The sequence below is a fragment of the Notamacropus eugenii genome, chromosome 2 (assembly GCF_028372415.1).
Source record: "Notamacropus eugenii isolate mMacEug1 chromosome 2, mMacEug1.pri_v2, whole genome shotgun sequence".
NCBI lineage: Eukaryota > Metazoa > Chordata > Mammalia > Diprotodontia > Macropodidae > Notamacropus > Notamacropus eugenii.
The window spans coordinates 225,785,606-225,929,784 of NC_092873.1; the positions used below are offsets into that span (position 1 = coordinate 225,785,606).

The 144,179-nt window shown below is 37.2% G+C and overlaps 1 protein-coding gene across 2 annotated transcripts; it reads right to left on the reverse strand.

The window, feature by feature from the left end:
- Positions 1-3,535: 3,535 nt before the first annotated feature.
- On the reverse strand, positions 3,536-89,174 carry TXLNB (taxilin beta). 2 transcript variants are annotated; one of them, XR_011974566.1, is made up of 12 exons: positions 89,085-89,174; positions 72,451-72,912; positions 58,693-58,784; positions 46,361-46,531; positions 35,176-35,370; positions 29,770-29,889; positions 27,377-27,451; positions 22,741-22,833; positions 18,470-18,565; positions 17,109-17,312; positions 14,645-14,780; positions 3,536-3,643 (listed from the first exon to the last, which is right to left on the reverse strand). XR_011974566.1 is itself a non-coding variant. In XM_072643468.1 (10 exons), the coding sequence occupies exons 2-10, from the start codon at positions 72,896-72,898 to the stop codon at positions 16,521-16,523; spliced, it is 2,082 nt and encodes a 693-aa protein (XP_072499569.1). In that variant the 5' UTR covers positions 72,899-72,912; positions 89,085-89,174; the 3' UTR covers positions 16,137-16,520. The 2 variants fall into 2 exon arrangements, 1 of the variants encoding a protein (XP_072499569.1); XM_072643468.1 differs by lacking the exons at positions 3,536-3,643; positions 14,645-14,780 and having other exon boundaries at positions 16,137-17,312.
- Between the last annotated feature and the right edge of the window lie 55,005 nt (positions 89,175-144,179).

A 144,179-nucleotide genomic window follows, 5' to 3' on the forward strand; every position in this document is an offset into this window, starting at 1 on the left:
ACCATTATTTTCCCAGTTACCTAGGTTAATCAATTCAGAATCTCCTTTGACTCTTCTTTCTCCTCTCCCCTTCATAACTTTTGTAGTGTGAACTTCTTATTGTTTTTCAGATGAGAAAAATGAAGCCCAAGAAAAGTGTGATGGCCTGCCCAAGGTCACACAACTGGTTAGCAACAGGACTGGAATAAAGTCTTTATTCTCCTCATTTCCAGACCAGGTTGCTCTTCACTACACTAGGTTAAATATGCCAGTGTGTTTCCCTTCAGAACTGAAACTGACTTTGGATGTAAGATCAATCAATAAGCATTTAAATGCTTATCATACGTTGTCTTCTGCTAGGTGCTGAACATGCAAAGACAAAAATGAAACATACCTGCCCTTAAAACCATTTATATTGTCTCTGTGAGACAACATGTACAAGTCAGTTTTACATACACATACATGCACAGAATTAATGCATAGGAGGGGGAGGCCCCAACAAGTGGGAGGATGAATGGATGGGTGTGAGATTGAGCAGTTCTCTACCAAGAGAGTAAAAATGTTTCACTAGGGAAGGGTGGGGAAAGGTGAACATCAATCAGTCAATTGATAAGCATTTATTGTGTTTACTCTGTGTCCACACAAAGTCCAGAGGATACAAATGTAAACATGAAACAATTCTTGTTCTCAAAATATGATACAATTGCCTGTCTGACAAGTTTCTTTTCTTTTTTTTTTTTTTACCTAATGGTATTATCTCATTATGTTTTTATTTTTTTTTATTTAACTTTTAACATTTATTTTCACACAATTTTGGGTTACAAATTTTCTCCCCTTTTATCCCCTTCCCCCCCCAAACCCAAGCTTTCTAATTGCCCCTGTGACCTATCTGCTCTCTCCTCTGTCCTTCCTCCTTGCCCTTGTCTCCGTCTTCTCTTTAGTCTGACAAGTTTCTATAGAAATAATGTCCTTGGGTTTGAATGAGTTATATAAGATGTTAGAGCATCATTCACCTTATGAAGTGATCATATTCCTGTCAAATTTGCTATAAAATGAATTCTATTAAAAAAAAAAGTACACTTTCATGAAGGAAAAAATTCCAAAATATCGAGAAAGAAACTGGTGGCAAAGGCTGTAGATGGTAGTACTTCCCATTCCATTACAGGCAGTAGACTGTAGCAGCAAAATTGTGCCTACTGAGAGTTTAATCTTATCTATGGGTTTACTTTCCTTTTGTAGCTCTTCCCTGATTCTGGGTTATGGCTGTTGACATCCACTACCTCTCTTTCATCTTTCCTCTCTTTATTGTAGGAAATTTTCCCTGGCTAGGGTTCTCCTTAGTTCATGCTATAAGCTCCTAGCTTTTCCTAGGATCTGGGTGTTTTATTTACAACGTGTTAACAGGCCTGGGCTGTCACATCACACCTCGGCAGTGCCAATAAACGAAGGCAGCCAACATGCCTGGTATATTCCAGCCTATTAATTTCTTAATTCAAGACTTAAGAAAATGTAAAATAAATGAGATCCTTATCATACCAAGTCTGCACATATGAAATTTGTTCTTTCATGTTTTTCTTATAGTGAAGACTTTCTGTGATCTCTATTGCTTTATATAGTGGCAGATAAAGTGGGATTTTGGGGGAGGGGGATCAGGTTCACAACACTTTTTATCAATTCTTTCTATTTGATACATGCATCTTACATCTGATAGTGAACATCATTTAATAATAACTGAAATTTATAGGATGATTCAGAGTTTGTAAAGTACTTCATATAAATTATCTAATTTGATCATGTACAACTAACCTTTGAGGAATAAATTAAATATTTTATCTCCATTTAATAGAAAAGGGAACTGAAGCTCCGAAAGGTCAGCTGACTTGCCCATGGTCACATGGCATGAGAGATGGCATTCTAACTCAGGTCTTTCCCATTCCCAATCCAGCTCTCTATCCACTATTGCCACTTTACATCCACTTGCCTAAAGAACACATGACCAATCCTATGAGTCTCTTTGAAATTTTTATTAAAAATACCACTTACTTTGTGATTTCTTTTAAGCCCTATACCTTTGCATATTGTTAATTTTTAAGTTCATATTTCTTCCTCACCTCAGTTTCAGTACATTTTTTTTCTTGTATAAGATCGCTTGGATCTGCCTAGAGGTTTTAACTAGTTTTCTATCCCCAATTGTTATTGGCTAGTTTTAGTCATGTCCAATTCTTCATGACATATTTGGGGTTTTCTTGGTAAAGATACTGGAGTGCTTTGTCTTCTCCAGCTCATTTTTACAGATGAGAAAACTGAGGCAAACATGATTAAGTGACTGGCTTACACTTACTCACACAGCTAATAAGTGTCTGTGGTTGAATTTGAACTCAGGAACATTAGTCTTTCTGACTCCAAGGCCAGCATTCCATCTATTGTGCCACCTTGCTGCCCCCTCAGCTCTCACCAAATGTTCTTAATGTTTGATCATTTTACTCTAGTTCATTTATAGTATGTTTACAAGAAACTCGATGTAAGTCATCTAGGATATGTGTACACACACACACACATACATATATAATTCAAGATACATTTCCAATTATACACATATATACACGTCATATTATATATATTATATGTGTATATATATGTGTGTATATCTACCAAGAATATTTATAGCAAAAAAGAAAATGCTATAAACACTTCTGAATCAATCTTATTGCTGCTCTATTCCTGAGACTTTACTCTTCTTTTTCCACCTTATGCCATATCAACCTTCTCATGCTGGAACTTCATTCAGGTCCTGGGGCCTTCTTACTCCAGAACATCATTTCTGTTTTGCATCCCCTTCCTTAAATTGGTCAGTTCCTCCTGGAACCTGGATTTTAAGGAAAGTGCCCAAATCAATCAGGTTGGCCCCTTCATATCTCTCCAATCCTGACTCTCTGGACTCCTTTTTTCAGTATGCCTCCTTAAGAGTACCTTCTCCCATACCTATCTCCTTTTCAGCTTCTTTTTTATGTGTTTCTCTGTTAAAATGTAAGCCTGTTGTAAAATGTAAGCACAGAGACTGTGTTGTTTTTTACTTGTATTGATATTCCCTGCACTTAGCACAGTACCTAGAACACAGGAATGGTTGTTGGCTTATTGACTTGAAGTCTACTTTTGTAATCTAGTTCTCACAGCCCTAGACCTCAAACACAATAGGTCTATCAAGAAGACCTCATAGATCATAGGACCATAGATTGAGAACTGGAAGAGACCTTAGAAGCTAACTAGCCCAACGTGTTTCTTTTACTGATAAGGAAACTGAGGGCCAGAGAGGTTAAGTGACTAGTCCAGGATGATCTAATAAGTAGTAGTCAGGATTTGAAAACATATCATCTGACTCCAAATCCAAATCCAGCACTATTTCTACTATACCATGCTTCCTCCAAGGAACAATTGTTACAGTTTCCCCTTGCCCTTCACAGTTTTTGTCTCCTGTGTTTTTCATGTAAGAGTCTATTAGTATTTTCTCACTTGACCACCCAGACAGTATGTCTTCTGTTTATGTCAGACTAGGGACTCAGAGGAGTACCCACTTTATTCTTCATCATATTTCCATTCTTCCTTATCTCTCCCTGGACATGTTGACAGAATTATTCAAATTACCCAAGACTTCTTCCAAAAACATCTAGAAGAGGGAAGGAAAAGGACTTATGAATATTTATCTCCTGGCCTCACCAATAAACCAGGGAGAGGGAGTTGTAATTCTTGCTAATAATTAATGGCTACCCTGTATTCAAAACTATATCTAGCAAGGGCAAATGGAAATTTGCCTCCAGAGTACCAACATACAGGGAGATATATTTCTTCTGTAAGGTAATCACCAGTCTTTTGATGGACTGATTCTTGCCAAATTGAGAGACATCACAGGCCAGGGTAGCACTCAGTCTAAAAAAGGTGATTTGCAAAACACTATGGAGGAGAATGATGTTTGATTACAAACAATATCGTCTCACAAAACGATGAAAAATAGTGGAAGGGAATACAAGCTTGCAGAAAGCTTGCCCTGAGATCCAGCAAAATGAGGTCATCCTGAGATAATTTATAGGTGAAACTGAAAGCACTGTATGACCAATGTGAAAGGGAACTACATTATTCTGTACTTATACTGATGACACTGGAATCACCATATTTAGACCCTGACACATCAAAGCCCACTATAGAGAAGCAGAATTAACATAAGATGATGAAACTGGAAAGAATGACTTGACCTGATCAAATGTACAAAGAAAAAATTCATGCTTCAGGCTACACAATTTTAAGAGCATTCAGGGATTGATTTTCCACCTCTGTCAAAGAGAAGATTTTTAAAAAAAAAATGCAAAAGATCACAGATTGTATTATTAGCTAAATAAAAGCAATTGAGAAGACATTAGGAGCTAATGACCCATATGCCTACTTCCCATCTGTAAAATATGAGAGCAGTCTAAGCATACATAAAAGTTAGCCTTAATGAAAATGTGATAAGAACAGGCAGGCTTTTTGTTCAATTTTTGTTTTGGTACCATATATTTTTTCCCCTTCCCTCTTTATTTCCCTCCATTGAAAAAACAAACACAAGATGCTAAAACACATGTAACAAATATGCATAATCAAGTAAAACAAATTCCCACATTGGCTATGTCCAAACCGTATATGTCTCATTGTGCATCTTGAGTCTACCACCTGTCCTGATGTAGCATGCATGCCTTATCTCTAGAATCATGTTTAATAATTTGCATTGATCAGAATATTTAAGTCTTTAAAAGATATTTGTGTTTATGGTATTTATATTGTATAAATTATTCTCCTGGTTCTTCTTGCTTCACTCTGAATCAATTCATCTAGGTCTTCCCAGTCTTTCCTGAAACCTCCATTTCATTATTTTATCATTTATTATGGTATAATAATATTTCATTATATTCATAGACCATGATTTGTTCAGTCATTCTCCAATAGGCAGTTGCCCCCTTACTTTTCATTTTTTACTACTTTGAAAGGAATTGCTGTAAATATTTTTGTACTTATGGGTCTTTTTCCTCTTTCTTTGATCTCTTTGAGGTGTGGAATAGGTAAATTTTTGCAAATGACTTGGGTTGGACTAGATGATCTCCCTTATAGGCTGAAATCTATAATTCTTATCACCTAATTGTTTTAGAGAAAAATATAAGATCTTAGTTGACTGTAGAAAAAGCACTTGATGAAACAAAATACAGTTCCCTTCCCAAAAAGATCTTCAACAATATGCTAAGATCCTACATGAGTTTATACAATAACTATGCCACTGTAAAGAAAAATTCAATTCAATGATCAATCCTGACTCCTGAAGACAGATGATGATGAAGCATGTTTTCTACTTTCTGACAGAGAAGTGGACTAGTGATATAAAATGAGATATGTTTCAGACATGGCCAACATATGAATTTTTTTGGCTTTACTATGCCTATTTTTCATAAAAGAAGGTTTTATATTGTTGGGGAGTGAAAAGAGAGGATTATCAATAGTGTTGCCCAAAAGAAAAGGTAGAAAAGAGCATCAGTGAAACATTTTTAAAATGCACAGAAGAAAACATAAAGAAGTTTAGAGGAAGATAGAGACAAGTAGAACAGCTTTGGAACTAAAGTGTTGAATTTATAAAATGCTTAAAAAATAAGCTGTACATAATATAGATTTGCAGTTTCACTTATAATCTCTCTATGTTCTTTATATTTTCAAATGTTTATGATGTTTGTTAGTTTCAGAATAAAAGAAAATAAATTTTTAAAAGACTTGCAAGATTCCCTGATAGATGCAACCAAAGAGACAATTTTGTTGTCATTCTCTTATCAATATCAAGAAAGGAATAAAAAAGGGAAACACATGTTTACACATGGTGTTTGCCAGTGGCATGAAAGAGTGTCATGAAGTGAACAGGTTGTTGATTTTGTAGTTGGAGAACCTGGTTCAAATCTCAGCTTTATTGCTTGCTAATAAGAAACCAGAGTAGGGGGGAAAGTGTGCTGGGTTTGGAATCAGAGGACATGAATTCATATCCTAGCCCTGCTGTATACTTTCTGTGTGACCTTGGGCAAGTCATTCAATCTCTCTAGGCCTCAGCCTCCTCATCTGTAAAATGAGAGGATTGGACTAGGTAGCCTCTAAAATTTCTTTCAGCTCTAAATCTGTGACATTCATAAATTGTAAAGATTTTCTTCATCTTTAAATGGGGGCAAGGGTTGCACGATCGTTTCTAAGATCACTTCCAGCTCTAAATCTATGATTCCTACATGCTGTATTAATGGAAGTTATTTCCCATAAATTTCTAAAGTCTCTAGATGCTCCTGTTTACATTAAATCTACTGATTGTGTCAAGTGCTAGAGTGCTATAGCACTTCCTCACTCAATTCTATGTGATCTTTCAAAAGAGATCAACTATATAACCATATGGGAAAATCCTAAGTGGATGAAAACTGCATATTGCTCAGGTCATGTCATATAGATGCATGGGCAACCATTTAGTTAATCCATCTACAGATGTTGTCTTGGACATTGTAGCAGGACAATGAATTGACCTTTGAATTAAATAAGAAGAGGAATGTGAGTTGCTTTGCATTTGGGAAATTGAGCAGCCCTTTTCAAGAATCCCAAGCTACTTGCCATATCGAGTTCACCTTTTTTTTTAAGTATCAGCATTCTCCCAGGGAGGCTATTGGGCTGTGAATCATTATTTTAAGCAAATCAAAATTTCATTTCACCCAAAGTTGAAAGAAAAGATTCATAGTAGATATAAGTGTGTTTCACCATCTTATCAGCAACAACTTAAATGTGAGAAGAGGTATAAAACATTATCAAGAACATGAAAACTGGAAAAGGATATGTGTTAGTTATGTGTTGAAAGGAGAGATAACAACCTATTGTTACAATGGCATTCATGAAATATTAAAATACTCAAAGAAAAGTTTCCAGTATGTTTAATAGATCCTCTATAATCCTTTTATGGGAGGACATGAACAAAAATCTCTAGGATAAGAAGTTATGGATTAGTTATTATCTGACCAACTCAAAAGACATTTATTAAGCACCTACTATGTGCATGGCACTATGCTAAGTATTGAGAACACAAAGATGTACTCAGGAAAACTACATCTATCAGAGATACATCATGTATGCAGATAAATATAAATCAAAGCTATCTATAGCAATTTGAAAAATGCTCTACATCACTACTGATCAGAGAAATACAAATTAAATTGATCAAAGAAATACATATTATAAGATTCTAAGGCTACCTCACACCTATCAGATTGGCTAATATGACAGAAAAGGAAAATTACAAATGATGGAGTGGATGTGGGAAAATTGAGATACTAATGCACTCACTGTTGGTAGATTTGTAAAGTAATCCAACTGTTCTGGAGAGCAATTTGGAATTATGTCCAAAGCATATAAAATTTTACATTTCCTTTGATCCAGTAATATCACTACTAGCTCTGTATCACAAAAATTTAAAAAGGAAAAGAACCCATTTGTACAAACATATTTGTAGCAGCTCTTTTTATTGCACCAAAGAATTGGAAATTTAGGGGATACCCATCAATTGAGGAATGATTGAACAAACTGTGGCATATGATTGTGATGGAATACTATTGTGTTATAAGAAGTGATGAGCAGTATGCTTTCAGAAAAACCTGAAAAGACTCATATGAACTGATGCAAAGTGAAGTGGGCAGAACCAGGAGAACATTGTACACAGTAATAGAAATATTATAAGATGATTACTATTCTCAGCAATACAATGATTTAACACAATTCCAAAGGACTTATGATGAAAAATGCTATTCAGCTCCAGAGGAAGAACTGTTGGAGTCTGAATGCAGATGGATATTATTTTTTTTAACTTTATTTTATTGGTTTGTTGTTGTTTGGGCCTGTGTTTTCTTTCACAATATGACTAATATGGAAATGTTTTACATGACATACATGTATAACTATACTAAATTCTTGCTTTATCCATCAGAGGGGAAAAGTGGAGAAAAAGGAGGAAGAGGACTTGTAACTCAAAATTTATATATATGTGTGTGTGTGTGTGTGTGTGTATGTGTGTGTGTATATACATATATATAATTTTTTACATGTAATTGGAAAAAAATAAAATATTTTTAAAATGGCAATAGAAAAGTTTAGAGGAGGGTTGGGTTGGGTTGGGTGGGATGGGAGGAAAATAAAATGAATTCTGTTTTGGATGTTGTTGAGTTTCAGAGGCCCATGGGGATATATGGGAATTTACAGCATATATGGAATTTACAGCAACACTTTGAGGTCAGGGACTACTTGTATTTTGTGTTTTGTTTCCCCAGAGTCTTTTAAATGTTAATCACCTAATAAATATTGATTGAATTAAATTGAATTGGTCAGCAGTGTCAAAAGTTAGAGAAGGATAGGGAAAGATAATAACTGAGACAAGGCCATAAAATTTAGCAACTAAAAGTTTGCTGAGAACCTGGGAAAGAATAGTTTCAGTCAAGTGGTGGGGCTAAATGGCATATTGAACAGGGTTAAAACTTGAGTGGGAGGTGAGGAAGTAGAATCAATGAATGAAGACAGCTTTTCATAGAGCCTGCCTGTGAACAGAAGGAGAACTATAAGATGATAGCTTGAGACACAAGGGTTGAATAACTTGTGGAGGCAGTGCCACAGATCTACCCAAATATCAAAGTGATTAATTTGAGAAGCTCTAGAAATTTTTTTAGCACTTTCAATTGGCCCTTAACACTGAAATTTATTTCAACCTAAATATGACATTTAATTTTCTATTCAAGGAGAAGGTGTACGGTAAAGCTGCTCTTGGTCTACATATTTTTTCTTACTTGCATGCCATTGTTGCTCTTTCCATGGTCTGGAAATATTTTTGAAAAAGATTTCATTTTTCAAAAGGTTACTTCTTTATGCTAACTATAAATCTTTATCTCTCTATAATATGGTTCAAAAAACAGCCTAGAGTTAAAGATATGGGTATTAACTTTCTTTCCATATTCTTATAATGAAACAATTGTCTTCTCAAGGTAGGGAGGAAATACAAATAAAGTTTTTGCATCAGTGTGTGTGTGTGTGTGTGTGTGTGTATACAAGATATATATCAGATAATAACCAATCCATACCCACATACATACTGACCTCTCTCTCATATATATACATATGTATATATATATATATATATATATATATACACACACATATATATATTTATGAGAGAGAGAGATGGCTAAATAGCCATACATATGTATCTATATCTCAGACAGATACTACAAATGGACAACCATCTAAATTAATTAAATACTAGGTAGGGAGAGGGATAGATTGACTTTGGGAAACTGCGAAGCTCTTCTAAAGACCCCCAATTTTTCCCTAAAACAAGACCCATTGTTTTAGTCCCTTAATCTGACTACAAGTCATGCAATGCTAGTATCTAAGAAGAACTTAAAATAAGCATTATTTAGAGAACAGTAGATAGGCCTATGATGGATATTTGCAGAATGCCATATACACAATAAGAAACTGTGAAGCAGATTCATGGTAAAGGATGTCACCAAATAAACATACAATCAAAACACAAGATGCATTGGCCATGTGATGAGAATGACGCCTGTGTGGTCCATCAGCTTTCATGGTCCATTGATGTCTTTGAAAAATGGAGAAAAGACAATGAAAGTTCCCATTGTGTTGAATGAACCCACTGTGGTGAACTTATGGGAGCACATTGACAAGAGTCTCACATGACACACAGTTATGGATGGTTTGTGAATGGCATTAGTGGAGGAATGCTCTACTTTTCAGTTTTTGCCATGGAGTAGGAAGTGTGCTAGGAATAGTGCTCTGACAATAATGTGGAGCCAAGGGTAGTCAATTTATGAGAAGAGACAGACAGACAGAGAAAAAGTGAAAGGGAAGGAGGGAGAGAGAGGAAGGGTGGCAAGAAAGGAAGAGGAGAGAGATAGAGACAGAGAGAAACTGAGAGACTGAGACAGAGACAGAGAGAGAGCACTTGCCTATATGGTGATATGGTCTCTTCCTTCTTCCAACTCTGAATAAAGAGGTTCTTTTAAGGGATAGACAGATTCCTGGATTTGAAGTCAAGATAATTGTATTTGAATCCCTGTCTTTTACTAGCTATGTGATCTTAAGCAACTCACTCTGCCTCTTTAGGCCTCAGTTTCCCATGAAATGAGGAAGTTGGACAAGACAATCTAGAAGGTCCTTACTAGCGCTAACATTATGTGGTTCTTGGGATATACCTATCTCTTCCTCTTCCTGGAGAAGTTTTGTTGTAAGGACCTTCTAAGTCCAGAAAAAAAAATTGGTGACTTGTATTTAGTGATACAAATAGAAGCATAGGTGGGGCAGAACAGCAAAGATTTGTTCCAGGGTACTGAAATTTAGAGGCAGAAATAACTAAGCTTAGCACTTAACAAAAATAATTATTTAAAATAGGAAGTTGCAAGAGGGTATGTTTTCTCCCCCAACTTTGTGTGATGGCTCCCCAGGATCCACAGTTCTTCCTTAGTCCATCCCTTGAGTGATCTCACTAGTAGCAACCTGATGGGACCCCAAGGTCTCTATCCACACGACTTTTTGTCCCTAGGTCAGAGCGCTTCTAACCCATTTCTCCTCAATTAAATTTGTTGCTAGAAGTTTATTTATAACTTCTAATCTAGTTCACTCTCCAACAACTCTGACTTTTCTACTTCTACCCCAGCAGGCTTTTTACTGATGGCTGGTAACATATCCACTCCAGTGGCCTCCATGGGCCCTCCATTTGGGGAAGTACCTATACCAGCTATACTCACTTCTAATCTAATTTAGCCCCAGTCTCAGGGCTACTCATTTTTTTACAGGTCCCTTTCATATGTAGTCTTTCTTCACTAGAATATAAACTCTTTGAGGGCAGGGACTATCTTTCTTTTTGCTTGTATTACTAACTTTTTGCAAAGTGCCTAGCACATAGTATAGTAAATGCTTGAATGATGTATCTAATCTATTCTGAGAATTTGCTCTATCTTGGTCTAGGCTTCAGAATGGTTAGAAGAGGTTCTGGACGATAGCATTCATCAAGTTATTAGCAGAGAGGAATCACAAGAAGTGAGAAGAGGATTCTTTAGCAATGTTCATCATCTTCCTTCCCATCTCATTCTCAGAATCAGGAAAATCCTAAGGCCCAGTGAGGAATTTGTTTTATTCTACTCAGTCCCATTCTCTTAATTTTGTGGAGCCAAAAGAAATTGAGCTAATCATCAAAGCCTAGATGCTTGAACTATATTCCCCTGGGAATAAGTTCTTGGGCCAGGAGTTTTACTTTTTATGCATAAACACATGAACATATGCACACACACATACATATATACACCTTTCAAGTATCATGTTCTGAAAATATTGTATAAATACAATTCTCCTCTAAGGAAAGCAATCAGTCCACAACTGATGTCAAATGGAATATGTATTAGCTATGTTTTAGTGTCAAACATGAAACACAGAAAAAGATATAGAAAGGAACTATAACCACCAAAGTAAAAAAAATCAGGGAAAGGATTAACTTTTAATAGATACATAAATTATAGTAATTTAATTTAGAAAACTCCAACAGCTGCATTTCTACTCCAACATAGACTTGGTGTCTGTAGACATAATTAATGAACTTTATAAAAGAATTTAAATTCCTTCTTTCAGCTCTTGAGAGTTATTGTTATAATTATCAAGACCAAACTCCAACACAAACAACTGTAAGAAAACATGCTTTGAATATGAAAATAATCCTTCCAAAGAGCATATCATGCTTTGCAAATACCAAGGAACTTACATTATTTGAAACTCTTGCCTAGTACCTAGATGTTAATGAAATAATGGGTTGATAAAACTTTAAATTGACAAATCCCTCTTGGATGACGTCAAATGAACTTTTGGAGTGGTAATATTCCATTGTCTGGATTTTGACTTCCTTTCTTCTCCTCTTCACTTAGATTATGACTTTATCATGTTTATGTAATTTCCTCCAGTATTTGGGAATTCTGAGTCCATAAACTGTTGGAACTCCTCCTGAACTGTTAAATTGAATACTCTGCTCTGAGTTATTGGAACAATCAAAATCCCTAAGTTGGCAGTAATATTTTGAATCTGGCTGGTGACTCTATTGTTGTCATAACAACTTAAACCCTCAAAACACAACTATTCCCAAATAGTAACATGATTTTCCCTGATTGTTTTTCAGTATAGCACTTATATCAATCAGTATCTTCATTGTTAATTTAGGACACATTTTATACAGAGTTTATCAATCCTGAAGATTGCTGCCATGTACACATAAGCTCTTTGAGACCAGGAACTGCTTCTTTTTTCTCTTTGTATCCCCAGCACCTATCATAATGCCTTAAACATGATAGGTACTTAAAAATGCTTGTTGAATTGAATTGACATTGCATCTAATCACTTAGGATGAATGGCTATTTACTGGGTTAATGGAAGAGAATCCAGTCTCTCCCTCCCTTCCTCCACCTCCAACAAACATATGTGAGTATCCTTTAGGTGGGGTTAGTGAATCTTATTTTTTTTTAAATCATGAACTATTCTGGTCCTAAACAAAACAGCTGGTGACAATGAAATAAAGAGGTTCCAAAGTTTTATTTGGTTTACATGAAACCTAGCCTCCTGGCTTTTCTCCTGGATTCTTACCCCTTTCTCCAAGAATTTTGGACATGACCCTATATTTTCTATTGTTTTTTTGGCAAGGAGAGAATTCCTTGGGGGAGAGGCTCTATGGCTTGGCACAGATTCTTCTCCTTTACTAAAGCTCTGTATGAATAGCCAGTTTAGAATAAAAATAGTTTTCACTTAATGTTATTGTGATGAGAGCTCAGTCTAATTTCCTGCTGCAAAGGATGGAATTTAGCAAGAAGCATATATATCTATATCTATATATCTATATCTGTGTATCTATATATCTTTTGGTCATGCAGTCTCTGAGTATTGGCTTCATGGAGAATACACTAACTGTTGAGGAAGGCTATTTCATTTTTGGAGTATCCTCATTGTTAGAAAGTTTTTCTTTACCTTGAGTTAAAATTTGCTGTTTAAAACTTGTGCTCATTACTCTTAATTTTGCCCTCTGGGTTCAAATAAAACAAGTCTAATTCTTCTTTCAAATACTAGAAGGTGACTGTCACCCTTCCCTACATCCACAGTTCCACATATTGAAATTAGGGTAAATATCCTTAATTTAGTCAAATGATAATTATGTGGCATAGTTTTCAGGTCTCTTCTTTATAGCTATTTTCCTCTAGATATACACCAACAAAGTATGGTTATAGAATAGTATATTTAGGGAGGGCTGGAAGAAACCTTAGAAGTTATCTGGTTCAAGTCTTCCATTTTACAAATAAGGGAAATAAGTCTCAGATTATTAATGTTTTTCCTAAAATATATCCCACAGAACTGAATACTGCCCATGATCTGGTATGATAAGAGCAGAACATAGAGGGAATGTAATCTCTTTTATTCTGAACAGCTTAAAGTTGCATCATTTTTTGGTAGTGCCGTATCATACCATTGATTGCACATTGAGCTTGTAGTTCAAATGTTATTCATATGAACTATAGTCTAGTCACATCTGCCTCATTCTTAGTCATTGATTTTTTTGGTCTCAAATATAGAACTTTATGGTTATTTTTATTAAATGTCATGTTATAAGCTTAACCCATCATTCTAACCTATCAATAGCTTTTTAAATCCTGTATCTACTGTTCAATGTGTTAGTTATACTTCCAAATTTCATGTCATCCATAAATTTGGGAAGTATACCATCTATTTCTTAATCAAAGTTATTGATAAGAATATTGAACATAATAGGACCAAAGAGGAATCTCTGGGACATTCCCCTGGAGGCTTGTTTCCAAGTTGACACTGAACTGTTTATTCCCATTCTTTGGGACCAATCATTCAATGGTTTCCAGATCAATAGTAATATCATCCAGTGCTCTCTTGAAGGCTACTAGGTGCTCTTTAATTGCCTCTTCATTTGCTTTGGGCTTTCCCTTTGAACTTACCTTTGGTGTTTCCTCTTAACTATTCTAAGTTGTACAGTTTGAAGATAATTTTTCTTGGTAGAGAAAACAGATACAAAAGAAGACTTGAGTAATTCTGCTTTCTCTCCATCATATATTATCACTGTAACATTTATCCCAAGCAGCAACTTTATCCCTTGTTTTATCTTTCTCTTACCTCCCTGTTTTGAGGGGAAAGTGGAGGACAGGTAATGTTATAAAGGAGATTTGGATGCCTATGAAGAAGAATGTAATTGACATAAATGAGGTTAGACCAAGGGAGTAGAAGAATCAAAATATGCCTTCTGATTACAGCAGAAGATTTGAAACAATGTAGCAGAAAAGAGCAAGATCTGCCCATGTTCCCATCTCTGAAATTCCTTTTCTTACTTCAATCTTGCATGTGCAGCAAGGCAGTATCTTGACACCCCATGAGAGAGGCCACAGCTATAAGACAGAAAGCTGATGGCGGTGAGAAGGCTGCTATGCGAGTGATTGCCCACACCTTAGTTTAGTGGGTCTGATGACTACTTTAGTTTATATACCCTCTATAACTCTGGAAAATGAAAGTAGCAATTTATTACCTGCTGACAGTGTGTTGCTTGACTCTTTGCTTTTATGATGAGTTCTCACTAAATTTCCCAGCACACCAAGTCATCTCTTTTCCTCAGTACCTCTTCCCAGGCTACACTGAAGTGACCCAAGTCTTTATTGCTTGCCCTTGATTTAACCATACAGATGGTAGCCATTAGTGTGAGAAAAATGACAGCAATTCACGTTTCCACGAAAAAAACAGAGATTCTTCCTAATATATATTTGTATTTGCTAAACTCTTTGGATAGATTTTTTTTTTTGATATCCAGCATCTCTCTCTGAGATCAGACTCTATAAAAATGTTGACTAGAATTTGGCCACTGTTTACAATATTTAAAATTGCAAGGTCATCTTTTAAAACTTATCGTTGGACTACATGACAATTCACATGGAAGGATAAGGGGATTTTGGTAGAATAAAAGCTCAACATAGGTCATTAGTAAGATATGACATTCAGACAATGCCAAATTAAGAAAAGTACTGTATTCAAAAGGAAGAAGGTTAATTTCATTGTAGTCCACTATGTCAGCCCATTTCTGGGATTGTGTATTGTGTTCTTCATGGTAGATTTTATAAAGGACATTGACAAACTACTTCAGAAAAGCAATATTGTAACTGAGAAGACTCAAAACTATGCCAACCAAAACAGCTTACATGAAGTAGAGCTATTTATCCCCAAAAAAGAAATGATTGAGGGGACATAATAATAGTAGCCCTCAAGCATTTAAAGGGTTATCATATGAAAAAGGGATTACATTTTTTTTTTGCTTGGCCTCAAAGGGCAAAAGTAGGGTCAGTAGATGAAAGTCAATAGGAGACAAATTTTACCTCCACGTAAGGAAAACTTGCCCATTTCCAGAGCTGTTCAAAAGTAAAATGGGCTAATTTGATGAATTCTCCATTTTTGAAGGTCTTCAATTGGAGACTGGATGTCTATTTGTCAAGATATCACAGCAGGGATTCATACATCAGATGTGAGTTGTACTAAAGGACCTTTGAAATGTCGTCTAATTGTGAGATTGTATTGTTCTGTGTGGAATTTGGCAAAGAAAGATTTAAGTTGCCTGTTGTACCACTAGAAGACTGAAAGTTATTTGGATCCCCAGTCTTCACTGTCATAGGAGTACTGTTGTTAACAAATGCTTTGATTTCACTCTGATTTTTGGTTCAATGAATTGCATCTTACTGATGCACCTGTGGTTTAGTCGCATTTTCTCTAGTGCTATAAAAACATGAAAGCCCATGTTTAGAGTCTTTTTCTGGTGAAAACTGACAGAAGATATGATTTATTTGTAGTGCTTAATGCAAAATTTTAATTTTTTTTTTACCAGAACGTAAGTGTTGTGTGGGTTAGTTAGGAGGGAAAGTGCCAGGGAGAGGTTGACAAATAACATATTGAAAGATGTGTGACCAACTATTTTTGAAATGTGTGCTCTGTTGCCATAATGACCAACTCTTTAAAAAAAGTACTGAAACCACCAATACTATTGATAGTGTTCATTATAATGATTCAGAGAAACAAACTGCATTATAGTTAAGTGAAGTTTCTTTAACAAAATTCTATTGTTAATTTAAAAATCAAATCAAATTCATTTCAAGAGTAAGCTGGTATCATTTTGCCATATTTTGCTGCCTTTAGGGAATACCAAATCATTAACCCTTATTGCCTAGAAAAGCTTCAAATCTTTGATTAGTTTTAAATGGCATTAAACTGCAAGTGTACAGCACAAACATTTGAAGACCATTTAAATTAATTAACTTTTACCTGACACCTTCCCTATCATTTCCACCCTTTTATGTCTATTAAGGAAATCAAGCAGTAGAAGTCAAAATGAAACTTCACAGAAGTCAGTCAGAAAGTAGCCTTTAATCGACTTCCTCCACATTGGTGTCAGGCTTAGGCATCAGTGCCACATTGGAAGCCTGTACTGGACACTGTGAAGTTTGCCTTTGGCCCTCTGCTGCAGGTGGTGGGGGCTGACTGTTGGGCTCACAAACAGGTAGCACAAGTGGACACTGATCACTTGCGGTAGGCTGTAAGGTCTGACCATTAGACTCTTGGGTTGGTTGTGGGGGTGGACCATCAACATTTGCTATAATTTGTGGGGGCTGACTTGGAGCCTTTTCAGTTGGTGGGAAGGATTGACTGTCTGCTTCTTCTGGTGCTTGGAAGGGGTGACTATTGCTCCTTGTGGTAGGCTCTAAGGACAGAGTTTGAGAAACTGCTTTGAGGGACTGATTGTCAGTCTTTGATGGAGGTGTGGCCTCTTCACATTCCTCAGACTTTAATGGAAGATTTGGTTGGGCTAGGGAACTCCCTGGGCTGCAAGCTTGAGGACCATGCATCTCCAATTCTGTGTTTTCACAGGATTGGTCATTAGGAACCTCTACATGATGGGTTACCATGAAAGCTGTTGCTAGATTCTTCAGCGCGTTTTCATCAGTATTGGCTACCTGTGCATCAGCTATTTCATCATCTGGGGCATTTGTTTCAGGCTCTTCTTCTGAAGTGATCTCATTTTCTTCTTTTTCTGGGATTTTGGCTTCTTTAATTTTTTTGTACAGCTCATTCCTCTCTTCATGCAGAGCTCTACAGAGGTTCTCTAGCCTTCCAATTTTCATCACAAAGCACTCGTATTCTTTAGTCCTCACTGCTTTCTGTGATTTTAGAAAAAAAGAAAAATGACAACAACAGGATGGAAAGAAAAACTGAGGATTATCTCTTGAAACAAACAAAATGTTACCTTCAAAGATAGTTCAAAGAATGGAAATAGACTTGAAATCTGGGCAAGATTACTTTTTTTTTTTTCTGGCAACACACATCCAGCTCTGCTGGAAACCCAACCAGTCTGCTGCTTTTTTTAGGAAAGAAAGGGATGAAGAAACTTCATTCTGAAATCTTGAAGCAGCTAATTTTGAGAATCGGATTGGAAAGTGAAAGCATGAACTCTGATCCATAATATGGGAGGAATTTTCTTGCAGAAAGGAAAAAACAGAATAACTCTGTTATTTGGTGGTGAATAATTGGTATAACTTTAGATAAAATCATAATAATAACAGTAATTAATCATCGTTACTTTTATGTAGCTTTTTAAAGACTGAAAAATGCTTTATGTTATATTATCTTATTTGATCCTCACAACAATCCTATGACTTGGCTGTTATTATTATTATTATCCCCATTTTACAGACAAGGACACTGAGATTAAAAGAAGGGAAGCAACTTGCCAAGGGTTACATGCCTACTTTTGAGGCAGACTTTGAAATGAAGTCTTCATGTTTCCAAGTCCAATGCTTTATCCATTTGGGATCCAATATATAACAGAGATAAATTTATACTTGCACAAATGCAGCTCTGTTCTGAGAGAAAACTGTTATACATCTATGCTGACTGATCAACTCTCTCCTTCCTCTCAGCAATATAGAATATACTTGGAGGAGGAAAGGGCAAGAGAGGACAAGGGATGGGGAAAAGTGTGTAAGGTGTTCTCCTGGAAAGGCCAGCCATACACATCTTGTATTCAGACAGGTGCCTCCTATCAAGGGCAGAGTAGTAATTTAAAATAATGGCATTCCCTGGGACAGGCTTTTGAATTAAGAAAAAGCATGTAAATTAGGGTCACAAACCTACTTACAATCCCCAGTCTTATTCTAGATCATTTTGGTGCTTATTATCATTGGCTATATTTTAATATGGCAAGTCCCTGATGAACCTGGCGATTTTTCACAATGACTTTTGCCATTATGTTGCAGGCTTTGCCTTACCATGGCTGTTTTGGTTGAAACCTAGAAAAGCTGTGACAGAATTTTCTCACCTCTTCAATCATGTCCAGGAGTGCTTTGTTACAGTTTTCAAATCTTGATTTCCATGTGGCTGTATCCTTTTCCAGCTTTTTCATTTTCTTCGTTGTCTAGAATAATGATGATGATAGCTAGCATTTATATAGCACTTTACAGTTTGCAAAGCACTCTTCAAATGTTATCTTAATTTATCCTTGTAACAACCTTGGAATTTAGATGCTATTATCATCTGCTTTGTAGAAGTGAGGAACCTGAGGTAGAGGTTAAGTGATTTGCCCAGGGTCACACAGCTGAAAGCATCTGAGGTAAAATTTGAATTTAAGTCTTCCTGACTACAGGTCCCACATTCTATTTACTTGTACCACCTAGCTGCCTCTATTAAAATCATAAGAGGAGTATGAGATATTGATACAGTTAAGACCAGTAGTCACCTTCTCTTTCTCCCCTCTAAAAAAGAGGTACTTTTATTATCAATTACTAAGACAAATGAATTTTCCATTGCAAAGAGTAAAGATTTAGGAATGCCAGAATACTAGAGTTGGAAAAGACCTTAACCATTGTACAGTCCAATCCCTATTTTATATATGGGGAAACAAATCTATAGAGGTTTAGTGACTTGCCTAGGGTCACAGAAGTGGTAAATGGAAGAGACTAGATTGTTGTTCAGTCCTGTCCAGCTCTTTGTGACCCCATTTGGTGTTTTCTTGGTGAAGATAATGGAATGGTTTTGTCATTTCCTTCTCCAGCTCATTTTTTGGATGATGAAACCAAGATGAAGAGGTTTAAATGACTTTCCCAAGGTCACAAAGCTAAATGTCTGGGGCCGGATTTGAACTCAGGAAATAAATCTCCTTGACTTGAGGTCTGGAAGTCCATCCACTGTGCCACCTAGCTGCCCTTTCGATTCCAACATATCTTCAAATCTATGTACCCTGTACCCCTATGCCTTCTTCACACTTTAGTTCCCAATATATAACTCTAGACCTACTTGTTCTTTCTTCTGGTATGGAATAGTGCAACTTTAAGTTTGCTTTAGCTTTTTTTGGTTGCCATATCACATCATTGACTTCTTATGAATTTGCACTGAATCTCTTACTTCTTTTCCTAGACTGCTATAATCTAGCAATAGATCCCTTCTCTTGTAAGAGAGAACCTTTGTGTGACGTTGACTTTTTCAATCCAAATATAAATTTATCTCTGTCAAGTTTCATCTTATTAAGGCATTATTCTTCTTGTTCTTTCCTTCATAGGTTGAGAAGATTCATACAGAAGCTTGTACTAGTCTTGCATTTATGAAAATATCTACCATTGTATTGAGTAGTACTTCAGAGACAGGCAAAGGGTTTTGAGCTCTATGTCCTTAGACCATTCAGTCCAGCCCCTTCATATAAGAGGTAAGGGAACTGAAACCCAGTGAGGGAAAATGAATAAAAATTCATTTGGAAGTCACATATAATTGAAATATACTTGGCAAATCTAGATAAATTTTCTCTGCCTTCTAGTGTAACCTTTGGCTACTCAGTGCTTTGATTAAACATTTCCTTTGAGATATATATGTGTGTGTGTGTGTGTGTGTGTGTGTGTATGTATGCATACATGTTTACAACTAGAAGTCATTATTGACAAAAACTGTATAAGAAAGTGCAACCCTTAATAGAGTAGTCCTCTCTATAGTGTGAGCTCATTTCTCCAATTTAAGAACAGGGCTTCTTGCTCATACTTAGAAGAGAAAATAATTTCTGGAATCAAGTTAGGATTGAGGATGGATTAATCATGATCATGAACAATATTTCCATTTTAAATCACTTTAGCTCCACTCTCATGTGTGATTTAAAGTTCTTTTTGTTGATACTTTCTAGCTTTGTTTCTTTATGATGAAAAATGAAGCCATTTCAAATTCCTGACTTTTTTTTTTTTTGCTAATTCTGCTTTTGTTGTTGTTCTTAATAGATCAATCATTCTAGAAAGGGAGAACTAATTCCTAATTTGAAATTGGCTTTGGTAAAACTTCTTCATATTTGCTGAGTAGTATACATATATACAGGCAATTCAACTATAAATATTTCAAAAATGCTAATTTGTTCCAACCTGATTGCTATATTAGAGAATATTTTACTCATAATTCAAATTTTGAGTTTGCTTTTGTGTAATTCCTTTGGTGAGAAACAGGAAGAGAACTCAGAAAACTGTACAACTTCACTATGACTCACAAACTACAACCCTTATGATGACCACTTCCTTAAGCAATATTATGTATTATATAAGCAATAGTATATATTATGAAGGGAATGAATGGAATGGGGACTTTACTCCTTCTAAAAATATAGCAGTATAACTATTTTTCTTTGTTACAAGAGATTTGATGTCAAGGTAAGGTAGCATATTCATTGTGGATCTTCTGGTGCAGTAGGAGCTATGAGCAGAGAAGGCCTGGTCTGAACCACCCCTACCCACCCTTCTGCCACGGCCTTAGGCATGAAGCTGAGAGTTGTGGAGGCCTGCCTAGCTTTTTGCAACTCAGGGTGCAGGCCCAATCAAGGTCCAGTTGTAGCTCAAGACTGTGGATGTGGCCATTATGTATTTACTAACCATAAAACTGTGCTATCACTTTTAAAATTAGGTCCCTATCTTTTAAAAAATGTATCATTCATGAAGTTTTTGAGCATTGTGCCCCAACTCCATTTTCACCGTAAGACTTGTGGTTTTTATTGCACAATTTTGCTTAGCTTAATGTTATGTGTTATGACAAAATTACTTGTGTGTCATATTGTATATTTGTACTTTACATATTTTATGTTATATTTGTGATATATATCTATATCTCATGTTATATATATGCATATGTGTGTGTATATATATACATTTTATATATATATATATATATATATATAAATCATATATGTACTAAAGAGGAAAAGACCACTGAAAAATGCAGTTTAAATCTCAGCTTTGCTCCTTACTATCCATGTGACCTTGGGCAAATCAGTTAGCTTCTCTGGGCTTCATTTCTCTCATCTGTAAAATGAAGGCATTGATTTAGTTGGTCATTAAAGTCATGTCCACTTCTAGATCTATGATCCTATAATTCATATGAGAAACAGAGTGCATCGTGGATGGAAGGCCACCCTGGAATATGGAAGACTTGAGTTTAAGCTCTTTCCATAGGGAAGTCAACTTCTCAGTGTGTCAGGTGATTGTATCAACAGAGATAATTTCTCTATCAGGCCTTTCCTACACTGATAAAATGGTCTAGACTGCCCACAAATAACATATATGTATTTGTGCATATTATATATGTACATATTTCTCATACTGATTTTTGAAATCTATTCTTAAATCCTTCTTATATTTATGAGTTGACATATGCTGTTTTCCAAGCATAGGTCTGATACTGACTATATTATGAAGGGAAAGAGTGAAAAGGGGACATTACTCCTTGTAAAAGTATAGCAATATAACTATTTTTCTTTGTTACAAGAGAAGATTTGATGTCAGGGGTATATATCAAGAAATAACTGTTAGAATTCTTTTTAAAAGTTGATAAAACTTAGTTTTTAAAAAGAAAAATGAAAGCATTTCTGGGACAGATGCACCTACAAATAGGGACTAGTTTTATGTTGAAAAAATAAGAGAAATAACATAATGACCTAGGGTAGAAGTATCTAGTGACTAGACTAGGAGGTAGGAGATCTGGGTTATACTCCAAACTCAATACTAATTAGTTGTAATCTTGGGCACATCAGTCCATCCCTTTGGACCTCAGTTTCCCCATCTGTGAAGTGATGAGATTGGGCTAAACGATTTCCAAGATTTGTTCCCACTCTAAAATTCCACAGTTCTAACATAGAGAATTAAAGCAATTATTTACATTAAAAAAATAAAGTGGTAATTAAATTCTAAGGTATAGTTTGTAGTTTAGAAGAATAGATCCTTTAAACTTCAGTGCTTATCGAGTTACTGCAGATCACAGGGTTGCCCTTTCTTTAACTCTCAGCAAACAGTAAAGAGAAAGTTTACCTTTCCTTTCTACTGCCTCCCATTCTACTCCATATCAAGAAAACAAGTGAGAATGAATCATGTTCTTTTTCTTTGGACAGTTGCTCAGACTATTTTACCACAAACTTACAAATAAAAAATACAGCTATGATCTCTTCCAAATCTATAAACATTTCATGATTCTGTGAGAGGTACTGTAGTGTCATAGCCAGAGATGAATGAGCCCCAAGGAGAATTGGTTGTCAAAATGTGAAATACCAGTACAGTCTGGATGATAAGTGGTACTCACTTTATCCATTTCCTGCTTGAAAGTGGCAAATACCTCATTGCTTTTTGTCAGCGTATTCTGGAACTCTTCAAACCTCTCAGAGTAGAGAGTAAGCTGCAAACACAAGAAAGAGGGGATCTATTATAAGAGTTGCATTCAGAGTGATTTAAGATCAAAACACTACGCTATGGCTTATTATTTGGGAAGAAAAATGATTATGACTACATACAATGAGATTCTAGAAATATTTGGAGCTTTGATAACCCTTTTGGACTCAGTCTAGGTCAGTGTTCAATGAAATCTAATTCAGCTCATCTACTGAGGGCTTACTGCATGCATGGTGCTGGGCTAGGGCTGTGCAGAATTCTCAACTGATATCAATTAATCAATCAACAAATATTTATTGAATGCCTATTCTGTGACAGGCACTGGGGATACAGATAAAAAAAGTGAAACAGTGTCTACCCTCAAGGAGCTTTGTGGGGATGGGATATACAATAGATATATGAAAAGAAATATAAATTCTAATCCTTCCTATGTCAACTTAAATCCTAAAATAACCACAGGATTTCAGAGTTGGGAGGGACCTTGGAAAACATCAAGTCCGACCTTTACTTGAACAAGGTTCTCCATTACAATCTCTCTACTAGATATATCTCTGAGTCAGACTCTGAGATTACCTTTGTTTTAAGGTACCCTTTCATTTAGAAATAATAATGACTGAATCTATTTTATTTAAAAGGAATTTTTTAACATCCCTTTTTATACAAGCATTCAAAGAATATAAAAAAAATTCTGTATTTAGGATCTTGTGTCCAAAGATCTACGAAATTAACCTTAGAAACAAATCCAGTGACCATTACCAGAAGTGACTGCTGTGGGGTGTATGGTATTCTCCATTTTAACTAAGTCCATAGCTAAGTTCCCTGACTGAGGCAGGAATCATGGTCCATGGAAGGTCTCATTTTATAGGCTGTGCAAGTTACACTGCTTCAATCATTGATTTTCTGAATCTTCCTTCCCCTTTGATAGTATTGAGTAGGTGTGTTATTTGGTTGATAATGTTGACATTTCACATCTGTGAATGTTCCTCGTTGAATTGCTGATTGTGACCTTGCGAAAATTGTATCTAAGTAGCAATTGTGTTCCACTGATCTTTTTTGGGTCATTGATTCTGTCCTTTCATCCTGAATGACTGAAAAATGAAGGTCTAGGAAAATAACACAGCCATGCTTTGAGGTCTAATGCAGACCTGAGAAATGAAACCAACTCAGGGGACAATCCCTAAGACTGCTGGAAGCCCTTAAAAAATTGGTTTTTAAATTGAATCAGGAATTTCAAGTGCTATACAAAATAAGCTTTTAAAAAAAATCTCTCCTATTTAACTTTGTTGTGTGATTAAGACAAACAAACATTCTGGTAGCATGATGTTTACTATTTTAAAAGGGGAATCCTTTTGAAATTCCTGTTGTAGTTAGGGATTTGAGAAGTTCTGTCCTGTCTTTTTGGTGGACTAGGCAATGGCTAATTTCTTGATGTTCAAATTTGGGGATCTGGAAAGCCAGAAGAAGAGGAAGGCTGAGATTAAATAGAAGTGACTGCATAAGAGGCTTCTGGAAACACCCTTGCCTTATGGGGAAGTAGGTCATAGGGAGTAACAGGGACAGAATGAAATGAAACAAGATAGATTATAACAAGATTTTAGAACAAGTCTACTTTTGTGTTTTTTTAATAATAGAATATAGAATAAATCAAACTAGAAAGGAAAAGTTCATGAGTGCTTCCTCCCTCCCTCAAAAGAACATTATAAAAAGATTTATTCAGCCTCTCATAAATAAGTAGTTCTTGACTATATGCAAATGGATTTATGTATTTCTTGCATTATCTTTGCTAAATTTGGAAGCCTTCTGACTTTTTCACCTCCTGATGATTTATTCCCAAAGAATCCCATAATAATTGGAACATTTTTCCTTAAAACACTAGGGAGGCCATAGCCTTGGCTTGAAGGATTCCAGGCAGAAGTCTGTTCCATTTGAATGTGTCATTGACTCTTCTGTCATGGAAGGACTGCAAATGCTTCTCTGGTTTCATCATTCACCCTCTATTCATTCTGGGACAAATAAACCATTCTAGGAAATTACTGGCTCCCAGTCTCTGCCTATTGAAAACCTCTTCCCTCAGTGTCCAACAAAAGGATCACCTACTTCACTAAAACTTTCCTGGTCCTGCCTTACTCCATGCCCCAGATGAAAGCAATCTTTTTTTTTCTAGAATGTTTTTCTAGAATATTTTGCATCAATCTCTACTTAGCTTCTATTCATCTTAACTTGCAAATAATTTATGTATTATACTGTATTGTATTGTATACAGCTGTTATCAAAGTGGATAGAACCTGCTAGACTTGGAATCAGGATGATCTGAGTTCATACATAACCTCAGACACTTACTAGCTCTGTGACCCTGTAATGGTAATTATGAGAGGTAAAGATCTTCCCCACCCATTAATGGGCCTGCCCATTAAGGGAAGTTTGATTAGGGGATATTTGTTTTGTAGGAAGACCTACACCTTTTGTTAATTTCTAATGAGGCACCAGTTCTCAAGGGTTGTGATGCCCTCTGGCTCTGAAGAGTGTATAAATACTGTGAGGTGATGTTTTACTTTGGGGCTTAGTTTTTGGAAGAAGGTTTGTGTGCCAAATGAGACTCTGGGAAGCCACTAAGGAGTCCCCGGCTTTGAAAACCCAGAGTTGGTGCTTCTCTCTCTGGTAACTATGTATGTATATAATGGTCAGATGGTTGGATCTGTCTGTTGATCTGTGATGTATGCCTTGCTTATCATGTCTGTTGGTTTTTATTTCTCTGTCTGTATTTTCTCTGAAGTTCAGGATGCTGACTTTTTCCCCTGAACTAAGTGAATGATATATGTGCTTGATTAAAGTAGATTGTTGATCCCTCAAAAGTTGCTTTCCTTTTAGAAAAACAGGCTTAAGAACCTGTACAGCAGGCCCTCCTGTGTATGGCGGTGTCCTTGCTGTTGCAGACCCTGAACAAATCACATAATTTCTTACTGTTTCAGTTTCCTCAACTATAAAATGAAGATTAGCGATAGGACCTATATCAAAGGATGGTAAGACTCCAATAAGACAGTATTTGTAAAATGTTCTTAGCATAGTACCTAGTACATAGTAGGTGCTATATAAATGCTTATTCCTCCCCTCCCCCCTGTAATCCTTCACATCCCTTCCCCATTAGATTACAAACTCCTTAAGATTATAGACTGCTCTTTTTGCTTTTCATTTTTATATCTCAAGTGCCTACCATAGAGTCTTTTACAAATTAAAATCACAGAGTCATAGATTCAGAGATGGAAGGGACTATAGAAGTCATTGAGTACAACTCTTCCTACCCTCATTTTATAGATGAGGAAATCAGGCCTACATGGGTTATAGATCCTAAGACCATAAATGCAGAGCTCGAAAGGACCTTGCAAACCATTGGGCCCAATGCCTTCATTTTTTTTCTCATATGAGGAAACCGAGGCACAAAGTGACTTGCCCAAGGACATAAGATAAGTGAGTAGCAAAATTGGGATTCAAACTCAGGTACTAAGATTTCAATTCCAATGTATGTAATACATTTTTGTCTAACTGAATCTAAATGAAGATGCAAACTAGATTGACAGTGAGATGGGGGTAGTGAAGGTCACTACCATCTCTTATTGGTATTAAATTTCACATCTCCAGTTTGGAGTAAGGAATAGAGCATTTGAGCATGTAGGGTGATAAGGAAACTCTCCAGTTTCCCTGATTTTTGTCATATCTTCACATTGGAGCTCCATTGCTTGTTCTGAAGTGTGAATTCGCAGACTGTGAGACACAGTTCTTATTCAAGTCTAAGTACTAAGATGTACCATAGCCACATAGAAACTAGTTATCCAGTGTTTTGAACTCATCATTGACTTTGCTCCCTTTCAATAAGACAAATATTTAAGAATTGACTAAACTCTAATTTTTTCCTTCTCTAAAAAAAAAAAAAATGAGGTCAAAAGTGCCTAAATTCAAGTCTGCCTCTGGCCCTTACTAGTTATGTGATGTTGGGCAAGTTACTTAAGTTTTCTGAGCCTCAGAACTCTCAAGGACATGCACTGTGTTATATACAGGATCTTCTAGGTAGAGAAAATTTCTGCACTAACACAAGGATAGATCCTGACTTGATTCACTGACATGTTTAAAATAAAGGAAATAAAACATGTGTGGAAGAGATGTTGAATATTTATGTTTGTAAATGGCAAATCTAAATTTAGACTGTGTTTTATTCTTACCTTCAAAGATTAATAAAGGAGGGGAGAGAGAGGAAGACGAGCTCAGGAGTGTCTGTTTGGACACTGGTTTTCTCCTGACAGACACTTGTGGTTGCATAATTTATAAGGAGAAGGGCATCCAGACTGAGTCACACAATTGGGTAGAACTGTCCTGCTTAAAGACAGTGCTGTAGGACTTCCTTTGCTATGTTTTTGCATTTGTGAATTTACTCTTCTTTTTCCCTAATTCCTGACCGATATAAAGACCTTAGCATTCCATGACTGGATCTTAAGACCATGGCTTGGAAACAAATTTTAAAAAGGCACACATCATGCCTTTAATTCTTTATACTTCACCTGGGCCTGTAGGACTGTCTCTTGTTCTTTCAGCATCTTAGTCTGAAGCTTCCACTCAGCTGCTTGGTTCAGTAGCTGTGTGAAAAGAGTATCCAAAAGATGAGAACGGATTACATTCAAAAATCTTTTTATTATTGTAGTTAATATATAAATTTTAGTATTTTTCCTGCCTATTAGGTCTCTTTAAAAGCTTCAGGCTTTTAAATAAATATAAGACATATGAAATAATAATTTATAAAAACTGGAATGTTCATTGTGGTTTTGATGATGACTTGATTAGATTTCATGGAAGAAAAAAATAGAAATGCAGCTTTCCTGATTATGAAATATCAAATCCAGTAGATTACAAGTTTCTTGAAGGTAGACTATTTAAATTTTTTCATATTTGTATCCTAAATGCCTTACATGATGTCTTGGCACATAGCAAGTGTTAAATAAGTTACTGGATTGAATTAAATCCCCATGTAGTTCAGCCTTTTACACAATGACTCTCCTTCCTAATATTCCTAATTGATAACTCTCCGTCCTCTGCTGGAGTATTCCTTTGCAGAATACCTGTCCCTTGTCCTACTCTAATAGTGACATTTTGCTTGGTGGCTTTGCTCTCCTGATTCTTGGATTTTATTAGAGAACAAAACCTAAGGCAAGAAGTAGGAAATATGTAGGGACAAGAGGAGAACATGCTGCATCTGTTGTTTCCTTCCACCACCCTCAAATTAAAATAGAAAGTATACTGTTTGGGTCAGTAGCTACCTTTGGAAAGGGCTACAGAGAAAGATGGAGATGTATTATTGTGATCTAGCAGCAGAAGAGAAATTAAGTAACTTATTATTTCGTTTCTGATGCTATTCTAGTTTACCTAGAACATCTTCCCATTAATATTCCTCAGTGTTGTTGAGATATCAGATAATCGAGAATATTTGAGTTACCTTTGCCTTGTATAGTAATTTTAGTTGATAATAGAGAGGCGGTTATGCCAATAACAGTAAGTCTGTTTTCTTGATTCATTGACAATTATCAGCTTGAGAAATATTGACCTCTGGAAGAATGTCATTGGTTTGAGTGTACTGCTCCATCCACCATGCAGATCTAAGGCAGGATCTGAGACACCCCTGTGGCTCAACAACAACTAGAGGGGCAACTTATTTCTTGCTAGTTATACCATATGTGCATCTGTCCCCCCTAGATTATTCTAGGCAAATGTGTAGACTGTGGGACTGCCAGTTTCCTTTCTAATATGTAAGGCCATCCAAATTCTTTCTTTTATTTCTTTACTTATGGCTGTCCCCCATATTGTGATAGTCCTTACTCTTTGTCTCTACTAATTCTAAATCTCCTTCAAAACTTATCTCAAGCTTAACTTTTACCAGTGCTTTGCTGGCTAAATTAACTTACCCTGACACTCCCCTTCTCTAAATTCCCATAGCATTTTTGGGGGAAATTAAACCATCTAACATTTAAGTACATAAATGTCTTGTACTGCTCCCAAGTTATTTCATGTATATGGATGATTAGGCTTCTGGAACCAGACTGTAAATTTCTAAGAGTTCGAGACTATGTACCCTGTTTCTTTTGACTTTTCCAGAGTAACCTGTACAATGATGGATATATTAGGTTCTTAATAGATTACTATTGACTTGACTTCTTAGCTCAACAAATTGTTAATAGGTGACTACTATGCGCAAAGTTCTGTGTTAGGAGCTGGAGGTACAAAGATTAAACACAACGTAGTCCCTGCCTCTCTGGAGCCTATAATCTGATAGAATTTGAAAAAATTAAACGATGCTCTCCACCCTTTTTCTGTCACTCTCTCTCCATCTATGTCCTAATATACCATATATATGGATATAGTGTATGAAAGTACTAGCACTTTCCCTGGAACACACAGTAGGAATGTTTGTTTCTAAAAGTCATCTCAATTCAAATGGAAGTTAAAGACCAATATTGGTTCCAGAGAACAAATCAGAAAAGGTGTCTCTTTCTTCTTAGTAAAGACTATAGATATTGAATGTTGCATATCAGAAATGTCCCAGTTGAAGGCAAATACTGGCATAGTTAATTTAAATGCTTCTCTTTGTTGCACAGAGTAGTGTTTACTAGGTAATACTACCAGGAAATGACTGGTATAAAGAACAAAAGACATCAATTGAAATTTAGGGGAAATAATAGTATAGATTACAGATACTCCCTAGACTCTTGGTCATCTACCAAGGAGTTTGTTAAGATAAAATTTGGACTTTCCTTCAGTTGGGGGTGGGTAGGGTGAGGAAGCCATTGTTTCCATTTGCATTTAATAATGGAACCCTCTGTTTCTATGACTATTCATGAACATAAGGGTTTCTCTGTGACATGGGATTAAAGTTTAGCAGGCAGATGTTTAAATTGATAAGTACATATTCCTTTTCTCGCTGGTGTCGCTCCTCTGCTTCTTTCATCATTTCTTGGGCTTGTTCAAGTTTTGCATCCACCAGCTTCTGCTGGAGTTCCCGATGCTTAAATATTTTATCCAGATGCTAGAGAAAAACAAAACACACATGTGAAAGAGAGGAAAAAAAAAGATTTATTTATGACAGCCTGAGAATTGTCTGACAATATTCCTATCAACACAAAATTCCCTTTGAAGTTTCATGACAAAAAAGGACCCAATGTCCAAAGAACTTCAGAGATGAAGAAAAGCATATATAGCTCCCTGTTCTGGAGAAGGAAAGGAAAAGTCATTGTGGGTAGCAAAAATTCCCTGTATTGGGCATTATGTCTTCATGTGGGTAGAATCATAGATCTAGAAGTGGAAGGAACCACAGAGGCCATCTAATCCAATCCCTCATTTTACAGATGAGTGAACTAAAGCTCTAGAAAGTGAAGTGAATTTCTCTAGGTCAGAAAGATCATAAGTACCAGGGGGCAGGATTTGAATCCAGGTCCTCTAACTCCAGAATCAGTGCTATTTCTACTGTACCTAGAGGTCTCCCACTGTATTCTGTTGGCTTGAAACTTTTAAGTTTCATTGTAGGTAGAATCTCTTCAGTTTGCTTCCAGAGTTGCTTAACATTGCATTGTAATAATAATTTATATAATTCCTGCATTTAAAATACTAGGTCTATTAAACAGAGGTGTCCAATAGCTTTGGAGGAGCTCAAAGTGGAAATCAACTTTTTCTTTTCTATTGTTTTGCTTAATATTATTAAGTCATCTACTATATTAGAGAGGGCAGACATCTGAGAAGCAGAGAATTGTTACAACTGGAAAAGATATATGAGATCATTTACTACAATCTCCTCTTTTCATAACCTAGGAAATTGAACCTATACTAAGTGACTTTCCCTAGGTCATAAGCTAGTTAAGGATAGACATATATATGCATCCTGACTCTTAGTCTGTCTGACCTAGACAAGAAGCCAGAATTCCACAAGATGATTGATGATTTACAATGATGCTTTTTCAAAATTGTAATACTTATTTCATTTAGCATACTGACTATAACTGACAAATGCTTACAGTGAAGCACTTGGAGAACTGTGTTATAGGATTAACGTTATTACTTTTAGTCTCAGAAACAGGATAGGTTGGAATGGTGAGTTCTTTCACAGAATTATCAAATTTCAGAGTCAAAAAGGAACTCAGAGGTCATGCAATGCAGGCCATAGTTGAAAAAGAATTCCTGCTCTAACACCTCTGACAATAATTAATACTAATAATTATTATTGCTAGCATTCATGTAATGCAATATGTACTACATACTATGCTAAGTGCTTTACAAATATTATCTTATTTGATGTTCAAAATAACTCTGGAACTAGGTAGGTAGTATTATTTTCTTTATTTTACAGTTGAGGAAATGGAGGCAAGCAGAGGTTCAGTGACTTGACCAAGGTTACACAACTAGTAAGTGTTGCAGGCTGAATTTGAACTCAGGTCTTCTTGACTCCAGGATCAGTCCTCTATCTATTGTACCACCTAGCTGCTTAATAATCATTGGTCTTCCAATCTTTGCTTAAAGAATTCCAGTAATTTAGAACCTGCCATGTCTTTATGCTGGCTTCAAGGAATGTACGTAAATCACTGAAGAGCTGTATGTGGCCTTGTCATCACAAGATGGCCAGTCCCAATACTAGACTAAACTGTATTCTAAAGACCTGACCCTGAATAACTAAGGGCTAAGGAACAGAGTGAAAATGCAGAGACAAATGTTCTTCTGCTCTCACCGCATTCAGAGGCTGGTTTAACTTTAACTCAACCCTAGGAGCAGAGGATGGTTCTATAGTGGAAAATGCCTCAGATAGATAGAAGTGGCCCCAGGTCATTGTTAGTTTGGAATATTTCTGGGTAACTGGCTTTAAATTCTATCTCTGTCACATTAACTGTTTGACTTCAAACAAGACATTTTGGGACCTCATCTGTAAAATGAGGTTAGACTAAAGGTTCTTTCAGTTCTAATTTTTTGATTCTATATCATTATTCCTCCTTTCACTTATCATTTTTCCATGTATCAATTTATATAGACACTGCTAGATTGAAATTTGTGGATTAGGAGATAGCATGACAAAATTATCACATTTATCTTACCATGTGACTGCTTTTTCTTAAAAGTATTATTATAAAACTTAGTTCTTCACATTTCTATTGAGAGAAGACAATACTCTAATTGTTATCCTTGTGCCTCAGAATGCTACAAACCTCCTTTAGTGAAATCCACAACAGTATTGAAAAGATTGGCTTAACCATTAACTCTTAAAAAACAAAATTGATGGAAAATGCACCATGCTTAAATTGTGATACAATCACATGTTGAATTAGTTTCTCTATCTGCCTATCTATCACCTATCTATCTATCTATCATCTATTTCTTGGATAGGTAGTGCAGACAGAGAAGTTGAACCTAAAGGAAGTCATAGGGTTAGATTCTATTTGAAAAATGGCCATTACTAAGTGGAATAGACTTGGCACTCAAGATGCAGTAGGCAAGGAATATAGCAACCTTCTGTTTGATAAACCCAAGGACCCCAGCTTCTGGGATAAGAACTCATTGTTTGACAAAAATTGCTGGGAAAACTGGATAACAGTGTGGCGGAAATTAGGCATAGACCCATACCTGACACCGTACACAAGAATAAAGTCCAAATGGGTACATGATTTAGGTATAAAGATTGATACCATGAATAAACTGGAGAAGCAAGGAATAGTGTATTTATCAGATCTATGGAGAAGGGAAGAATTCTTTACTAAAGGAGAGATAGAATGCATTATGAAATGCAAAATGGATAACTTTGATTACATTAAACTGAGAAGTTTTTGCACAACCAAACCCAATGCAACCAAAATCCGGAGGGATGTAGTAAATTGGGAAAGAATTTTTACAGCTAAGCTCGGGGATAAAGGCCTCATTTCTAGAATATATAGAGAACTGATCCAAATGTATAATCATACAAGTCATTCCCCAATTGATAAATGGTCAAAGGATATGAACAGGCAATTTTCAGAGGAAGAAATTAAAGCTATCTATAATCATATGAAAAAATGCTCTCAATCACTATTGGTTAGAGAGATGCAAATCAAAACAACTCTGAGGTACCACATCACACCTATAAGATTGGCAAACATGACAGAACAAGAAAATGATAAATGCTGGAGAGGATGTGGGAAAGTTGGAACACTAATTCATTGTTGGTGGAGCTGCGAGCGCATCCAGCCATTCTGGAGAGCAATTTGGAACTATGCCCAAAGGGCTACAAAAATGTGCATACCCTTTGACCCAGCAATATCGCTGCTAGGACTATATCCCCAAGAGATAATAAAAATGGGAAAGGGTCCCACATGTACAAAAATATTTATAGCAGCACTCTATGTAGTTGCCAAAAACTGGAAGTCAAGGGGATGTCCATCAATTGGGGAATGGCTGAATAAATTATGGTATATGAATGTAATGGAGTACTATTGTGCCATAAGAAATGATGAACAAGAAGACTTCAGAGAGGCCTGGAAGGACTTATATGACCTGATGCTGAATGAAAGGAGCAGAACCAGGAGAACTTTATGCACAGCAACAACCACAGTGTGTGAGAGTTTTTTCTGGTAGACTTAGATTTTTGTAATAACACAAGAACTTCTTACCAAAAAAAAAAAAAAATCCCAATGGAGGATCTCAAGGCAAAATGCCTGCCACACTCAGAGAGAGAAATATGGAAGTCACTCACATATTGTAGCAGATCATGTTTGTGTATGTGTATGTGTTTGTGTATCATGTTCTGATTTGTTATACGATTTCTTTCATTTATCTTAGTCTGACTACATAGCATGACTATAGTGAAAACATACTCAATAGGAAAGTATATGTAGAATCTATACAGAATTGTATGCAGTCGTGGGGAGGGAGGGGGGTAGTGGGGAGTAGGTGGGGAGGGATAAAATCGCAATTGTATGGCAGTGATTGTTAAACATTACAAAATAAAAAAAAAAAAAGAAAAAAAAAAAAAGAAAAATGGCCATTACTTGCAATGGTTCCAAAGTATTTGCCCTTGCATTTCTTAATACCACTATTTCTTTGATAGAGAGGTAGTATAGTGTGGTGGATAGAGGGCTTGCCTTGGAGTAAGGGAGAACTAGGTTTAAGACCTGCCTTGGGCACACATTGACTGTGTGACCCATAGACATGTCACTTTAAGTGCACCATGCCTCTCTCCAAGACAAGTTGTCTATTAGTGGAGGGAATTTCCACTCAGGGTGCTTCCTTCATTGATGAGGTTCAGATACAGACCAAAATACAAGTAAAGAAAATCTCTCTCCTTCCTTCCCCCCATCTTCTAGGAAAATACCATATGTCTATGAGTCATGGAGTATCATAATTTCAAAAAACTTAAAATTACAAAAAAGTAAAGGTAATGAAAAGATACAAAGCAGGCATAAACTGACTGTAATATATCACCACCAATAACCTGTATTCAAAAAGTGATACAAAAGACATTATTGAGGCATCATATGACCAGAAAAAGAATTGGGTCACTTATGAGAATGAAACATTATGGAAGGATAGTCTGAGTGGTATGGATTGTTACCTTGATGATACTAAAAACACCCAGAAGGTAGCTTTTATTCTATCAGGGAGGTCTTCTGTGCCAGTATTTATGGAAAAACAGAGGATATGAATTGTACAAGATGACATGGGCTATAATCTACATCAGTGAAGGGAGCACAGACACTGATGGAATTATGCATCTACTCAAAAAGAAAGAGGAGGTTGCTAAAACCAACTCTCCCTCCTTTTTCCAGCAATATTGGGTTATCTTCCAAAGGGAAAGCTGTGGTTTAGATCACATAACTTCACTTTTTATTTCTTTCTAGCTATTATAAGGATATAAATTCAGATGAACTTCTTAAATCCTTTCAAATTAGTGATTTAGTAATATTATCTGTGATCCTCTTAGTTTATAGAGAAAGCTGCTTCTAAATATTAGTTCATTAAAGACTAATGTCAAAACCTTATTCTTCCCATTTCCTTAGCTAATTATAGCTAGCATTTACAGAATACTTTAAAGTTTGCAAAGCACTTTACATTTGTTTTCTAATTTGAGCCTCACAACAGCCTTGTGGAGGTGGGTGCTATTATTATCCCCATTTTACACATGAGGATACTGAGGCCAAAGAGGTTAAGTGACTTGCCTAGGATCGCACAGTTAGTATGTGTCTAAGGCAGGATTTGAACTCAGGTTTTCCTGACTCCAAATCCAGCATTCTATCCACCGTACCATCTATCTGCCCCGGTGGCTCAGTGCCCCATTCTCTGTATGGTTTAATACAGTTCTCACCTCTTCTCTGAGTTCATACTGATCAATGATGCTTTTCAGTTTCTCCGCTAGCTCTGTGTTCTCTTGGCACAGTGTCATGTTTCTTTCACTCTGCTGCTCAATCTGAGATTGGATGTCACTCAGGGTGCTCTGAAAATGACTTGTGATCTCTTTCCTTTTCTCATCTTCCTCACGTGCCCTCTGGAGAGTTTCCTCCTGTTGAAAAGAAGGACAGCACCTGAGTTTAAGAGTTTCAGTAACTCCCCTGCCCCCAGATTTACAAAATCTTTTCAGGTCAAAATCAGTAACAAGGTGAAGAAAAAGAATGATTAAACATGTATTTGAGAGGATTTGAGTTCTTTTTCTAAATCATACTGCTTAAGCATGAAGTAAATATATATGGGATATACAGGCCAACACACAAATATCAATGACGGGTGAATAGTTCTTGGAAACAGGTGCTGTGAACACCTTGTGTCTAATGGTTACTTATAAATAGGCCTATCTGAAAGATGACTAGGCTCCAGCTGAGTGTTTGAATGAGCTGCAGCAATTTCTACCAAGCCCACAATACCTAGTTGTGATCTGACTGTGTTTCACTGAAAACAGAGGTCACTTCCTTGTCAGGAGTTAAAAGTTCAAACCATCCACTCCTGTGTCTTGCCATAAGAAGTAGGAACATTGGCCTTGCACCCCTATATAGTCACTAAGACACATCAACTGCTGACTAATATTATTGAAGTATCATAAGTACACCCTGGTAAATAGTACATTCTCCTCTTTATTAAAAAAAGGTTCCCTAAAAGATCAGTAACAAGGTGAACTAAAATAGTTACTGAGCAGTTGCACTAGTCTCAGCAAACCTGCTGTATAGTGAGCTTTTGTTGGAAAGAACAGTCATGTGTCACACAGGGTAACTGACATGTTCACTGGAAAACTCTGATTCTGGGTGCAATGATAAGTTTCAAAGCCTTCTAAAACTCTAAAAGAAACATCTAATTTTCCCTTCTTTCACTTTGTTAGCATGGTAGAATTGGAAATTAACTTTCCTAGTGTCATTTATTTTCCCTTTTTCCTTCTAAATCAAAACTCTCCATTCATTCAGACTCACTGACAATATACCAAAATTTCCCACACATCTATACTGAATGCTGTTTGCTTTGTGAGTCTTATTCTCATTCTTTTAGAGTAAAAGGATTTAATATTTTCATGTAAAAATAAAGATAGAGACACACAGCTGGCAAATCACATATAGACATTGGAGTGTTCCTTTATAGTCTGGTTGATTAATTTATAATATACAAGGACATTTTATGCATTCATCAGTGGAAAGTAAAAACTGTATAGTACAGAACTTTCTAACAAAAGTGCCTAACAAGTTCAAATTAAGTACTGAAGTACTTTTTTTTGCTCTGTGTGTGTGTGTGTGTGTGTAGATAGCATGGGGAGGGCAAGAGAATTCTGTAAACCACAATAGTTATGCTTCATTTTTACTATGGATAAGAGTCACATAGGACCAGCAGGCATGGATAGGTTGCAATTAGCATTGTTGGAGGAAACTCTCAAATTGATGAAGTCACAGTTTGAGAATTTGAGTATTTTATAGTTCACAACAATCCTGTGAAGTACCCAGTGTAAACTCTATTATCCTATGGTTTCTCATCTAAATTCACCACCCACATCTCCAACTTAACTGCAGGGCATTTTGTTTCATTTCATAATCATTGATTAAGTTCTTACTGTTTGTAAGGTACTGTGGAGGTGCTGGAGATATAAAGAAAAAAATCTTAAACCATCCTTGTCCTCAAGGAGCTTACATTCTACTCTTAGAAATAGCATGTGCAAAAGTAAGTATGATACAAAGAAAATTGAGGAGGAGGAGATCATGAAGAACTAGGGAGAAATAGGGAATAATTCACTGAGAAGGTTGTGACACTTGAATTGAGCCTGGACATAATGATGATTCTGACCAATGGAGATTTGGAGAGAGTGCATTCCAGACATGGAGGCAAAAGATAGAATGTCAAGTCCAGGAAATAACTAGGAATCTCATTTGACTGGGAAGGGAAATGGTAGGCAGTGAGTCTGGAAATGTAGGTGGAAGCCAGACTATGAAGGGGTTTGAATGCCAGGGGAAACATTTGAATTTTATCCTACAATCAATAGGATACCACTGAAAGCTTTTGAGCATGGGAGTAACATGGTTAGTTGTCTATGTTAGGAAATTATTTTGACAGCTGTGTGGAGAGGGATTAGAGAGGGAAGAGACTGACCTCAGGGAGACCAAGGAGAGGGTTCTTATGCTCGTTCTTGTGAGAGTAATGAGAATTTGAACTAAGTGGTGGTTATGTATATTGAGAAGGGAAGGGAACAGATTAGAGGGATATTGTGGGAATGGAACTGACAAGTCTTGGTAACTGGTTGGGAGTGGGGAGAGAGAAGAGTCCAGGATGACCCTGAGGCTTTGAACTTGGATCATTGAAAAGATGATACTTAATGGAAATGGGAAAGTATGGCAAAGGTGTGTAGGTTTTTTTGGAAGGAAAATAATTCAGTTTTGGATGTGTTAAATTTGAGGTGCTAATGGGACTTCAAGGTAGTATCCCCAGGCAATTGACAGTGTTGGAGATTAAGGATGGATAAATGTAGATGTAAGAATTATATACACAGAGATAATACTTGAACCCTTGGAAGCTGATGAAAGAAAATATATATAGAGAGAAGTAGATCCTAGATGGAGCTCTGGGGAACTCCTCTGGGGACCCCACAAGTTAAGTAGGGGCAGAAGATTTATATTGAACCAGCAAAGAGAATAGAAGAATGGTTAGACAGGTAGGCAGGGAACTAACAAAGAGCAGCATGATAAAAAAAAAAATGAACTTCCAGTACCTAAAATGAAACATATCCTAAACCATGCTTTTCCATCTTTCTTCCAAAACTTGCTTCTCTTTCCAACTTTATTATTTCTTCTAGGAGTACTATATTCTCCTAGTCTCCTGTATTCAAAGTTTTGGTGTTGTCATTGAAATTTCATTTTCTTTCAGCTCTCACATCCTGTTACCAGGTCCTGCTGATTCTACTTCCATAACAGCTCTCATCCATCCCTTCCTCTATTTCCTTTGCTACCATCCTAGGACAGGCTCTCAATATAACCCACCTGGACTATAGCAATGATCTCCTAATAGGTCTCCCCACCTCCATTTTTTCCCTTCTATCTATACTTGTTACTTCTTCCAGATTAATCTTTATACATAGCTATATGCAAGTACTTATACATATATAATCTGATCATATTGCTTCTCTGCTTAAAAATCTTTCACAGCTCCCTATTTCCCATAAAATAAATTCTAACTTTTTTGTTTGACATTCAAGGCCCTCTACAACTTGGCATGAATTAGTTGGTTAATAAACATTTACCTTTCTGGCCTTATTTTGAATTTCTCCTCCACACACACTCTATGCTTCAGCTAAGCTGGACTTCTTGTCCCCCCAAAATACTTTGGTTTTCCTGCTTCTACAGAGTTACTCACACCATTTCCTATGCTTATGGTTTCCTCCTACTCCCTCTACCTTTTGAATTCCTACTCATGTTTTTAAGCCCAACTCATAGGCCATCTTCTATGTAAATCCTTCCTTTGTACTCCTTGTGGGAAGCAATTGTCTATCTTAGATAGTGTTTTGTCTCTGTAATGTCCTTATAATATATTAATATGTGCTTTAGGAATATTTGTAACATTTAATGTGTCACTAGATGTAATGGAAAGGGAACATGTCTTATCTAAACTTGGAATCTCCTCAATGCCTACCAGCCTTCTGCATATGTGTTTGTTGAACTGAATTGCACCCCCATTTACAAATAAGGAAATTGAAGCCCAGAGAAGATGTGATTTATGTAATGAATGTCACATAGCTATGTTATATTAATGCAACATGTTATGTTAATGGTGGGTGAGGGGAAGAGTTAAAGATCTTCTCTGCCCATTAATAGGCCTCAGTATCTTTTGTTCATTTCTATTGAGACACTGGGTTAGAGGGTCCTGCCCTCCAGCTCTGAAAAATGTGTAAATACTCTGAGGTGAGGTTTTATTCTGGGGCTTACTCATTGGAAGTATCTGTTTGGCCAGACTAGACTCTGGTAGCCATTAAAGAGCCCCCACCTTTGAAAGTCCAGATGTTGGTGCTTCTCTCTCTGGTAACTATGTATGTGTGTATTGGTCAGACTGTTGGATCTGTCTGTTGATCTATGAGATACGTATTGCTTATAGTCAGAGAGTTGGAAGCCCTGTCTGTTGGTCTTTATTTCCTATGACTGTATTTTCTCTGAAGTTAAGGGTGCTGACTTTCCCCCCTGAACTAAGTGAATGGTATATGTGTTTGATTAAAGTGATTGCTGACCCCTCAAAAGTTGTTTTCCTTTTATGAAAGCAGATCTAAGAACCTGTACAGCAGGCCCTCCTGTGTATGCCAGGGTCCTTGCTGTTATAAGCTAGTATGTAGTATCTAGATAAATCAAGTGAAGTTTTAAAAAATATACCTTTTTATTTTAAATCAAAAGTTATGATTTTATTTTGAATATTAATACACCAGAAAAAAATAGTTCTTTTAAGTCATGAAATGTGGACTTGAAAATGGTAACAATCCTAACATCACTCTGATTTGTTCTGTTAAGTTTACATGGGTGACTGAGCATAGATTATAGACTTCCTAAAAGCCTATGTCTTCTAGTGGTTTTTAAGAAATCAGCTGGAAGTATTCCATGACAGCCTGGCCCATATGAAGCAGACAGAGCCTAAGAAAGAGTAAGATCTCTTGCTAAAGCCTTTTCATTAGAGTTACCCCACTTTTATCTACTAGGAAAAGACCAAAGTGATACAAAGAAATGGGAAAACAATTTATTATAGGTATCAGTCTACTACTGAGAACCCACTCCCTGGCCCTAGTCAGTTTAGCCTGCTATCACAAAAAATATAACATTTTGCAAAGGATTCTGTGTCAATAGGCATAGTAATTCTTCTGTGTCTCTGAAATTTTCTTTTAATGTAGGTGTGTATATAAAATAAATGTATGTATGTATGTGTTGAATGATATTTGTGTACATGGTCCTATTTTTGAGGTATTATAGAAGGTTAGTTACTGACTGGCCTTGAGGAATAAACTCTACAAAAGAAGTAGGAATATACCAGTCTTTGTGATGTACATGTGATTTTTAAGAGCCTGTTATTTAAAAACAATTGGTAATATTAACTCTGTATAAGTTAAAGAAGAACTGAATAGGAATGGGTAAAGGGAAAATTCTGATCAGTTTAGAATCAGGACTAACTATGTTAGCAAGGCACAGTGGAAAGAGAATCAAGACTTGGGGTCAAAGTTCATGGGCTCAAATCCCCAAAATCTGACATGTTACATAAAATCCCTGGACTTCAATATCTGTTCATGTAAAATGAATTAGGTAACCTCTGAAGTCCCTTCTAATTCTAACTTGATGATTCTATACTTATAAGATACTGTTATCATAGGATGTTACTTAGTTAATAAGCATTTATGAAGCTACTATGTGCCAGGCAGTATGCCAAGCAGTAGGGATACAAAGAAAGATCAATGAATTTTAGAGGACATTTAGTCCAACACCTTTATTTTATTGATAATGACATGAAGACCAAAAAGGGTTTAAATGATTTCCTCAAGGTCCTATAACCACTTACTATCCAAGCTGGGGTGAAAACTGTGCATCTCCTGACTTCTGATCCAATGTGGTTTTAATTATTCTATATTGTCTCTGAGAGGGAATGTAAAAACCACAAATAAGAGTCTTTTATTGCTTTGCTAGCCAACAGTAGGAGGGGAAAGGGAAATCTTCACAACATGAATCAAACCCAGATTCAAAGAACGTTAGAGTGGAAGAGATCTTAACAATTTCTTTTGAGAAGACTGAGGCCCAGAAAGTTTAACTGACTGGCTCATGCACACAGAAGCTGGGGAGGAGCCAGCAGTAGAATGAATGGCTCATGTCTCCTCTTTTGTCCATTTTATGACACAGTATTTAGTCTTGAACCATTATATAACAATGCTGGAATTTTGGAAAATATATATTGCCAACAGGTAAAGAAAAGCAAGTAAAATAAAGCTTAACTCTTGACTTCATTGACTTGGAAATTGCTATTATTTTTCACTACCAGTTGAGCTAAAGTATTTTGTTGTTATCATTAAGCAACATCTTCATAGAAAATGTAAACAAAATTGCAAGAGAAAATATCTAAAATGCTTAAAGGAACAGACTTTCTCTAGCACCTTCAAATATTTTAGATCAGGTTTCCTTAATCTACTTTGTGTCATGGATTCCTGAGCAAGCTGGTGAAGTCTATAGACTCCTTTTTAGAATCATGTTTTTAAATAATTGGAGAAAATGATAAATTTCAATTAGAGGTCAATAAAAATAAAGATTTAGAAATAAAAACCCTCCACAGTGGAGGGGCTTGTGGACCCTAGGTTAAGAATCTTTGCTTCAGATTCACTAGTTTAAATTAATGAGGTAGTGGTGAGGGGTATACTGGATGATTCCTAAATTCCCCTGAAGCTCTGAAACTCTATGACCTATAATTATAAAATAGTTTTTAAAATTTATTTATTCAAGTTTTCAACATTCATTTCCACAAAATTTTGAGTTCCAAATTTTCTCCCCATTTCTCTCCTCCCCCCACCCCAAAATGTGAAGCATTCTAACTACCCCTATCACCAATCTACCCTCCATTCTAACATCCCTCCCTTCCCTTATCCCCATCTTCTCTTTTGTCCTGTAGGGCAAGGTAAATTTCTATACCCCATGACCTGTATTTTTTATTTCCTAGTTGTATTCAAGAGAACAATACTCAGCAGTTGTTCCTAAAACTTTGAGTTCCAACTTCTCTTCCTTCCTCCCTCCCCACCCATCCCCATTGGTAAGGCAAGCAATTCAATATAGGCCATATCTGTGTAGTTTTGCAAATGACTTCTATATTAGTCATGTTGTATAAGACTAACTATATTTCCTTCCATCCTATCCTGCCCCCCATTTCTTCTATTCTCTCTTTTGACCTTGTCCCTCCCCAAGAGTGTTGACTTCTAATTGCTCCCTCCTCCCATTACCCTCCTTTCCATCATCCCCCCCACCCTGCATATCCCCTTCTCCCTCACTTTCCTGTATTGTAAGATAGATTTTCATACCAAAATTAGTGTGCATTTTATTCCTTCCTTTAGTCTAATGTGATGAGAGTAAGCTTCATGTTTTCTCTCTCACCGCCTCCCCCTTCTTCCCTCCACTGAAAAGTCTTTTATTTGCCTCTTTTATGAGAGATAATTTGCCCCATTCCATTTCTCCCTTTCTCCTCCCAATATATTCCTCTCTCACCCCTTAATTTCATTTTTTTTAGATATGATCCCATCCTATTCAACTCACCCTGTGCTTTCTGTCTCTCTCTGTGTGTGTGTGTGTGTGTGTGTGTGTGTGTGTAGTTACCCAGATACTGAAAAAAGTTTCAAGAGTTACAAATATTGTCTTTCCATGTAGGAATGTAAATAGTTCAACTTTAATAAGTCCTTTATGATTTCTCTTTCCTGTTTACCTTTTCATGTTTCTCTTGGTTCTTGTGTTTGAAAGTCAAATTTTCTTTTCAGCTCTGGTCTTTTCATCAAGAATGTTGGAAAGTCCTCTATTTCATTGAAAGAACATTTTTCCCCCTGAAGTATTTTACTTAGTTTTGCTGGGTAGGTGATTCTTGGTTTTAGTCCTAGTTCCTTTGACTTCTGGAATATCAAATTCCACGCCCTTCGATCCCTTAATGTAGAAGCTGCTAGATCTTGTGTTATCCTGATTGTATTTCCACAATACTCAAATTGTTTCTTTCTAGCTGCTTGCAATATTTTCTCCTTGACCTGGGAACTCTGGAATTTGGCTACAATGTTCCTAGGAGTTTCTCTTTTTGGATCTCTTTCAGGAGGTGATCAGTGGATTCTTTCAATATTTATTTTGTCCCCTGGTTCTAGAATATCAGGGCAGTTTTCCTTGATAATTTCATGGAAGATGATGTCTAGGCTCCTTTTTTTGGTCATGGATTTCAGGTAGTCCTATAATTTTTAAATTGTCTCTCCTGGATCTATTTCCCAGGTCAGTTGTTAAAATAGTTTTTTATCAAAGCAGATATCCTAGATGTGCTTCAATTAGTCAATGCTTTTTTAATTTCAGTTGCAGTTTTATTCCTTACAAATATATTGGATATTTCTTGAAAACTGTTCCATATCATATATATGCATACATGTGTATAAATATATATATATGTATATATATATATATATACACACAAATACATATGAAAGGAAGGGCTCTCTGATCCATTGAAGAAAGAAGGTTATATTTCTACCAACAGTGGTGGAAGCAACTTTGGATGGTTATAACAATATACTTTGGCATTCCCCACCTCTACCTTCTCCAGCTTCCTAGAATTATAAGAATGTGGTAACATCTAGAGTGTGGTCATGGCAAATAGTGTTCCTTCTTCTGTATATCATTCCATATAGCTTATCTGCCATATCTTCAAATCTCTTTATTCTTTATTTTCACCTCAAATTAAAATTTTATTTTATTCCAATTGCTGCTTTGCTAAAACAATGAAATAGTCAGGAATTCTGCAAAGGGATCCAGGTTTGATGTCAGAAGACCTGGGTTGGCCTTTGCTACTGATTACTTTTGAAAATTTAGGCAAAACATTTCTCCCTTCTGGGCCTATTTCATCATCTGTAAAAAGAGAGGTTGGAATAGATGATCTCTTAGGAGCCTCTTAGCTCTAAAAATCTAGGTCCTTAAATGTTAAATTAAAAATTAAACAGGAGAATATAAACATCAGACTACTGCTAGTGAATACAATTCTCAAGTTACAAAGACTTCCCACCCCCACTCCATCTCCCAAGTCCATGTTTATTATTTTCCTCAACACAGCCTTTGCAATGATACCAGGTTTGAATGTTACTGAAACCATCTCTCCTGGCAACAAGGTAACCTGAGAGTTAGAGATGCTCATCTCACTGGATTCCCCATGTCCCAGAGAACTAATGTGATCTCCTGATTAAAGAAGATGTCAAGGTATAAAGGCCCTCAGTTTGCTTCTGGTTTTGTGTCTAAGGCTTGCACATTTAGGAAAGTCTTTTAATCTCCCCTTGTCTCGGTTTATCCCCTTGTGAGCATGGGTAATAATGTATACCTCATAGGAACATTGGTGTTTAATTAATTAATGTTTGTCAAATGCTTCAGGATCCTTAGCTGAAAAGTATTGTAGAAGCAGAAGTATTATCTATTAGAGAGCAGTATCTTGCCAGTACTGAATAGAGCCAGTGTCTGTGTGTAATCAAATTAACCACACTGCTGAAGGCTTACGCCATAATTAGTGAAAACACATACAGACAAGTGAAGTGATCACTCCATTATTTTTACTAGGAATTATTGTCTGAAGAGCTTCCATGTTTTCCCAGTCCTTTCTGTGTGCCTATTTATGGAATGACTATTCTAGTGCTTACTGTAACATTACCTTGTCAATTACCTTGTCTATAATTTTACACGTAATTTAAACCTTTAGGGGAATTCCCATTGTAAATGCTGAACGTTTTTGGTTCTTTGAAATTTTGAATCAGACTGAAGATTGCCACTTTAAAACAGCTGAAAAACAACATGCTGGATATATGGGTAACAGCACTGGAATTAGGAGTCAGGTGATGTGCAGTGAGATGGAGTAGTAGAGTGCTAGACTGGGAGTCATATAGGCTTGAGTTCAAATCCTGCCTTGCACACTAGCTATGTGACCTTGGACAAGTCACTTTACCTATCTGCCTCAGTTTCCTCATCTATAAAATGGGGATAATAATAACACCTACCTCATAGGGTTGTTGTGAGAAACAAATGAAATAATATATATAAAGTAACCTTAAAACATGATGCAAATGCTAGTTATTATAGCAATAATAAAAACTACTATTATTATTGCCTATCTGAGTCATAGCTTGGTTATTTCCTTGCTCTGTGACCTTAGGCAAGTTATTTCACTTTTCTAGGTCTCCATTTTCTCCACTGTATAATAGGGATAATAATAGCTACTCCATCAACCTCATAGGGTTGATATGGGGGAATCAAATAAAATGTGTATCTGTGGGAAACAGTTCATTGGATCATAGTTTTAGAGCTGAAAGGAATCAGAGAAGTCACTGAATTCAACCCCCTCATCCTCTAGATGAGCAAACTGAAGCTGAAATAATCTTGACCAAATTAGAAAATGATTAACATGGAGGCTGCCATATTAATGGCACAGTTATAGTTCTGAAGACCCTCTGAGATGAAAAGGAATTCTGTCTATGTTAGGATAGGTGTAATTTATACCTTCTGTCACTCTATGTACCCTGCATCTAGAATGTTACTTGTAGGATTATGTGAGGAAGTAAGGGGCTAGGAAGATAAAGGAGAACAACTGCACATCCATAGCACCTGGCACATAGTAGACACTTAATAATTCTTGTCAAATTAAATCAATCAGGTAAAAAGCAAGTTTATTAAGCGTGCTAGGCACTACTTTAGGCCCTAGAGATATAAAGAAAAAAATGCAACAGTTCCTTCTCTCTAGAAGCTTACATTATATTGGAGGAAGGGAGGAATTTGGATTCTGTTTTCTTTTTCAAGAGAAGTAATAAATTCTGGGGGAGCAATACTCCAAGAATAAAAGGAAAAAACTCATAAGTATTTAACTCCTGAAACATGCATATAGGATTAGGATAGGACCTCTTTAATCTTATAATGTTCCCTGAGTTCATCATTTTAACCCCCAATAGCTTCCTTTTAGAACTTTAATACTTGAGTGCTAACTAGTGGAACTTTTTTTTTTTTTTTGCTTGAGGCTATTTTTTAAGGAGCAGAGAAAAGGAGAAAAAAACATCTGTGGTGCTCTCTCTCTCCTATAGGCAGGAGCTCAGAAAGCCTGATTTGGGGAGGAGAGCTGGTAACGGCTAGGTACCAGTAGGGGTCACTAGTACCCCAGTCCTGGGACTTGCCAGAAAAAAAGAAAGCGGCCTCAAAGCGGTACAGAAAGCTCAGGGAATACCCTTATTGTGCACTTGGGGGTTCCTCATTCAGGTAAATGAAAGAGAGGGCTGCATGAGTGGTGGAGTGAATTTGCCCCCAGAAGAGCCTACTCACCTTGAGAGTTTTGTTGTGTCTCTGAAGCTCACGGCACAGACTTTCCAGCTTACTCCGGGCCAGGATGGCTTTGCTGTGCTCACTCTGCAACTGATCCTTCTCCTTGATGATCTGGACCTGTCTCTTCTGCAGGTGCTTCAGCTGTTTCTGTTCCGCCCGATGCTCTTCCAGCTGCGTGTGCATGAGGGAGGGAGGAAATAGCATGAATTCTCTTGTGCGGGGATAAGTGGTGCAGAAGATGAAAGATTTTTTTTTTAAAAAGCCTTTGGAATTGACTTCTTGGAAATGTTTATGGACTCAACCCCATCTGTGCCTATCTCCAATCTCCTCACCTTTTCAGTAGTCTCAGAAATAATTACGGGTACCCACAAGTTTATAAATCTTTCTTCATTTCTCATCCCTTCCTGCTTTGAACTGCTACTTGAACACTTCATCTTTATTGTTCTTTTGTATCGTGACCCCAGTCTTAAAATAGAGGGACTTTCTTAGAATTTATAGATGATGCCAGATCTCAGAGATCAGATGGTGACATAATTGTTAGAAGGTCACCTCCTAGGAGCATATTTCTTTTTTTTTAATTTGTGAAAGGAGCATAGTATGGTGACCAGAGTCAGGAAGTCATGGGTTCAAATCCCATCTCAGACATCTGTTCAATGTGTGACCCTGTTTGTCTGTCAAATGAGCATAGTAGTAGCATCCACCTTATGAGGTAGTTGATCCTCATTTGTTGTGATCAAATGTGGTGATACATGCAATGTTCTTGGTGAACCTTACAGTGGTGTATAAATATAAGCTATTACTTTTAATGTTTTATTAAAAGATTAATAATGAACTTCAGTACAACCAATAAAACTTGATTAGTAACTCTCCAAACAACATTTCAATGTATAACACATCATAACAATTTTTCCTTCACTCCCATTAAGTCCCTATCAGGATAATTTTTCCATTCATTTGAATCCACTTTTCTTCTCATATATTTGTAGTTTATATGTACTCTATTCTGGTTCTTCTTTCTTTTTTTGCTTTGCTCTTGAGTTATTATTTTTTCAAAATGACCCTTTTGTGCAACCGTGGAAAAAAAGAGGAAAGGGGGAAAAAATCCTCATAGCAACTGAAGCATACAATCTTCTTTTTTGTGCTGCTTTCTTTTTTTCTTGGAGTGAAGCCAGAAGAAGAGATGTTGCAGTACACATGGAACCAGTGTACACTAAATCACCTGAACATTGTCAGGTTTTCCTTAAAGCTACTGAAATATCCATTGGGTGGCAGTGTGGTTTTTATTTTGCTGTGCTTTGGCTCAGATCTACCTCTCCAGAGACAGAGAGAATGGGGACCCAACCTCTTCTAGAAACTAAAGGATTAAATGTGCTCAGCTGCCTAGGTTAGCACAGCTGCTAGAAAGGAATAGTCAAGCTAATGTTTTGGGTTTGTTTTGTTTTTGTGGGGCTATTTCTATCCCTTGACTTGAACTAGAGTCCCTTCAGAATAAACTGCAATGCCCTGTAGGAGATCTTCCAGGTGGTAACATCCCTTGACACCATAGTGGAAGACTAGCTAACAGAAGCACAACTGGGAATTTTTCCACCTGGGACAAAACAATTCAGGGGGAGTGATTGTACAGTCTGATTAGGGGGTGACTCTTCTCATTGCCTCTCCTCACTCCAGGTCCCAGGATCACATTTCCTCCTCATGACTTGGACTTCCTTTCCCTCTAGGGGCCAGTGCAGTTTAGTAACTGGGCAAGTAGCAACCCATCTTATCTCCCATTTTTTTGCTGACCTCCTCTAGTTCTCAGTCTCGAAGTCTGTCTTCCTCCACCCTTCCCTACTCTGTGAGGGTACAAGACAGTTCAGTCATAACCAGGATGAGTAACCTGTACCCTTACCCTCCACCCCCACATCATATAGCCTGTGACTCTCATCCCTTCACCCTTCCTGGAGATTGTCTCCCCTAGAGGGGGAGAAGGCTGTGAGGTACACAGATGATAGTAATGGGTGGGGTGGGGTGGGAAGAAGCAGGCTTTCCCTACTTTTGCACCTAGAACAAAGACCTTGCTGGCCTGCCATAGTTTTGACTGTATTAGCTAGTAATTCCTCCCACTCTTTGAGTGACTTTTATGGACAGTCAGAACCTAGACTAATCCCTTTTGCTTAAAGAGACATTATACTCTGACAAATGCCATAGTGTTCATCATATGAGAACTATTGGCTTTTGTTTTATTGAACTGAATGTGTCATAGTAACTCCTCTGAAGTTCCATTAAAATGACAAAACAAAACAAACAAAAACAAAGTTGCAGTCATCCTTACAGAATAAGCTAGAGAGACATACATGCTATCATATTCTGTACTCATACTTTTGAATAATTACCACTCATATCAAATCAGAAGTTAACCTAGAGAAAAATTAGACATGTATACATGATGAATTGCTACTGAAATTGATATCTTAATAGAGGCACAATTAGAAAATGAATGACATTTTGTTATATAGTTTCTTGTGCAAAATTCTCGTTTATGGGGGTAAATGAAGCCCTTTCATTGTGTAATCCAGTTATTGAACTGATGTAATTTGTTTACAATTGAGCTAACATTTTTTGTGCTTATTCTTAGCTTTTGGTGAATGTTTTTTTAATCTCTGAAATTTTTTTTTAATCTTCAGAGAAATGATTTGGACACTTCCTTTAGAGGACTAAAAACTTAGGCACTGGATTTATTTCAGTGACTCTATAGAAGATCCTTATATGAGTAGGAAGAAAGAGTTCAGAGCTTACCCTTTGACCATGTGAGGTTCTCTTGTATTATAGGACTCCAACTATACACTGAAATTCACTACAAGGTCTATCTTGATTGGTCTGAGAATGAAAACTCTTTTTCTCTGTTATTGGATACACTGTTCTTTTAGTTCAAAACTGATTTTTTTTAAAAATAATTATCTTATTTTTACTGCTACCTTTTGTTTTTATATTTCCCCTTATTTTTGAATGTATTCTCCTCTATATCTAGGAAGTTGTCCCTTGTGATAAAGAATTTAAAAGAAAGAGGAAAATGAAGTAAGTAAACATCAGTCCTGTCTAACACTATTTGAGATATTCCACATGATCCCCCACCTCCGTAATGAAAGGAGAGAGGTAAAAATGACTTTGTTTTTGATACTCTAAACCTGTGGTTAGAGTCCTTAATGATGGTAAATAATTTTGATTAAATTAGATAAATGTTTCAGAATAGTCATGGACTTTTAGAAATGTTTTAAATGTCCTTGGGTCTAGCACTCTGGAGTACAGGGTGTCCTAAAAGTCTTAGTTCAGTTTAATGCCTAGACTGAGTCTCTTTTGCTTTCAGTATATACAATAGACCAAAGACCAAAATCTATTTAAAAGTAAACACAATCTTATAGTTAAAATCCAGGAAACTGCACTAAGACTTTTGGGATATCCTGTATGTAAATGATCAAGATAAATATATTGATTTTTCATCTATAAAGCCTTTTTCTTTTCTTCCTTTTGAGAAAGAAACTAAATGTTTTAAGACAGAATCATATAATAACAATAATATAAAAATAACTGAAAGAACATTAAGAGCTCCAATCCCTCATTATATTGATAAGGAAGCAGTGCCCTAGGGTCTAAGCTTAATAGACGTAAAGAGACAGAACAGGGGTAGAGCTGTCATCACCTGACAAATGATTGCAGATGCCCCAGCCCCAGTACTACTCAGGTACTAGGTCTGGGGTCCTGGTTGCCTTGCAATCCACAGCCCAGTAGGGCTCCAGTACCTACTATGTTGTTTGTCACCACCACAGTATTGCTGCAACCTTCTCAGGGATTTGAAAACCTCCTCTCTTGGATATTACTGCCAGTTGTGGAGGGAATATTTGCTTGGCACTGTATCACTTAACCATTTGAAGCAACCATCTAAAAGTGACATCTCAGTGCTCCATTATCATTGAGTATTTTTGGGAATTAGGACCAGAGGGGTGGAGCCAGCTGCCACATTGGGAGCAGGGAACTAGTCTGCCCACCACTGCTGAGAAAACAATAGTACTTCAGCTTTGTGTGGCCACTGAACACTCAGTAAAAGGAGACCATAACTGACCCCTAAGTCCCTGCTCTAACATTTCCTCATTCCTTCTCCATCACTGAACCAGTAAGAGAAAGGGCCTCTAATTTGGAACTCCAACATTCAAGAATTTCTTGTACCATGTGGAAACTTGGTCTGTTCTCCTCTTCTTCACCAAATTGTATGAAAAAAAACAACAGTATTTAAGTCCTTCATAACCATCAAGCCCTCAGACCCCCTGGCCACCAGGACCCTGTCTAGGACTAGTGAGTGCCTCAGGAGACAAATATCCTTCCTTGTGTAGGGCATCTCCTGGGTGTACATGATTTTCCTGCCAACTTGAACTGAGGCAAATGAATTGTGTAGCATGTTGATGAATCTTTTGATCTTACAGACCTATGAAATGTGATTTTTTAAAAAAGTTTTTTTAAATGAACTTATCAAACATCAATAAACATGAATAATTAAATATACAAAGAACAGAAAAATGATAAAACCATCAACTTCCATTATATGTAGTTTGTTTCATAAGCACATATTAAATTTAATGCAATAGTAACAACATTTCTTTGAAATTTTGTGTCCTTTCAAATTCCCCACCCCACACCATTCTTTTCTGTGTATTTTAAAATGTCTTCAATGTTCTTTTTAAAAAATTATATCTATCTCTATTCATCAGCTCTTTTACCTCACAAATTCTTTCTCCCCCATAGAAATCCTCCTTTATAAGAAATAAGTATAGTCAAGCAAAACAAATGTACCTCTTAGCTTTATTTGATAATGCAAATCTCATTCTACACCTCAAGTCTATCATCTCTGACAAGAAGTAAGAAACCTGCTTCATTAGATTTTTGAAGTCACATTGATTAATGTTCTTAAGTCTTCCAAAGACCTCTTTCTTTACGCCACTGTAAAAATATTTCCTTGGTTCTGCAAATCCTTCAAGGTTTTTCTGAATTTATTCCTTTCATAATTTCTAATAGCATAAAAATAGTCCAAAATATTTCTGTAACATAATTTATTCAGTCACTGCCCAGGTGGTGAATGCCCATTTTGTTTCTTATTCTCTACTATCATAGAGAATGCTGTTCTGAATACCTATGGGTCCTTTCCTTCTGTCTTTCAGTTCTTTGGGGGTATATGCCTACTTAATGGTGCTATTGTTAAGTTAAAGAATATACACAGTTTAATGACTCTTTGAGTATAGCTCCAAATTGCTTTCTAGAATTGTTGGACCAATTCACTGCTCCCCACGAAATGCATTAGTGTGCCTATCTTCCCTCAGCCTCTCTAACAATTGCTTTTTCTCTTTCTATCATCTTTGCCCATCTGATGGTTGTGAAGCAGAATTTCAGAGTAAACAGATGGTGTTTTAACCTCATTCAAATTCAAGAAATTTGAAATTGTCTCCTGAATAATTTCTTAATTCAGCTGTGTGCTGTATGTTATTTATCTCTAATTATGAATGAACAAAACCAGAAATGCTAGAGGATTCAAACTGTGCAAAAAGGAACACACTCCTGAGTTGTATGATTCACAACTCTGAACCAGGGAAATTTGTCTATGTTTTGTTAAATTCATGATTCATTGGTATGGATACTTCCTCAAACAAGGTAGATTATAACTCCTTTATATCTTCTCATTCTAACTTTTTCTTGTCTATGATTCCCTATCAAACATCCATAAGATCAAAATAGTGCATGGGGATTTTTAGTATCTCAAGGACATCAGTGTACTATTTATTCTGCCCCTCATTGGTGCTACATGACTAGCCTACCTTCTTGCCTGGTTATAAATTTCTTCAATAATGTCTTTTACTTGGCTTTCCTATGTGCCATTAAGGGTAACATATTATAGGCTGCTTATATATACCATATATTTTAATTGCCCTTTGATTCATGTATAATGTAAATTCTTCTGAGTTCAAAATGTTCTATGAACCACAAACATGTAGCATCATTGGGAGAATATTAGTGTTAAAGAGATAAACTTTTGCTGCAATGGGCATTTGGGGACTGAAAGCATCACACAATATATCAGTCCATTTTCATTTTTTCTATTATTCTAGCCAAGCTCATTGTCTGTCTACAGTGTTTGTCTCAGATACATGTTTTAGCTGACTGATTCATTTGAATGACTGTATAGCTGCTAGTCATAAGGGAAGAAAAGTGTATTTTTTTAGAACTACATTTTTCCCATGCATTTTATTAGACCAACTTCTTTGATATCATAGTATATTTCTCTGATGAAGCTTTGTAGTGTTCCAGAGCCTGATTAAATAAGTATGACATCATCTATGAATAGAAATATTCAGAGTACCTCATTATAAATAGGAATTCATTGGTTTATTTGGCTCTTGTGCAAAGCATCTGCTGTGACACTGGTGAATACCTTTTAAAATTCTATTTGTCAAAATTCAGCATATTGTTGAACTAAGTTATCTGTGCTATCATGTCTGTCATGAATTCATATACGATTTTGATCAAACAACTCGTGTGAGGGAAACTGTCAAGGCTGCATTTTGTTTTTCTTGAGTCAAATGCTTTCCTGAAATCAATAAACACTAAACACATTATGTATAATATCTAATTTGTAGTTTTGTTTTCCTATTAGATCTTAGTAGATATTATATTCTTTACATCTCCCAGTTATAAATATGGGGTCTGCTATAGAAAATTGTTCTCTTTTTACATTTTCAATAAGAATTTCTTCAGTGTTTGCTATACATTGACCATTCTCATGAAAAATCTCATAGATGTCTGAAAATAGGCATAAATGTCAATAGTTGCTGGTGTCTTCTCAGTTGTTTTTTTTTTTTTTTTGGTAAAAACACTATTCATGACCCTTTTCATCTTTTTATTCTGTTGATATCTTCCCCTCCTTGAGAAATCTTGAAAACTGACCCCAAGGGCTTTTAAAATTGTGTTACCTCCTGCATACATTTCTTCTGTAAGATATCTTCATTAAGTTCACAGTGCAAGGTCAAATCCAACCACTCTTCTTGATTTTAGCTCCCTAAGTCCTAAATCTACTTCATATTGTAAAATGGGAATAATTAGAGTCCAACTACAATGGTCCTGCTTTTGCTTCTGATAAAAGTATATCATTTTGTTAAGTGTCAGCAAATCTGTTCTATTTTGTATCTCTATTGTATTCCCACTGATTTATCTATAAACATTCTTTGCATAATTTGGCAGTAATGGAACAAATGCAAATTTCTTTTCAGGATCAGTTTTTCTTTGGCTTTTCCCCCCTGTCTATTGAAATGGTACAGTTCATAATCTTCCACCATTTTTTTTGGTAGCTTTTTGCATGTCAGCATTTACTCCAAATTTGTGTTTCTCTTGGCTGCCATATTTCTTTGACTGATTAAAAAAAAGATTGTGTTTTCTGGCTAACATGGTTTCTAGGTTCTTTATATTTCCTCATTGTGGTGACTTTTACATTTGTTAAATTTCTCTTGGAAATGACAATAAAATCAAATCTTTACTTTTATGTATTCCCTTGTCCTTTTTTCCCCTCTTTTTTTCCCTTAAGAATCAGCACCTTATTTAAACAAGTTGGGTTGGAACTACTCTAATTATCTGCAGAAACTTTTTATCTTTATCATAATTTGTCATCACTGTAGAACCAACATTAAAGTTGGTTCTAAGCACCTAGTGGTCTGATTGCACACAAACAGCTAATTCTGAGATAATTGCTATGTCTGCAAACTGTTGCTTCTCGCCTATTAAGATGTCAATTTCATTTCTAGTAATGTTGTCCTATATATACAATATTCAGTATCTTCCAATTCTATTCTTTTTGTTTAAAAAAAAGTATTCATAATTAATGAGTGTGAAACTTTTGAACAGTCTACAAGCCCTTAGACTCTAGTAATTTTATATTGAACCATATTTTTCCTGTTTCCATTTTTGATTTGAGGTTGCTAAATGTTGAAGTATATATTAAGCTAGTGTAGAAGACCTTGTCAGGTTCTTCATAGAACTTTATTTCATCCTCTGCAATGGATGTTTGTGTAAGATTATAACTATCTTTACTGTGATTGCTTTGTTTTTATATGGAGGTATAACTCCTCAGGTAACTAGAGCTTTGTCTCCAGGGCACAAAGTATAGCTGATATCTAGACAGCATTCTTGTTTCCCGCAGTGGCCCTCTTGTCCACTGTCCCTGGCAGGCCCATACCACTTGCATTACCACTTCCACTCCCTTACCTGGTCTAAGGTCACTACGTCCAGTGGTCCTATTGCTATAGGACCTGATTTTACTTCCATATTCCCTCCCTACAGCCTCCACCTGTGGATTAAAAAAGTCAAGAGGACTATACCAAGGAGGTTTGGGTCAGGTTTTCTGTGGGGCAGGCTGCCACTTCTTTTGGTAAAACTGTACTTGATAAGGTAGGATTTTTCTGCCCACCCAATAAATGAATTTTCTTTAGATACCAGAATTCCATTTTATGGCTTTCTTACAAACATCATAAGCTTAAGGAAACAAAACTAATTCAACTAAACAATGTTTTTTGTTGTCTTTGAGGCTGAGAGGAAACTGATTCTCTGCCTATTCTTTATTTGTATCTCCTAGGAGAACATGCAGGCCAAATTTCTTTATAGCCATAATGTTTTATATCTTCTGCTTTTGTTGATAATAAGGATGTCATTATGGCTATGAGTCAATTCCTCTAGTGGTAGATCAACTCTTTTGGGCAGAGACTAAAATAAAAAGTACTATCAGCTGAATTAGTGTTTGTAGTGGATTTAAAAACTGAGATTTTTAGCAGCCTCTGCTTGATTTCTTCCTTCCTCATCCATCATCATTGAAGATATAGAAGGGACTGCAAAGGACTAAAGATTCTTTTATATTTCTTCTTGTTTCATTAGTTGCTTTGGCAAAAAAACAAAATGTCAGCTACTGGCCAGCCTTCTAGTGATGATAACTTGATTGATAACTTAGCCCAGGACTTCCATCCTCAGACAAGCCTTCAGGGTCTCAACAATTATCTTTGCATCAAGAACAGGACTTCAGTGAAAATGTTTTATATTAATCCCACAAGTTCTCTTATTTGCTATGCTGTCAGTGTTTGGTCATCTTTTAGTCATGATTCTTTGGAACCCCATTTGGGGCTTTCTTGGCAAAGATACTGGAGTGCTTTGCCATTTCCTTCTCCAGTTTATTTTACAGATGAGGAAACTGAGGCAAATAGTGTGCCCAGGGTCACACAGCTAGTAAATGTCTGAGATCAGATTTTGACTTAGGAGTTTGTTTTCTTGATCCAAGCCTGATGCTCTGTTCACTGTGCCAGGGATCACAAAGACTTAGGCATGACTGAAATGACTGGACATTTGTTATATTATTGTCATCTAAATGAGGGCATAGAGGATTGACTATGAATAATTAAGATAATGAAATTGTAGTTTTTCAGTTCTGGATCATCCCTTTAGCCAGTTTTCTAACGTGCTTTTTTGTAGGTAGTGACTAAAATACCAGCAGTCTGTGACCAAAGCTTCATTTAGGTGGGATATTGTTAAAAATGGCAACTACTGAACAATATTTTTCCGAGCCCCCCTTTTGCTTTGAAGTCACTGAGTATCAGAAGATATTTTGAATTAATTTGGAAAATCTTGTCAATATCTGACTGCTTGCATTTATTACACAAATACAAAGGACTCTCGAAGGCTTTGGTTCCATAGACAAGATTTTAGGCAAGCTGGACAAGTGCTTCTATGGTCAGTATAGTACAATAGAAAGGGCACTGGTTTTAGATTCAGAACTAGTTTTGAATCTTGGCTGGCCTCTATGACCCTGGACATATCACTTTCCTCTTTGGGTCTCAGCTTCCTTATCTGTAAAATGCTAGAGTGACCTCTGAGATCCCTTTTAGCTCTTAAGAGCTAAGACTTAAGTCTTCACTCCCTTAAATAGCTGCTTGCTTTAGATTCAAAAGGTTGAATATCTCTAGCTATGTGGGACATTTAGACCAGAAACTGGACCAAAGGTCTCCTATATTCCCAACTAATGATAAAATTTCAGTGGATGGGTGGATATTAATTAATTAGTAGATTTTTGCTAGATGTAAAGAACTTCCTAACAGTTACAGCTGCTTAAAAAAAAAAGCTGCCTTATAAGGAATTGAGTTCCTTATTGGACATTCATAAACAGAGTTTGGATGGATATTTTTCAGCAATTTTGTAGAGGGTATTTATTCATCTATTAGAGTCAATGTAGCATAGTAAATAGAAACCCAGTTTTGAAGTCAGGAACACCTGGTTAAATCCTGCTTCCGATGAAAACTGATTGTGTGGTTATGTAATCCTGGGCAAATCATTTAACTTCTTAGTCACCAATACCACGAGAGTAACTAACTCTCTGAGTCCATCATTTGCAAAGCAGCTGCAGATCTGCATTGGTAGAGGAAGTTTCTTTACTAGAAGTTCCTTATCCCTCTTCCAGACTCCCGCATTAATTTATTCATCTATCAAAAAGGTAGCTGTGCTAGATGAGAGATTTTTAACCGTTTTTTATGTCATGGATCCCTTTGGCAGTTTGGTGAAGGCCATGGCCTCTTCCTCAGAATAATGTTTTTAAGTATGTATTTACATTAGAGCAAAAAAGCCGTTAGAGTGGCAATGGCTGCAGCCAGTTAATGGTGGCAGACTGTTAGCCTGCCTGGTCCCTGAAGGTAGTTTTGGTATTGTGCAGACATGTAGGCCTTACTGTCATGTCTTTGCCTCTCTAACACAAATGAGTAGGAAGAATTAAACAAACAAAAAACCACAGACGGAAATGAAACTGAAAATGAGTTGTCTGACTCTAGTAGAGTGATAGCTGTTTTGAGATTGCAGCTGTGATCTGAGTCATAAATTTGAGAAAATACATGTGCCCTTTGACTATGGGTGTCTGATTTCAGCTGATCAACTGAAGGGTACAGGTTGTTTGAAACAAAGGCTAAAAGGCTTGAGAGTTGGAATAGTCTTTTTAAAGTTTGGGGAGGAAATGGATAAAACCTATGTGCTGTGAGTTTGGGGGAAATAGCTTCTCCCCAGAAAAAAGTAAGCTCAGAGGTCAAAGAAAGGGAGGTACAGGGTTGTATAAATAGACAGACCCTCCCTCAGTATTTTTATTCAACAAGTCTACAGTTTCTATCTTGAAGGAGGCTTCCACTATCTTGGAGACCTCTTACCCCACCTGAATGTTCTGATGAGATTGACTAGAGATTGACTTCTACCCTCTGCCCCACCAAGATGGTCTGTAGAGATTGATTACCGGGAAACACCTCCCAAAAGAATAGCAGATCTTTGACAACACTAGAGACAACAAAGTTAGGAATCAAGCAAATCAAAGTTATGAATACAATCCCAAGTTTAAGACATTCTCCCTATCCCAAATCACCTGATAGCTTGTCCCTGTTTTTCAGTGTCCCAAATAAGGAAAGTGACTGAGCAGTCTCAAAACAGGCTCCTTTTGCCTCCTATAATATTGTCCAAGCTATGTAAAATTACACCTATCTATCTATCTATCTATCTATCTATCTATCTATCTATCTATCTATCTATCTATCTATCTATCTATCTATCTTTGCCCATCAGCTGATACTTCAAGCTTTTTATCTTTTTTCTTTCCCCCCTGATTTATTGACCTTCAGCCAAATGGACTGAGGTGGGAGGAATAACTCTCCAGGAGGATCTTAGGATGTTTGGGTTAAGGAATTTCCCCAAGATTATCAAGTTCATTTTACTGATGAGAAAATTGAGGCCCAGAGAAGGGATATGACTTGCCCTAAATCACATAGGTAGTAAATGGAAGAGCTAAAATTTGAACACTGGCCCTCTGAATCGGCAAGCACACACAAGGTCCCTATATTGTCCTGGCTCTCCTTTACCCAACTATAACGATTAATTAGAGAAGAAATGCAAAGTAACACGTAGAAAAAAGACCTGCCTTACAGTAGTGAAGACCTGGATTCAAGTCTTGACACTGACACTTACATAGTGAGTACATGGACCAATCCCTTAACCCTTTAGTGTCCTAAGCAACTAAGACTTTCAATTATTGATTGACGACCTTCATGGAGGGAGTTTCCATACCAAAAGTTCTCCATACAGATGAAATCACAGGCACATATAAAAACAAACCAAAGCAAAATTAACTGGATTATTAAATCCAGTAAGTATTAGATTAATAATTATTAAGCTAATTTTAACATATTACATTGATTAGAAATGATTGCATTACATAAGCTTTCTTCCACAAAAAGACTTGCAAAGGACATACTGACCAATTCAGCATACTTCTTAAATAAAACTTCACATTTTTCCTCAGCTGTTGGCAGTCTGTTCAGATTTTGCATAAGCAGGGTAGCTTCTTTGCCTTAGAAAGGGCAAAAAGACATGTTTTAGAAAGCAAACTAGAATAAATCAGCACTAAACACAGGGTTCTCTATACCCAGGAGGGTCTTAATGCATTTTACCCCCTTAATGAAGGAATGGATAAGGACTAGTGAACAAGAGACCATGGTGACCCTATGGAAGTATGAACATTTCATATTCAATTTCTTTAACTATAGTGCCTTGAAAGTAGTAGGTGTTCATTACATATTTGTTAACCAACTTATTTAATGCATGGAGTCAGGCTCACAGTTAATTGTTCACTTCTGATTTAAAGTTTAATACTAATCTCCAGTCCCCTCTGGAATTATCATTGATCTAGAGCCAGAAAGTACCTCAGAGGTCACCTAGTCAAATCCTATCATTTTATAGTTGAGGAAACTGAGGCCAATGGAGCGTACATGACTTGACCAAGGTCACATAGTAAGTCTCAGAGACAGAACTGAAACCCTTATTCTTTAACTCCATAGCCAGTGCTCTTTTGACTGCCCCATGTATTCTAGCAATCATCTTTTGTGTGATCTTCATATGAATTGGGTAAAATTCTGTGCTGCCTTCAGTGGAGATGGATTGAATAGGTCTGAATACAGGCTGCTTCTGAATATAAATTGAACTCTTAAGAAAAGAAAAGAAATCATAAAAGTATTTCATTTTTAAAAGGAAAAGCAGCATAAGGATACAATAGATTGTTTCTAGATAACATGTTTCCATGTTGTCTCTCCCAATAAACTGTGAGCTCCTTGAGAACAGAGACTATTTGCCTTTCTTTAAATCCCCAGTGTTGTTGTTTGTTCTCAAAGAGGACCAGGACATCAGGAAGGTGATGCCATGACTTACAAGTAAATTGAATTTAAGTGAAGGAGGGCTGTGTAAAGTCACCAGCCTCATTTTCTCCTTCAGAGTCACCTGGGTTTAGTGGCAAGATTGGGACAACTGGAGATTTTCCTTCCTCATTCCCCCCACTCTCCCCACAGTACTAAGCAGATTTCCTGGCACATAGAATCCTTAACAAGGACTTGACTTGATTAATGTGTACAAAAAATGAATTGAAAATTATAGAATCAGGATCTAAGACCTCAACAGAATATAACCTATAATTAGATGAAATTTAAGAGTAAATTTAATAAAGTATACTAATTTGGGTGTAAAAAATCAACTCACAAAGAGAGCTCAAAGCTTTTTGCAAACCATGTATACAATAAAAGAAGGAATCTGGAACAAAGTATCGAGGGTAGAGCCACTTAGAATTTTTGTCCTCTACTTCTTCCTATTCCTATTTGTTTTCATGGGAGACTAAAAAGGATACCAGAGTTGAAAAAGGTGAAGAAATAGTTCAGACCTAGACAAACCTTGACTGTTTGTTGAAAGGGCAATCCTAGAAATTTATTCTGAATGGGTTTAGTTGGGCAATCAAAAATTAAACTAGACTGACAAGGACTTTCTTATCCTAAATCATACAGAAGCTTATGAGAGAGGGAGACCTTGACCTTGTTGGGAAGGGAATAGATTCTAACTCACTGATCGCTACTGGCAGGCCTTTCAGTATCCTGGACTGTGGTTAATATAGGTCTAGTGATGTGAAGTTGAAAATGACAGCTATGTGTTCTCTAATAGTATTTTGCTTGTCTTACTTCTGGAGTCCAATGTATTTAGATTTCTTTACTTGCATTAGATTTCACCTTGCTAATAGCCATATTTAAAATATTCTTTAAAATCGAAAGATTATTCTACTTGAAAGAGAATTTAAGAGAATAAAAAAATTGGGGAGTTATCCCTTCTCTTTTTCTGTTATCATCTATCTATCTCAAGTAGTCCTATCCTTCTGTGAGCATCGTTTTTTACTCCCCAATCTCTTTTTGTTGCCCTTAGTATATCCCATCCTCAGGTTATCCTGCAGGATAGCATTCTTATAGAATTTTTACATGCTTCTATATTCATCTCCAGCTACCAGCTCTCATTGCCATTTTTAGTATATTATCTTTCAAAAATCACAGTTGGTCTATGAGTTTCTTATGTATCCACATCACTTTTTTGTCTCATTATATGTGTTAATAGGATACTATTTACTATATTATATACAATTAAAATAATTTTGAAATATTAAAAATTCTAGGTTATAATATCTAGAAAGTGTTACTTTCAGTGTCCATGGTACACAGTACATATGGGACTGACTGGTACAGCCAGCATTGCCAGGCATGGAATCATGTTTAATAAATATTTGTTGATTGGTTGTCAGGAGGCTACCTAATTTAACCAGGACAAGGCTTTGGTTCTGTGAAATTAGTTCCTGAAATTTAACTATTGGAATTCTTCTCACTCTGTACCCTGACAAACATATCTTATTTCTGAAACACAAAGCAAAGGAAACTAGGTAATAATATAGATTATTTTCCTTAGGTCCCCATGGCCCTTACTCTACTAGTGAATTGAACTGGGCAATCATTCCAGAAGGAATCCTAGAGTTCTCCTTTACCTCATTCCATAGAGGCTAGAAACCTTAAGCAAGCTCCCAGATTTCTCTTTTCTGGGTACTTACCTTGTCCTCTAGTTCTGTATATCATAAATCCAGGGATGCACTGGAGGCAACTTCCATTACTGGCAAGAGCAACTGTTAAATCAGGCTTTAATTTACTGTTTTGTTGCCTTACGAAAGTGATAGAATGTTAACAATGCAAATCAAACTCAAAAGTATGTGCTGCATTTTGGAGAGCCAGTTAAATTTAACAACATATTGTTGTAGAAATTCACTAATTCCAGAGTCTTCTGCCTCCCTGTACTATTTCTGGGCTCAGTTTATGACTTCTCTAGAGTCATAGAGGTATGATAGAGTTGACAATCCTTTTTCTCTTGTTAAAGTTGCCACCTCTTTTCCATTTAGTGATCTCTGACCTGTTTATTGTTCCATAGTGGAATATCAGTGGAATATATTTTTTTGCTGAGTCTCACAGGGCAGAATTAAGAACAATGAGTAGATGATGCAGAGAGGAAGATTTGATTTGGCTTTCTGTGTGGAAAACCTTTCTAACAATTAGAGTGGCACAAAAGTAAAATGGCCTTTCTGGAGAGATGTTGGGATTCGTAGACTAAATGTTGACTTGACAGTAGATGAGTCAGTTCATCAACTCTTTATCCAGTACTGTGCTAAGCCCTGGGGGTATAAATAAAAACAAAAGACTACCCTCAAGGAGTTCCCCTTCTAATAGTGAGACAACATGCAAAAAATTATACATATAAGATATATACACTGTAAATGGAAAGTAATCTCAGGGAGATGGTTCTTGTTGTGGGTTTGGGGAATGAGCTGACTAGGAAAGATCTCCTACAGAAGGTGGGATTTGAAATATATATTGAAGAAAGCTTGGGAAACCAATCAGTAATGTTGTAGCAAGAGTTCATAGTCAGATAAGGACTGAACTACAAGACTTCTGACATCTACTCCAACTTTCATTCTATGATTATAATTTTTTATTATAGGAGGTGAAAGAATATTCCTTCTTGCTCTTTGATTCTTAAGATTTCACCTTATGCCGTATTGCCTGTCAGCATTCAGCTTTTGTCTTAGATTGTCAACCCTAATACACAACATTGCTTTTTGACAATTTAAGGTGATTATCACCTTATCTTTCAGGATATCTTTAGGTAGGTCTCAGTGAAGCAGAATAGGAAAACTATGAATCTTTATAAAAATCAGGTGGTAGTTGGTTGTGATATTGCTTTATTTAGAATCCCCCCTTTCCCCCTGCAAAAGAACACTCATTAGTTGAATAGGGAGGTCCAGATAATAGCCATTGGGTGTCAGGGTATATTCTTTCCTAACCTGAACTAGAAGGGAACTTAGATTTAAATGAAAATCTTTCATGTTTACAGATAAGGAAACTAAAGCACAGAAAGGTGGCATGTGTTCATGGTCACAAAGTTAGTAAGTGTTAAAGGTGGACCTTGAACTCAGTGTCTCTGGCTCCAAATCCAGCATTCTTTCTACTACATCTCTGCCTCCACCTGTGTACCACACTGTCTCATAAGATATTCTTTCCTTAGGAAAAGTTGCTTTAAAACTTTAGAGTCTTTGTCATACCCTATTTGTTCTTATCTATACCTAGCTTTTCCATTTTGCTTTCCTGCAAAGACAGAAAAGTCACAGAATTATAGAAAGGTTACAGATGGTAGGACCTTAGAGATTATTTTCTTCAATCCTCTTCTTTTACAGATGAAGAAATTGAAAAATTTAGTGAATTGCTCATATTATTTGGCCCAGTGATAGCCCTATAAGACCTATATCCCCCCCCAAAAGAGGAAAAATACCCATATATAAAAAAATTTATAATAACCTTTTTTTGTAGTGGCACAAAACTGGAAACTAAGGGAGTTCCAATCAATTGAAGAATTAATGAACAAATTGTGATATAAAATTATGGAATACTGGTATCAAATCTGACCTCAAACATTTACTAGCCATGTGACAGTGGACAAGTCACCTAATCCTGTTTGCCTCAGTTTCTTCCACTATAAAATGAACTGGAGAAGAAAGTAGCAAGCCATTCCAGTATTTTTACCAAGATAATGCCAAATAGTGTCATGAAGAGTCTGACATGACTGAAAAATGGCTGAACAACAACAAAAAAATAAGTGTGCTGATTACAGGACAGTTTCAGAGAAACTTGGGAAGACTCTTATGAACCGTCTCAGAGTGAAGTGACCAAAACAAAAAAAAAATTCATACAATAACAAAAATATTATTAAAAAAAAAAAACAACAACTTTGGAAGACATAAGCACTCTGATCAATTCAGACACTAACCATGATTCCAGAGAATTAATGATGAAAGGTGTTACCATGACCTGAAAGATGTGAAGGATTGAAGACACACAATGGGACATACATTTTTGGACATGGCCAATGCAAGAATTTGTTTTGCTTGACTACACACATTTGTTGCAAGGATTTGTTTTTTCTGAAAGGGAGAGAAAATATGCTTACTAATTAAAAAACAGAACAAAATAGAAAGTTTTTTTAAAGAAAGATCTAATAGACCATTCTAGTCTCATTTCATAAAAGTAAAAACAAAACAAAACTTGAACTCCTTTTTTTTTTAATAAAAAAAGGTTGTTTGTATTTTTGTTCGTGATGAGGCAATCCGTAGAATTACAGAATGCAGAGCTAGAAGGAGCATTAGAGATCATTTAACACAATCTCCTCGCTTTACAAATTTTAAAAATGATTTTACAAATGAGCAACCCGAGCCTCAGAGAAGTGAAGTCATTTGCCCAGTCAGGGTTTTTGACCCCTTCTAATGCACCACTGCTCATCATTTGTGGACCCTGTTCTTGGAGTAATTTTCTTCTGATAATGTGGATGGATTTGCGTGAGCCATTTACTTTGTCCTACTCTGCTCCTATCTGTAAGCAAAATGCACATTTACAAGATATCTGAAGCACATTGTAAACCACGAAGGTGTAATATAGATACAAATTATTAGTACTTGCTGCTACTGCTACAGTTGCTAAAAACAACAATGATAATAATCTCATGACAATAAAAACAGAATTGTAATAGATAGATATCTGACCTTAGAGACAGGAAGACCTGAATTTGTCTTGTCTCAGACACCTATTAGCTGTTACTTAACCTTTGTTTACCTCCTTTTCCTTAACTGTAAAATAGCAATAACATAAGCACTTATCTCCCACTTATCACTTACTATGAGGATCAAATGAGATAATATTTGTAAAGTGCTTAGCACAGTACCTGGCACACTAATTTAGCACATACTTAATAAATACTTTTTTCCCTTCCTTTCTATTTGCTTAAACAACAACTCCACAGAAAAATGTTTACCTGGCTGAAAAACAGGTACCATATATTGTTCCTTCTTAAAACCTACTAACTGATTCCTTCTTTTACTATATTCCTATATTTTTTACTACTGTACTCCTCTATTTTACTACCATACTCTTACATTTTACCAGCCTACACACTGTTGTCATCAAATAAGATAAGCTGTTGTAGTGACAGACTGGGTATATCTAGCCTACCTACTGGTGGCTAGGTGGTTAAATGGCTAGTGCTGGCCTTGGGGTCAGGAAGAAATGAGTTCAAATGTGGTTTGAAATCCTAACTAGCTGTGTAACCCTGATTAAGTCACTTAGCTTCTGCCTGATTCTCAACTATACAATGGAGATAATATTTGCACCTATTTTTCAGGGTAATTGTGAGCATCAAATGAGATGATACTTATAAAGTGCTTGGCACAGTACCTGGCAGGTAGTAGGCTTCATAAAAAAGTAGGTGCTTATTTCCTTACTTCCTACCTTTCTAGGCTTATTATATGTTACTTTACTCTCTTGCCAAGTTGTCCTATTTTTGTTTCCCCAAATGAATGTGTCAATTCCAGACTCCTTGACAATGCACAAGCTGTCCCCTGTACCTGGAAAGTATTCCTTCTCATCTCTGTCTCTTAGAACCTCTAGCTTCTTTCATGGCTCAGCTTTTGTGTCTTTCCTACAGCAAGCCTTCTCTGATTCTCTAAGTTGTTAGTGTCTTCTCCCTCCTTCCCACAAATGATAATCTATGTACTGTTTTATTTACATTCCTATCCCCTCGATAGAATGTATGGTCCTAGAGAACAGAGACTAAGCTATTTTCTTCCTTCTCTCTCCACTGACTTGCTTGGCACTTCATAGATAAATTATTACTTGTTGGAATGCATTGGATTGAATTGAATTGGGTGACAGCATAACCTCCCAGGAGGTGACAGGTATAAAAAATCAGTAATTTCCCTCTTGGTGTATTGGAAAAGCTAAAGTGATTGTAATATTTTTTCCCCTTTCTATGTATCAACCACATTCTTTTCTCAGTTTTGAAGCCTAACATTTAGATGCATCTATCCACCCTTTAAAAATAAAGTCTTCTTTGGGGCCGATCTTTCTGAGCAACAACAACAGAGAGAAGGCTCAGTCAGATAGAGGGTGGGTGTGGAGGAGATGACTTTGCTAAGGAAAAGAGTTTGTGTTGTTTCTGCTGCTTCAGGTTTCCCTGGCACTGGGATGTTATGTGGGATTATTGTGGCCCAGGGGGATCAGACAAAGGGACTTGTCTGTCTTTCCAGAAAGGCTATAATTACAGCAAAGGGGAAGTGAGGGTAGTTTAGGAAACCGAGGAATGGACACAAAAGAGAAAACCTACTTTTATGCAGGGGATTGCTTAAAGGAGAGTACTAACTGAATTCTCCCCAAAGTGTCATTCAAAAGAAATCTGCGTCTCTTTTGTGTTCAGTCTTGGTAAGGCATGTGGTGGGCATATGGTCCCCATACTGTGAAATGTTCAGTTTATGTAGGGAGTATAAAAGGGAGCATAGCCACCTGCGCAGCAAGAATAACAACGGCCCACATATGGCTGTGGGGACTGCGCAGATGTAGTCTGAGGGAGCTGTGGAATATTAAGAGATTATTTTTACATCAAAGAAAAAAATCTTAAATTAAGATGAGCAAACCAGCTGTACACAAGTGGTCTGGGAGCTGTTTAAACTTCTAGCCTGAGAATGATTATTCATAGCAAGTTCAGGGATCCTTTATTTAGCTTTACCAAATCTTATAAATTTGCTTTTCTCTTCTTTCCTTCCCTTCTTGTCTCCCTGCCCCACCCCAAACCCCACCTTTTTGGGAATTAGTTTTCTCACCTGTAAAGTGAGGAGATTGTACACGATTGGTCTAGGATTCTTGTAACTTTTTATGGTTCTTACTGTGAATAATTTTAACCCTCCTACGAATAGTTGAGAAAAAAATTTTAGAGGATATTTTATACTTTTAAACTTTTTTAGTATTATTTTTACTTGATTTCAAAAATTTATTTTATTTATTTATTATTTTTATTTAGTATTATTTATTTTATGATTAGATTTATTTATTTTGTTTGTTTATATTATTAGATTATGATTTATTTATTTTATAGGATTTTCTGATTAGACTTAAAATTTTTCTACCAAACTTGAACTTACAAATTGATGCTTTTAGTCTTTGGAATTATAGTCCACATTTGAACAACTTTGTGTCTCCTATAGTTTAATATTCTTTATTTTTTATAAGTTTTTATTGATTTGATGATCTTTATATTGGATGTTAGACCATACTTGTGATTTCCCTAGGGTAGAGAAGTCTTACTGAGGAAATTCTATCAATGAAGATTCTTAGTCCTTGCTCTGCAATTAATAATCTTAGAGCAGGGGTTCTTTTTTTTTTTTTTTTAATGTTTTGGTTTCCTTTGCCAGTATTGTGAAGCCTGTGGACCTCTTCTTAGAATGTTTTTAAGTGAATAAATTAAAACATATTTGATTATAAAGGTAATCAGTTATATTGAAAGTTATCAAAATATTTTTGAAAAAGTTCGTGTCACAGGCTAAGAAACCCAGTGAATGGGGCACTAAGAAATTAAATGATTTTTCTAGGGGTCACATCCCAATAGATGTCAGAGGAAAATCCAGGTTTTCTCAAGTCTGAAGCCAATTCTCTATCCACTATCCCATAATGCCTGTATAATAGTCTTTATCCTACTAATCAATTAATTTTATTGAGAGAATTTTGGAGACAACCTTCTCTAAATACCTCATTTTATGGATAAGGAACCTAAGGTCCAGAAAGAACTACCTTGTTCAAGATCACACAGCTAAATAGTTATAAAGCTAAAACTAAAGTCCAGATCTTCCTACTTCTAGTTCTAGGATTCTTATTTCACCAAACTATATGCTTTGGCACTAAATTTAGCTAAAGAAACAACTGCAAGATTCTTTGCTAGGTTACCTGCATAGGAAAAAGAGTGATTGTGTAAATGTTGTGTTTAAATTCTTGGTAATTAAGTGTTTGGAACAGCAAAGAAAAAATTAATTAAAAATCTTGAAAAGTCTAGTTTTGAGAAAGGGGGGAGGGGAGAGAAGAAACCAACAAAAATGCCCCTTTTCTTTGAAAAAATAGGAATAAAAGAAACATCACTCTATCTGACACCAAGACCCTACTGTATTGCTTACTCTGCTGCCAAAACAGAGGAGAGAATAAATATGATCTTTTGGGGGGAGCGGCGGAGTGTGGTTTACAAACATCAAGACTTTTCCAGAAGGCTCAAGATCTGACTCCCTCATAAGCCTGCAGCCCAGGCTTCATTGATTTCTATCCACCCCCCCCCCAAAAAAAAAAAACCCGTATCTCTCTCTCTCTCTCTCTCTCTCTCTCTCTCTCTCTCTCTCTCTCTCTCTCTCTCTCTCTCTCTCTCTCTCTCCCTCCCTCTCTCTCCCTCCCTCTCTCTCTCCCTTCCTCTCTCTCTCCCTCCCTCTCTCTCTCTCTCTCTCCCTCCCTCCCTCTCTCTGTCTCCCTCTCTCTCTCTCCCTCCCTCCCTCTCTCTGTCTCCCTCTCTCTCTCTCCCTCCCTCCCTCTCTCTGTCTCCCTCTCTCTCTCTCCCTCCCTCCCTCTCTCTGTCTCCCTCTCTCTCTCTCTCTCCCTCCCTCTCTCTGTCTCCCTCTCTCTCTCTCTCTCTCTCCCTCCCTCTCTCTGTCTCCCTCTCTCTCCCTCCCTCTCTCTGTCTCCCCCCCCCTCTCTCTCTCTCCCTCCCTCTCTCTGTCTCCTTCTCTCTCTCCCTCTCTGTCTCTCTGTCTCTCTCTCCCCCCCATCACCTAGAGGACTTATAGTTTGTATTATGAAGTTTATGTATTGCTTATATTGTTCACTGTTGTTTTGTACGTGTCAGTCTAGTTTTTTCCAGCAAAACTGAAAGCTTCTTGAGGGTAGGGACTTTTGTCTTCTGCTTAGCATCAAGAGACACCTAGGTTCTAATACTGGCTCAGACACTTCCTTGTGTGATCCCAGGCTAGTCCTTTTACCTCTCCAAGCCTCAGTTTGCGCATCTTTCAGATGGAGATAATAACACCTGCTATGCCAACCTCCTGAGATTATTGTGAGGAAAGTGATTTGTAAACCTTAGCAGCTCTTTGCAAATGTGAGCTTTTATTATTATGCTTCTTAGGCCCTCACAGAGTCTGTCTGCCTCGTCACTAGGAACAAATAGTAGGTCCAGAAAGTAGTGGATAAATCAGTAAGTACTTATTTGCAAGTCTAAAGGGAGTTTAGAGGGGAAGAAGTGTACTTATACTTTCTGTTTTAAAGCTTACAAAGTATCTTATATATATATATATATGTATATATATACGTACATACATATACGTATATATATATATAAATGATTTGGAGTCACAACTATTAGTGATACTGAAGATAAAACGGAAGCTTAGAACTTTAAGTAACTCACTCAGTGTGATCACAAACACTAAGTGTCAGAAGCTAGATTTGAACCCAGGTTTTCTCCATTCACAACACCTTTCTTAAAAGATCACATATAACTAAATCCATGTGCCTTGTAACTTGGGGCAAAGTGGAACTAGATGGCTTTTCCTCTCATAAATCATTTTGACAATTTGGAAATTGAAAGGTTTTAATAAAGATGAACAATAAAAATGAACAGAAAGAAGAAACCACACTAAGAATCAGTCATTGTTCTTTCCCTTTCTCTTCCTCCTTCTTTCTTCCTTTTCCCCACTCCCACCATACATTTTTCCAACTTCCCTATGAAAAAGTAAAAATAATCAAATTTGGAGACCTAAATTTTGGAGATTTAACACCAAAGTTCTAGTTTCCTAAATCAGGGATTGCTGAAATCGTTCCTCTAGGCTAAGGTTTTGTTAATGGTATATAGTATTGCTATGTCCTTTAAAAAATGTCAGGCATACACAGGAAAGCCCTTACTATTCTGGTTTGCATAGAGGGCGAGAAAAGAGAAAGCAGCTGTGAAGTCTTTCTTGGGATGACCAAATGCTAGAGTGATTTTTGAATCTCTGCCAGTTACACCAAAAGGATCTTGAATTTAACCTTGAACTTTTGAACCTGTTGGATTATCTTTGGTTTTATCTCAGTTATTTAATTCTAATCTCTTACATGGGATGGATCATCTGTGCTGAGTAACGGTTACTTTAATAAGTTATTTAGCCTTTCTTAAACTGTCAACTGTTAGTGTTGTTTAGCACCTCATGGTGATATTCCATGACAGTGTAGAATTACTTTTCAATTTATCTAATGTATTCTGCTTTTGGATCACAATGGGTCAATAAACAAAGTGAAGCTATCTGATTAAAGGGGTTTGCCTGGGGTGTCACTATTATTTGGTTGAAAAGCTAATAGATACTGGGCATCCCAACCTCCTATTTCTTCTTTGTGCCACCTTTTCTGATCCTAAAGTTTTTCTGATTTTTTTGCCTACATAGCAATACACACACACGCACACACATTGCATTCTCATTGATGGAAAGCTCTAACATTTTGTGTGCTTTGGGGCTGTTGATGAATGACAGGATTAGTCATCTCATAAAATAAAATTTTACTCTTTCATTCAGTTGTGTTCTGCTATATCTATGTTCCATTTTTAAAAATGCCAAAATCACTTACAAGATAATTATGTTTGAAATGCTCATTTTAAAAATTAATAATTGTATGATTAAGCTCTCTTTCTCCATTGGTATTATTATAAATGAATACATGGGAAAATAATTTTTTCCTACAACTGATCCATTTTTCTTTTGTTCCCTGTATTTACGACATATCTAGATTATTGCAATCATCTACAAATTGATTTTATGGGAGGAACCTCATAGTCAAGTGAAAGTTTATTTTATATATTAGAGAGAACTGGGGACCTTTATAGGTGGCATTTCTCCCTTAGCATTCTATTATAATCATTTTGTCAGGCAGTCATTCATTCAATCTTTGATTAAGCAAGACACTACAATCAGTCACTGACTTAAAAGAACTTATAGACTACTTATCCATTCTACATTACTGCCAAATTAATCTTCTTGAAGCATTGTTAGTATTAGGTCATTTCCTTGCTCAGAGATTCCCAGTGTGAATCATTGTCTATGAAATTCAAACTCCTTTGCAAGGTCCTCCACATGGATAGAAATTTATCACCTCCATCCTCATTATGAACCCTTTCACATAGCCACACTATTCCTTCACTGTTCCTCAAATATACCAGGTAAGTTCCTGCCTCTTGGCCTTTACTGAATCTTGCCTGGAATTCCACCTCTCCCCTACCCCATCTTAGCCACCTAATTCAGTCCTGTTCCCTTTTTGATACCTAATTAAAATCTTAATTCCATCTACAAATCTCCTCCAAACTGGATCATGGGGCTTAGAGCTGAAAGAATACTTTAGAGACCACATAGTTCAACTCATTTATTTGACTGATGAGAAAAATGAGACTGAGAGAGGTCAAATAAATTATCTAAGTTTACATAAGTTATAGTAAGCAGTAGAACCAGGATTTGAACTCAGGTTCTGACGTTTTCCACCAGAACACACTGACTCCTTTCACTGATCTTTCTATGTTTCTGTTGAGAGCGTTACCACACTTCCAAATCACTCGAGTTTCAGACTTCAGAGTTCTCCTTGACTCTTTCTTCCCTCTTATTCCACATAGCTCATTCTGCCTCTATGACATGTCTTGTACCCACCCCGTGCCCTCTGCTCACATAGTCTCTCTTTTCCCCTAGTCCAGGCCTTTATCACTTCCCACCTGGACTACTGCAATGGCCACCTACTTGTTCTTTCTACCTCTCAACTCTTCTCTGTCCAATATACCCCCCAATATCTGTCAAACTGATATGCCTAAAACACAGGCCTGACCATGCCAGTATCCTCCATACTCAAAAACCCTTAATGACTCTTGATTGCCTCTAGAATAAAATATAAACATTTGAAGTCCTATACATTATATATCCTTTCTACCTTTTCAGTCCTGCTTCACATGACTTTCCTTTCCTCAATCTCTGTTTCAGTCAGACTGGCCTTTTAGTGGTTCCCTGTATATACCATTCCTGCCCTCTGACTTCTCACCTCCATGGCCATATCTTGAATGTCTTGAATGAAATCCCTCTTTACTTCTTTCTCATAGGATAATCCATGGTCTCCTTTGTGAAGTCTTTTCTGTTATGGCTATTCATCAGCACTCTCTACTTTCTAAAATTACTACACACAGTTATTTTTTCTATACTTTACATTAACTTATTTCTATTCACATTGTATCTTCCTTATCCTCTCCATCCCCCAATAGCATGTAAACTCCTTGAGGGCAGGGACTATCTTCCTTTTGCCTTTTTATCTCCAGAACTTGGCATAAAACTTTACCCATTCATGGTGGATGCTAATGATTGGTGGAATGGATTGAATTTTTGGTGTAGAAACAAATTTCCATACAGTGTCATTACCCGGGGCGAGTTGTGGCACTTTGTGAAGACTCAAAGAAGAAATGGTATAGTGGAAAGATCACTGGACTTAGAGTCAATAAAAATTGAATTAGATTCTTGTCTTGGACATTTACCAGCTGTGTGACCTTGGGCAAGTCACTTAACCTCTCTCAGACTTAAGTTCTTCATTTGTAAAATGAAGGTGATAGTAATACCTACCTCTCAGAGTTGTTACGTGCATGCAATGAGAAGATATATGTAAAGTGCTTTGCAAAACCTTAAAGTGATATAGGTGCTAGTTGCTGCTATTATTAGTCATGAGGAGAAATGAATTAAAGAAATGCCCCGTGTTAGTTATATCGTTACTTGCCTAGTCCTTTTAGGATTTTCTTTTCCAGTCTTTGTCCCTTGTTGAAAGACTCCCTGACTGCAGATGTGGGGGCTTCTCCAGCAGCTGTTGGTTCTTTCTCATTGTCATCATTTGCATCTTCATATTCTCCTTCCTCGTGGTTGAAGATTTCTGCCTTCTCAGAATTCTCCTTATCTTTCACACAGCTCTCTTTCCCCACTAGGCTGGAGGCAGACCCATAGGTCTTTATAATGTCTTCCAGCTGCCTATTGAGCTCTTCGGAAATATCATTCCCCACATTTTCAGGGACAGCACTTGCTTCTTTCTCAGGTACCTGAGATGTAGACTCTGGATTTTGCTCTGTTTGTTCATCCAGGCCATTGTGATGAAATAACAATGGAGTGTTGCTCTCTGTAGAAGGGGGTGGCTGTTGTTCAGCAGACAGGTCTGTGTTCTGGTTGCTCTCCATGCTTGGTCTAGTATCTGGTGTCAAACATAATGAGGTTTAATGTCATTCTCCCAACTGTGCATGAATGAGATAAAGCAATGCTGATTTTGAATGGGTTTATTACACATATCCAAACAGAAGGCTATTACAGGCCTATTGTCTAAACAGGACTCACATTCATAAACTTCTGTTATTAGAATTGGAATGGAAAGAATGTTTTTGAAGCCATTTTTTCCTTTCAAAAGCTCTCTATCAACACAGGATTTCTATCCTCCTTTCTCTTTCTCCATCCTCCCTTAACTTCTTCTTCTCCATACTATGGAGGCGGGGAGTGGAGAAAGGTAACTACCATTCTCTATTATGGAGAGTGAAACTATAATTACAATCAATTTTTTCCTGTGTTCACATTAACATTTGACTCAGGGTGGATCAACCTGAGCAATTTTACTTTAGGGCTCCCATTTTCTTATCTAGTACAACTTAGGGTCATAACCTGGGAGGAGAACCACTCGTAAATAACCCCCTCCAAATTATATGTTTTTTCATATTGTACAAATTTTTATTAATATCACAATTACAATTTGGGAAGATTTCTCAGTTGTAGTATTAGACATAAAAAAAATTTGAAACTAAAATGATAACTTGTATGAGGCAACCTTCTGCTTGCCTGTAATTTTAAAATGATCACTATTTGGAAAGTATAATAGTTAGAAACAGAATCATAAAATCTCAGAGTTGGACAGAAGTATCAATCAAAATAACCATTTATAGTGTAGTAGAAAGAGCTGTAGGCGGGTCTGAAAACCCAAGTCCTACTCTCAACTTTAACACTAGTTGTATGACCTTGGGCAAGTCACTAATCAGTGATCTCTCAGACTCAGTTTCCATATAGAAATCAAAGGAGTTGAACTAGACAATAATAGTAACTTACATAAAGTGTAGTTTATTTGTGGTAAATTCTTTCACAGAGAGTATTTCCTTTGCCTAAGTTTCCTTCTGACACTAAAATTCTATGACTTAATAGTACTGACTGACATGAAAATCAATAATAATAATGACAATAATGATAGACTTTGCCACATCTTGTTCCAACACAAAAGTTGAAAGAAGAGATGAAGCAAAAATTTTTCCATGAAAATATTGCAGCTTTGGCCACTCAAGGGTGTGTTGGAGCCAGCTTGCACAGCTTGCCAGAACTAATTGTTAAATTTTTAATGTGATTATTTACACCTTGGAAACCTATAAATGGTACAAACCAGAGATTAATTTACTGTTTTGTAAGTTTCTACACTTAAGAAATTGATGGTGAAAATGTTAATAATATAGATGAAACTTAGAAAGGTATTCATAGCCAGTTAAACATTTACCAGCACATCCCTGAAGATGTGAACACTATAGTTTGATCATTTTCAAACAGTAGGAATGTTCTAAAATGTAAAAACAAATGTTGCAAAGGCAACTGTTTTTGTTTTAAATGTATCAAATAAATATTAGTCCCAAGTTTTGGGGTTTTTTTGGAGGTGAGTCAACAGTTCCCTTTCCTCCCTTTCATATAAGACACAATCTGGGTAGGAGTATTAGAGTAGGCAAGCTTTAAGGTGAATATGAGATGAGGGCAAGGTGGAAAGTTAAAGATCAAAATTATAGTACAGAGTAAAATCCAAAGGTTCCAAAAAGTATGGGAGGATGTTTAGTATGAAGTAGTCTTTTGGAGGAAAGGGGTGATATACATTAATGGAAGGATATGAACATGCTTTAAACACATCTTCCCCAAAGGAGACAGTAAATTTAGGATCAATCAATCAATTTATTTAAGTGTCTAGTATGTGTCAGAGTATGTGTCAACTATGCTAAGAGTTGGGGAATGCCAAAAGAGGCAAAAACTGCTGCCTCAAGGAACTCACAATCTAATGCGGGAGATAGCATGCAAACAAACATATATAGACAAGCTATATATAAGATAAAGAAGAAATTACAGAGAGAAGGCATTAGAATTAAGAGGGGTTGGGAAAAGCTTTCAGTAAAAGATGAGATTTTAGTTGATACTGGAAAGAAGCCAGGGAAGCCAGTTGGCAGAGGGGAGGAGGGAGAGCATTCTAGGTGTGGGGGACAGCCAGAGAAAATGTCCAGAGCGGAGAGGTGGAGTGTGTTGTTCATGGTACAGTCAGTAAGTCATGGAGTTTTTGGAGATGAAGGGAATGCAACATGGTCCAACTTGCACTTTAGGAAAATCACTTTACTGGCTGAAGGGAGATGGCTTGGAGTGAAGAGACTTCTGGCAGACAGACGCACAAAGTGATGGTGTTAGAGGAAGAAAGGGGTTTATTCAGGAGATGTTGCAAAGGTGAAATCAACAGGCTTTAACAACAGATTGGATTGGCGGGGGAGGGAATAATAGATAGTGAGGAGTGGAGGATGACTTCTAGTGGTCAGCCTGAGAAACTGGTAAGATAGTATTGCTCTCTATAGTAATAGGGAAGGTAGGAAGGAGGTAGGGTTTAATGGGAAAGATAATGAATTCAGTTTTGGATATGTTTCAGATATCTACTGAACATCCAGTTTGAGATATCTAAAAGGCATATGGAGATGCAAGATTGAAGTTCAGCTAGGGGTTGGGGCAAGATTGGCATAATTAGCATAGAGATGGTAATTAAATTTGTGGGAGCTGATGAGATCATAAAATGAGGTAATATATAGAGAGAAGAGAAGAGGGCTCAGGACAGAACCCCGAGGGATGCCTATGGTTAGAGGGCATGACCAGGATGAGGAGCCAGCAAAAGAGACTGAGAAGTACTTTGAAGAGTAACTCTCTTACACAAGACAATCCTTATGTGTTAAAATGAAAATGTGGAGCCTCAAGTACTTTCAAAATTCTTACCAAACTTAGTAGAGGAAGAAAACTTTTATTGAGCTGGGTGGCAGGTCATGTGACATGATGAATACACTAGACATAGAGTCAGAAGTCCTGGGTTCAAGTCCTGCCTTTGTTGATCAGTAACAGTGTTTGGCCAAGTTGCTTTAATCTCTGTGAGTTCCAGTTTCCTCATCTATAAAACGAGGAATTTGAACTAGGTGATCTACAAGGTTCTTTCCATTCTATTAGTCTCTGTATTTATGAATGGGCAATAGGAGAGGATAGAGTTATAAATGCATCATGATGTGTTTCTAGATAATGAAGGGCAGCTTCATGTTTATGGACATTCTCCTTCAATGCCTCATTAGTTCATGGAGATACTGGCCCTGGGTACTTGAAGGGAATGTTAATGGAGTGAAAACTCTGGCAGTTCCTATGAACTTGGAAGGGCTTTGAGTTTATAATTATAAACTTTATAAATAAAGTAATAAACTTTATGTCATCTAAGGAGGCTTATCAACAGGATGGACAAAGGATGTTGACTTTTTCAGTCACAGGAACTCAAAAAGGCCACCTCCTGAGGTACAAACTGCTCTTTTGTTTATGGATGAATTACCCTCTAATCTGATTTTCACTTTTGACAAAAGTAGTGGAGGAGCAGAGTGGGAAGTGGGGGGGAGGGTAGTGGTTGTGGGAGATTGGGATGCAGAGGACAGTCCTAGTACAGGTACAGTGAGAGAGAGAGAGAGAGAGAGAGAGAGAGAGAGAGAGAGAGAGAGAGAGAGAGAGAGAGAGAGAGAGAGAGAGAGAGAGAGAGAGCTCTAATCCTCATCTTTAAGAATTTTGTTTTTGGTTTTTGGAGTTAGAAAAATGGGGAGGGGAAGGCAGGATTCCTGTGAATGGTCCTTTGGAGACTGGATCCTAGGTCTCTGCTTTGTATCTGATAACTATTGTAGGGAGAAAGAAGTAGGACCCAAAATATGAGAATTAGTCCCATGTTAGTGCCCTGAGGCAAAATCTTATTTTTCTGTTAGATATGATTATACAACTGATGATATAGTTGATCCTTGCATAATGAAGAAAGGCAAAAATGACTTCCTCCCTTTACTGAAAATGTAGGAATCTAGAAGTAGGCAATATTATATATACTGTCAAACTTGGTTAATGTGTGATTAAGTTGACTGACCTGCTGTCCCCTTCTTTTCTTAATACCTATTACGAAGAATGGCTCTCTGAGTAAGAGGTATGAGAGGAAGGAAATATTCAGGGGCCAGTTCCCTCCTCTTTACATATCCTGATCCCCACACACCCCATCCCCTTCCACATAATCTCAAGGGGTTACCTTATGGGTTCCAGACATAGTGTAGATATCTGATGGGCTTTACTCCGTTGTAGCTACCTCTGTCTCCTTAGGATCAAGGATTGTTGTTACATATCAACACATATAGCTTCTAATTTAGATGTTTAAAAGACATGCCCTTTGGGAAGGCAACAGAGGATGAATGGAAAGACCCACAGAATATATTGTAAATATAGTGTCTGGAATACTAAGACTGTCAATGAATGCAAGCCTAAGGACTTCTTTCAGCAGTATTAAGGGAAAATGGGTGGCTAAAGAAGGAATAGGACTGTAGCTTGGATTAGGTAGGATATTGATAACTGGCAACAGAGAGAGGGCAGAGAAGCTTTACTTCCATTTTCTTTGTCAAAAAGAAGGACCTTTGGAATGGAAAGAACAGAACAAAAATGGCTAATAGGGAGTTGATAACTAAGATCAACAATAAGAGAACACCTACCCTTGGTGAACTCAAGTCAACTATCCTGAGTAAACATTGAATAATAAAACAGCTAATAATAATAATAAATTGAATAGTAAAAGAGGTGATACTCACACCATAAATAATATTTGACAGATTGAGGAGAATGGGAATAGTAGTACAGAATTAGAGAAGATTAAATGTTACCTCCATTTTCAGAAAGAGGGAAGAGAATAGATTCTGCCCACTGTAGGCGAAATTGATGTTGATGTCTGGAAAATCCCAGAAAAGATCCTTCAAGAGATAGTTGGTAAGGAACTATAAAGGGAAGGAGTAATTGCACAGAAACAACAATTCATGCTTCTCAAAAGAATTGCAAACTATTAACAACCATATGAAAGAATTCTCTAAATCACTAATAATAAGAGAAATAAAAGTTACAATAACCCTGAAGTTTCATCGCATCACACTCAACAGACTGGCAAAGATGACTATGAACCAGTGAAAAACAGTTTGACTGGTATGGCTCTAGCCCCCAGGATGCAAGTATGGTAGGGGTAATAAACCTTGACACTGGGCATTAACTCCCCATTACCTCTTGTTGGATGGCATAATTAGAGTTGTTACCTGTCCCTTTCTCTCATTCCTCACTCCTTATTAAGCAATTTAGAAAATACCCTCATTTCACTGGTCTCAATTATACTATTATCTTCCTCTATGAATGAACCAGCTGACTCTGTATAAAAGTTCATAGAAGTTTGAGCCCAACGGGGCCATGTGCTTTTGACATGAGTATGAAAACCAATGCAAGGATCCATGTCAGGAAGTCATTCCACTGTGTGTTACCCTTGGCAGAAGGCAATGGGAGCCATACACTTAGGCTGTTCCCTGTTTACATTTATTCTTTTCCCCCTCTTATGAGTAATAAAGTTTTATAAACTGTTTCCCTATGTGGCTCTGCTGTTCTTTTTCTGAATTCTCGTGCACTCCAGTGATGAAAGACAGAAAGAGTCAATGTTGGGAGAATTGTGGAAAGACAAACACATTAATGTCTTGGTGGATTAGTGAATTAGTACAATCATTCTAGAAAGCAATTTGGAATTATACAAATAAAGTGGCTAATATGTCCATAACTATTGACCCAGAGATTCCATTACTAGACATATACCCCAAGGAATTCACTTATAAAAAGAAAGGCTTCATATCCACTAAAAATATTTATAATGGTACTTTTTGTGGGAAAGACATAGTTTGAGGGTATTTAAAAACATTTGGGGGTTTCAGTGTGCTACAAACTCAATAAGAGTCAACATGTGATATGGCAACCAAAAACACAAAATTTACTCTCAGACTGCTTTAGGAAAAACATAAATTCCAAGAATAAGGAATGGATAGTCTTACTGTACTTTGCCCTGGCCATCTGAAGTACTGTGTTTACTTCTAGGCACCAGGATACTGAAGGGATTAAAATCTATCCCATGACAGAATTAGTTGAATCAACTGGGAGATTCCTATCAATTGTGGAATAACTAAACAAGTTTTCCTGCATAATAATAGAATATTATTATGGTATAAGAAATGAATGATATGATGAATTTAAAAAAGCAAGGAAAGAGTTAGATGAGCTAATAGAAAGTGAAGTAAGCAGAGCCAAGGAAACACCACAATGAAAATGGAAAAAGTAACAAAAAAGCTGAAAATGAATGTTGTAAGAAGAGATCCTGGAGGCTTCTCCCCAATTCCTTTGCAGAGGTGAGGGGGGAGCAGTCTACAGGTCTTGCATATAATGTCACATTTTTTCAACAAATTATGTTTTTTAGTTTTTCTCTTTTTTTTCTGTTATTAAGGGATGGCTTTTGTAGGGAAGGGAGATCTATAGGGGGAAATCTTTTACAAAGGAACTGGCCATGCCAGATGTACCTTATTTTCCCTTTTTTTTAAAACATAGTTACTGAACTGGTAGATGAGAATAATGTTATTAATATAGTTCATCTAGCTTTTAGCAAAGCATTTGATAATAATATACTATTAATAATATTTAGTATATCATTGATGTTAATAGTATACTATTTTGTGGAGAAAATGGAGAGATGTGGGCTATGCAATAATAAAATTATATGGATTCAGAACTGATTGAATGGCTGGACTCAGAGGGTGGTCATTAATGGTGTAGTATCAAAATGGCAGGTCTCTAGTGGTGTATCTGGGGATCTGTTTTTTATCCTGTGCTGTTTGACATTTTTATTAATGACTTGGATAAAGGCATAGATGGCATGTTTATCAGATTTTCACATGACACAAATCTGGAAAGGATGGCTAACATATTGGTTGACAGAGTCAAAAGATTATGACAGGCTAGAACACTGGTATGAATCCATTAAGATAAAATGTAATGGAGATAAATGTAAAGTCTTATGTTTGGATTCAGAAAAACAATTTCACAAGTATAAAATGGGAGTGGCATGGTCATAGGCCAATGTTTAACAATGGTTTAATGTTTAACAACTGCCTCTCTGTGAAAAAAAAGTACACGACATTTTAAAATTTAATCTGCATTATCCATTACTTCCTTAATTCTAGATAATCAACAAAAGTTATAAATCAAGTCCTGTTTTGTAGTGTTTGCCAATTTCTGAGATGTAATGTTCACACTGAAAATTTAACACAACTCATATAGGCTGGTTCAAGTTGGCTCCACAAGTCCTTGCATGGAAAAGTAGCAGTTTGAAAAATATTTGGATGAAACAACAAATTGTTTTAGTGTATTACCAAGTTCAATATCAGCCAATGTGTGATATGGCAACAACAACAAAAAAAACATAACTTCCAATGGTAATCTCATTGTCATCTGCCTTGGTCATCTGAATACTGTGTTTAATTCTGGTCATCAGGATAGTAATGGGATTCAAGTCCATTCATTGAAAGGATTGGTTGTAGAAAGTGGGAATATTTTAGCCTAAAAAAGAGGAGACTCAAGAAGGACATAACTGGACAGTCTTCAAATATTTGAAAAGCTTTCATGAGAAAGAGGAATTATACTTGTTCTGTGTTGACAGAGAAAGCAGAATTAAGAACAATGGATGGAAGCTGTAAATAAAGAAGTTTTGGGTTGATTTCAGGGAAAAAAAATTTCTAATAATTAAAGCTATGCTAAAGAGAAATGGATTGCCTTGGGAAATGGTGGGTTTCCCCACATTGGGACCCTTCAAAGAAAGGTTAGATGATGACTTCAGGTATGTGGTAACAGGGATTCTTTTTTCAGTTATAGGTTGGACTAGAGAACTGATGATGTCCCTTTGAACTCTGAACTCTTTATTTCCTTATTGCAAGAAAAATGGAGAAAAGGAGGCACTGTATGATAAGGACATTAAGCTCTATGGCAATATTGTAGGCAATACTCATTCAATTTTTTAGTTTAATAGTTAAGTTTTGGTATGTTGAGACAACAATCCATCTTGATTTTTAGAGGGTTTTTTTTTTTTTTAGATTTTAAGACTGCTTATAATCATAGGGTCACATATTTAAGACTAGAAGGAACCTTAAAGTTTATCAACTCTACCTTCTCATTTTACAATAAAGAAACTGAACTCAGAGAGATTATTTGGCATACCTCATAATGTCTGAGAAAAAAGCTTTTCTTTGGATTATGTAGCAATATTTTAAAATATAATAAGACTTGAGCTAGCTGTACCAAATAGCATAATCCCAAAATTAATGAACTGAAAGGGACTTGTTCTGGGCTCTATATACTGTTGTACTTAGGGATCTCATCAGCTATCAAGAAATATCATCCTTATGCTGGTGATTCAAATATCTATTTATCCAGTCCTAATCTGTCTCTTAACCTCCAGTCTTGAATGTCACCAACTGCATACTGGACATATTGAACTGGATGTTCCATAGATATCTTAAATACAATATGTATAAAACCAAACTCATCATCTTTCCTGCTCAACCCCTCCCTCCCTAACTTTCCTATTACTATGGAAGCCACTACCATCTTTCCAGCCTCCCAGGCTCAAAACCAAGGCATCATCCTCAACATTTCATTTCTCTTTCTGTCTGTCTCTCTCCTTCCCTCCCCATGCCCAATCTGTTTTGAAGTCTTTACATTGTTCTCTCCTCTAATACTGCCACTATGCTGGGAAAAGATCTCATCACCTCACTCCTGGATTACCGAATAGCCTGTACTCAAACGAGTTCATTCTCCACTCAGCTGCCAACCTGATCTTCTTAAAGTTCTGGACTGACCATGTCAGCTGCTTATTCAATAAACTACAATGACTGCTTATCACCTTCAAGTGATGCTCTGTTTGGTGTTCAGAATTCTTCCTAACCTGTCTTCTCACCCCTTTCCAGTCTTCTTATACCTTCCACCCAATCACCCATTCTACTACTCAGTGACATCTTTCTCTTTGTTGTTCCTTGAACAAGACACTCCATCTCCTGCCTGTGCATTTTCACTGGCAAAATTCTCTCCCTCTTAGTCTTAGTCTCCTTGCATTCTCCAAGTCTCAGCTATAGTCTGATCTTCTACAAGAGGCCTTTCCAGGTCTTTCTTAATGATAGTGCATTTCCTCTGTTTATCTATAGCTTGTTGTACAAAGCTATTTTCATGTTATCTCCCCCATGATACATGAGCATCTTGAGAGGAGGAACTGCTCCTTTGCTTTTCTATGGATCCCCAACAATTAGCACAGTGCCTGCCAAATAATAGACCCTAAATAAATGCTTGTTGACTGATTGACTATGAAGATCAAGTAGAACAGCTCATATCTGAGCAAGGATCACCTCTACAAAATACCCCATGGTCAAGACTTTTCTTGAAGATTTCAAGTGACAAGGCTTTCATTCCATCCCAAGGCAGCCCAATTGGTCCTGAACTCCTATAGTCTACATGTCTCATCAGGTAACAGTTTATCTTGGAATCTAGAGACAGAAGTGATCATCGAGACCATCTGGCCCAACTCCTTCATTCTACAGATGAAGAAAATGATCTCTGGAGGGATGAAGTGACCTTTAGCTGCAGTTTTATCACAAGTCCTCTGACTTCATAGTCAGATCTCTTTCAGCTATACCATGATTCCTGTGCATCAGATACTATAATAAAGTTACCAGATAGTCTCTGAATCTAACAGAAAACATGGAATTTGAGTTAATTCAGGATATGCATATGTAAGAAAAGTTTTTTTTGACAAATTACAATATGGATCATAGCTGCAGCAATGATCGTTAGATAATAAAAATGCATTTCTGCACTGAACAGTTTTCACAGAGTCCTATTGTAATGACTCATTGTGGTGTAGAAATGATCCTGGTTTCTGAAGTCTATGCCAACAGAACTCAAGCTCTGGCAAGTTCAGTCAGGCTGGAAACGCTTGAAGTGTAATTCTGCCAATGGACAGAGCCTGCTTTCAGAGGACTATCCTAGCTAGGTATGGAGAGGTACAGGATCAGTAGGTAGACTGGTCACTTTGTGATTCATTCTTTGACCATGGCAACCCATGGAACAAAGACAAACACAAAATAACCTCAGGCTTATGTGGTACCCTTCTGTTTCTGCAGAGAGGGTGATAGGGTGGTAGAAAAGAGGGCAGAGGGAACTGAGAATCACACGGTTTTAGACTGTATAAACTTTAATTTAGCTGTTGATATGCTAAGTGTGAGATGTTTTTCCAATGACCAAGTGAACATACATTACTTTAAATCCTGATATTCTCTATAAATGAAACCAAACAAAGAAGGGAATTTCAGTCAGCAGAAGTATGGCTTACAGATTTTCCTTAGAGAGCCAAATAAAGGAGTTAATTAAGTTGCTTTTATTGTGAACTAAGGACAACAAGAAACTTAATTTCAGGATTTGGTTAGCTTGTATTGAAGAAGGTTTTTACCAAAAGACCATCAAGAAAATAATTGCAGTTTATAAATTAACATCTGTTGCAGAGATGAAGAGATAGAGAAATTCTATGAACAATTTGATGAGGACCCTCTGACTTAAATCTACATATACCTTGATGAGGAAGTGAGGTAGTATATATATACATACATACATACATATATATATATATATACATATATATATAGCCAGTTTCAGAGACTAGAAGATTTGTCTTTGATATATACTAGATCTGTGATCCTGGGCAAGTCACTTATACTCTTACTGATACAGTAACCCTCTAAAACTATAAATTCAGGTCTTCATTGATACAACTTTCCTCTTAGGGAGTTCTCTATACTAATATAATCAGAGATCCAGTCAAACAAACAAATAAGCAAACTTTAATGCTTAGTGACCTCAGTGCCAAGGTGAGAATAGGTGATGAGAATGAGAAATATATTTCAAGACATGTAGCAGGAATAAATATGAAAAGCCAGAAATTTTTGTGCTACATAAAAGTCTTATGAATATTATCACAAACATGTCATTTAAGAAAATTTTTGGAATGCCCTAGACATGATGAATACTGAATATCACCATAAAAATGAAATTTACTCTATTATTATATTGGTATTCATTATTGGTACAGAGTTCATTTTTTTAAAGAACCCAGTTAAGACTGGGTGTCCCTCTCTTAGGCTGAAAATGCAGCAGCTATTCACAGGCCTATTTGGCATAGAAGCTTTAACCTATTATGTTTTTGTGATCTGGGCCCATTTATTCTTCCTTAGGAAGTCTGGTGGCTCTCTGTTCCTTGGGGCTCACCATTTTGTTGCCAGACCTAGTGAGGACACTTGACTAGCTTAGCCCTACAGCAGCTTAGAACTGTTGAACTCAAGTAATCCACCAGCCTCAGCCTCCCAAGCAGCAGCAACCAGTGAGACAGACATTGAGCTTGGCTATGGGATTCATTCTTTAAGAAATTGGCTGTATATGGTCAGAACATGTATTTGTTAGGGCAAAGATTAAAATTAATATAAAAGTAGAAGAAAGAATTTTAAAAAGGAAAAAAGATGTTGTATGCAATTAAAACAAAAACCTCAACCCATTTAATCAAGATGTTGGTCATGAAAATGGAATGTGATTGGAAGAAATTAGATTATAAGCTCTTTGAGGTCAGAGACCATCTTTTGCCTCTTTTTATATCTCCAGCACTTAGCACAGTACCTGACACATAGTAGACACTTCATAAATGTTTAATTGATTGAAAGGATATAGACAGATTACATACAGAAGTTTAACCAAAATAGATTAATTGCTATAACAATAAGATCAAAAGTGCCTAAAAAGCATCTTAGAAACACTTGACTTGATCAATGGCAGCCATAAGTAACACCTTTTTAGAATACAAATTTATTTGTAAGATCTTATATAACAGGATAATATAAGGTGATGAACAGCTTCATCTCAAAACACACAAAGAAGCAGTGGAGGGTAAAATTAGTTTAAAGAAACTTCATGGGAGACACAATTAAACAAAATCCCCCCAAGAGAGGAAATTTGATGGAGGACAAGAAATATTTTTTAAGATGGAAAAGATCTGCAAGGATTTGTACACTGTGTATAGAACTTTTTTCATCACCAAAGACTATCTAGAATCTAGCATCACAGTCCTGGATATACTGGAGTGAGATAGAAGAGACATATTAAGAGAATTTATTATTAAGAGAGAAGATAGAAGTGGCGTATTAAAGAGAACAAAGAGAGAGAAAGTAGGTAGATTAGACCAAGGGTACAAGGAGAAGATCTGTGTTGGAGAAGGCAAAACTGTGGGAATATGATGGAGTCACAAAGTACCTGAAGGAAGAGAAAGCATCAAAGGTAAGGGGGGAAAACCTCCAAGCTTATCAATGCCCTATCCCTCACCAAGGTGAGCAAGAGAACATTAACAACTGTTGTCCTATGTGGTTACTTTCCCATCTATATAAAAACTTGGTGAAAATCATCTGGAAGGGCATTCTTGAGACAGAGAACAAGTTGGCTATTTTAAGAAATATTCTGCAGTAGAACACATCTATAATGATAACAAACATCAGCTGAGGCTTTCCACGGGTAGTGACCCCTGTGATGGCAGAGACTGAGCATAGAGCTCTGGGAAAAGAGATTCCCTGTGAATGATGTGGTCTTCCAGATACTTCTTTTTGTAGATGACATTGTGATGATTTTATCAAGTCCCATAACATTGTAGAGACTCCTGGAAGAAATCTGTAATCACTCAAAAAATTTGGCTTCTTCATCAGTGCAGAAAGGACAAGTGAATGAAGAAAGTTTATTGCACAGATTTCAACATACATTTGGATGAATACTTTATAGAGCTTATTCAACGGTGTGTATATCTATATTTATATGTGTGTATATAGGTACATATACATATATACATGTGAGTATATACCTACATATGTGCATGTGTGTATACACATATATACACATTTTATACATATATTTATATCTGGAATAGAGAGTGTGAATGGACAAGATGGGCCCTGAATGTCAAAGTGGAGGAGGAGAGAAAGTTGAATTGCTTTTGGAAACTAGAGAGCTCTTTTACTGACTTCAAGCCTTGCATGAAAATAAAGCCTCATTTTTTCAATACTAACATTTTACTGGCTATAGTAAGATATGGAACACCATTACCTACAAAGAGCTAAAAATGTGACTTTCATAGAGAGCAATGAAAAAGTACATGGTGACTATGAAGAGGCTACAGCATATAACCAATAGGAAACTGAAACAGAACAGGAGTGAAGGAAGGTATAAAGGAATTGTACGATAGGAAAAGAAGATGGGTTGCTCACTTGTCAAGACTGAGATACGACAAGTGGACAGCCAAAGCATTCCATGGATACCTTAAAATGCTGGAAGTGAGAAAAGCCTGCAGAACATTGGATGGATCCCCTGTGGTGAACTTTTGGGAGAATATAGGTAAGCCTTACACATGGGTTGGGAAGGCATGGTTGAATCAAGATATGCATTACTGGAGGGAACTTTCAAATGGATGGGACCACTCATCCATTTGCATTTTTGAGCATGACACAGATGGATAAATTATAGACCTCATCCACTAGTGTCTCTATCTGTCTTCATGTGTGTAAATATATATATATATGAAATTGTGATTCTCCATTAAGTACGCTAAAACTTTTTCTAGAAAATTAGTACTGTTTTTTCAATATCAATATTCTGTCCTGGTCACATGGTGGCAAGGCATAGAATGCTATAATCTATGAACAATTAAAAATTAATATCATTCAAAAAACAATGGAGAGACACATGGGTTTATATGTATGTGTATGTATATATATGAATGCATATATGTGTGTGTCAGGTTGTAACACTCAGGACATAAAGAGCTACAAAGAAAAACGAGTAAAAGATGACAAAAATACATGATAGAAAGAAGAGATGTGCTAGTCATGTGGAAAGATTGAGAGATAGCTGTCACCTCATGTGCTTCACTGGTATTTTTATGACATGAGGAGAAAGTAAAGTTGTTTGTTTTGTTTTTTTAGCACAATGGCAGCACTCCCTCAATAGCAAGCTGCAGGGAGAACATGGTCAAGCATAAGATGGGCAGGCATAGATGATTTGTCAATTGCATCATTGGAAAGAACATCCACACTGATGTTACTGTGGTTGCATCTGAGTGAATAACAGGTAAGATCATTGATTCTATGACACTAATAGGTGCGTTAAATATTGTTTTAAAGAACTTACTTTACTATAAATAACAGGGAGAATTACCCACAATGCTCGTTTGGAAACAAGTTGGAATTCTCAATTTAAGTAGATTTTGGAAGCAAAGATATTTGTTGTTTTACATTCTATCCAAAAGCTAGAAACCTGAGAGCACAGTGGTTTAAAGGAAAAAAAACTCTGAATGTGCAGTCAGAAGTGACTCAAGTTCTATTCCTGACAGAAGACCTAAGTCTTGGCTTTCTGCCTTTGATATCTACTGTGTGACCATAGGAAAGTCATTTAACTTCTCTAGTCTCATTTCTGAACCTGCAAAAAGGGATTAATAATAACATAGAATAATTTTTATAATAATAATGATAATTATTAATAAGTACTGATCTTATAAAGTTGCTATGGGGATCAAATGATGTAAAAGAACCTTATAATTCATAAAGTTTTATATAAATATTGGCTCTTATTATTAATCATTGGGCAAAGATCAGTCCTGGTAAAACTTGGAGTCTATGATTGTCTTGTCCTGTGTCCTATCAAGTACTGCAGATTAACTTGCGTTGGCACCTGCTACATATACTTCATTAAATTGTAGTAACTTTAACCTAAGCCAGCATTTAGGCTCCTGTTGACATCAGTTCTATTAATACCTACTGATCCATTTATTTTTAACAATAAAATTGGTTACTCTCTTAAAAAAAGAGACCCCATTTTAGTCTCTTAGTGTTTTGTAATGATATTATGTTGAGTGGAATAATGTAAGTATAGGTGCTGTATGAAATAGATGCAGGATCTGTTACCCTTTCTCTCACCAGTGTATTCAATGCCAAGATCTTAACAAGAAACAGAAAAGTTCTTCAGTTTAGACAGGTCCCTCTCTTTTCTTCCCTCCAAGGCAGTTTAACAATGCAACCTGCCAGCATCAGCTCAATACTGACAAAAAAGTAAATTCTCCTTTTTTTACAGCATTTTTGTCTAGCCAGGCTTCTCTCAATCAATTTTATAAAGCACTTCTTCTTTTTCTTAATCACAGGCATTTTAATTTGATCCCTGTAGGGTACACACATCTGTCTATATATAGCTTCTGCCTCTCCCCAGCAGAAAGACACATGGCACCCTCTGTCCAGCCAGAAGTTATTTTAAGCTCTTCTAAAAGGAGGTTTGGTATTTAGTTAACACTTCATCTTTGAAAACCTTAGAAGGAGAACATTATTTTAAAAAATTAAATCCCCAATGGGAAGAATTAACAAGTTGAAATAAATACATTAAAAATGATTAGGTAACATACTCATATACATATCTGTATACTTAAAGAGGTCCTCTTTGGTTGAAATCAGACCCAAATTTACTCAGATTCTGTAAATAATAAATATAAATAGTAGCCTGTGAACACAGGATCTGGGTTTCGGCCAGTGGAACTTGTATATGAATTTGCCTTGTATTTTTCAGGTGTAAAGATTACTCTAATTCCATATAGTAAATCTATTGTAAGCCCTCTGGATTTTCACATTATATTTGCTTTTAAATAGGAATAACGAGTCACTGAGCACTCAGGGATCCTCATTTCCTAAAAAGTAGCCTGACGATATCAGAAAGAAGGCTAGTTTAGGAAAATTTCTGTGTTTCTTTTTAATTGTCCTTTTCTGAGCAAATACTGATCTTCTAATTAATTGCTGGTGGTCAAAATAGGGAGTATTACAAAACTTTCTCTTGTATAAACTTTATTATCTTGACTTTTTTTCATTCTTAAGACTGAAAATTTTTTACTACCAATTTTGGCAGAAGATTAAAGGACCCCCATACCTTACTGAGGAGCATTATTATTATGCACAAATAAAACCATGGAAAGGCTTCAGCAGTTCACTGTCAATCTCCAAGTTGAGCTGTTTGGGCGATGCACACCTCCCCTCCACCCACAACCCCAACCTCACAACTTTTAAGGTTACTTCAAAAAGTGTTTGTTGAACTTACCAGTAGGCGAGGAACAAAGCAAAGAGAGGAAGAGAGAGCCAGAGGAAGGAGGTAGTTAAAAAACAAAACAAAATTTAAAAACCCCAAGCGAACCAGCAGCAGGGCACAGCAGGAACCAGAGCCAGACACTCACCCCTGTTCCTGAGAGAGAGTGAGAGAGAGAGAGAGAGAGAGAGAGAGAGAGAGAGAGAGAGAGAGAGAGAGAGAGAGAGAGGTGGAAACACACATACACACAGAGTGAGAGATGAGAAAGGGGGGTGGGGGTGGACCAAGGCACTGAAGCTTGGATGATATATATAGCGAGGGATAAGTAATATGCAAAATTTAAATGTGATACCTGGGGTGGGGGGTGTTCAGAGATAATTGGCAACTTCTAGCACTTAACAGTTTCTTCCACTTTGTTATTTTTTTCTAAGAAAAATGGAGACAACTGGAGAGGCCCTTTCCCCCACTGCATTGAAGGCTAGAAATACTGACAGCTAGAGTACCTTTATTTTGGGTCAGTTAATTTTTTCACCTTGGAGGGTTTCTCATTCTGGCATTCAGCATTTCTCCGGTATGGTTTGTAATTTCTCTTCCTTGTCCCTCTCATGCTAGTTTAATTAATTAGTGTTTTGTTCCTGGGTATGTGGTATCAGATTGCTTATGGAGAAAATGGGTGAGGAGGAGAGGGAGAGATATATGACTTTAACAATGTAAGAAATGAAACACTTTCTTTATGATGGGATGATATTTACTTGTACGTCTTGAAACAACCAAAACAAAGCAAACAAACAAAAAAAAACCCACCATGAAATACCAAAGTTTCTTGTCCTGGTTTGTAATTTTATCTATTATGTGCCCTTCATGATGGGCTAACCTGGGGGTAGGGAACCTATGGCCTTGAGGCCACAGGTAGCCTTCTAGGTCCTCCAGTGCAGCCTTTTGACTGAATTCAAGTTTTACAGAACAAATTTATTTATTAAGGGAATTTGTTCTGTGAAGTTTGTATTCAGTCAAAGGGCCCCACTTAAGGATTTAGAAGGCCTCATGTGGCCCTGAGGTCACAGGTTCTCCACCCCTGGTAACCTCTTTTCCTTATTATTGGTACTCTATATGCCCTGAGAGAAAATTCCTATAGTAGTGCTGATTGAAGGTATTGCTAATATTATGACAGTATGGTAAGGAGTCACAGAATTCCATCTTTGCAGCTTTCCTTCACAATTCTGCAATAGCATATAAAAAAAGATGCCAATTTCTAATGGATCATTGTTACAGTACAGTGCTGAATGACATAGGAATGTAGTGTCCTAAGCATGGAAACATTTTTATTAGACTTGGAATAGATTTTCTATTGTGAGACTTTTAGGGATTGCTTACATACTGAATAATTAATATAGCCTGTGGAAAGGAACAATGTATGGGAAAAAAACTGCTAGATTTTTTTGGAATTGGAAGACCTGGATTTATGCTCCAGCTCTAACCTAGAACTTGTTCTGACTTTAGACAGCTTTTAGGAGTCTCAGTTTCCTCCAATGTAAAATGAGGTCAATAATACTTAACCTAACTGAGTTGTTATGAGGAAAATGCTATACAATCTTGAAGTGCTATACAATCCTGAGTAATTGTTATTTCTCCGAATTATATCATCTGCAAAAATGTGCATGCATTTACTTAAATGATCTCTAACGTTAAAATGTTCAATAATTGCTAGTAGCTAGTCTTGGATTGCATATCTCTCTAAGCCATTCTCCACACCATTGCATAATTGATATTCCTAACATGTACATCCAACCATGTCATTTCCTTGCTCAAGGAACTTTGGTGACTCCGTATGTCTCTAGGATAAAATACAAATCCCTTTCTTTGGCAGTTAAAGTTCTTTCTCAGTCTGATTTCAACCTGTCTTTTGTGACTGTTTCTTATCACTTCTCCTCATGTACTGTACATCCAACCAAACCAATGCCATACATGACAGTCTTATCTCCCATTTCTGTGTCTTTGCAAAACTCTCCCCATGCCCGAAATGGGTTCCCTTCTCACCTTTATTTCGTAGAATCCCTTAGCTGGTGTTCAGTCACTTCAGTCATTTATGACTCTCTATGACCCCATTTGGGGTTTTCTTGACCATGATGCTGGAGTGGTTTGCCACTTCCTTCTTCAGCTCATTTTTACAGGTGAGGAAACTGAGATAAACAGGACCCAGGCTCACCCAACTGCTTAATGTCTGAGTGTGTATTTGAACTCAGGTCTTTCTGACTCAAAGACCAGCACTCCATCCTCTGCACTATCTAGTTGCCTCCAGAATCCCTAGCTTCCTTCAAAGCAGAGATTGAATACTACCTAGTATAGTAGGGCTTTCTTAATCTCCCTAGTTATTAGTGTTCTCCCCTCACCAGCATTATTTTGCATTTAATCTGTATTTTTTCTATATACTTATTGGCATTCACACTGCTTTCCCCTAGTGGAACTCAAGTTCCTTAAAGAGATATTTTTTGTCTTTTTATCCTCAACAACTAGTACAGTATCTAGCACATAGTAGGTGCTTAATACATGATTGCTGAATGGATACCCTCATTTAGTTTTCATCACATTTAACACTGGATATTGCACATATAAGTTTCTCATGGAAAATATGTGAACACACTGTTACAGTAGAAAGAGCCTAAAATAAGATCATAGGACTCTGGTAAAAAAAATGACTTTTGATACCATCCAACCAACCTACCACTTTCCAGAGGATGGGGGGACTTGCCCAAAGTCACTCAGGTAGTAAATGAGAGGGGATTTGAACCCATGTAGTCTGACTCCAAATTCAATCATTTTTCCACTATTTCACACTAACTACTCTTCCTAAGGCTTTCCCTTTCTCTTTTCTCTTTCTCCTTTGGTGACAACTGGCCATCTTTACTGAGTTTAAGGAAAAGTGAAGTATACTAGTATAGATGCAGTTCATGGATTTCCATAGAACATATTTCTGAAAGTCTGAAATTACTTTCCCAATCTTTGTTATTGCTATTGTTAAATTAATTAGCAATCCAGATAAGGGTAGGAGATTGTTAAAATGTGATCGCCTTTGTGATGTTATAATCTTGCAAGTGTATCAGCCCAACTGATAAATGTTCTTATTTTTCTGATGCTTTTAAACAGATAAAGTTTACTTCCAAATAAAGTTTGCTTGATGGCCTAGAAACTCTGAGTAATCAACCCTAAATACTTAATCATTTTTGGGGGGAGCACCACACCTCTTGGGGGGCTTTTCTGTGTTTGTTTTCTTTTGAAGTTGACTTGACTGTCATAGTGAGGAATGTAACTCAGAAGACCTTGGTGTGCCATATGTGGGAAGGGACACCTGGAGATTTTCTTTTTCTGGATTTCTAGTAGAATGTTCTTTGAATTTCAGGGATCCCTGGAGAAAAATGGGAGTACCTTGCATTGTTGCAGGGGCCCAAAAGAATTAGACTACATTATGAGTGTAGACCTACAGAATAGGGGGAGGGAAGTTTAGTTTAATAGGGAAAGAGCCAAGTGCCACAACCTCTCCCTTAGCTAGTTTGTAGGCAACAAGCCAAAATAATTTGGTTTCTCACCTGAAGTTGAGACGTTGACTATCACTTGACCTCAATCCCTTTAGGATTATCTGAGAAGCTCTCTAAGGAACAAATTTCCTTCAGAGATAGAAAGCTAATTTTCTGACTGAAAAGGGTGACTGGTGAAAATCCTCCCATAGAGAAGCTGCAAGTCTGCTTATGGAAAGGTATGACAACTTGTAATAAAAAGGCTTTGCTCAATGATTTGGAGCATGCCCAGACATTCTGCAACTGGTTCAGGCCTGCTTACCCTGTGGCAAAGAGGAGCCTTTCTGATTGACTGTGAATTGGAAGTGAGTATTCAACAGGCTCTATTAGATGACCACAGTGAGGTTTCATCCTCATTCCTGCCTGGCTGTGAATCAGTGAGGAGTCAAAAACAGTTGAAAGTTATCGGTGGAGACAGAGAGGTCTCAGGCCTTTATTTCCCCACTGGGCCACAGTAATATACTTTGCTCTTGCTTTTTTGTTGTTGTTGTAGTTTGGTTGACTTCTGTAACTGATCTCTACTACTGTAGGTGAAGGAGTAATGGAAACAGCTCTGACACTGTGAACTTCAAAAGGTCAGAATGATGTGTCCTCAGAAGTCTGAGAGCTTGAGTCTGTGCTAGACCAAAAGCAAGGTTCCCAAGGAACAACCTTGAGGACTCAATCTAGCAGCATCAAGTTTAGCAGTAGGTGAGACAAGGATTCATTCAGTAACTATTCTGAATTTTGAAGTAAACTAGGGGATGAGGTTGGGGAATGAATTCCTTATGGCAAACCTTAAGTCTGAGACCACTATCTCCATGGACTAGACTAGGGTGGCACGGGGAGAGTGTATGCTTAGTTTTGGGGGAATGGTTTATATCTCTATTCATATGTCTTCTCATATCTCTTTGAAAAAACTAATTGACATTAGTTGGCTAAATGCATATAAGGTGCCAATCATTGGTGATTGATACTTGAAGCACACAGCAGAACTGGGTCTCAGGCTGATACTGTTAAAGACAGAATTTTCCAATCCCTCAAGGGTATCTCTGGAACCCAGAGTGGGGGAATATAGTCATGAGGCTTGCTCTAGAGATCTGATTCATCAGTGAAAATGGGAATTCAAGTAAGGACTCCTAGAGTTTTAAGGGCTACACAGATCTTTGAGGTAATATTTCAAAGGACTATTTAACAATTGGAAGAATCCAATAATGGGACAAAATACCTTACAATGGATAAATGAGAAAGTATTCATTAAGTTCTCACTCTGTGACTAGCCCTATGCTAAGTTCTAAGGATACAAATACAAGACTGTGCCTGCCCTGAAGGAACTTACATTCTAACAAGGACAGACACAAAACACATAGCAGCACAGGTGGTCAAAGAAGGGAACTTTGGTCAGGGTTATTATAGAAATGGTCAGTAGGCCTTAGGAGGGTAAATTGAGATATCCTCATCAGGAACAATAGCAGAGTTGTTTTAATCATGGCTCCAGAGCTCAGGATACTCTCAGTATATCTGCCTGACAGAGGGGATCAGATGAGATAGTTCCAAATAAGGGCAGAGATTCTACAGATGAAAGTGTTATGGTAAAACCTTTGACAAAGTAGTAAGATCCCTATCACTGAAATTCTTCAAGCCAAATCTGGATGATTTTGTGTTAGACACACCATAGAAAAAGGTTTCTATTTATTTTGAAAGGAATATTGGACTTGACCTCTGAGGTCACTTTCAACTTGAGGATTCTATGGTTTAATCTAAGTGAAGGATTTATAGCTCACCTTAATTAACACCAAGCAGTTAATGGTGTTAAGTATGAAACGCTAGACAGAAAATGGGAATGAATGGGATTTATAGAAAACAGATTTTGAAACTACTCTCTTGGAATTTAGTTTCTAGAATCAAAGCCAAGTGTTTGTGCTATTACAAGTTTATTGGAATACTCCAGAATAGGGAGAAGAGGAAGAGGATGATTAGAACAGGGTAAACTTGAGTCAACAATGTCTTCATGTTCAGCAAGGATTGTAGCTTCATTTTATATCTGTGGACAGGGTAGGGTTGTAATTAATAGAAAAAAGAAAATAGAAAAGGAAAATAGAGCAAAACCTCACTAATTGGGGCTCAGGGGATAGTCAATCCAGATTAGTGAAAGTTAAGCCACATTTAACTCAGTGAAAACTTATTTAATACCTACTATGTGCAAAGCTAAGGGTAAATGAAATATTTTTCTTGAATTAAATTGTGAATTCTTGAATATTTTTAAAAAGAATTAGAAAGTATAGAAACCTACCTAGGATTAGTTTGCCTAGGAAAAATTCTTAACAGACTTGTCATTAAGGACAATATATAATATTACATTATATATGTATTATACATAATAATATATATATAAGAATAAATAATGCATTTAAATTACATGGTTCTTTGCAAGTTCTTGAAAGTACTTTGTTTTCCACAAAGGTAAACCTTAGCCCCCTTAATGATTCCAAATTCCAAATTAATGGAGTCTGAATTGATCAGGTTTTGTTATCATGAATTCATGAGAATTCATTTAACAATGAGAGAGAGACTTCAAGGATAAAATCTGTTTCAATGAGGGTGTGATTGATTTTCCATTATTATGAAAGGTCTTTGAATAACTGTTATAGAAGGGTCTGGGGGAGATATAGGATAACTTTGTGATATATTAGAAGGGTTTTTTGTTTATTTGGTTTTTTTTTTACTCCAGCTGGCCTATAGATGGAAAATGATTGTTTCCATCTACTACTGTCCCTGGTTATTCCAGTACTGTGGCAGGTGATATCCCCTGCTGGGAAAATTCATTGTATATAAGTACAGAAGCTAACAACTGTTTTTACATTTATCTGAATTCCCCATGGCTAAGGTATGAAGACATCTCTATTCTCAAAGCAGCAGTTAGCCACTTGCCCAAGAGAATTTCAGGCTGATTGTTAAAGCCAATGATTTTCAGTATTCCCTAATTTCTACCTCCAAAGCTATAACATAGTTTTCTGTATTCTTTAAGACCAAGTCAATGAAATGCTGGTTTTGTCATATTCTAACAAACTCAAAAGGCTTTGAGTGTATGTCCAGAGGTTTATATTTGTTGCCAAATGACCAGTGGAGGTTTATCCTCACTGTGCTTTAGAGATTCTTCTGGAATGGTTCCACCATGCTGAAACTTCCCAATACAGAAGGTATAAGGTAATGGGAGAGGAGGAAGAGCCAAGATGGCAGGGTAAAATCAAGAACTCGCCTGAGATCTTTCCCAAACCCCTCCAAATACCTTTTAAAAATCACTCTAGGGGGGCAGAGCCAAGATGGTGGAGTAGAAAGATGCATATGCTCTAACTGTTCCCCCACAGCCCATAAAATACCTGTAAAAAATGACTCTCAACAAATTCTAGAGCAGCAGAAGCCACAGAATGACAGAATGAAAGAGATTTCCAGCCAAAGGTAACCTGGAAGGATGACAGGAAAGGTCTATCCCATAGGATGCTGAGTGGAGCAGAGGTGGAGAAGAGCCTAGCCCTGGTTGCACTGCACTGGGAAGAACAGGACCAGAACATACATCTGGGGCAGAATCCCCAACAGGGAGGGTCTCAGATCCCTCAACCCACAAGCACCAAAGAAAGCTTCAAAGTTCAGTGAGAGGGCTTTCCCAGTTGGGCTAGAGGGGAGCAGGGTACCCCACAGCACAGGCCCTAGGCAGCAGCGGCAGCAGTTGCAGTGGGGTGGCAGCACTGTGTGTCAGTGGCCGAGTTGGGTGGCAGCTTCCATTGTGGGAGTGGCTCAGCTTAAAGTCCCTGGGAGAATTGAGCAGCTGATCTGAACCTCAGCCCTGAGTGGAGGTCCTGCCTCCTCCTAAAGCTCTTGAGGGAATTGAGCAGCTGATCTGAATCTCAGCCCTCAGCATGGTCCTAGGGTAAGGAGGGGCACTAGGACCCTCCTCTTGACAAAGGATTCAGAAGTCAAGTAACTGGCTGGAAAAATGCCCAAAAAAGGGGAAAAAAATAAGACTATAGAAGGTTACTTTCTTGGTGAACAGGTATTTCCTTCCATCCTTTCAAATGAGGAAGAACAAGGCATACTGTCAGAGAAAGTCAAGGCTTTTGCATCCAGTACCTCCAAAATGAATATGCAATGGGCTCAGGCTATGGAGGAGCTTGAAAAGTGAGTCAACAGCTTGCTAAAAGAGACCTAAAAAAACACTCAAGAAAGTAACACCTTTAGCCTTCCTCCCACCTCTCCCTCCCTGCTCGCCCCTTTCGCCACTGTGTCTCCAGCCAGAGAGGATGTCAGGCTCACTGCTCCCCAGCTCCCTGGCCCTCTCCCTGCTGCTGGTCACTGGCTTCCTGCTCCCAGGGCCCAGTGCCACTCAGAATGTGAGAGCACAGTCTGGACAGGATCAGAAGTAGAGAATGCAGTTTTTAAGAGAAAGGGAGAGACAGAAGAAGAAAACATGCAGTAATTCAAGGAGAAAAATGGAACTCAAGAATGAGGAGTGAATCTTTGTTTAAGGAGCATCTTGAAGACTAGAATCTTTCAGGAAGAATAAAATAGACCAGGAACCACCTTAAAGTAAATTAAAACCTCTAAATTAAAATAATGATGGAAAAGCACCTATTGTAAATGACTTGATAATTGAAATTTTTAAAGAAATACTGTTCTCGTGTATTTATCACTTTTCATGAAATATTAACAGTGTTTATCATATGGAGTTGTTGAGCTGAAAATTTTTAAGAATTTGGCACATGACAAATATGGATATTTTTGTATGTTTCTTAATCGGATTCCTTATCTATCTAGACCTTAGTCTTGACTGATATTCCTATATAAGGATTAGGTTTCCATAATTATTAATTATTATTTTTTATTTGATTCAAGCAAACACATTTTGAATTTCTCATAACTATTAAGGACTTGTTTTAGGAAGGCAAGAAACAAGCCTTCCAAAATTAGATCACTACTGACTAAGATATTTATGCTTTATATATTCTCAAGTGTAATATTTATCCAATTTCAAAGCTATGGATTTTTGCATTGCTATATAATAAACAGGTGAAATGTCTGCTGCATTATAAAAAAAAGAGAACAACACCTTTAAAAATAGGCTAACTCCATTGGAAAAAGAGATCCAAAAAAGCCAATAAGGAGAAGAAGGCTTTAAAAAGCAGAGTTGGCCAAATGGAAAAGGAGGTTCAAAAGCTCACTGAAGAAAATAGTTCTTTAAAAATGAAAGTGGAGCTGAGGGAAGCTAATGACTATAAGATTAAACTAAGAAATTACAAAACAAAACCAAAAGAATGAAAAAATAGAAGATAATGTAAAATATCTCATTGGAAAAACAACTGACCTAGAAAATAGATCCAGGAGAGACAATTTTAAAATTATGGGACTACTTGAAAGCCATGATCAAAGAGCCTAGACATTATCTTTCATGAAATTATCAAGGAAAACTGTCCTGATATTCTAGAACCAGAGGGCAAAATAGATATTGAAAGAATCCACTGATCACCTCCTGAAAGAAGCCTGAAAAGAGAAACTCCTAGGAATATTGTGGCCAAATTTCAGAGTTCCCAGGTCAAGGAGAAAATATTGCAACCAGCTAGAAAGAAACAATTTGAGTATTGTGGAAATACAATCAGGATAACACAGGATCTGGTAGCTTCTACATTAAGGGATCAAAGGGCTTAGAATAGGATATTCCAGAAGTCAAAGGAACTGGGATTAAAACAAAGAATCACCTACCCAGCAAAACTGAGTATAATACTTCAAGGGAAAAAATGGTTTAATGATATAGAGGACTTTCAAGGATTTTTGGTGAAAAGACCAGAACTGAAGAGAAAATTTGACTTTCAAACACAAGAATCAAGAGAAGCATGAAAAGGTAAACAGGAAAGAGAAATTATAAAGGACTTTCCAAAGCTGAACTGTTTATATTCCTACATGGAAAGATAATATTTGTAATTCTTGAGACTTTTCTTGGCATAGGGATAAGTGGAGGGATTACACACACACACACACACACACACACACACACACACACACAGACAAAGAGCATAGGTTGAGTTGAATCAGAAGGGATGATATGTATAAAAAAATAAAACCAAGGGGTGAGAGAGGAATATATTGGGAGGAGAAAGGGAGAAATGGAATAGGGCACATTATCATTCATAAAAGAGATAAGAAAAATCTTTTTCAATGGAGGAGAAAAGGGAGGAGGTGAGAGGGGAAAAGTGAAGCTTACTCTCTTTACATATGCCTTAAGGAGGGAATAACCTGCTCACGAAATTTGGTAGGAAAATCGATCTTACATTACAGGAAAGTAGGGGAGAAGGGGACAAGTGGGATGATAGAAGGGAGGGCAAATGGGGGAAGTAAACACTTTTGGGAGGGGACAAGGTCAAATGAGAGAATAGAATAAAGGGGGGGACAGGATAGGATGGAGGGAAATACAGTTAGTCTTAACAACATGACTATTATGAAAATCTTTTGCAAAATGACATATATATATATATACATATATATATATAGTCTGTATTGAGTTGCTTGTCTTCTCAGTGGGGATGGGTGGGGAGGGAAGAAGGGAGAAGTTGGAATTCAAAGTATTAGAAACGAATGTTGAGAATGGTTATTGCATATAACTGGGAAATAAGAAATACAGGTGATGGGGTATAGAAATCTATCTTGCCCTACAAGAAAAGGGAGAAGATGGGGATAAGGAAAGGGTGGGGTGTGATAGAAGGGAGGGTTCATTGAGGGAAGGGATAATCATAATGCAAGGTGTTATGGGGTGGGGGGGAGAGATGGGGAGAAAAATTGGAACTCAAAATTTTGTGGAAATGAATGGTGAAATCTAAAAATTAATAAAATCACTCTATACAAATTCTAGAGCAGCAGAACATACAAAAAGACAAAGTGAAACAAATTTTCAGATGGGATGAGGTATAGAATGATTGCAGGAATACTTGCAGACAGTATTACACTTAGTCCAAGTATTCTAACATTTAACTTGAACTGAACATAGAAGGTAGCTGGAGTATTTTAAGAGACTGACCATGTTGTCTGTGTGTGTCAAGTAATTTTAAGGTAAGGAGAGAGTGAAGGAAAAATCAGCTTAAGTCAAAAACACTGGATGTGCATCTTTCACATGAAGCATTTATATATGCCCCAATTTGTCTTCCCTTTAGGGATGAAGGTGCTTCGTCAGCAAAACATAAATGAATTTGTAAATATAAGCATCTTGAAGGCAAAAATTGTTCCATTTTTGTGTTTGCATCTCTGGTACTTGACAGAGTGTCTTTGTCAGAGAAGACTATTTGGTGTTTATTGATTTGAATTGAATTGTGTTGATTATGCCTTTGAGTTCCTACTTTCTGTCTGGGATCTGAAATATTTGCACCAAGGGAACAGCTGTGATGGCTAGAAGTGTAGAGGTCAGGGCTCTGCCTTTCTGAAAACACTCCCTGTGAGCCATTCCTTTGCCCTAGGGATCTATGATTGTCAGGGGTCCTAGGATCCTGGTTGCCAGAAGTCAGGCATGCTAGGATGACACTTGGCATTGTTGCAAAGGTGGGAATGTCCTTCCTGAATGCTTTGTTGTGATAGAAATACATTTTAGTTAGGAAAATTCCCAAAGTGTGAGCTGAGTTGCTCTCTCTGGAATCTACAAATGAACTGTTATAAATTCCCCCTTCATTTTCAAATTTAAAGCCCTCTTGATAATATTTGCAAGTCTGTAATATAGCTAATATATTTTACTATGTCTCATTATGTATAATGAGACATAGTCAAAAGCCTTGGTCAAAAGCCATTCCTAAATTTCAATCTGAGGCCCCAAGATCCCAATTCCATATTTTAATTTCTAGTTCTTATTCATTTCCCAATGATTCTCTCTTTGATTCCAAACAGTGACTCGTGTGTGTGTGTGTGTGTGTGTGTGTGTGTGTGTTCTGGACTTACTCCAGGGGTATTATGAGACTCAGAGGTAATGGATGTAAAAGACTTTGCAAAACTAAAGGCAGTATACAAATGCTGCTTATTATCATTATTAACCTTCAGTAACCAGGCCTTTATTCCAGTGATGACATCATTCCCTGAGCCTGCACTCAGACTAAACTCCAGCAATGTTTATTGAGCAACAGATGGGTGTGCCAGTAAATGTTGAACAACGGAGGTGTGTGTGTGTAAGAATGCATGAACATTTTAAAGTTTAATCTACATTATTAGCACTTTCTTAAATCTGTACAATCAACAAGATGATAAATCAAGCCTGGCTTTGTCATGATTGCTGATTTCTAAGATGTAAATGGTCACATTGAAGATTTAGCCAGGGACTCTAGAACTGGTCCTAGTGGGCTCCAATACACCCTTGACCTATTGGCTGTGATTTTTCTATGTCATCTGAATGGTCCTTTTCCTTCTACATTTTCCAGGTAATAGAAGATCATCATACGTATTAACTCAATCAGTATATTTAATTTGATTTGATTTGGAAAATCAGCCCAGAGATGCACCTGATTCTACTCATGCTAAGTGACTACCCTAGTCTCAACTGCCCTCCTAAATGCAAAATGGACTAACTAGTAGTCTAGGTGGAACTCAACCAGTACTGTGACCCATACTTCTTGGATGAAAACAGTGATCCAAGAGAAACCACTTAAGAAAAGTTGTAACTTGTATGTTGGAAATTTTTCCTTTCATGCAACTGGGGAACAGATCAATGAACTGTAGCAAAAACTGTGACAAAAATCATTGTCAGCCTGAATAAAGTAAAGAAAATAGGTATGTGGGTGCCGTTATGTTGAATGCTACTCCAGAGTTGGTACTGAAATATCATTTGGTATGTTGGTGGCACTTGCCTGGATGGCTGAATCACCTGTACAGACTGGGATGCAAGTTAAAAGCAGGCAGAACATATTGATGTGGACAGTCTGGGGGCCAAGAATGAGATGAATATTGATAAAATGATGATGTTGTGAGAGGATGCTATGGAGGAAGAGTACAAGCAATGAGTGATGAAAGCCCATCATTTAAAAAGCAGACAACCTGGGCATGTTAATCGATCTTGTAATTAAACAACAACAACAATAAAATAGATAAACGGAGCTAACTTGATTTTTAAAAAGAGAAGAAAACCAAATTATTCACCTCAGATAAGAAACTGGATGATTCACAATAAAGGAAATTATCAGACCATTTTGTCCAGTTGTATGCTAACAAAAATAACTTAGGGGAAATAGGATGAATACTTACAAAATCATAACATAGTGAGGTTCACAAAAAGCAAAATATTAACTCATTATCAGGAAAAGAAATTGAATAAGCTATAAATGAAATCCCAGAGAAAAAAAACTCCAGAACCAAATGAGTTTCTGAGTAAATTCTATCAAGCATTCAGAGAACCAACATACACTGGGACCCTTCCAATTTCTCTTTATGGTACAAGGATATTCTTGATACCTAAACCAGCGAGAGACAAAGAAGAGAAAAAATAATGTAGACCAATATCTATAATGAACATTGATACAATTTTTTGAAGTATTAACAAAATTGCTTTCACCAATATTCTTATAGTATAAAAGTTGAGAACTTAGGTTCAAATCTTAGATTTGCCACTTGCTACCTTTGTACCTTGAGCAGATTGTTTCATCCTTCTGGGTCTCAGTTTGCTCCTCTGTGAAGTGTGGATTTGATGTTCTTTGAAGTCTTTTCAAACATTAAATTCTGTCATTCTAAGACCACCATTCACACCACCATGAAGCACTGAGCAGAGCTTTAAACAATGGTAATGCTAGTTTATTTAATTCGAATTTCCCCAAATACTTCAAAGTATCTTTTATATGTTTTCATCCCTATAAAACTCCTATGAGAAAGCCTGATTGCCTTTCAGATTGAGGAGCTGAATTAAAAATGATTCCAGTCACTTGTCTAACATCAAACCAGTTAATTACAGAGTGAAGACAAGAATACACATTTTCTAACTACCAGAATAGCAAGCTTGTCACTTAACTGAATGCTTGCTTTGGAATCAGTTCATAAGTTCTTTTCAGAAAATGAGATCCCAAATTGGAGGTTAACTTATACTTGGAATAATACGTGGTTTTTCTTTTGGGGGATTGCAAATTTGTTATTCTGAGGAAAATGTTATTGTTCTCTATATCTGTGAATGCTAGAAGAGAAAGTAAATTACCTCATAAAATTCCCTATCTTTGCATTCTCAGGATGAGGCCTGCATTGTGTATAATTATTTGTTATTCATATTTTTCCCGCAGAGCAAGACTCGAATGAAATAATGGAGAAGTGAATATTTGGATACAAAGCTCATACAAATAGAATATTTGTCACATCCCCAGAGAAAAGTGAGAGCTTGAGAGTCTGTTTAAATAGCTTGTGTTACTAAAAATGTGAAGGGCAAAAGATGGCTATTCCAGACAAGGGAATTTGAGACTCTGAAAGAGAACAAAATAACTAAGAGAGGAAAAAAATTTGTATTGAGATGAATAAAATTTATATAGACTCTTTCTATTTCACATAACTCCTTGTAGTACTGAAGGCAAGCTACTATATCTGGAGACCAGCAACAGGAGGAAAACTGTAGAAAGAGAAAATTTATTGAGAGTTCAAGCTACAAGAAACTAGGTTTTAATAAATAAGAAATAGAGCTTAGAAAGTGACTGGGAATAATGAATGACACATGCATTATATTCAGAGAAAAAAATTCAAAAATTAAATGTTTAACAGAACAACTACAGGAAAACCTCATTAAGTTGGCATTAAATTACTGTAAAGGATGGATATATAATTTGGAGCTACTAATGTCTCAGTACCAACTAGATACCCTATTGTAAGTTAATCATATATTGTTACTTAATAAATATTAATTTAATCCCTATCAAGAGTTCTTTATACCAATGAGATCACATCTGTATATATACACATATATGTGTATATGTGCTTATATTGATTATATGTATACACACATATATAATATATATATACATACGTATAAAACCCGTATATGTGTGTGTTGTGTATATCTCTGTGTGTATATTCTGTCTATCTCTCTGTTTGTCTATCCACATATAGAGGGCATCTAGGTGGTGCAATGAATAGAACACTGGACTTGGAGTCAGGAAGACCTGAGTTCAAATATAGCCTCTTACTAGCTGTGTGACCCTGGGCAAGTCACTTAACCCTGTTTGCCTGAGTTGTAAAAAGAACTGGAAGAAGAAATGGAAAACTACTCCAGTACCATTGCCAGGAAAACTCCATGAAGAGCCAGACATGACTGAACAGTATCCTTGTACCGACATATATATTCATATGTGTATATGTACATATAAAATTGGTTGCTATAGGGATACCAGTGCATATTAGCAGAGTTTTTATTACTGAGAGTTCCCTATAGTCATAAAACTATACCTCCATATACATATCTACATATGCATGTATATATAACACATCATATGTTATATATAGAAATATAATATATGTGTGTATGTGTGTGTGTGAGACACTATGTCTAGATATAGATTTGAAAAAAAAATCTAGAATTCAAGCCAGGCATGTTTTACGAATTGTTGAAGAGAAGGCTTCCTTGACATTCAGTGCCAGTGTAAAGGATGGAGTTAGTGTCAGACCTTGGAAGAGGAGAGATTTTTTTTTCTTTTCTGTCTTCCTCTCTCCCAGAGAGGACACTTGTGGTCCCAGACTTTCTTCAGAAAGAGACCCTGTAGGGAGACAAGACTTTGGGAAGAAACAGACACGTAGAGAATTTGGTGTCTTAAACATGTCCTTTGTTTTCCTGCTGACTTACTGGAGACCTCAGAGAACTTCCCCTTGGGTGATTTCAGGAACTCTCTCTCTTTCTTTTGGACAACTTGAATTATCTTACTCCCAGTGGTAAAAATCATTCACTTTGTATTGTCTAATATCTGTAACTTTTCTAATATCTATTTGCTATCAGTTTTATGAGAGATGATCTCTGAGAGTCTCTCTCAGGAGTGAAGCCTCTTCAAGGGGCCAATTGTTTCTTGTGTGGTTGAAACATTTGCAGCAGATTGACCTTGTAGAAGAAATGTTTCAACATATTCTGTACTTTCCCAGACTACTCCCGATATTTTCCCAAGAGTACCCTCTTTACTTTCCCAGACTGCCCTCTGCATTTTCCCAGTCTCCCCCCCTTCTTTTTAGACACATAGCAGGGAGGAATAACACCTCCCCCGCTCCTTTTTTTTAGGGTTAATGTGTGAAAACAGTCTTTGTTCTCTGTTGCTGAGGTGGATTGCCTCGAATAGAGTATACCCTCAGGGCTTGCACCAATGAGTCCTGAGGAAGGGGGCTAGGGAGGGGAGATTGCGGTTAGGGCCTATATAATCTGCTGAGCTAAACACAGCTCTGCCCTCTTCAATTGGTGCCATCTTTCGTGCACTCTGAGGGAGCCCTTTCTTTCTTTCTTTTTATTAAATAAATTTATTTATTTAACTTTTAACATTCATTTTCACAAAATTTTGGGTTCCACATTTTCTCCCCATTTGTCCCTTCCCCCCACCCCAAAACACCAAGCATTCTAATTGCCCCTATCACCAATCTGCCCTCTCTTCTATCATTCCTCCCTTCCCTTGTCCCCATCTTCTCTTTTGTCCTGTAGGGCCAGATAACTTTCTATACCCCTTTACCTGTATTTCTTATTTCCTAGTAGCAAGAACAGTACTCGACAGTTGTTCCTAAAACTTTGAGTTCCAACTTCTCTTCATCCCTCCTTCCCCACCCATTCCCTTTGGAAGGCAAGCAATTCAATATAGGCCATATCTGTGTAGTTCTGCAAATGATTTCCATAATGGTTGTGTTGTGTAAGACTAACTATATTTCCCTCCATCCTATCCTGCCCCCCATTGCTTCTATTCTCTCTTTGGATCCTGTCCCTCCCCAAGAGTATTGACTTCAAATTGCTCCCTCCTCCCATTGCCCTCCCTTCCATCATCCCCCCCTCCCCCCGCCGCTTATCCCCTTCTCCCCCACTTTCCTGTATTGTAAGATAGGTTTTCATACCAAAATGAGGGTGCATTTTATTCCTTCCTTTAGTGGAATGTGATGAGAGTAAACTTCATGTTTTTCTCTCACCTCCCCTCTTTTTCCCTCCACTAAAAAGTCTTTTCCTTGCCTCTTTTATGAGACATAATTTGCCCCATTCCATTTCTCCCTTTCTCCTCTCAATATATTTCTCTCTCACTGCTTAATTTCATTTTTTTAAGATATGATCCCATCCTATTCAATTCACTCTGTGCACTCTGTGTGTGTGTGTGTGTGTGTGTGTGTGTGTGTGTGTGTGTGTGTAATCCCACCAACTACCCAGATACTGAAAAGTTTCAAGAGTTACAAATATTGTCTTTCCATGTAGGAATGTAAATAGTTCAACTTTAGTAAGTCCCTTATGACTTCTCTTTGCTGCTTATCTTTTCATGCTTCTCTTCATTCTTGTGTTTGAAAGTCAAATTTTCTTTTCAGCTCTGGTCTTTTCATCAAGAATGCTTGAAAGTCCCCAATTTCATTGAAAGACCATTTTTCCCCCTGAAGTATCATACTCAGTTTTGCTGGGTAGGTGATTCTTGGTTTTAGTCCTAGTTCCTTTGACTTCTGGAATATCATATTCCACGCCCTTCGATCCCTTAATGTAGAAGCTGCTAGATCTTGTGTTATCCTGATTGTATTTCCACAATACTTGAATTGTTTCTTTCTAGCTGCTTGCAATATTTTCTCCTTGACCAGGAAACTCTGGAATTTGGCCACAGTGTTCCTAGGAGTTTCTCTTTTTGGATCTCTTTCAGGCAGTGATCAGTGGATTCCTTGAATACTTATTTTGCCCTCTGGTTCTAGAATATCAGGGCAGTTTTCCTTGATAATTTCATGAAAGATGGTGTCTAGGGTCTTTTTTTGATCATGGCTTTCAGGTAGTCCCATAATTTTTAAATTGTCTCTCCTGGATCTATTTTCCAGATCAGTTGTTTTTCCAATGAGATATTTCACATTATTTTCTATTTTTTCATTCTTTTGGTTTTTTTTTGTGATTTCTTGGTTTCTCATAAAGTCATTAGCCTCTGTCTGTTCCATTCTAATTTTGAAAGAACTATTTTCTTCAGTGAGCTTTTGAACCTCCTTTTCCATTTGGCTAATTCTGATTTTTTAAAGCATTCTTCTCCTCATTGCCTTTTTGAACCTCTTTTGCCAATTGAGTTAGCCTATTTTTCAAGGTGTTATTTTCTTCAGCATTTTTTTCGGTCTCCTTTAGCAAGGTGTTGACCTGCTTTTCATTCTTTTCTTGCATCTCTCTCATTTCTCTTCCCAGTTTTTCCTCCACCTCTCTTACTTGATTTTCAAAATCCTTTTTGAGCTCTTCCATGGCCTGAGCCCATGATATATTTATTTTGGTTGTGTGGGATACAGAAGCCTTGACTTCTGTGTCTTTCCCTGATGGTAAGCATTGTTCTTCCTCATCAGAAAGGAAGGGAGGAATTATCTGTTCACCAAGAAAGTAACCTTCTATAGTCTTATTTTTTTTGCCTTTTCTGGGCATTTTCCCAGCCAGTGACTTGACTTCTGAGTTTTCTTTCCACCCCCACCTCACCTCCACATCCACCCAGCCAGCACTTGGGGTCTGAGATTCAAATGCTGCTTCCTAGCCTCAGGGCTTTTGGTGGGGGCAGGGCTGCTATTCAGTGTGAGATTAAGTTCAGGTGCTCAGGTGGGGGCAGGGCCACCACACAGGACTCAGTTCCCTCAGGGGGTTTATGTGGAGACCTTCAATAATGGATCTAGGCTCCTGCCTGCTTGGGGAGCCCCTGTCTGCTGCCACCCCCACTGCTGCCTCCCGAGGGGGCCTGAGTTATGGGGACACCCCACTCCCCTCTTGACCCGCCAAAGAGACCCTCTCACCAACCCTTGTCACCTGTGGGTGGAGGGACCTGCGAGGCCTGAAGCTTGCTCAGATCTGCTCCACTCGGCGCTGTGGCCAAGGCAGGGCTGGGCTCAGCTCCAGGTCTGGTGCTCGACAGACCTTTTGTGTCAGGTTTTCAGGGCTCTCTGGAACAGAAATCTCGTCTGCTCCGTTGTTCTGTGGCTTCTGCTGCTCCAGAATTTGTTGGGAGTTCTTTACAGATATTTTATGGGCTGTGGGTTTGGAGCTAGCATACGTGTGTCTTTCTACTCTGCCATCTTGGATCCTCCCCAAGGGAGCCCTTTCTTGACAAAGTCAATAAACCAACTATTATTTAGCTAATATCTCTGAGTCTCTTATTCATTCATAAGGCTCTCTATACCCCACACAGCTTGGATCAATGAGTTTACTCTCTATTTACCATTATGATGGCCTTTGTTTAACTAGCTTAGTAGGAAGGGAATCCATTCTTTGGGTATAACTCCTTCCCCAGTAAGGGACAGCAACCAGGGAAGTGACTTGAATCTAAAATAGTTTCCCCTAGACTAGTAATATTTATGTGGCAGAAATATGTATTTTTAGCCTCCTATACCTTCTCTAAAAAGAGCAGTGAGACAGCCTCATGACCTCAATCTTCTGCTGCCCTCCAGGCAGAATTCAAATTCTTCCTTGGAGCCTGATGACTGAGATTCCAGAGATATCTGCTCACACTTCCCTTTGAACTGCATTGTAGACACACCAGTGTACATATCCTTGTGAAGCAGTGGATAGAGTGCAGGGCTAGGATTCAGAACTCTTTCTGAGTTCAGATCTGGCCTCAGACACTAGCTGTGTGACCCTGAACAAGTTACTGTTTGCCTCAGTTTCCTCATTTGTAAAATGAGCTGGAGAAGGAAATCTTTCCCAAGAAACCCCCAAAGGGGTCATGAAGCATCTGAAAAATCATGAAAAATGACTAAACAACATGTATACACACATAACCCACATTGACAACACATATACTCTACATACAGATCCACATAAACATATTTCATGGGTAATAGGAATTCTCAATGAATTGTAGGAATTCTCTCTGCTGATATGCATTGGCAAAGAAAATTTTTTCATTGAGATGTTCCTGTGCCAAATAGTTCAGTTTGGTTGTAAGACAAATTTGAAATTTAAAGGGACTTTAGTTGTATTACCAACATGGGAGTTACCACTGAAGAATGTACAGTCCGATCAGTTCCTTATTAAAGAAAACATTAAAATCAATATCACATTAGAAGTTATAAAGATAAAACATAACATAAATAAGTTAGTGATGCTGAAGGATATGGAATACATAAAGGAGAAGATATTAAGCAAGAAGATTGCCTCTTCTTACAGAGTTTAACTGATGTAAAGCAATCACCCCCAAAAATGACAGAAAAGCCTAGGAACTCCCTCAAACATAAAATGCTTTATCTCTCAAGCAGAAAGACATGGCTGCCAGGTGCAACATTGTGTTAAAATGTAGATTCATATTCAAGACTTTACAGATAAGAATGATGGAAGATTATGAAGAAAGATGCTTCATTTTTTTTTTAAGTGAGAAGTAGAGGAAGGAAAGAATAAATAATATAAAGAAAGCAAGGCATGAAACCTAATTAGGTCATAAAACAGAAAGTAGGACAACAAACAGGAAAAATGGAAAAGCTTCCCCAAAATTTCTGTAGCAAATTATTTTCATTAGTGGCAGTGTAATACACAGTAGGCAGTGCCTACATTTGGACTCTAACATTTCAGTCCCTAATATGCTGCAGGAAGTGAAAATGGTACTAAAAAATGAAGGCATGAAGAACAGCTGATATTCATCTTGTTTTCTCTTTTTGCAGTCAAACAGGCCTAGACTGTTTGCTTTATTATGAGAGCAATATGCCCTGCAATTTCATAGAATAAGTTTTACTTACTCAAATATTTGCCAATACCTGAGTATTTGACTTTCTTTGTTGTGTTTCTAACAGTTTATTTGTCGTATCAAGTGAGTTTGCAGTTCCACTTGGATTATCCTTGCTGTGGCAGGAATTCATTAAGGGAATTTCAGGTACCTTTTGGAATAAGAGGAAGAAATTTGCCTGGACCTTTAAAGGTCTATTGTCTATGATACATACCCATATGTTTGTACACACACACACACACACACACACACACACACACACACACACACACACACACACGGAGAGAGACAGAGAGAAAGAGAGAGAGAGAGTCTATGATGAAAGCTAGAGAAATTTTGGAGTGCTGGGTGTATAAAGACACACTTAGAAAAAATTGTCCAAATACCCTTTGGATGGCCTTAGGTGCTGAGGGAATCATGGAAGCATTTTCACCTGGGACATTTGATTTTTCATCTAAGAGTAAAAGGGTGATGCCTAGTCAAGCCCAGGTCTGAAATCTCTGTGGGGAGAGACACACTTGGTCTGGGATGCTCTGGGTGGATCAGATTTCCAACTGAGACAAACAAGTTCATTTTCTTTGCTTTTTCTTTTCTTTTTGATTGTGGGTTGAAGAAGGCAATTGTAGCACTGAGTCAGGCACTTGTTGAGTACTAAGCAAGCAGAAATCTTTAGTAGTCCTTGTGAAATGTTTGTTGGATCTGAAAAAACTTTGCATTTGGGTATAATTGTGATTTTTACCTGTACATGTGGGACTGCATAAAATCATGCCACACTGACTATTTTAAGAATCTTTTTTTAAAACACCAACATAATGATGATCAACATCTTTATGTTTTTATATCACAATCATTTCTCTACATGTCCTCCCACTCTCCTATAACTCTCCTCTATAATTAAAAAAAACCCCTCAAGCAACACTGACAAGTGTAGCAACTATGTCCATTTATATCTGTCATTTTTAGCATCTATAGCCACCTGACCTTGGTGATCAGTATTACTCTTATTTTGAGTTGTTGCCTTTCTGCATTGTTTTTATTTATATTATCGTAGGCACCATTTGTATTATTTTGCTCTGCATTTATTAAAAAAATCTTCTCACATATCTCTGAACTCTTCACATTCATTGTTTCTTAGGGTGCAAAACCATTCCTTTATGTTTGTCTTATTTCAGTTACACATTGACCCTAAATATAGGATTATCTGGATTATCTGGAGAGATTGAATCAGTGAAGCAAAAAAAATCCAATCAGGATGCTACGAAGTCTCATCAAACTCATATTGTGATAATTGTATTCATGGCCTCTTTTTACCAGACAAAGCTTTCTGTCTTCCCATCCTTTTAGAGGGGCTCACCAGAGAAGGCAGTACTACTAGTATCTGCTTAACATTAAGGAGGTCCAATCTTAGTTCAAACTTCAAAAGCATAATCTGAATTATAACAAACAGAGGAAGTCTCATAGTAAGCAATTACTTCCAATTAGGAGGAGCACCTTCTAGGAGATTTCAGCTCTAATGGCCTTTGAAACAGGCTGTTCATAAGAGGACTGGAGTTTGTTTAGTATCAACTATTCACTATCATACAGCCAATCAAGAACTCCTAACTCTTTTAGATAATGAGTATTTATTTATTCTAGGCTGATTGAATAGGTCAGAAAGGGAATTCATCCTTAGAGAGCTAAAACTGCCTGATTCCCACCCAAGCCCACAGAAACAGAAATAGATCACCTATCCCAACTATACAGGGCATTGAATAGCCTTGAAACAGGGGTTCAGTTAATTCCCTAAAGTTATGAAATTTATCATCAGAAAATAAATCAATGACGACTTCTTTTTGCCCACGAATGAACTAGCCAATCCCTTAAAGCTGCCGTTTCCTTCTGGTAATATTTATCTGGTAAACACCTTTTTTCCTCCCTGAATGTTCCCTAATCTCTTCAGTTTCGCTGTCCCCTAACAGAACACTGCTTTGTGATGATGGCTGAGCAAAACCTTCAGTTCCCAGTCTATGGGGAAGACCAGGGCTGGGACGGAGATGGAGGGGAAGTAGCAACAGAGGGAGAATCTTCCTTATTCCATCCCCTACCCTTTCCCCAAATTTAATCTTTAATAGCACAAATTTCCTGGAATAACAAGGTTAGGTTAGGGTCATTATCAGATGCTCCATATAGTGCTATGTAGGGGAGAATGTTGTCCCTATCACCTTCAACTGGGCTACCACAAAGTCTATCAGTTGGTCTTCTGGGTTTTGTGCATGTGCACCTTATCTTGGTCTCATTTAATTTTACTTTTGGTAACATAAAATTTGTTTTTATCAGTAATTAGTAACAGCCAGAGAATAATAAAGTGGAAAGCGTTTTTACCCCTTGTTATCTCTCCTGCCAAATTCAGCAGGTCAATCCCTCTGGGTCTACAGGAGTTCCAGACATCCCATGAATGGAATCTGTCTCATAGAACTTTTAATTCCTGTGCCATAAGATAATAGGGAACAATAGCACCCTAGCAGTGAGAATGCTCTATCCTTCCTTCCTTCACAACTGCGATTCCCTCTCAGCAGAAAACTTCACCAGATGCTGCCAGTTACACCATGTCAAAGGATACATCTGCCCCAAATGCAAGCTTATAATATTGTGACACTGAATCAATGAGGCAGATAATTATTGCGGGGGGGTGGTGTGTGGGAGACAACAACAACAAATCTTGAAGCTAAATATATACACTCAGAATGGATATATGGTACAGGCTCAGTTCTCTAGTACCATATATGGGGACATCACCAGGTCAACAAAAGTAGCCTATGTAGCAATAAACAATTCATTAAATTTGAAGAGCTTCCCTCCCTTCTTGATACCAGTTTACATAAGATTCCCTTTGATGCAGGTCAGAGTATGTTTAGCATATTCTGGTCCTAGGTCTTGATTAAGGGTTAAATCATTAATACAATGGGTCCAAGTTGGTGAAACAAAAAATACCTAGGACAACATTCATATTCCACCATTCATTCAACCATCCTCCTAATCAATGGGCACCTTTGGCTTACACACTTAGTAGGGGAATTGCCAGACCAAGGAAAAATTTAGTATGCTTTATCATGGGTCCTCTGGAATTGTAGTTGATCATTGTATCAAACGTAGTTTTTTGGTTCTCTCATATAAATTGTTATCCAGGTTCTATGCACTTCACTTGGTATCAGTCTGTACAAATCTTACCAGGTTTTCTCTGAATCTGTCCCCTTATTTTAATTTTTTTATGGAGCAATAATGTCCTGTGACATTCACATAAAACTTGCCCAGTCATTCTGTAATCAATGGGTACCTCTTAGTTTCTGGTTCTTGTGTATAACAAAAAGAACTTCTATAAACATTCTTATATGTATGAATTCTTTTTTTTTTCTCTTTTGGATCTTTTTGAAGTATATATCATTCAATATATACTCATACATGTTTCTCCTGAGAGAATGTGAGCTCCTTGAGAGCAGGAATTTTTCACTTTTTTATACCTATCTCCTTAGTGCTTAGTATACTATCTGGCACACAGAAGTGCTTAATAAATGCTTGGTGATTAATTAGTTGATTGTGGGATTAAATAGACCGTAGTCTAATATTGCCAGTGGCAAATTACAAGTAAGAAATGGCATAAAAAACATAATCAAGGAAATGTATACCCAGAAAAGGAGTGAGGCTATTTATACAGTGAAGGTTAAAACATAATTCATAGGATTATTGATTTAAAGTTATAAAAAACCATAGAGGAATAGATGTTCTACCAGTGAGGTTTCTGTGTTTTGTGCTGGCACCCATGAAATGTTAAGAAACACAGAAGACTGCAATCCAACGCTGGGTGAATCATGTAAGAAAGATTTATGGAAGGACTTGAACAAGATACAGATGGGAAGAGAAGACATGAATAAATTTCAACTTGCAGCAGTAGACAGTGTAACTACATTATTGAATCACAGATCCATTGAGGATAAGGAAGAAGATGGGAAGGAAGAAGTGAAAAAAGAGATGAGGATGATGATGATGACGACAATGATGATTAAAGATGAGAACAAGATGGTAATTATAATAATCTGAGATCAGCATGTTGCCACTAGAATTTACAGAAAGATTATCTCTGAGTAGTCTGGACTTACTGATTTATGCAGATTGTACAATGAAGTGGTAGAAACAATGTAACATGTTAAATCATCTTATACAGATTTGACATCTACTGGATACCGAGACAGACAAGATCAGATGAATAGAATTATACACCAGAAGCTCACAATCCTTTCTAAACTAACAATTGATGACAATTCCTCATCCTAAAAATATAAGCCCTGAAATATCCTAGAAAAATCCAGCAAATTGTATCTCTTTGAAGCATATATTAGGAACCAAATATCATTTCAGAAAGAATAATCAGTATACAACACTGATCCATAAAAATTTCCAAATGTTTCTGCTAGATGTTGCAATACCAGATGCCCATAATCCAAACTGCACAGAATGAAAAGCTTTTCAAAATGTAGAAAACAAAGAGACATTAAAATAATGTGGGAATAGGATAAGATAGATATAGTCACTGCTGTTCTGCCTGCTGTGTGAATTGTCCTGAAGACATTTTCACTTAAGTCCACAGAAGATGTGTTTACATTCCAATACACTTCTTCAATTATTAAAAAAAAAATCAATTTATTTCTCTGCACAATAGTGTGCAGAATATTAAATTTAAAAAATACATAGCAGTATAGTTGCCAGGCCTAGAGGCCTGTGGGCTACCCGAGTCTTCCCTTACCTCTATCGGAGGTCTTCGGTTGGCCAAACCGGATGCTCGTATGAGAGAAAGGACGTTCCAGAGTCGAACAAGGGTTGAGCTTTATTTCAGGGTCTAGTTACAAGTGCAGGGGAATTCTTCCTTAGGAGGGAGCGAAGAATCTCCCAAGGAGGCAAAGATCTTACAATAAGAGATTGGAAGTAGAAGTGTAAGTGGGGAGAGAGGGGGAGGGGAGAGAGGAGAGAGGAAAAGCGGAGCCTTGTTGTCCTATCCGCTCCGCGCCCCTCCGCCCAAGAGAGCTTTCAGGCTTTCCTGATCCTACTTAAACTCTCCAGCAGCATAGTTTGCATCTGAATACCGTGCTGTTAGATAACAATAGTGTGCCCAGATCCGGGACAATCTCGAGGGTGGGGAGAGCTCTCTCCCATCACGTTTCTCACGGGAAGAGGCAGAAATACACGAGATAGCTCGGTTCACCTCAATTCCCAGTCGTTTCCTGGGGGGGTCTCGTGAGAACTCTAAGATTTAGAAGTTCCCACCTTTACCCGCCCGAGACTGTCCACCTGGAATTGAGCTTCCATCCCCAGCATATAGTAATTTGCCTTTGGATTGCTTTTATCTAAACACCCCAAAAAAGATGAATACAAAAACCAGTAAGAATACCAACAATAGTTATTATTATTATTTTTGCTAATTGGGACAGAATTTCTTAAACCTGATATTTGAATATAACATGATCTAAGAGTTTGAAGGGATTTCAGGCTTCATTTGGTCCAATTTATACTTGACCAATAATCATTATTTTCCCATTCTCTGTTGGTGGCCCTAGCTTGAAGATCTTCAAATATGGAGATTCCACTAATTTTCAAAGCTAATCATGCCACTATCGAACAGGTCTAATTGTTAGGAAGCTTTCCCTTATATTAAGCCTAAATCTGTCTCTGCATCTTCCATTCTTTGGCCCTAATTCTGCTCTGTGGAGCCAAACAAAATATCTAACCCCTCTTCCACCATCCAGCTATCTTGTTTCTTCTGCTATCCTGCTATTTCACACACAAGATTTCTTAAAACAATGCAGTTTTAAACTCTTAAAGCTTTAAGTTAATTATTTATCAAACTTTAGTAGCTTAAACAGCACAAAAATTTTTGGGATACCATATATGTGTACAAACACACACATACACATATATGTATAGGCATACATGTATACATACATGCAATGTTCTGCATACTGTAACATAGGTTATGGCTCTTTTTCTTGTAAAGGAAAACCCCTCTGTGTGTGCCCTGGATCTTCCCCCACCTTCAAAAGATTGTCCCTTCTATCATCCCTTCTTCCAGTTTTCAATCTCTCCCTCTCTACTGTGTCCTTCCTTATTCCCTTCAAATGTGCTTCCCTTCATCCTTTAAAAAATGAAACAGAACACTTTCAGTAGACCATACCATCCTCTCCAGTTTAGTCATCCTAAATATTTCTTCTCTTTATCATCAACTCCTGGGGGGCTGGGGAGGGAGGAAGAGAACTTATTTCTACTCCTTTCCTCTTTGTTTTCTTTCAGTCCTTTGCAATTGGGTTTCCAACATCACTACTGAACTCTTTCCAAAGTTACCACTGATCTCTCAGTTGCCAAATTGAATGACTTATTTTTGTTGTTGTTTTAAATTATCTTTTTAAATTGTGAACTTAAACAAAATGAACATGTCAATATACAAAGAAAAACAAAAAATGGGATTCTGAATGAAACTATATACCCTAACCTTTTTTCCCCTTTAGGTACAGCTTGAATTTTTTATGTTATTAAAATCTAATATCATAGTTTTAGCACTGCTGCATGTGTCTGTGTCTTCTTCTGAACTTCTACTCTCTTCTGCTTATTTTTTTTAATGATTTATTGAGTTTTTCTTTCTTTTGTTCCTTTTTATTTCACAACTCCTATTTCCCATTGAAAAATCAAAGCTCTCCCTTATTTGTATAATTGCTGAATGTGAAAAAGTATGTCTTATTCTGCACCTCTAGTTTATTACTCATGTGCCAAGAGATAGGAAGCATGAATAATTATTCATCTTCTATAGTTATGTATAATTGGTCATTGCACTGATCATAATTCTTAAGTATTTTACTTTTTTTCCTTTACAGTGATGTAGTCATTCTATAGATTGTTCTCCTGCATCTTGATTCTCCATCAGATCATGCAAATTGTTCCAGATTTCTTTGAATCTATCCTTTTTGTAGTTTTTTATGATGTAATAATACTCAATTATCATCATATACCATAATTTGTTTGGCCATTCTCCAACTGATATTCAGTTTGTTTCCATTGTTTTCTACAACATAAAATACTGCTATAAATATTTTCATACATATGAGTCCTTATCCTCTCCCTCTCCCTGCCCCTTTCCTCCTTTTGATCACTAGAAGTAAAGCTGAGTCATTGTCAAATATACACAGTTTATTGACTTTTTGTAAATAATTCACAACTGCTTTTCAAAATAGATAAATTCACAGCTCCACCAATAGTCAATTAACACTCCTACCCTTCTATAGCCCTTCCAACAATTGTCATTTTCTTTCTTGTCATTTTTTGTAATCTAATGGATGTGACGTAGACCCTCAGAGTTGTTTTAAGTTACAATTTTCTTATTTTTAGTGCTTTGGAACATATTTATGTGGTTGTTGATACTCTCTTTTAGGAACTGCCTGTCCATGTCCTTTAACCTATTGGGGAATAGCTCTTATTCTTTTTGTATTTGTATCAATTCCTAGTGCACCTTAGATATCAGTTTTCTGTCAGGGAAATTTTCTATGAAGGTACATTCTCAGTTAAGTTTCCTTTCCAATTGTGACTGCATTGATGTGTGTGTGTGTGTGTGTGTGTGTGTGTGTATAGAAACTTTTCACATTTTTGCAAGCAAAATCACCCATTTTACTTCCTTTAATCTTCTCTCTTATTTGGTCAAGAACTCTTTCCTTATCCATAGTTCTGAAAGGTATTATCTTCTTTCCTTCTCTAATTTGTTTGTTATTTTTTTTTAACCTAAGTCTGATGGTCTTTTTTGTCTTTTCATTCTTCAAGAATTCTCCAGTGCATTTGATACTACTGATTACTCTATCTTCTAAATACTTTCTTTTCTCTGTTTTTTTGTAACACTACTCTATCCTGGTTCACTTCTCACCAGCCTGACCACTCCTTATTCCTCCTTGCTAGATCTTCATTTATATCATGCCAGCTAATTGTGGGTATACACCAAGGTATTCTCTCAGTGAGCTCATCAACTCTTTCTGAATTTATTTAGCATCTCTATGCAGATGACTGATGGAAATGCATATCCAGTCAGTCTTTTTTTTCTCTGATTTCTCATTACTAGCTGCCTATTGGACATTTCAAATTGTGTATCCCAGTGGAATCTCAAACTCAACTGTGTTGAAACTCTGTTCCTTTTTTTCAATAATACTCTCTTTCAAACTTCTCTGTTTCTATTGAAGAAGTTATCATTTCCCCAATATTCCAGATTTTATAACTGTGTCATTATGGACTCCTCACTCTCACTCACTCCACAATCCAATTAGTTGCCAAATCTTCCCATTTCTATCTCCACATCTCTCATATCTGACCCCTTCTCTCTATTCTCACAGACATCACCTTAGTTCAAGTCCTTATCACTTCTCACCTTTACTACTGTAACAATGGCTCCCTGATTGAGTTCCCTGCCTCATCTCTTCCCAGTTCAAGGCATCCTTCACACCGGTGTCAAAGTGATGTTCTTAAAGAGAAATAGTGCTACCCCACTATTCAGTAAATGCCAGGGGTTCCCTATTGCCTCTGGGATAAAATATAAACTATTCTGTTGGCTTTTTAAAGCCCTTTACAACCTGACTCCAATCTATTTTTCCAGTCTTATTATGCATTATTTCCTTTCCCAGTCTACACAAACTAGTCTACTCTCTTCGCCACAAGTGATTCCCCATCCATGCCTACAATGCACATCTTCCTCAAATTTGCATTATATAATCTTTCTCTTCCTTCAAAATTAAACTCAATCATTACCTTTTACACAAAGCTCTTCCTTATTCCTCCAAATGCTAATGGTCCCGCTCCCTCTCCATTTTTATTTATTTTGTATTTGTATAAGCATACCCCAGCTGTACACACATGCACACCCACATCCACACCCATACCCATACCCAGATGATACAATGATGAGAACACAGGACCTGGAGTCAGAAGACCTGACTTCACATCAAGCCTCAGACACTTAGTATATGACCCTGGACAAGTCACTTAACAAAAGGTTTGCCTCAGTTTCTTCAACTGTAAAATGGGGATAATAATAGCTCCAACTTTCCAGGGTTGTTATGAGGATCAAATGTAAAGTGCTCAACACTGTGCCTGGCACACAATAGGTGTTTTATAAATGCTAGATATTATTATTATCACATGCATGTTGCTTCCTTCTATAAAATATAAACTCCCTGAGAATAGGGATTGTTTCTTTTTCTTTCTCCCTTCCTTCTTTCCTTCCTTCTTTCTTTCCTTCTTTCTTTTTTCTTTCTTTCTTTCTTCCATCCATCCTTCCTTCCTTCCTTCCTTTCTCTTTATTTCTTTCTCTCTTTCTTTCTTTCTCTCTCTCCCTTCCTTCCTTTCTTTCTTCTTGTTTTGTTGTTTATTTTGCATACCTAGTGCATAGCACAATGCCTGGTAAATATTAGGTGCTAAAACATGCCCAGTATCATGTAGAATAGAGGTGTCAAACTCATAGCCAGCTCCTGAGTGTAGTCCAAATCAAATTTAAAATGTAATTGGGAAATGTTTGAGAAAATAAATAAAAATACGATTAGCCATAGATAATATTAATATGTGGATTTTAAAGTTCATATGCAGTCTACAAAGATCTGTTTCTACATGAGTTTCACACCAATTGTGGAAGATAGAATTAGTTGCATTTCTCCTTAAATTTCTTAAGGCTCCATTTGATTTTTCATAATCCCAGAAATGTTAATTTGTTTTCTGTAAAGTATGAATTCAACTGTAGCCTCTTAAAAAAAATCCTAACAGAACCGCAGGAAAAGCATTTAGTTTACCAATCAAATGCACTGCAATGTTATTGGTTCTATGGCTAGTAATACTGCTGCAATATACTAAGTGGCAATGGCTACTTTCTCATTCGTAATGGAGTGTTAACTTTAAGGCATCATTGTGGTCATGTTTATATTCTGTTGAAAGACCCACAGAGGAAAATAATTGGGCATTTAATTGTCAACTATTTTACATTGTGGGCATAAAAGAGAAATTGGTTTTGGAAAAGAAACAACTCTAAACTCCAGTTTACCTTTTCCACCTAGATGGTAGTAGCTCTGTTTTATGAGACACTCTAAATCAACCATCCTTGGGTACTCAAGAACTCAGATAAAATCAAGCTCTGCATTCATTGCCGTAGAGGTAGGATTGATAACAACTCACAGTGACAGAGTCTTTGACTGTGTACAGAGCTCTTAATGCATGTTGACTTATTTGAACCTCATAACAATTTTGAGCTAGGTTGTGCAAATAACATTATTCCCCTTTTACAGGTAAGGAAAATGAGGTACAAAGATGTTGGGCAACATATCAAAATGTGGACTCAGACCCAGGTCCTTCAACTGGAGATCAGTGCCCTTTTTCACCAAAGAAAACTTCTGGTAGGAGAGTGACAAACTTACTACTGCTTTGGATAATAATGATGTTTATGTATATATATATATGTGTATATATATATATATATATATATATATATATGTGTGTGTATATATACATATATATATGTATATATACACACATATATATATGGTATTCTCCATTGCCTCTCTGTATACCCTTCCTACCACGGCAACTTTTCTCCTTTTTGTGAGGGAACTGGGTCATCATCCCTCACATCTCTGGGTGGTTTGCATTCGGTAGCTGTGGTATCTAAGTCTGATCTCTGACTTCTTTCCTCCTCTGCTCCATTTATATCTTTCCTGATGCAAAAAGGTGACAGACATAAAAAAGAGAAGTCAGTCTATTCCCAAGAAGTAAATTGAAAAGAATCAACCACCTGCTGGGGGGAGGTCCATTTGCTGGCATCCATGGATGCCAAAAACCACTTAGAGCTACCTTTCTTCTTTACTTTTAGTCATCACCAAAGTAGTACTTCTCTTCGTGACTTGTAATAAATGGCTGAGAGTAATATGGAATTCAGAAAGATATTATCTCCCATCCTCAAGGCACTTGTATTATTTTTTTAAAAGCAATATTGAAGCAGATTAACATAAAATAAAATATTTTATCTGAATTTAAGAGGAGGAGAGAGTGAATATTTTGCTTTTAATGGAAAATAATTATTTGGCTTTTTTCTTTGTTTTTTTAGTCTCTCTCTAAGTGGATCTTCAGTTAGAAAGTAAGGTAAAAACCACTACAGAGTGATTCAGAAAGAAGTGGGAAGATAAGCAGTTGGGAGAAGGGAAGGGGGATGACAAGATCAATCTTTGTTGGATTCCCAATTGCTAAGTAATATAGCAAAAAATAACATGGCCAAATTTGGCTTTCCACCTTCCTACAAAAGCACACCCTACTGAAAGTGTTTGACAGTAACGACCACAGAGTTATGATGGTCATTGATAACGTGCCAATTTAACAGGATGCAAGAGAATAGCTTCCTTCAGTAGAAAGTGTTTCTTGTCTATCATGACCCTTTCCTGGGCCCTGATTACTTCTCCCCTGGACTGTTGTAGTAACTACATAATTGATATCTCTGCTTCCAGTTCCATAATTGGTATCCCTTCTCCAAGTCACACAGATACCAAATTTATTTTCCAAAGCATATTATTGTCCCTGTCACTCTCCTCAAAAATCTTCAGTGGCTCCCTCTCCCCACGAAAATACAATCTCCTAAAGCTGGTAGTTATTATCCTCCCCAATCAATAGTGTAGGCCCTTAGCTTGCCAGGATATTGTGGCTGGTTCATTCCAACATCTCCATCATGCCAGCATCTCTGATTTGTTGAAGCACCCCAAGACTTTCCAATGGACACTAGAGGTTAAGGGGAGGCATATTTAGTGACCACGGGACCATGAAGACTTGGCTTACCTCAGCCCCTCTTTTGAAAATCTAGATTTGTAAAAAGAAATTTTTGGTGAAACTCACACAGTCAAGATTATAGTGAGAATTGTCCTGTCATTCTGGACAACTCCAAGCTCTGGCCCCTCATTACTCAGAAAACTGATTAATGTTAATAAGAATTATACAAGCTGGGAGAAAAGCCTGCTCAGAGCTAAAGATTCATTTACTATATGGAAGCATCTTCTTTGAGATGGTATGATACCCCTTTATTGTTCACATTAGCTATACTAATTTAGAAAACTTCTAGAACATGCCACTAGGTTTCTGGATATTATCATCTGTGTGCAGGTGGGAAGTCATAAAAATCTGAGTTTGAATACCTATAGTCTTCAATTCTTTGACTAACATTGAAAGTTACAATGGACAGAAAGCATACATTGTTCAGGGTAAATTAATAGAGGTAATAGGTGCGCCTTCTGCTGTAGGAGAGAATGTAGAGGCTAGGATCCTATGTGCACCCTCTAGAATTTGTAGATACCTTTCAACTATGCCATCCTATTTAGTCACAACCTGGAAGTTCAGAGATGTTTTGGGAGGTGTGTTTGAACTATAGAACTCATTGGGAGTGGCAAAATCAGGAGGAGGCTTATTGCACCTCACTTGTGACCATGGAGATACTGGACAGAAAAAAACCAGAAAACTCAATGAAATACCAAAGCTAAACAGATTGAGCCAGAAAAACATTTCCTTGTACTTTTGGCAGTAAGAGGATGAAGAAGTATTGGTGGGGAAATCAGGACAATTGTAGCTGAGTTATCTCTGAAGCATTTGTGGATATTCCCTACCTGGTGTTAGTTCTCTGAGCATGTACGTGTATACTCTGCTTGTTTCCAATCCAACAGTGTAGAAACACTTGGGGGGGGGGGGGGGGCGGTGTTCTGTGTCTGGCCATAACTGTGCTGCAAGTGACTCAGGGTTGAGTACTGCCATGATAATGAGTCTTGTATTTGATTGTAGAGCCCAAAGAACTGATGACTCAGGAACAGCTGAATCAGAGCTGAATTTTCAGACAAAGGGGAGCTTTCCACTCTTGCTACACTGTATTTTGACTTTCTTAATTTAGTACAAAGAGAGACACAGTATCATAGAAGATAGAGAAACTGATCACAGAGCTAGGAAGGCCTGGCTGTAGGATTATTAGGAAGGCCTAACTGTAGGATTATCAGCAAGGCACTTAATTTGTTAATGTCCCAATCAATTTAACAAGATGGTAAGTCGAAGAGCAATTGCCAATCTTTCAGCAGAAGGAATCTATTTACTAAGAGTTCCTTATACTAATGAAATCACAGGCCTAGACCAAAAAAATTGGATAGTTTTTCTGGCCCTGAATCCATATTTTGACAAGCAGTTTTCCTTCTCATTTCAGCTTCTTAACTCTCAGTGCTCTTCAGGCCCCCTGCTAACAACCCAACCTGGCTTTTCCATTTATATTTAGTAACTTCATAACTTGAATGCTACCTTATTTGCCCCAGAAAGAGATTACTAAGGAATTAGGATGGCATAGTGGAAAGATCACTGGATTTGGATAGGAATATAGGATGAAATCTTGAATATGACCTGGGGTAAGGTTTTTTTTTTAATGATTCTGGGCCTCAGTTTCCTTCTTCATAAAATTAGGGGATTGGACTAGGTTTATATGGCTTGATGCAGGATGAACTAAACAGAACCAGAAAATTTATACACACAGATGTGTGTATATGCATATGTATGCATATACACACATATAGTATATATCAACAATGTAAATGGAAAGAAAACAAAAAAAACCCCTGAATGCTACGTAATTAAAATGAACAGTTTTGGCCCTAGAGAAGAGGCAAAAATATATGCTTTTTACTAGGGTTGTGGGGAAGGAGAACATTAAATATATTGTCAAACTTAATTGGTTTGTTTTGTTGAGTACTTTTCCCACTCTTTCTTTTTTATTCTTTTGTTACAAGAGATATTTCACTGGATGGTAGTAGGATGGATATGTTGAAAGATCTACAGTTGAAAGAAAACCTAGAGGTCAACTGGTCCAACCCCATAAATTTATAGATGAAAATGAAATGAAAATAATGTAAAAGCAAAGATACCACTAACAATTAAGAATGAAAAAAAAAAAGAAAGATGCCACATACAATCCTAAAGCCATATGACCTAGTAAGACTAAGCTCAGTTACTAACTTAGAGAAGCATCAGGTAACGAATCTAGGTTTTTGCCAAAGGGTAGAAATAACTTTATCAACTTTCTAATGAAATGTGTTTTAGGAAAACTAAATAGGAGAGAAATGGGTTGGGAAGTGGAGTTGGATGTCAGGAGCCCTCAGGGAAGAAGGTATCTGAAAAGTCAAATCAGAACAACTTGTAGTCCAGTAGAAGATTCTTTGGAATTGGAAAGTGACTTTTTCATTCAGAAAATGAACGTATCCAGATAGGATTTCCATGTATATGCATATGCACATATGTTGTATATGTTTCTCTCTCCATTGGTTCCTTTCCATCAGCTACAAAACTTTCTCAGATCTCCTCAAACTTGAATTAGGATCCTAACAGATCTTCCTGTCTCCATTCTCTCCACTCTAATCCTTTCTTCTAGCTTTAGGTAGATTTACATTGGCACCACTGTTGAACCTTATGGGATCCTAGTTCCTCTTTCCGCTTTCCACTTTTATTGCTGGGATTCCTTTCTTTGGTAATCTTCTCTGGCTCTAGGATGCATATACTATACATACACACAGAAATATTTTATATACATATGGACACTTTAATTTACTTCAATAAGTATTTTAAGCACCTATTGTACATAAGGCATTGTATAAGCTCCAGAGATACAATGACAAAATGAAATAATCCTTGCCCTCAAGGAGCTTCCATTATACTAGGGAGATACACCATGCACATGGAGAAGTAAATAAGGAGTAATTTTGGTGAAGGTAGATGAGGAGAGAGTATTAATAACTCGAAGGATCAGAAAAGGCCTCAAGTTGCAGGTGGTACCTGAACTGAGCCTTGAAGGGAGCTGGTAATTCCCAGTTCCAAGAAGTGGAGGTAAGGCAGGAGAGCATTCCAACCATGGGGTTAGTTTATGCAGAAGCATAGAAGAGGGAGACAGATTAGAATGTACAATCAATAGCCAGTAGGCCAATTTGACTGGAGAGGAAAAGGGAGAGGGAGTAGAGAGGGAAAAAATAATGTAAAATCAATCTAAAAGGAGAAGTTAGAGCCAAATTAGGAAGATTATAAAGATTATAAAGAGCTTTAAAGGTCAGAGGAATTTGTCTTAGAGGCAATAGGGGGAAATCTCTGAATCTTGAGCTAGAGAGTGATATGGTTAGATCTGTATTTTAAGAGTATCAATTTGGTAATTATGGAGGATGGAAGGCAATGGGGAGAGACTGAAAGGGGGGAGAAAGAGAGAAAGAGAGAGAGAGAGAGAGAGAGAGAGATTGAGATTATAAATCTTTTACAGGTCTAAGTGAGAAAGGAAGTGAACCTGAACTAGGATAATTGTAATTTGTGTTGAGGAGGAAATGAGTTCAAGAAATGTCATGAAGAGATAATTGATATGTCTTGGCAACTAATTGGATAAAAGGAATGTGAGTTAAGAGTGATGAGCAAAAGATGACTTGAGGCTTAAAACCTTATGTGACTGGATGGATGGTATTATGCTTGTCAGAAATATGGAAGTTAACAGAGAGGGGTGACACAGTGGATAGAATGCTGTGTCTGGAGTCTCATCTTTGTGAAGTTCAAATCCCGTCAGACACTTACTAGATGTGTGAGCCTGGACAAGTCACTCAGGCCTGTTTGCCTCAGTTTCCTTATCTGTAAAATGAGTTGGAGAAGGAAATGACAAACTACTCCAGTATCTTTGCCAAGAAAACCTCAAATGGAGTCACAAAGAGTCAGATGTGATTGAAAGGAACAAAAACAAATTTCAGAGGAAAGATGATTTCTGTTTTGGACATGTTGAGTTTGAGGGCTTTTTAAAAATTTTGGTGAATAGGAGGATAGTGGAAAGGAAAGATTAATTTTCAAAATGAAAAAATCAACAGACTACTTATGCTATGTTACATAATATTTATTTCAGTATAATTTATTTCTATGCTGCTCTGGATTAAAACTCAGGCACTGAACCAAAGTGCCTGTGAAAATACACTACATCATGTTGCTACTGAAAAAGAAAAAAATATTTCAGTAAATTGCTTTTATGGGGCAGGACTTCTATTGATGTTAGTGTTATTGAGAATTAATGGAGAGTAATTATTGAAAAACAATGTGTTAAGTGCACAAGATTTAAGGTGGACCTCATTTGTATTTTAAAATCACTGTCTTACTAAGACATGTATTTTCTGCAATAAAAAAAATTCAAAAATGTGTTCAAGGCACAGTTGAAGGAGACAGGTGTTACAAAAAAGTAGTCATTCAAGTGAGGGATGAGGCTTTGAGGATTGGGGCCTCTTGAAGCAAAGAAGAGAGCCATCTATGAATTTAATGTACAGCTAGCCCTTGAAATTGGGGGTAAAAGTGAGGAGAGGAGACTCTGAGAGCTCTGCTGAGCAACCAGCCCAGAAGATATACCCAATTTTTCTACCCTAGCTGCAGGAAAAATGGATCATGGAGGAAGTAGCACTGTCACTGTTTCATTTGAAACATACACAATACCAACCAGAAGGTAACAAATTAGAAGTCATTCAAAGCTGAAAGAAGTGGATGATGTCTCAGGGGGCATTTCTGCCCAGGAGATGTGGACTCCCTTGCAGAACTGCCCCAGATGTGAACATCCCTGAGCCTACTTCATTCAACTTCAGACCCATTTTGCACATGAGCCTATGACTACTTTCTACAAATGCTACAGTTGAAAGTATGAATGCTGATGGAAGAACTAGTCCCTGAGCTTGTTCTCACTGACTGGACCAGTATGTGCTAAATGTTCTCTGGTTGCTGCATAAAAGTTCTATGAGAGCTCCAAATTCAGAATGTATATTAGGTAACATATGGGTTGTGGAAATAAATAGCTGTAATCCTTTTTTTAAAAAAAAATTGTGAGAACTGTTAGGAGAAAGGACATCAAAGCCCTACATTTCTAGAGTTACACATGGCAGTGGCCACATGTTTTCACTACACATATACCTATCATTGTATCTATTCTTCCCATAGACTGTGTATATTTGTTATCCTGATTGTATTTCCACAATACTTGAATTGTTTCTTTCTAGCTGCTTGCAATATTTTCTCCTTGACAGGGAACTCTGGAATTTGGCCACAATGTTCCTAGGAGTTTTTCTTTTTGGGTCTCTTTCAGGAGGTGATCAGTGGATTCTTTCAATATTTATTTTGCCCTCTGGTTCTAGAATATCAGGGCAGTTTTCCTTGATAATTTCATGAAAGATGGTGTCTAGGCTCTTTTTTTGATCATGGCTTTCAGGTAGTCCCATAATTTTTAAATTGTCTCTCCTGGATCTATTTTCCAGGTCAGTTGTTTTTCCAGTGAGATATTTCACATTATCTTCCATTTTTCATTCTTTTGGTTTTGTTTTGTGATTTCTTGGTTTCTCATAAAGTCATTAGCCTCCATCTGTTCCATTCTAATTTTGAAAGAACTATTTTCTTCAGGGAGCTTTTGAACCTCCTTTTCCATTTGGCTAATTCTGCCTTTGAAAGCATTCTTCTCCTCATTGGCTTTTTGAACCTCTTTTTCCAATTGAGTTAGCCTATTTTTCAAGGTGTTATTTTCTTCAGCATTTTTTTGGGTCTCCTTTAGCAAAGTGTTGACCCACTTTTCATGCTTTTCTTGCATCTCTCTCATTTCTCTTCCCAGTTTTTCCTCCACCTCTCTAACTTGATTTTCAAAATCCTTTTTGAGCTCTTCCATGGCCTGAGCCCATTGAATATTTATTTTGGATGTTTGGGATACAGGAGCCTTGACTTATATGCGTTGTTCTTCCTCATCAGAAAGGATGGGAGGAGATATCTGTTCACCAAGAAAGTAACCTTCTATGGTCTTTTTTTTTTTTTTTTTTTTGCTTTTTTGCTTTTTTGGGCATTTTCTCAACCAGTTTCTTAACTTTTGGGTCCTTTGTCAAGAGTAGGTTATACTCTGGGGACCCGTAAGATATCACTTCCTCCAAGGTGCCCCAATCAAGCGTGTACTGGTTTGGGTGCAGGGAAGGATTTTTGTGCCCAGAATCTTAGCAGAGTTTGCTCTCCACAGGCACCTGACTTCCAGTTCTGCCAAGCTAGCACTGGGGGGGGGGGGGTGGGGGTGGGATTCAGTCAAGCTGTGTGGGCAGGGCCACCATTCAGTTTGAGACAAAGACCAGCTCCCTCAGTGCCCCCAGGGGTTTTTACGATCCAGCAATGGTCTCAGGCTGCTGTAGGGGCTGCCGTGAGAATTCCTGCTGATGTGGCCCAATGTGGCCTCTGGGGGCCATTGCCTGAGGCTGGACCTATGGGAAGGCCCTTCTCCCTTCCTGGCCAGCTGATAAAACCCCCATCACTGACCTTTGTCACCTGTGGGTTGAGGGATCTTCCACCTGCTGCTGCTGTGACTGGAGATTCCACCCCCAAGGGCTGTTTACGAGCAGCACGGCCAAGGCTGAACTGGGCTCCAGGCTCCACTCTGTGTCCAGTGCAACAGACATTTTCTATGGGCCTTTCACGCCACCCTGGGCTGGAAATCTCTTCCACTCTGTTGTTCTCCACTTCTGCTCCTCCAAAATTTGTTGAGCATCCCTCTCTACAGGTATTTTATGGGCTGTGTGGGGAGACCCTGTGTGTGTGTGTGTCTTTCTACTCCTCCATCTTGGCTCCGCCCCTTTGCCATTAAATTTCCAAAGTAAACTTACATTGCCAAAAAAAAATCTTATTTCATATTTGTATGTGTCATTTTGAAGTTATGTTAGGTAACACAAATCATATTATAAAAGGAAGAAGCTTGGACTAGGACCTCTAAGGTCCTTCCCAGTCTTCAACAGGATAAATTGATTCTCCTATGGCCCATCTTGTGTTCATGTGTGCCATTTTAACAGTATGGCCATTGGGCTGTGTTTTCAGATGTCAACTACTATTCCACTCACTACTCCACATTTCTATGAGTCCATCATCAGATTTTCTGCTCAAGCACTTCTCCAAAAACTAAAAAGATTTGGAATTGTCTTCCAATAACATCTCATGACCTGAAGCATTTTTTCCACAATCAAGACTCCCCCATTTTCCTCATCTTTAATTCTTCAACTCCAGATACCAATGACAAAGCTAATAACACAACCAAATTAACTGATTCTGCACAGGCCCAAGGGGAATATAGAACTATCTATTTCAGGAAAATAATTTAATTCTCAATCTATTTCTGAAGAAGTGTCACACAAAGATTTAGCTGGCAAACTGTTCTAAGAATTTAGAGGTATTCCCCATGGTTCTGGTAGCACTTGTCCCAAGCTGCTTCAATTTAATCTCAGAAAGACTCAGATCTTTTGAAATTTTAACAGCAAGAAAATTAATTATCAGTGTTTCAATTTTCTCTGGGCAATATTCACCATTTCAGCTTACCCAAGAGAAAACCTGTCTATAATTTTGTTATGCTGGAGAATTTGGTAAGCTGGTTAATGGGCTCACTAAAGGTAAAAAAGAATCCCTCAGGTGGGTCTCTTGCAGAAAGTAGTATCTGAATCCTTCACAGCCCTTGTGGAGAAGGCTTTGTTCCTGAAAAGGCCCATAGGCATTTGATTGGGAAGAAAAAATGCTTGAATATTCTTGAACTGGATATAGATTTATCGAAACTTACTATTTTATTTAAGCCTTTGCCAAAGGTGACATCTTCTAGCAGATGGCCTCACTCTAGACCTCTTTCTCTTAAAAAAAAAAATCCACACTGAAGGATGATCTTGTGCTTCTCTCACTGCAGCTGGAATAAGGGTTGTCTGGAAAGAAAAAATATTCTTGTTGATTTTATTATTGTAGAGGTTATAACACACAGGTAAAGAGATTACTTTAAAAAGAGAGAGTGTAGAAAATAAACCAGAAATAGAGATATTAAGGGGTGTGGGGGGGGCAGGAATGATAAGGCCTAAAGAAATGAGTCAGTGTCGATAGAGCCAAAGTGAATCATGGACTGCTCTGTGGAACATCAATTATATGTGTGTATACCCCCCCCACACACATATATACATATTATCTGTATGTATATGTGTGTGAATGCATGTGTGTATACATAAACATTTACATATGTGTATATATGTGTATATGTATACACATATAAGTAATAGGATCAGACTGCCAGGGAAAATGGGTTCACAAATGTCCAGAAATGCTTGCAATGGTCAACTCAGTGAAGGAGCAGACTTACAAATGTTTAACAACTGGCTCTTCAAAAAATAAAAATATAGGCAGACACACTTTTAAGGTTAACCTGCATTATTAATGTTTTCCTCATCACTTTCTTGCCTCTAATAAATCAAGTTCTGATTTGTTGTGTTTATTTCCTGAGGTATAAATGCTCATTCTGAAAATTTGGCCCTAGTATATCCCTGGATCTATGTATTAACCTTTTCTCTGCCCCCTGCCCCCCAAGCAGAGACAGGTAAACTAGTGGTCTGTAAAATGAGACATCAGTTTTTTGAAGGTTTTTAGAAAGGATCTGGAGGAAATTTACAGAATAGGCAGCACAATGCTGGAGTCAGGAAGACCCGAGTTTAAATGTGGCCCCAGACACTTACTAGCTGTGCGAGCCTGGACAAGTCACCTAATGCTATTTGCCCCAATTTCTCCATCTGTAAAATGAGTTGGGAAAGGAAGTGGCAAACCACTCCAGTGTCTTTTCCAAGAAAATTCCAAATGGGGTCACAAAGAGCTGGACAAGACTGAAACAATATTTGTAGACAGAGGTAAAAAAAAGAGGAAATGGCATTTAAATCATCCTTTGATTCTGTTCATTCACAGAAAATAGGACCTAAACCAATCTTTGATACCTCTCAGTCTTTTGCCGAAACCTCACATAATAACTCTAACTCTGGTGTTCTTATTGATGCCTGTGGTATAAAGGGGCCAAATTACTCTTAGGTTGTGTCACTTCCATTGGTTTTCACTTCTTTCTCCCTCAGAAATCTGGGGAAATCTTGTGCACATGGATACAGCACTGGGCCTATAGTCAGTAAGATCTGAGTTCAAATCAGGTCTTGACACATCTTAGCTGTGCAACTCTGGACAAGTCATTTAGCCTCTCAGCCTCAGTTCATCTGTAAATTGTGAATAATAATAGCACCTACACTAAAAGGGTTGTTGTAAAAATAAAATGAGATAAAATTTATGTTTTCTAAGCCTTAAAGCAGTATACAAAAGCTAGTTGTCATTAAGCAGAGAAGCATAGGAGAATAAGAGAGATCAGGAGTAGAAGAAACATTGCTGAGGTCCAAGTTGTTGGCCAAGTAGAGAATAATGCTCAGAACCACAAAGAATAAAGTGAAGAGACTGTGAAATGACATCAGAAGTCCTGTAGTGTCTTCTCCTTGTGGGTCTTTGGCCTAGTGTGTGCCCCCATGTATGATTTATGTGCATATCCATTGATGGTGTATGTATCTGTGTGAAAATGTCTCCCAGATTTTTTGGGGGGATTTTCTATGGCTTCTTTTCTCATGAAGCTATTTCATTAAATTTATTTAATTGTATTCATTGTGTCCTTTGGCTAAATAGTAAAAGTACACTGGTTGGTAAGGGATAGTGAACTATGGTTTTGAGTGAGTGCAGATCTATAGATACCTTGAGTCAGGAAGAGCTTTTCTGGGGGCCTCAAATGCCAGAGCAACAGGTGCTACATCTTGCTCTTGCAAGTAAATACAATTTTTCCCCACTCAGGAGCTATTAACAACTCATTCACCATTGGACACTCACTCAGAAATAGAGGGACATAGCCCCTTTCCTTTGGAACTTGACTTTTTGCTCTTCCTGACAACAATGGATTGAACATTGGAATCAGAAAGTCCTGAATTCAAATTCTGCCTCAGTTACCAGCTGTGTGACCTCAGGCAAATCTCTTAGTTTCTGTCTGCTTCAGTTTCCTCCTCTGTGACATAGGGATGATAACTATGAGGGAGTGTGGAAGTGGGGGAAAGTGGTCTCCAGAAGAAAGGCTTTATGGCTACAAGATGCTCACAGGTGAGTGCTTAGGGCTGGCTGAGGTAACAGGAGTGGTCATTCTGAAGAGTCAGTGGATATACTAAAAAGAGGCAGGAGGCATGTAGATGTGGGAAGGAGAAAGAGAAGAGGTTAGGAAGGGAGACCAGATATTACGATGAAGAAGAGCAGTGGAACCTTGTTCTAGTGAATGAAAATATGGCTTCCTGTTACTTGGCTTAAGTTTTTTTCAAGCAGGACACAGAAGAAACATTAGCATTCTTACTTAAGGTAAGTGAAGATATAATCCACTGTCTGATTTGCTTTAAGGTCCATTTTGGAACATAGAATTTCAAGGTCTCTCACCTATATAGGCGTCCAAAATCAAGGCATCTTAGCTTTAATCAGAGTAGGTGAACAATGGAAGATTTTCCTATAAAATTTTGTTTCCATCTCCTCGGAATGATATAATTTCAAAAGTGTGCACTGAATAGAAAAGAAAATTACCTTCAGTGTGAAACACACATGTATCTGTGCAAATAGGAGAATAATTACTAATGTAAACTGAATTTTCCTGTTTTCTAATCCAAAGATTATTTTTAAATCCTCCATCTCTGAGAGCAATGCCCAGCAAGTTTTGCTCAATTAGGACTGAATGACTTTTACTAGAGCCCACATTAGTCTGGTTAATAGCACTAAAAATACTCATTTCCTCAGTGCCAGGTGAAACATCACTCTGGCAGCCTTGTTTATCTGTTGAAGAAACAGAACTTTGTATAGATAATACCTGTAAACATAATAGCCTAGAGAGATCGGATAAGATTTGGCACGGAATATACGCAGATTTTCTGAAAGGGTCTACATGGAGGAGTTGTTTATTTATTACAGTCTTGAAAGCTGTGGAGAGACTGAACTCTAAGTCAGATTCAGAATGAAGTAGCTAAGTTTTCCTTAAAAGTTATCGAGATCATCTTTTTGACTAGATTAACACAGGAGACTAAGTGTTTGGGTGGCTGACATTTTTTCTGGGTCACCTGAGTTAAAACAGCCATGATCAACCTGGCTGTGGCTGACAGACCATCGTGGGCAACTGAGAGGCTGGGGAGCTTTTCTAAGATGGATCAACTTGTGGTATCCTTCACGCATGTCTTTATTGGATATCTTTCCCCTGCTTTGGTCAAGTAAGCATTTTGTTGTTAACTGCTGAATGGCCTAATTTCAGTACTGAATCTAAACCATCAGAGGACTGACCTGAGTCATGCCTGGCTCCAAATAACTCCTCATGTGTAGCTTCGTACCAGATCAATCCATCAGAGGCCCTTCATTGTTAAGCCAGAGTCCAAGGACTGAAATAGAAACTCAGGAGTTTATCTTTGATGTGGAGTGATAGGAAAATACCCTAATACCTCTTATACCTCTGCATATATTAATATCAGGGGGTCTGTACTGGCAGGTTGCTTGGAAAAGAATCCCATGGGTCATAAACATAAGTAGAGACTGATGTCTTATTATTAACAATTTTCCTGGGCTATTGTCACTAAAAAACAAAACAAAACAAAAAAACAAAACCCAAAAACAAACATTAAAAACTCAACTTTCATTAACTTTGCAAAAAAGCATCAGACTGAAAAAAAATTCTATGTGCCACCCTTAGTAAATATTTATTGTGCAATGATCATGTGCCTAGCACTGTGCTACACATAGTGAATTGGGTGGAAATATTATTTTTCATTTAAGACATACCTCAAAGAACTTACAACCTCACTGGGAAAACTGCTTCCATGAAATAGTTATCAAATACTGCAAGGCAGCATATGAGTAAGTACCAAATGAACAGTACAGACAATGAGTGCTATAAGATGTCAGAATCAAGGAGATCAATGTTGTCTGGAGTAGCCCCGAGAGGAAATCATTCTTTGTCAGTTCAAGCATCACAGTGGATACTGCTGCTGTTGCTGCTTTTATTTAAGTAGAATTCACTCTCAGAGTTCACTGAGAGTCTCTAGTCCTGTAATGTCGATGGCTGGTGACTTCAAGCAGTATTATATGCATAGCAGGAAAATATCTTGTGCTTCATAGGAATGAGGGGGAAAAACCCTGGAGCAGCCCAAAGCAATTCAGTGTTTGGTGCCTCACTAGGCATTTGGTGCCTACATAGTACAAGGACAATGCTGGGCCCTGGGGAAACAAAGGAAAAGGAGAAACAGTCTCTATCTTGAAGAGCTTACATTTACTAAGCTGTAAATACTGAAAGGAGGTGGTTCTTCTTGTGGAGAGGCAGAATAACAAACAGCACTGAGATCTGGAGAGGAAACTGTACAGAATCCAGTCTCCCTCCTGAGAATTTTGGTCATCTCTCTCCTGCTGACTTCAGAGGCAAATGTGGCAACTTGGATCCCAGTATGAACTCAGTAACTTATAAGTTATGTGACCTTAATTAATCTTTTTATTTGTAAAATGTGAATACACACACACACACACACACACACATACACGCACACAACAACTACATGGTACAGTGGAAGGATGCTGGATCTGGAATCAGGAACACTCTAGTTAACATCCTGCCTTAAGATACTTACTTGCTGTGCAACTTTTGGCAAGTTACTTAATATCTCTCTACCTCAGCTTCCTCATCTTTAAAAATGTGGACAATAAAGCACTAGCAAGTCGTTGAGTTACTGTGAGGACCAAATGAGATAACACGTATAAAGCACTTTGTGAACCTTAAAGCACCACATAAAATCCAGTTGTTATCATTTTAGTTATTAAGCATTTTAAATACATAAATACATATGTACCACGTGCATGTATTTATATATACATATGTTGTATGTATATGTTGTACATATATCTACTCAATAACTATACTGTACAAATATATAATATGCAATTAAAATATATAATGTTATATATGTGCACACATATATGTATATTGAATGTCCCAAAAATCATAATGAAGTTTTAATAATTTCATATAGCTATATAATACATATCAATATCGATTGGGACCACATCTATGATTTCATTGGTGTGAGGAAACTCCCTTTATCAATCCAATTTAATGTACTTTCTGCAATTTATTGCCTGCTTTTCCCACTATACCCAGCATAGATTTTGAGGCCTCAGGCAAAAATTTCAGAAAGATTTTCTTTGCCTTTTGATTGTAAAGTAAACAGGTTTCTTAGTATTTTAACCCTCTCCTACTCCTTTTCTTCCAATGCAAGATCTAAGCAATATCACGCCTACTGACAGAAGAAAAGGAAATGGTTGGCAAAGCCTATTGCCCTCCTTCTCTTGATAGTTTGCTTGCTTTCTGTTGTCATTTGTACTTTTCCCATATGGACAAGAGCCCAAGAGAATAATTTACCCTCACCTGGCCCAATACCTGATCTTTAGCTGATGAGTATGGTTGATAAGTTTAGAGGGTTTGGTGGCTATAGTCCCTACATGCAAATGCCTTTTTAAAGTGGAGTCCTAGAAATTTTTTATTATGTTGTAACTATTCTTTGTCAAATGACTTGATCTATAGGATGAATAGGGAAATAGGAAAGGTGGGGATCAACTGAAGAAGAAAGGGGGAGGCTAGGGAGGATTAGAATATATTGCAGCTATTTAATGAGAATGACATCAGAAGCAAACTAAATGACCAATAATAAGTGATTTGTTAAATAAATCGTGGTACCTTAATGTAATGGATTATTGTAATGCACTCAGAAGTATGAATAATGCGAAGAAATCAGGAAAGATCTTTATGAAATAATCCAAAGTATATACATAAGAAAAAGATGAACCAGAAGAGAATACTAACTAGGAACTGCATAAGAGGAAAAGTGAATGAGAATGAAAGAATTAAAAAAAAAAGAATTTTGATGGAGAATGAAAGGTTGTTATACTTTATGCTTTGAAATTGTTTATTTAACACAGGTCTAGCTAAGCTGCATGTACACTTGGTAAGGAATCCTTGCTTCAGTAGCAATGCCTGCTTATTTTGGTTACTTTGTTTACTACTTTCTATAAGTCTACAAAAGCTACAATTAATTAACAAGAGAGGTAATGTATCAAATGTGCTCTGTCCCTCTCTTTCAATGTCAAAACATACTACATCTCTCTCTAAGAATGATATCATACTCTAAGGGATGAACAGAATCTCTCTCTTCTACTCCTTGAGCCCCCGTTAATTGTGTTCCTCCAATTTGTTAGGTCAATGATTAGCAGCCCAATTCCATTTAATCACTTAACATTCATTGGCTCTTACAAGGGGATATTTACTTAACAAATATACAAAAATTTTCACCAATATCTCAGAGGCACAATCTCTCTAATACCGATTTGATCTTTGGGAGGAGATTAGGCTCATAATTTAGCCAGCATGGGTATCACCAAGCTTAAAGCCAGAGGTGGCATCCTTGCCTGATGAGTCTTTGGCTCACTGAGCTGAAATCCAAAAAGATCACTTCTAATTCCTCAGGGCATGGATGCTGTGCTGGGTGAAAAACTGGACTATAGAGTGATGGATAGTGAAGAATCCTTGGATCCTTCAAACTTACAAGATTATAGTCTTTACTCCTTTCAGTGGTCACCATGCTTTCCCAAGAGCACTGAGGCAAAGAGGAGGAGGCTAAAGCTGACAGACCTTTTTGAATGACTGTGAAGCTAATCAAAATGCCTTGTCTTTATCATATGATTAACTGACCAGAACTAGTTATAGAGGGTTTATATATATTCCATTTTCTCTAGAGAACTTTCCTTATATATCATTGTGATTCTTTTGGAAACAGATTTCCCTGGTTCTTTCCCTGTGGAGAGTAGTCATCCCAAGAGCTCATGCCCCAGACCTCCCATTATAGAAGTTTAATGTAAAATTAGTTTAATGTAAACTCTGTATACTAAATGGTACCATACTTGAGCTCAACTGTCCTGTGGTTTTCTTAAGTTCTCTCTAATACCTGGACAAGAAATGTGTTCCAATGCACATGTGCAAACTTCCTACCCTACAAAGCTACATGACTCCTAATGGCTGGACAAGAAAAGAACACGTTGACTAGGTTTTAAATTATGGCAAAAGTGTAGATATAAAATATTATTCAAAAATATTAAAATTAAAGAAATCTCCATAGTTGTGTCCCTCCTTATAACTAGGAAATCTTCCAGAGCCTTTATATTTGTACTATATAAACAATCAACTGTCTTAGACACATTAATTAATATATGATAAAATAGTAATGTAATTACAACATGCTATTACTTTAATAGAAAATGTAAGGGAAAAATTTCAGTAAGCTACACTGAACCGTTCCCTGGAAATTGTTCCCTTATCTACAGTTTGTGGAAAAAAGTAGTCCTGGTGCTATCCAGGGCCTAGTTCTAGGTGCTGGATTAGGACGGTAAAATGACCCTTATGCTCTTCAGGTATATCTTAAAAAGAGAATAAATATGTAGGATGTAGGTACATATGGACTGTCAAAATGTACAGGTATAATTCTAATATTAAATCTCAAAGTAAATAATGTAAGAAGTTTTATGCTACAGTTGCATGGAACAGAAAGATATTTCTTTAAGCACATCACCGCTCAGTTGGGTTTTTGGTTGATCATAATGTCAGCAGAACTACTTGGGATGTAACAATCTAGTCATATCACTCACGGACCTTCAGCTACACCTAGTGGCCAAAGACTGAATAGTGCAAATATTTTATAGCATTAATATAGTTCATCACTTCATTAGCTCCTTAAAATTTTTTGACTAGTTAAGGAAAGAATAAACTGTAAATACAATTTGAATTCTCTTGGTTTTTTTTTATGGTAGTATCCTCAAAAAATGCGTGGATTTGCAAAATCTATCATGACTCTTTATTCCCTTAGGGTTTACATTTTATCACTCATCATTTGCAAACATTTATTAAATATCTACTAAGTGCAGCATGAGACACAGTATATAGTGCAATAGCTAGAGAACTATTCGTGGAGTCAGAAGGACCTAAATTCAAGCCCTGACTCTGGCTACAGACTGTGTGACCCTAGGCAAAACTCTTAATCTTTTAGAGCTCCAGGCAGTACTCTGAGACAATAATTATAGAGCAGGTGCTAATTTGTATGGGCAGAGGAAGGAAGTAACTCTTCGCAAGGGGTTACCTATATCAATTAAATCACAGGTCAATCCAAAAAAACAAATATGCAGAGTACTGTGTTAGGCCCTTAGAGCTTACTGTCTATTAAAGAGCTAAGTGGGGAGGATTTGGAGGAAGAAAAAGTGGGTGCACATGTGTGAATAGCGCAGGGGCAGGCAACCTGGGACCTGGAGGCTACATGTGGCCCTCTACATCCTTGTGTGTGGCCTTTTAACTGAATCTAAGTTTTATAGAACAAATCCTTTTATTAACCGTGAAGTTTGAATACAGTCAAAGGGCCACACTGGAGGCCTTAGAGGGCCACATGTGGCCTTGAGGCCATAGGTTCACCATCCCTGGCCTGGTGCTCCTAACCACTGGGAGAAAATCTCCAGCACCAGCTTACAAAATGTTGCTTGTCTGCCTTCTGAACCTATGAAATTGTAATTCAGCAATGTTTTTCATGAGGAGAGATATTAATGAGAAAGAAAATAGAAAAGAACCTAAAAAGAAGAGTGAGAATGTCACAACTGAACCCAGGTTTATAATTGCCCTTAAAGTAGTTTTCTTACAGCCATTACATCTTAGGGATAGTAGAGAGGTTTCCACATTTTAGCGGAAAAGGCCTTGGACTGGGACCCTGGAGACCTGGATACTAGTTCCAGATGGGTTAGGTAAGAGCTGTGTGACTTGTCTCTCTGAACCTCAGTTCCTTAATCTGAAAAACAGATAGCATGAAACAAGGGAAAGAATATTGGTTTATACTGGTTAACATCTAAATTTCTCCACCTATAAGATGAGAAGGTTGGACAAGATAATCTCTAAGATCTGATAACAAATCAAAATTAGATGATCCTACTCTCTATCTCACAGAAATGCTTTGAGAAAAAGATTTTTTTGTTTTGTTTTTGTAAATTTTAAAGCTTTGTTGTCATTTAGAGGCAATGTAGTAGAGTTGCTTTGGAGCTAAAGTCTTGGGTTCCAGGCCCTTCTCTGACAATTACTGGCTATGCAACTCTGGACACATTACTTAAACTTTTAGTAAACTTTTTTTTTAAAGTAAACTTTTAGTCAAGGGCAGCTAGGTGGCACAACGGATAGAGTTCCAGGCCTGGAGTCAGGGAAGACTAATCTCCCTGAGTTCAAATGTGGCCCTAGATACTTACTAGTTGTGTGACCCTGGGCAAGTCACTTAACCCTGTTTGTGTCAGTTTCCTCATCTATAAAATGAGCTGGAGAAGGAAATGGCAGACCATTCCAGTATCTTTGCCAAGAAAACCCTAAATGGGGTTACAAAAAGTTGGACATGATTGAAAAAAGAACTGAACAACAACTTCTAGGTCAGAGATGTCAAACATATGGTGAACAATCCTGAGTATGGCTTAACTGGATTAAAATGGATTGGGAAATAACTAGCAAATGAACAACAATACAATAAAACATAGATAACAGTGCATTTTAAAGTTGTCAGTATGCAGCTGCAAAGATCTTTATGTATGGACTAATAGCCTGGTTTCTATTTGAGTTTGATACTCGTGCTCTAGTTGAGGCTCTAAGATTCTTAAATTGCAAAGAAGGCAACTGTTTGTTCATCTTGGAGTTCCCTGTATCAATGACATCCAGTCTTTATCCTATAATTCTCATATATTTAATTTGTATTTCTGGAGACATTGTGTTGGAAACATTGGTAGAGGGACCCATTCCAGTAAAGTGAGATATTTCTGCAGTCAAGTCTTTATTGTCCATCTTATTGAAGGACAACATTCATGTAGATAATTGAAATTGCTGGATAAGCTACCCATCTGGGTCGTAGGATCATAGGCTCAGAAATTTAGAAGTTGGGGGGAGCTGAAGCTGCAGTGTGGCAAGGTAGGTAGAAGGCTTTTAGAGTTAGGATGGATGTAAATTCAAATCCCACTTCTGACATAACCTTCTGGTGGCATAACCCTGGACAAACTACTTAACCTCTCAGTGTCTTAAGCAGTGATCAAAGGCATAGGTTCTTAAATATTTGGGTTTTTTTTTTTTTTAAATTTTCCTTCTCCGTCAGAAGCATCAGATGATAGTGCAGTAAATAGAATGCTGGACCTAGAGTCAGGAAGACTCCAAGATCAAGTCTGAATTCAAATCTTTAACAGCTGTGTGACCTGGGGCAAGTCACTTAACCTCTTGGCTTAATTTTTTCAACTATAAGACAGGAATAACAGTAGCATCTGCTTTAAAGGCTGCTGTCAGAATCAAATGAGATGATATTTATAGAGTGCTTAGCACAGTTCCTGGCACATAGTAAGTGCTTTTTCCCTTCCCTTCCTCTCTTCATGGACTTCATTGGTAGTCTAGTGAAGCCTATTGTCCTTTTTTAAATGCACAAAATAAAATACATAGGACTACAAAGGAAAACCATTATATTTAAAAATATTTTTAGAAGTTCATCAGTCCCTAGGGACACTGCCCTAGGGGCAATCCCCAGTTAAGAACCCCTGATCTAGGAGTCTAAGTGGCAGAAAAGATGAGAATCTGTAGTGTGAGAGGAAGTTCCTCATGAGAAGCTCCCTACAGTGATGACACTGAATCTGAAGAGAGGTTGGATGGCCCTAGGTCACCTAGGGACAAGGCAGAGACATGATTTGACCCAGCATGGTGTAGTGGGTGGGCTTTGCCTTCAGAGTCAGGAAAATTTGGCTTCATATTCTTCCTTTGGGACAGCTAGGTGGCATAGTGGGTAAGATCGAAGGGCCTGCAGTCAGAAAGATGAGTTCAAATGTGGCCTCAGACATTTACAAGTGTGACCCTGGGCAAGTCACCTGACCCTGTTTGCCTCAGTTCTTCATCTGTAAAACGAGGTAGAGAAGGAAATGGAAAACCACTCCAGCATCTTTGCCAAGAAAACCCCAAATGGGGTCATGAAGAATCGGACATAATTGAACAATGACATTTATTAGCTATAGGACCCTGGGCAAATCACTTACTGGCTATATATCTTACTCTCCTCATCTGTAAAATGAGAGGGTTGAACTTGATGGCCTGAAAGGTCCTTCCTACTCTAAATCTATGCTCTTAGGACTCCAAATGCAATGAGCCTCCCAGTGTACCATACTACCTCTTAGCTTTGCTCTACAGAGATGGTAGGGATTTGTGCTACATAGTGGCAATGTAGTTGGGTTGAAAGGAGCTCTTCTGTGAGAAATGTAATCTGCCATGACTGTCAGGCACCATTTTTTAAGCTAGAAACTATGCTAAGTGCTGGAAATACCAAGACAGTCAAGTCCCTGCCTTCAAGGAGTTCACATTCTATTGGGGGAGATAATATGTAAATAACTAGGTACACGTAACTAAGTACATGTGAGATATATACAAGGTAGATGTCTTTCTACTGTACTAGCCAAATGGATCACTGCCACAACTCTGCCAGAGGTCCTTCTCTCCCCCAAAATGACCTAGCCAGGTAGCATGACAGCCAGGTGGCTAGAACCCCAGAGGTATGTAGATAATGGGGAATTGGCTATATATCTCTAGATACCTACAAATATATAAGTAGCTCAGCCCTGAAAGCATGAACACACATTTGCATTTAATTTGGCTAAGTGAAGGCAAAGAAGGAGGAATCTAATTTTAATGAAGGACTAGTAACCAATTTTACTCCATCTCCATACAAAACAACAAAAAAGAAGAAGTGGGCTTACATTTGCACTGAGAAAGCTTATTAGGGAAGGCATTATCTCCATTTTATAGATGAGGTGACTAAGTTTCAGAGAAATTAAATGACATACCCAAGGTCAAGCAACTACTTAGAAAAGGAGATGAAACCAGAACACAGGCCTACAGATTTCTATTCCAGTGTTCTCTTGGTTACAATCATACAAAAACCAACCTGTTATTCTCTGTAAAGGACCCAAAGAGGAAATGGGTTCCTGTTATGACAAGGGAGCTTAGCTAGATGGAGTGGAACAGACCATCAGATAAACCTCTACTGTTGACTAACATGGATGCAAAAGGATAAAGTTTTCTTATATATCATAGGATTGAAAAGTTTAGGGAACCCTCTGGATCATCTAGTTCAAACCCTTCCTTGTTATATATATGGAAACTGAGGTCAAGAGAAGTTAAGTGACTTGTCCAAAGTTATCCAAGTACTAAGTGATATAACAGAGTTGAGATTTGAACACAGATTCATCTGATGTCCAAACAAGTGTTCTTTTCACTATCCCTTGGGTGTACCTTGGAAACATTTATTCTCTTTTTATTAAAGATACATTTAAAGAGCTTGGCGATCAGTGCAAAAAAAAAAAATTCCTTCAGTGAAATCAGGGGTAGAAGGATACTTGTTGTACCTTCTTGTCTATAGGGAAGGAATAATCAAAATAATATATACAGTAGGCCACTATTCACTTCCTCAGTGAACTCTTCAGTTCTGGGTGCTATATTTTAGGAATGACAATGACAAACTGGAGGGGATCCTATGGAAAGTGACTAGGATGGTGGGTCAAAACCCTATTATGTCTATACAAGTAATCTAAGGGAACTAGGGATATCTAACTCTGAGAAGAGAAGACCTGGGGGAAAGAAGAGGACATGATCCCTATCTTTAAATACATTAAGGGTTGTCACATGGAAGAGAAATTCCATTTTTTTTTTCTACTTGGTGTCACAGGCTAGTATTAGGACCAATGGAAGATACAAGAAGGCACATTTCTGCTTGACCTAAGGAAAAACCTGCTAACAATTAGAGTTGTTCCAAACTGGAATGCACTGACTTAACAGGAAGTAAGTTTCCCCATCTCTAACGGCTTTATTTGGAATTTAGGTTGTCTTTTAAAAAGGTTGCCATTAAGAGTATTCTTGAAGGGGTGTGCTGCAGCAGGTTGGACTGGTGAGATTTTTTATTTTCAGTATGAGCATTTTTACCTTGGAAAATTATAGCAGTGATGTAAAACATGGCTTGATTTATTGTTGATTTTTTTTCCTTAAGGAAGTGATAGAAAAAATGAGGCTGGATTTGAACTCAGGTCCCCCTGACTCCAGGGCCAATGCTCTAGACACCTAGCTGCCCCCTTTTTTCTTTCTTTCTTCCTTCTTTCTTTCCTTGCTCCCTTCCTTTTTTCTTCCTTCCTCCCTTCTCCCCCATCTCTGTCTCTCCCTTTCTCTTTCATCTTTAATAACCTATAGAATTATATGAGATCTAAGATAAAGGTCCTAATAAGCAACAGAGAACACAGAAGGTAAGCTCCAGCCACTCTTTTAAAGACTCAAGTTGACTTTAATAGCTTAAATACTCCCATCCAAAAGGCATTTTATTTTACCCTAGTCTGACCTCTTCTCTGTACCATAAAGGTCTCAAGAAGTGATTATAGTAACTTTAACTGGGTCTTTTCCAAAGCCCCTCCACCTTTCTATTTACATATGTGTTGTAATGCTCACCTCACTAACCTAGCTTCATTCACCACAAGCAGGCTTTGAGGCAGAGTCCTCAAAGGCTTTGTTCTGAAGTCCAAAATACAATCACTTAACTATGCTACAGAAGGGGAAAGAAAGGACATGTTTTCAATGGCTAATCACAATGGAGAAATCATGGAAAAATCCCAAGAATTCAGTAAACCTCGGCACTCACCACCATGTCACCCCTATCACTAAATCCTGCCCAACCTAATTAGGTTCAGCAAATAGGAAGCAAGGTAGGATTTCAATAGTTCTCTTCTACTTGCTAGCTCCTGGAAAGCTTAGCTTATCCATGTGAATCCCAGTTTTAAAATAATATAGGGCTTAATTTAATAGCAAAAATGTATTTGTAGCAAATTTCTATACCTATTTTAAGGGACCAGGTAACTTTTCAGCATTTGATAAATGATTGATCTTATTAGTTATTCAACTATTGATGTGTCTTCAAGCAGCCTATCAAAGCCACAAGGGCCTTAAAGAAGCTACTGAATGAACAATTCATATTCTAGTCCACCCCCATTGTTATACAGGGCTCAGAGATAACTTGTCTAAAGTCCCACAGCTAGTAAGTGACAGGATTAGAATTTTGGACTATAAGGTACAATGAAAAGTGCTCTGGTCATGTCAGGACATCTGGATTTGAACACCAACTCTTAACCTTTCTGGATTCTGTTTCCTTGGCTGTAAAATTCGGGTGGTTATGTGTCATATCAGATCATCTCCAAGATCCATTCCAGCTCTAAGTAGATGATTCTGTGAGTTTCAACTCAATGCTTTTCCCACTACACCTTGTTTTCCCTCACACCCCTCCCCCTTAGCTCTTCACAACCTGCGTTGCCCAATAATCTGCTATTTCCTGGGACCACAAGGTGAATTTCCCAAAACAACAGGTTCCTATTTTTCTCAGATTTTTTAAATTGTGTATATCCATAGATGAATTCTATGATGACTTATATTAATGGCCCTTAAAATGTTTTCTACAAATAATTTGACATTTATGTGGGTAAAACTGCTCCCTTTTGTTCCATTTCTTTACCACTCTGAAACAGGAAACCCTATCAAATGGCTAAGGAATAATAAAATATATAGTAGATGACGCTTGATTACCTTTAAGCAAACTGTGAAGACTTAGCAAGCAGAATACATCCCTTGCTGGAAAACATTCCTCAAT

Coding starts and splice junctions, on each gene's coding strand:
- TXLNB (XM_072643468.1), bottom strand. CDS start 72,898: ATGGAGAGCAACCAGAACACAGACCTGTCTGCTGAACAACAGCCACCC. Junction 46,532..58,692: donor TTAAGAAGTATGCTGAATTG/GTCAGTATGTCC, acceptor ATGCACACGCAG/CTGGAAGAGCATCGGGCGGA. Junction 17,313..18,469: donor TCCTGGACATGATTGAAGAG/GTGAGAAAATTC, acceptor CTAAAATCACAG/AAAGCAGTGAGGACTAAAGA.